Genomic DNA, 144,179 nt, shown 5'->3' on the forward strand with positions numbered 1-144,179 from the left:
GGGTTAAGCGGGGTTATAGAATTTGACCATTTTGCCGCTAAGCTTAAAATTAGCCTAAGTGTAGGCTTAAAGGGTATTTTAGTCATTTAAGGGAAGGTACTAGGTGGCTTGTAGGTTAGTTGACAGCTACCTTTTGTTGATTTTTGAGGTGTTATGATGAAAAAAATTAAGTGAAAATCAAAATCAAAGGAAAAACAAAAAAAAATAGAGAATTCTCTTTCTCTTTCTCTTTTTTGGCCAACCCAAAGCAGAAGGAACCAAGCTTCTCATCTGTATTTTCTGGAATTCAGCTAGGAATTCAAGAGTTCTTCAGGTTGAGGTAATCCCCAGTTCTTTGTTCTTGGTGTTTTTAAGCTTTGAATTTGGTTTCAAGTAATGATTTTGTGAAATAGGGGCTGTTAGGGTTGGTAATGCTTAGGGTTCTGATTTTATGTTAATTTTAGGTTGATTCTAAGTTCTTGTTAGTAATTTTGAGCAAAAGAGATAGATTTGAGCAAGCTTGAGCTTTGAAACTCAAGCTTTGGTCTTTAATGGCATATTGTGATACGATGTGTTTTTCTGTGAATTACTGGTTAGAAAATATTGTGTATACCCAAATTAGGTACTCTGGAAGGTTTGGTGGAATTTGGTGGGGTTTTGAGCAAGGAATGGAATGTTTTGGGTGAACTGGTGCAAACCGGGTAACCGGTTTTACCAGTACCAATAAAACTGGTTAACCGATTTTGCAGGGGTCCCCGAATGTTCCATTTTCTCAATCCTCGTGCTTTTCAGTGTCGTAGTTGGGTGTTTCTCTGTATCCTGAGTTAGAGTAATCTCTTGAGAGTATAGCAGAACCTAGGGTTGTGGGTTCGGGTTTCCTGGATTAGGGTTTTGACCATGTGATTTACCCAGTTTTATTATGTGATTAGGGCATCCATCTAGCGCGAGACTTTCCGTTCAGGTCGGCCAACACACTTGAATCTGGAAAGAAGGTAAGAACTATGTATAATGTATAATACGAATATCTAAATGTGTATACGTGTTAAGTATATATGCATGCTTATGGTTTAGTTGCACTACCAACACTTGTACAGTTTTGGTACAGAGTGCATTGGTATAGTGAATATTGTTTATGAGTACGGTATAGTGATACCAGCACAAGTACAAATTGTACTGAGTGTGTGTATGGTATATCACTCAGTAGTACTTAGGGTACGAGACAAACCCTACCAACACTCGTACAGTGAGGTATGTAGTGTATGTGGTATAGAGGCTATACCCTAGTATTGAACGTTCTTACTCATTTGTTAAGCCTTGTAAATAGGTGTATGTGCGCCTAAATACAAGTCGAAAATTATATGATATGATATGTTATATGCTTTTCTTACTGAGTCTGTCGACTCACAGTTTTACTTCAATGTGTAGGTAAGGGAAAGGGGAAAGTTGAACAGGAGTGAGCCTAGCTTGGATGGGGTTGTACATGTCGTGGCAGCTTGACCTGGAGTGTTCGGTCTCGGGACATCTGGGGATTATATTTTGTAGTCGATGTGCGACCAGTAATGTATTTTGGTATTTTGTGTATGAAAGCTTTTAAACGGGATCCTGGAGTTTGTAAATTATTATGTAATTATAAAGTTTAATATTTATTATAAAAGTTTTAATTTGACACGTTTTTCGAGAAAAATATCTTTGATTAGCAAAGATAGCACTGTAACTGAAAAAGCACTGTAGCGTGCCTTAGCATTAGGGCGTTACAGTCAGGGTCAGTGTCCGGGTCCCGGTCCCGGTCCTGAGTCCGTGTCCGGGTTCGGGTCCGGGTCTAGGTTCGGATCCCAATTTGGGTCTGAGTCGGAGATTGATGTCGACACCAAATCCTTTGTAAATATTATAATATAAGCTAATGCGAACCATTTATTATGTATTAAATAATACAACATACATTGTATTAAAAAATTTAGTCATAATAATTAATACAATACATTGTTTTATCCAAACATAGTGTTATTTATTATTTAATACAATACGACCCTTATACGGCGTACCAAACGAGCCCTTAATACATTCAACAAGCAAATTTCCTACAAAGCAAAATAAACGTAGGGATTCATGCACCTACTTCTCTGACACAAGACCCTCACACCTTTCTTAGATAGGTTGTTGTGATTATCAACATTACCATTAGACATGATAGATCTAGGCCCCTTAGCTGCTTTGTAAGGTGATCTATCTGTTTGGATTTATAAAATACTCAAGAAATATGTATCACAGATCCAATCATATTCCTAAAAGTGCTTTAGCATAGAAAACCCTAAATCACAAATATATAGAATCTTTGCTAAATTAAAGAAGAAAAAGATGATAAAAGATGAGCAGAAGTACTAACCTGAAGCCATTGTTGGAGATTGTAACGAAGGTTTTGATCTTCCAAGAATACCCTATTTTCTAAAGTATTTTCTCTTATGGGGAAGGAGAGAATACAGAAACCCTAGTGTTTCTTGGGGACCACTACCTATTTATAGGCTCATTATATAATGAGTTTTGGGTATTTATAATTTGGCCACTCAACAAATTATAAATTAACTTATGGTATCTACACATTATTTCCATGACACTTTAATACCCTTTTGATACCCATAACATAATTGGTCACTTAATTTTGCATCACACTTTATAATAGCATATACATTATACATATGTGCCCACATCGAATTTTAATCCAACACTGTCCAGTCTTAATCTTGTAAATTGCTCTATTTAGCTTGCTTAATTAGGGATTAAATCTACATTAGGTCCAATTAATCCAATCAATTATCAGGTAGCCTATATATAGGACCAATTTTCACATGTAACACAATCTAAATTTTTGTTTACAAACAAAAACGCTGCCAAAATTGTAACTAACCTTCATTACTTTTAAAATCCGGTCATAATACAGGTGACTCGTGAACTAAGGTCCCATTAACAGCCTAACCCATGCAAAATCTATGTGTTCTTTATAGTTTACTTATTTTCTCTCTTAGTATCTTCTATCTTATAAGTTGATGAAAAATCGAATTAACAATAATAATATTATAGTAATTGCAAAAAAAATAAATTACTTTTCGCTAGCTAAAGCACTCTTTAAAACCAAGAATTAATTTGGAAGTCGTTGAACCACATTTTTTCAAAAGAACTCCCTAAAAAGGTAGCCACTTTTACGAGCCTTGGAGATACCCTATGTTTTGTAAAATTGGGAATGCAAAATGCAACGGTTAAATCTAATGTGAATGGTTTCAGTCTAGGGCAGTAGCCTGTGATCCAAATGGGATGGCCATTGGTACAAAAATGTGTTTTTGGAAGGGTAAGGCACGTGCACCCTTGGCGCTGCAACTTGCTAAGAATTTCTCCATCTCCAACTTCATGGTGGCCTCTAGCTGTAGTGTAACACCCTAACTAGCATAGGCGTATTACGTAATTTTTAAACATACTGTGCAGCTTGTTGCTAATCAACGAGGTTTATGGAAATCATGATTAATTAAAAATTTTGCTTTTTAATTAAACTTATAAAATATTTCATACAAAATACTGTGGGATCCCATTTACAAAAAGCTTTACAAAAGTTTACTGTCTAATATAAAATACTTGTCGCCTAGCGACTAATTACAAAAGCACTGTTGTCCCGAGGATCGTACGCTCCAGGCCTAACCGCCCCGACATGTACAATCCTCATTGGCTCGCTCTCACGGTTCTTCAGCCTTGGCCTTGCCCTTACCTACACATAAACATAGCACTGTGAGTCGACAGACTCAGTAAGAAAAGTATAATCATAATCATACATAAATCTCGGGTTATGATCAGACGCCCATACCCCTGACCATAACCCTAACTGTCGTGTCCCACACGATACTGAGTCCCGAACGTTCATAAGACGGTACTATTGACAAGTAACAGCCTATACTCGGTACACTGGTCATACTCCAGCTGCTAGTCATACTCTAGCCTAACCGATGTGTTACAGTATCAGCCTATACTCGGTTCACTGGTCATACTCCAGCTGCTAGTCATACTCTAGCCTAACCGATCTGATACGGTCAAATAGCACAGTACCACCAACCCTAGTATCAGCCTATACTTGGTTCACTGGTCATACTCTAGCTGCTAGTCATACTCTAGCCTAACCGATGTGATATGGTCGGATGGTACGAAGCCAACATACATATCTAATGTAATCTACAGGCTTCCTAACATGCACGCTAAACATGTAATACATATGCATACTGTTATACTAATCTTACCTCAATTCCGAATTCAGGTGTGCCGGTCAACCTGAGTGGAACGAACTGCACGGCGGTTTACAGGCTCCTAAACCATAACAATCACAACATTATTAAGTGATACGCTAAATCACTTCCCCGGGACTTAAACTAGAAACTAAAAGTTTCCCTATCGATGAAAAGCATGGCAATACCCCAAATAACATAAAAACGAGAAAAACTAGGGTTCCTAAAAATTTCCCAACCGGCAGACCTGTTGCACATCCGTAATTCCGGTTTTGGGAATTCTTGAACCCCATCCGGAATTCCGGTTGCACAACCGGAATTCCGGTTCCTCGCAGGATACATGAAAAATTTCATAACTCATTCAAATCAATCCCAATTCACACCAAAACTTCCAAACCTGTTCTATATACCCCTAAGAACAAATCCAAAGCAAAAGAACCAAGCTTCAACCACAGAAACTCATTTCACCATTGGAGGTTCAAGATTGAGTTCAAAAACTCAAAACTTGACTAATCCTCCAAACAGCCACTAAATCATGCATATCTCAACATATTTCAACATAATTTAACACCAGAAAACACTACTCAACAATAGCAGCAACCACAGCAACGAAAATCAACAATTTGCTTTGAAAACCATAGCTTTTGTACCAAAAATTCACAAACTTAAACAAGGGTAACAAGCATGCATTACAACCTATCTAATCCATTCAATTCAAGCATTTTAATCATAGAAACAACAACAACAACTAACAGCAGCAATAACATCAAAAACCATACATGCAACACTCATCTTTTCATAATTTTCAACAAACTTAAAGAGGAGAAGATTAGGAGCTAACCTAGCTTGATTAGAACACCAAAAAGAGCTTGAATCACAGAGAAAAACCAAGGATCCTTGCTGCTCAAGGGGGGCCGAACAAGAGAGAAAGAGAGAGCTTTGAGAAAATTTTGGTTTTTCTTTTAACTTTTCTAATTTTTGAAAATAAAGGATAAATGCAATACCAAATCTATATTCAGCCAACACGCATAAATTAAAATCACATAATTTCCAATTACAAAGTCCACTAAAGGACAAAATACCAATGGGGCAAAATAACCAATTTGCCCCTCCATACTAAAATAACATAAAGGGCACTAAAGGGGTTATTTTGGGAAATTCTAAATTCCCGACCACTCCTGACATTCCCAATGTCTAAATAACCGTCCCACAATACTAACATACTAAGTTGTGATTTTACTGAGCCAAACACCGAGTTCCATGTTGCCGGGTACCGGAAAATGCAAAATTATGAAAATCACTAAATGACATAAAATGCATTTCAGAACTCAATAATAACAGCATAAATAATTATTTAAATATCTATAAATAATTTTCCATAATTAAACATAATTAACTGCTAATTTCCAAATTAAACTAAGCGGTCTTTACAACTATTCCCCCCTTAAAAGGATTTCGTCCCCGAAATCTAACCTGAACAACTCTGGAAATTGAGCTCTCATATCTGACTCTAGCTCCAAAGTGGCTTCCTCCACCTTGCTGTTTCTCCAGAGTACCTTGACCAATGCTATGGTCTTATTCCGAAGGACTTTATCCTTTCTATCCAGAATCTGCACTGGCTGTTCTTCATAAGTCATATCTGGCTGCAGTTCAAGGCTCTCATAACTGAGTATATAAGAAGCATCTGAAACGTATTTTCTCAACATAGAGACATGGAATACGTTGTGAACCGCTGATAAAGCTGGAGGCAACGCTAATCGGTATGCCGCTTGACCTATCTTCTCAAGAATCTCGAAAGGTCCTGTAAATCTAGGGCATAACTTGCCTCTTTTCCCGAAACGTTTGATCCATTTCATTGGAGACACCCGTAAAAATACATGGTCCCCTACTCGGAACTCAACATCTCTGTGTTTCGAATCTGCATAACTTTTCTGTCTACTTTGTGCGGCAAGCATTCTAGCTCTTATTTTCTCAATTGCCTCATTGGTCCGCTGCACTGACTCCGGACCTAGGTATTTCCTCTCCCCAGTCTCATCCCAATGGATGGGAGATCTACACTTCCTACCGTACAACAGTTCATAGGGAGCCATCCCTATTGTACCCTGATAATTGTTGTTATATGAAAATTCAATCAACGGTAGATATTTATTCCAAGAGCCTTCAAAATCCATAACACAGGCTCGCAACATGTCCTCCAATATCTGAATTGTCCTTTCGGACTGCCCATCTGTCTGACGGTGGAATGCTGTACTGAATTTCAGTTTTGTACCCATTGCTCGTTGCAAACTCTGCCAAAACTTGGAGGTGAACTTCGGATCTCTATCCGAAACTATAGACTTCGGTACCCCGTGAAGTCTTACAATCTCTCTAACATACAATTCTGCCAACTGATCCACTGAAAAGGTTGTTCTAACAGACAGAAAATGAGCAGACTTTGTGAATCGATCCACCACAACCCAGATGGAATCGAACAAACCCGTGGTTCTAGGTAACCCAACCACGAAATCCATCGTGATATCCTCCCACTTCCATTCAGGTAGGGTTAAAGGCTGCAACAACCCTGCTGGTCTCTGATGTTCAGCCTTAATCTGCTGACAGGTGAGGCATCTGGATACGAAGTCTACCAAATTCTTCTTCATACCGCTCCACCAGAAATACGGTTTAAGATCCTGGTACATCTTGGTGGTGTCGGGATGCAGAGAATAAGGGGTAGAATGAGCCTCCTCAAAGATCTCATTCCTGAGTTCCACACTACTCGGAACACAAACCCTAGCTTTATACAAAAGCATCCCGTTGTCTAACACTGAAAAAATCTCTAGCTTGACCAGCCGAAACCTCATCTCTGATTTTCACTAACTCTGGATCAGTCATCTGAGCGGCTTTAATTCTTTCCAATAGATCAGATTGCAGCGTCAAGTTGTGAAGCTGACCCACCACAAACTCAATGCTGGATCTAACCATGTCCTCTGCTAACTGAGGTGAGATCTGAATCATGCTAGCTACTTGCCCGGGACCCTTCCTGCTCAAGGCATCGGCCATTACATTGGCCTTCCTAGGGTGATAGAGAATCTCACAGCCATAATCTTTCACTAATTCCAACCAACGCCTCTGTCTCATATTCAAATCTTTCTGAGTAAAGAAGTATTTGAGACTTTTATGGTTGGTATAGATTTCACACTTTTCTCCATAAAGGTAATGCCGCCAGATCTTCAATGCAAAAACTACCGCGGCCAGTCTAGATCATGAGTCGTGTATCGCTGTTCATAATCCTTTAACTGACAGGAGGCATAAGCGATAACCTGATCGGCTTGCATCAGCACACACCCCAGACCCTGTCTGGATGCATCGCAATAAACTACGAACTTCTCTTTGTCTGAGGGCAAAGCTAGCACTGGAGTTGTAATCAACCTCTGTTTCAGCTCCTAAAAACTAGCTTCGCACTTATCTGACCAGACAAACCGCTGATTCTTCTTCGTAAGTTCGGTTAAGGGTGCTGAAATCTTAGAAAACCCTTCCACAAACCTACGATAATACCCGGTTAAACCCAAGAAGCTTCTAATTTCTGTCACTGTCTTCAGCCTTGGCGAATCCCTGACGAATTCTATTTTCTCGGGATCCACCTTGATCCCATCTTTGCTAACAATGTGCCCTAAGAAAGACACCTGAGATAGCCAAAATTCACATTTCTTGAATTTGGCATACAGCTTGTGTTCCCGAAGCCGCTGTAAAACCATCTGAAGATGTAACTCATGCTCCTCTTCTGATTGAGAGTACACAAGGATGTCGTCGATAAACACAATTACACAGATATCGAGGAAATCCTTGAATACTCTATTCATCAAATCCATAAATGTTGCAGGAGCATTGGTTAGTCCAAACGACATAACCAAGAATTCGTAATGTCCATACCTAGTACGAAAAGCCGTCTTCGGAATGTCCTCCTCTCGGATTTTCAACTGATGATAACCCGATCGGAGATCAATCTTGGAAAAGACCGTCTTCCCCTGAAGTTGATCAAAAAGATCATCAATTCTAGGTAGTGGATATTTATTCTTCACTGTTAGCTTGTTTAATTCCCGATAATCGATACACATCCTCATAGTTCCATCTTTCTTCTTGACGAACAAAACCGGAGCTCCCCAGGGTGACACACTAGGCCGAAGAAACCCTATGTCAAGCAACCCCTGAAGCTGAATCTTTAATTCCTTAAGTTCAGCTGGAGCCATTCTATACGGAGCTTTGGAATCCGGTTCCACTCCTGGTGCCAAATCAATAACGAAATCAATCTCCCGCTGAGGTGGTAAACCTGGAAGTTCTTCGGGAAAAACATCTAGAAATTCCCGAACCACCTTGATGTCCTCTGGCCGAATGGTATCTGGACGAGTGGTGTCCATCACCACGGCCAGAAACCCTAAACAACCGCCATGCAGTAACTCCCTAGCTGACATGGCCGAAATGACCAGGATCCGAGATCCCCGAACTGAACCAACAAACACAAATGGTCTTTCACCTTCCGGTTAGAAGATCACCATCTTCCTCTTGCAATCAATACTGGCTGAGTACTTAGATAGGAAATCCATTCCTAGAATAATATCGAAATCTACTAGGCTCATCTCTATCAAGTCAGCACTTAACTCTCTACCATCTATTCTGATTGGCATAGACCTAATCCACCTTTTGGAGATAACTAACTCTCCGCCAGGTAATAGGGTTCCAAACCCTGATTCATAACTATCACACGGTCTATCCAATTTACTAAAGATTTTGGCTGCCACATAAGAATGTGTGGCCCCAGAATCAAACAGCACTAAGTAAAATGAGTTATTAACCAAGAGCTGACCTGTTACAACTGGAGGGCTGGCTTCAGCATCAGCCTTCGTGATGGTGAACACCCTAGCTGGAGTGGGTCTCGCCGGAGCCCTTGGTGCCTCTGATCTAAGCTGGGGACAATCCTTCTTGTAGTGTCGGGGCATGCCACACTGAAAGCATCCCTGACCTCTGCACTCACCCGGATGATGCCTTTTACAAATGGGACACTCCGGGTAGGAATAACGGGTCTCAGCACCACCCTGACGACCGCCTCGACTCTGGTTCCCTCGGAACCTCTTGTTCTGCCTCGAGCCACCGGATGCAGTGGATGTTTTCCTCTTCTGGTCTATGGTCGAGCCACTAGCTCCCCTGCTAAAGCCTGACGCAGGAGGGGTAGGACCCCGCCACTCACTGGAGTCCTAACCGACTCCGACATACATCCAACTGTGCCCTCAGCTCGCAGTGCTTTTTCCACCATTTCAGCATAGGTGGTCTTGTCGTCTGTGGTGATCATAAGGTCATGCTTGATCTTCACATTAAGTCCATCAAGATATTTTTCCTTCTTGCTGAAATCGGTTGGCACAATTCCCGAGGCTAACCTCGCCAACCGATCAAACTGAGCAGTGTATTCTGTCACACTCATATTCTCCTTCTGGGTCAGGTGCGCGAACTCTTTTCTCTTGGCACTTCTAATGGCCTCATTATAATACTTCGCGTTGAAGAGTTCCTGGAACCTTTCCCAGGTCATAGTGGTGACATCATGAATCTGAGACACCATGTCCCACCAAACTAAGGCGTCTACTTAAAACTGGAAGGTGGCACACACCACCCTGTCATTCCCGGTGACACCCATAAAGTTCAATATTCTTGTGATCACCGTTAGCCACTGCTCGGCTTTCATGACATCAGGACCTCCCAGAAAAACTGGAGGTGCCTGCTTCCGGAACCTTTCATACAGGGGTTCCATTCTGTTTGTCGCTACCACTATCTCGGCCTGAGCAACAGGGGCAGGTGCCACAGGAGCTTCTGGCACCGGCACTGTAGGAGCACCCTGCTGCCTCAATCTCTGAATTTCCTGATCTTTCTCCTTTATTCTGGCTTGCATTTCAGCAAACCTAGTTTCCCAATTCTGGGCATCCTAATTGGCTTGAGCAGCCTGGGCAGCCTGTGGCGGGTTATCATCACCCTGACCACGGGCCCTGCCCCTGGGACCTCTACCACGACCCGTAACATGCGGGGGAAACTGAGCTCCTTGACCCTGATTTGACCCGACTGAGTTGCCCTGACTCCTGGTCTTTCGCCTAGCATCCATCTAGTCTGAAAAGCCTGCGAAACCAAGAGTTGGCACATCGGGTCATGATCAACGAGAGCTTACTAATGCCGCTTAATTTGGAAATTAAAAACATGCGCCTATTCTACTATCAGGCTACTAACATGCTTCCTATCAGGCTTTTCTTATTTCATAATAATTAAATAAACTGCTAAAGCAATAAAAGCTTACTGAACCGTAGAACGAGCTAACTGCTGATGATGATTGTACATGTCGTGACGATCTTCGGAAGACAACCTGGCGGCTCTGATACCAAATTGTAACACCCTAATTAGCATAGGCGTATTACGTGATTTTTAAACATACTGTGCAGCTCGTTGCTAATCAACAAGGTTTATGGAAATCGTATTAATTAAAAATTTTGCTTTTTAATTAAACATATAAAATATTTCATACAAAATACTGTGGGATCCCATTTACAAAAAGCTTTACAAAAGTTTACTGTCTAATATAAAATACTTGTCGCCTAGAGACTAATTACAAAAACACTGTTGTCCCGAGGATCGTACGCTCCAGGCCTAACCGCCCCGACATGTACAATCTTCATTGGCTCGCTCTCACGGTTCCTCAGCCTTGGCCTTGCCCTTACCTACACATAAACATAGCACTGTGAGTCGACAGACTCAGTAAGAAAAGCATAATCATAATCATACATAAATCCCGGGTTATGATCAGATGCCCATACCTCTGACCATAATCCTAACTGCCGTGTCCCACACGATACTGAGTCCCAAACGTTCATAAGACGGTACTATTGACAAGTAACAGCCTATACTCGGTACACTGGTCATACTCCAGCTGCTAGTCATACTCTAGCCTAACCGATGTGTTACAGTATCAGCCTATACTCAGTTCACTGGTCATACTCCAGCTGCTAGTCATACTCTAGCCTAACCGATGTAATACGGTTAAATAGCACAGTACCACCAACCCTAGTATCAGCCTGTACTTGGTTCACTGGTCATACTCCAGCTGCTAGTCATACTCTAGCCTAACTGATGTGATATGTTGGATGGTACGAAGCCAACATACATATCTAATGTAATCTAAAGGCTTCCTAACATGCACACTAAACATGTAATACATATGCATACTGTTATACTAATCTTACCTCAATTCCGAATTCAGGTGTGCCGGTCAACATGAGTGGAACTAACTGCGCGGCGGTTTACAGGCTCCTAAACCATAACAATCACAACACTATTAAGTGATACGCTAAATCACTTCCCGGGGACTTAAACTAGAAACTAAAAGTTTCCCTATCGATAAAAAGCATGGCAATATCCCAAATAACATAAAAACGAGAAAAACTAGGGTTCCTGAAAATTTCCCAACCGGAAGACCGGTTGCACATCCGAAATTTCGGTTCTGGGAATTCCTGAAACCCATCTGGAATTCCGGTTGCACAACCGGAATTCCGCTTCCTCGCAGGATACATGCAAAATTTCATAACTCATTCAAATCAATCCCAATTCACACCAAAACTTCCAGACCTGTTCTATATACCCCTAAGAACAAATCCAAAGCAAAAGAACCAAGCTTCAACCACAGAAACTCATTTCACCATTGGAGGTTCAAGATTGAGTTCAAAAACTCAAAACTTGACTAATCCTCCAAACAGCCACTAAATCATGCATATCTCAACATATTTCAACATAATTTAACACCAGAAAACACTACTCAACAATAGCAGCAACCACAGCAACGAAAATCAACAATTTGCTTTGAAAACCATAGCTTTTGTACCAAAAATTTACATACTTAAACAAGGATAACAAGCATGCATTACAACCTATCTAATCCATTCAATTCAAGCATTTTAATCATAGAAACAACAACAACAACTAACAGCAGCAATAACATCAAAAACCATACATGCAACACTCATCTTTTCATAATTTTCAACAAACTTAAAGCGGAGAAGATTAGGAGCTAACCTAGCTTGATTAGAACACCAAAAAGAGCTTGAATCACAGAGAAAAACCAAGGATCCTTGCTGCTCAAGGGGGGCCGAACAAGAGAGAAAGAGAGAGCTTTGAGAAAATTTTGGTTTTTCTTTTAACTTTTCTAATTTTTGAAAATAAATGATAAATGCAATACCAACTCTATATTCAGCCAACACACATAAATTAAAATCACATAATTTCCAATTACAAAGTCCACTAAAGGACAAAATACCAATGGGGCAAAATAACCAATTTGCCCCTCCATACTAAAATAACATAAAGGGCACTAAAGGGGGTATTTTGGGAAATTCTAAATTCCCGACCACTCCCGACATTCCTAATGTCTAAATAACCGTCCCACAATACTAACATACTAAGTTGTGATTTTACTGAGCCAAACACCGAGTTCCATGTTGCCGGGCACCGGAAATGCAAAATTATGAAAATCACTAAATGACATAAAATGCATTTCAGAACTCAATAATAACAGCATAAATAATTATTTAAATATCTATAAATAATTTTCCATAATTAACTGCTAATTTCCAAATTAAACTAAGCGGTCTTTACATGTAGTGTGGCAAAAACATTATTTCCAACTCTGCTTTCTACCTATGTGCTTGTCGAATTGTTGTGAACAAAGTCAAGCTTATCTTGGCTTTAATGCCACTTATGGGATGTTTGGTATGAGGTTTTAATTTGATGAGAATGAAAATGTAAAATTTAAATTAAATATGAATGAGGAGTGTTAAGTAAAAATTTCACATCTACAGTATTAAAAATAAATGCAAAATACAATTTCACCTATGCCAAATTTGTAGCATAAGAATTTATTAATTTAGATTCAACCCATCAAAGATTATAAGAATAATCTCTTAATTACAATTCTTTTATTTAAAAGAAACACCCTTTGATTCCAATTACGATGATATTAAATGATTAATGTAAACTTTGGAGAAAAATTGGGGGGAATACGGAATTGCAATTGACTCAGTAATTTTGATAGACTGAGCTGCCTACATACCTTCTTTGTGAAGGATCAAGCCACTTGTCGTTCAGAATACGGTATTTTTGAATTTGAATATAAGAATTCCGGTAGATGACTACTTTCAGGAATTCTTTGCTATTTGAAAATTTGAGAAAATTCATAGGTGGATGACCTTTTATGAAATTTTGAGATTTTTGTTTTATACCATTTTGCGGTATCGGTGACTGTACTTAGTCTTAGCAACCAAGTTGCCTACGTGTCCTTTTATAGGAATCAAGTCAAACGTAGTTCCAAGGCATTCAAAATTTTGTATCTTTGAGAACTTTGTGAAGAATTAACTCACTTTGATATTTTAGGGTAAATGGCCTCATTTGAGATTTTTGAGGTGAATGTCCTCATTTAAAATGTTTTTTAATAGAGGTGAGTAACCTCGTTTGGGATTTGATGAGGTAAATGACCTCATTTGGGATTCTGAGGACTTGTGATTGTAGCTAATCTTAGCAATTAGGTTGCGCACGTACCTAGAATGGGCAAATCAAACGTAGTTTATATATGTTTAAAGATTTTTGATCTTGTATTCTTTAGAGATACTGAGTTTATTTTGAATTAAAATTTTTTTAGTCTCATTTTAGTGAATTCAAGATCACTAATATTATAATTCTACATGAGAATTTGAAAACAAAATTTAAATTTGTTTGAGACTTTGTGTCGCTTTTTTTTAAGTAGAATTTACGTGGAGTATGGGTTTTTTAAACCTTTTATGATAAATATGGCATAATTAACTATGGACACTTTATATGGCTTTTTTAAAGTTTGGCCATAATTTATGGGATTTTAAAGCCCATACGGCTGGAATTTATTTGTCAAAAGCCCATAGTGTGTGTATTGTAGTTTATTTAGGTTATTTTAGTAATTTTAGGTGTTTAGATTTTTTTTGGTTTAGTTTTTTTTCAACTGGTTTTTTTTAGAGGGTTTGCATGTAATCATCATGATTTGATGGTTGCTTCTACATTTTAGTTTATTTTTGCAGTTTCCAATTCAGACATATTTTCCCTAAACAACCTATACTATTATCTCTCTCCCTCCCTCTTTTTTTTCATTTCACCATTTCTTCATTTTCCTCTTTTTTTCTTTTCCTCTTTCGTTTTCGTCTTCTGTTTTTTTTTTTTTGCTCTCGATTTTTGGAGGACATTGCCGCCATTGTTCTTCAAGTAAGAGCTACGGGTAAGAGCTTCCATTGTTTGTGTGTTCTTCAAGGTAAGCATGAGTTTTTTTTTTTTTTTTCTCTCTAATTTTAGGGTTTTTTGTTCCTTTTCATTTTGTGGGTTTGTTGAAGTTGCATTTGTTCTTAATCGTTCTTACATTCTTATATTTTCGTTTTTATTTTTTTATTTTGCATTTTCTTGTTGAGTTATGCTTAATCCGAAGAGAGAGTGGGAAAAATGAGAATAGAAGAGAGTAGTTCCTTGAGAGAAAATTAGGAGGATTAAGAAAGAAACAAGGAGAATCATTGGAAAACAATCTCAACCCATTTTCTGTTTTAAGATTATTAGTGTGTTGTTGTTTTTCTTTTTTTTTTAAAAATGTTTAATCCGAAGTGATTATTGTGTTGTTGTATTTATTCATATTGGATTAGTTAAGTATTTTGTGTTTTGGGTTTTGTTTTATGCTTTAGAATTTTGTTGTTTAGTTTTTTTTTTTTTTAATTTTTGGTAATATTCGGTGTTGTTGTTGTGTTTATTTTTTTTTTTAAATTTGGTTGGTTTTTGGATATGATTTTTGTTAGTTTTAGTGATAAATTTTCTTTCATTTTTTAGAAACTGGTTTTTGGGTATGATTTTTTTTTATGATTTAGTAATTTCGGGTTTTAGAGTCGATGTGCTGTAATAAATTGTGGGTTTATTGTGCAATCTGAAAAGCCATGTAATTTCTGTTGAAAATATTGTATCAATTATAAACTTGTAGGGATTTTATTTTGCATGAAGAAATTATTGTTGTGTTTGAGCAGTTATAATCTTTGTTTTATTTATAGGAACTGGTTTTTGGTGTGTATGGGTGGTTTTGAGGTTTGAGGTTTCAAAATAATTCTCATATGAAAAACCAGTTTCTAGATCATGATTACAGTTTTAAAAATAGGTTAGAAATGATGCAGGTGTTGTTTCGGATCCTCGGATTCCTAATTTTGAAACATGTCAAAAACAAGTTTCTGGAGTTTGATTTATGTTATAGATATGTGTTATTTGTGCATTCTGTGATAATTTGGGTGTGTGGGTGGTTTTAAGGTTGATGTTGCAAAATGCTTGGATCTTTGAATGGGTTTCCTTTGGGCTGGATTATTAGTTTTATTGTTTAGTTAATTACTGTTGAGGAAATTGTCGTTATGTTTTTTTGTTGTTTTTTTTTTTTTTGTTGTTTTGTTTCGATTTTGTGTGAAACTAGTTTTCGTGTTAATTATCAGGATTAATTTGTTGTTTGTGTCTAATGTTTATTTTGTGTTTTTTTTTTTTTTATCAGATGGAGAGTGAATCAGTCTCAAAAGTCTCATCTATTGTTGAAAAGATTGAGTAGGCTACGAAGGCTAAAGGCCGACCAAAAAATAATTCACGTAAAGCTAAAGTATATTTTATGTTTGTATTGAAACCGGTTTTTAGTACTTATGTTTGTTTTTTTTTTTTGGTTATTATGAAACTGGTTTTATTTATTTATTTTTATTAGGATCCTTTTGTCGAAGAAGAAAAACCTGTTGAAGTTGAAACGAGGAAATCTCCGCGTAAATCCAAAGTATGCTCTATGTTTTTTTTTAATATGTTTTTTTTGCTGTTTATTCATGTTTTTGTTTATTTATTTTTTTGGGATGAAACTGATTTTTTGTTGTTTTGTTTAAGGCCGATAATGTTGTGGAAGATATTCCCTTGAAAGCTCCAACAAGAAGATCTCCCCGGAAACTTTAAGTATGTATTAAATTTTGCTGAATTCGGTTTAGCATTTATTTTATGTTTCATTGTTGGTTTGTATTTTTATTGTGTTTAAATTTTCCAAGTATTTTTTCCTTGAAAATTGATTTTTATCCTTTATATGTTTGTTATTAGATTTGAGTATGTTATATAAAACTGGTTTTTTTTTTTTAATTTGTTCTGTTTTGTTTATGTTTATTTTTTCAGGTTGATAATCAAGATGTTAAAGGTGATGTTACTGATTATGTTTCTCACAAACACCGTAGTAAAAAAGTCAGTAAGAAGGCTACTAATGTCCTTCAAGCAGTCAATGATGATGATTTTTCAGACTCAGAAGGTTGTGGCGGAAGTTGTTTCAAGCAAGAAAATGAAAGTTGTTATTGATGAAGCTAGTGCATCAAAGAAAAGTAAAACTAAGGATGTGGTGGAGGATTTTAATTTGGTATGTCTTCTTTTTTCCTTATATTTTTTTGGTTGTTTTGTGTATTGTATTTGTTGGACAGTTGTGATCTTGGACATATTTTCTTACTTTGAATGTTGAGGTACTCTTAAACTTTGAAGCTCTCAGAAACCAGTTACAGTTGCCATCCACACAAGTCACCACATACTCTCTTGGTTCAGATCTTTTGGTTTTAAACTGAAAATGTGTTAATCATAGCAAAAAAACCCACTGCAGTCTTCAATATTTTTCTGTCCTTGTAGATCTGTCCTTTTTCAATGTTGAAAACCTTATGATCTGTTATTATTTCCCTTTCTTCTTCTTGTCTTTTCCTTTTGTGTTCTTGTATTTTCTCAATGATACAATCAGCAACACTATCAGGTACTTGAAATATGTTTGGTAATGCAAGTACCTCGCTTATTTCTGAGGTTTCATCATCGTATTCCATACACTCATATGTTGGCTGGTTGGTTATTTGTAAAACCAGTTTCTGAACATCTGTATCTTGTCTTACAGATTCACTTTCTAGTTTTTGTTGAGCAATGATCTGGAGTCTTGTCTCGTCTACTGTTGTGATGCAGAGTGGAGACTCACTAACTGCATTTTGTGTCTTTCTCGGTTGTAAGTAGAACATCAGTGAGTTGTCACTAATTATTTTCATTGGTGGTGAGTCTGGGCATAACTGGTAATGTATTTCTATTGCTGTGTTGCATTTGATTTCAGTCTTTACTAATTCCAACAAACTTTTTAGATCACAGTTTGTTGGTATTAGTAGTCCAGTCATTATGTAGTCTTCATACCTTTTATCCTCTTTCCATTGCCCTCCATATTTGACCACACACATTATTGAGTCCATTCCTGTACAATATTTGAAAACGGTTAGTTAAAAATTACAATGTATTAAGAAACTGGTTTCTTTTTTTTCTTTTTTTGTTTATTTATTTGTTTTAAAATTATATATTTTTTTCACTATATAATTGAGAAACTAGTTTCCAACATTACTTTATATTTATTTATGTTTAACAAATAATATCATTTTGAAAACTGTTAGTTAAAATTTATAATGTATTTAGAAACTGGTTTCTTTTTTTTTTTTGTTTGTTTGTTTTTATTTATTTTAAATTTATATGTATTTTTTTCACTATATACTTGAGAAACTGGTTTCCAACATTACTTTATATTTGTTTATGTTTAACTGATAATATCATTTAAAAAACTGTTAGTTAAAATATATAATGTATTTAGAAACCGGTTTCTGTTTTTTTTGTTTATATTTACTTTAAAATTATATGTGTTTTTTTTCACTATATATTTGAGAAACTGGTTTCCAACATTACTTTATATTTATTTATGTTTAATAGATAATATCATTTTAAAAACTGTTAGTTAAAATATATAATGTATTTAGAAACTGGTTTTATATTCATAATTTTCAGTAATCTTTTCATTTTTGATCGTGGATGTCTGAAACTAAATTTTTCATAATGTTTAATTTTCGTGTTTTTTTTTTTTTTGTGAAACTTCATAGTCTAAATCTAGATTAAGTATGAACATTTCATTATGAAGCAATGCAAGATCATATAGTTTTGGTATGAAATTTATTTCAATCTAGTTTTTTTTTTTCTTTTAAGTTTAAATTGGAAATGCACATATTCGATGTATTTTTCTTTTGCAGTATATATATGCCTATAATATTCATAGCATAATTTATATAATTGTACCTGTATTTTATTTTGATCACTGTTGACAGGGACGATCGGAGTTGGCTTGATTTGTTGATTGAATTTTGTGTGTGCAGGTTGATCAGTGCTTTGAGCTTAAGAATTCGTTTTTTGCTTTAAGGGAGAGCTTTATTGCTTGTCAGGTGCCGATGTTGCAGGTTGCTTCTGTGTGTATGGCCATGGCTGAATTTTATATTTTCTGAGTTTTTCAGGTCAGTTTTGTTTGAATCAGATAAATAATTTGTGCATGGAGAAGAGAGGAATTGAATCGAAGAAGATGGAGAAGAGAATCGCAGGCCAGTCGATTCGTAGTAGAGAGAGAGAGAGAATCGCAGGAGAGAGAAGAGAGAATCGCAGTAGAGAGAGAGAGAGAGAGAATCAGTGTAGAGAGAGGATTTTGTTTATATATGGTTAAAAATAATAAATTTCATTCATTTAAAATTAGTTTCTGTTTTTAAGTTATTTTATGGTTTTTTTTTTAGAAAAAACCATATTTGTAGTTTGCTTGGTTAGTTAATGCCATATTTTGTGGCATTTAGTTTTCTTGCCATATTTATCATAAGATGGCTTATTTTTCCCATATTTTTGAAAATATCCCTTTTTTTAATGATATTTGAGAATAATATTTTATCAAAATATCATGACTACATTAGTCATTTTGTATTTTGTTTAGAATTTTTGTTTGATGCATATAATTTCGATTCTCTCTCACTGTGCATATAACATATATGTTTATTTAGTACTGCAACATATATATTTGTGACCAATTGGTTTCAAACTAAAATATTAATTCATAAATAAATCATACACTTTTTATAAATCTTATATTTTATTGATATACTGATATTATCATACTTATATATATTGATCATTTGGTCACATTTTTTTTTCGTATAGATTATTATGCATATTAATATAAATATATATATGTATATATATAGATTTATATATATACGAAGCAAACTGGATCACTAAGAATCACTAGTCCAAGTAGTTTTATGGCTCCCTTTCAAGTACAAATAAATATGCACATCGATTTACTTTCAAGGAATATATATACATATTTATATATATATATATATATTTGTTTTAAAATTTCAGATTGATTATATCTCATTTTAGACCATCACTAGAAATTCTTTATCAACTTTGGACTATCAAAACGATTTAGAGAGCATTCTATAAATTTATATTCGGCGGAATGAGAATATTTCATAGATGAGAGCATCCATAAATTAATAGAATGAGAGCATTCTATGAATTTATATTGATTGGATGAGAGCATTCTATGAATTTATATTAATTTATGGATAAGAGCATCCATAAATTAATAGAACGAGAGCATTCCATGAATGACTTTGATTGGAGGAATGAGGACATCCATAAATTTAATAAAATGAAAACATTCTATAAATTTATATTTGGCAGAATGAAGGTATTTCATTATGGAATGAGGGCATTCCATAAATGAATAGGGAAATAGAAGAGAATGAGTAGAGATGAATGAATGTATTTCATAGCAAAGGTACTTACTCTTGAAGACTTTGAACAATTTGACGAACAACAATAACAGTGACTTTTCTTTTCTTTCTCTCTTTTTTCCCTCTTCTCTTTTCTTTCTCAGATTTTTCTTTGTAAATTGTCAATCCTCTCCCCCCTTTTTTTTGTCTGATTTTCTTCTCTTTATAAACTCTATTTTTTTTTTTACATTATGTGAAAAATAGTGAGTGGGAAATGAGAGGTTAGAGACGATTCAAGAAGAGATTTGTATTTTCAAGTTTCACTTTTTAAATTAAAATAATGGTAGTATAGTATTAATCTCCTCAAAGTTTTATATTCTCTTCAAGTCTACTCTCTCCAACTCAAACTCACATAACAAACACCCCATTAAATAGTGTTTGGTTGGAAGGAATGAAAATATAACTAGACTAAGAATGACATTCCAATACTTTAAAACAGAACTAAACAAAGTAATAAAATATAAATTGTTTCCTTTCAATTTCATTCCCTATTTCCTCCAACCAAACATCACCTTAGAGAAATGAATGTATCTCTTTCCCCAACTGGTTTCATAGAAGCTTGTTTTGCTGAACCTGCCCATTTTGTAATAGTGTTTGAATGGAAATTTTTATCATAAAAAAGAACCAAAAAATTGCTCCTAAATCTAATTAAGCCAGTAAAATTCACTAATTAACTTTACACACATTTGGTATTCATTTGTTAACTCCGATGCAACTAGAGCATTATGAACAAAAATAAAAAATAAATCAGATACTACTAAAAAAAAACAGAAAAACACTGTAAACTACATGAATATGTACAGACATCAGAAAGTCAGAAGGTATGTTTTCACTTCTGGTTTTTCACCCTGGATATGAATATTCCCAGGTATGAAAAGGGCTTCTCATTTTGAGATGAAAACGCTCCTGTACAGGATACACTGTAGCTGAATTCAAGTTTTCCTTGTTGGCAGGAAATAATGAGCAATACTAGAACCTTGTTTCGCTATGTTGGATCGCTTTAGAGGACGGAGCCACGATCGAACTTCATCCTGAATTTCTGGTGGTAACTCATCAACCACAGAAGGGTCAATTTCATCAATCTTGTAACTCCATGCTTCTCTGCGTTCAAATTGAGTCAAAGTACACTGTCCATTGTTGGTGTCACTGACTTCTAAAGGTCTTTCAGTTAGCCCAACTCCTTGATGCAATTCGAAACAGATTATCTTATTGGAAAGCTTACAAGTCGTATATGAGATTTATGAAATCAACAGTAAGATAAATGGGACAAGTGGGAACTGGAATTACCTGTTGATGCTAGTTCAACATTTTGCAAATCATCGTCATGTTCTTTCACTGTAGGGCAAGACTGATCAATTTTCTTGAAGAATCTCAAGATTGAATGTGTGCCCGGCTACAAAAATTGTCAATAAAAAGGCTTATTAAACTATTCATAATGGAAAAATGAACTTCTCCGGTTGATTGGAATATCATGGATTGGATAACCATCTGAAATTTAACATTCTACTCTTGATCTCTACTCTTTTAAAGGAGAAGGGAGAAGGAGTAACCATAAATAGGGTTTTCACCCTAAAAAACGCGGGTTGAAAACGGATCGACTCAACTTAACACAAAATAAAAAGGAATAATTATATAAAATACTATTTTTTTGTAAAAATTTTAACACGATGAAAGGTTTATTTTCCTTTCTAGTTTAACACGATGTAAAAAAAATTTTGTATAAAGTTTTTCCTTTATACTAGAAAGATGTAAAAGTTACATCGTGTTAAATTTATTCTTTGTATAAAAAAAGTTTATTTTCCTTTCTAGTTTAACACGATGAGAAAAATTAGAATGAAGTAAACTGGAGGAATCAATGATGAAGTGAGGTAAAAGCCATTAAACCTTTTCTTTCAATGCCTTTCTCTTTTGCTCCGGTCTATTCAAACTAGACACGCCGCATTGACCAGAAGGTTCATCCCCGTGAAAAACTTTATTTTCCTCACTTTGGTTAATGCCTGAACAGCTTTCTGTGCCTATAGTGAAACTATGTATTGGTTATGATTCTATGAGACATATAGAGGTAAAAGATAAAGTAACAAGTACAATTTACTAATTACTACCTACTGAGGACAAACAAGCTTCTTGGGTGACATCATCTTGTCCACGCTCTAAAGGCAAGTGACATGGAATCTGCATGACAAGAAAATCTCATCATTGAAAATCGAAGAGTAAGAAACTGTCATATTTCTAAAATTGAATTTTGTTAAGGATGACATTAAAGCATGTACATGCCTATGATGACTAATTTAGCCAAACATAATCTGGTCGATAAGAATGGGGTGTATCTTGGTCCTAGATATTATACGCTTGGCTTAGGATCTTTGAAGTTCTATTGTTAATTTTAAGTAATGAAGTCCATTTTCCTCTGCCACAAAGGCCCCCTAATAAATATAGAGTGAAAAAATCAACACAGCAATGAACCACAATTTACACATACAAATTATCCATAAGCTCTTATTATCTGTAAAAATAATCTCTTACACTGTCTAAAAGAAGCTATATATAATAAAATGCCACTCAAACGCCAAACAAGAGACAAATTCATAAGATCAATATTTTGCTGCAAAATTCAGCAAAAAAAAAATCATATTTTGCTGCAAAGATATCAAACAGGGGAATTATAGTGAGAAACAAGTTAAGGGCACCAGACAAGCGAACAAAAGTTTTGAAACATACTTAGACACAGACAGCAAGATCAAAGTGGTAAAATTAACAAATAAATGATGAAACTGAAGCCCAAAAATGTTCCTTCTCTCTCACCAACACCGTGAGTAATCTAACACTTTCTATCTCGTTTGATTTACTTCAGAGAATCTGGAAATGTTAAACAAGCTCTACGGCAAATTAACCCATAACAGAAGGAAATGTTCCTATGTCAAGAGAAGTTGGACGTTCATGAGGTATTACAAAGGAGAAGACCATATCAAATATTATCCCCAGGTTGGTACGTCTGTCATAAGAAAAATGGGAAATTTTCCCATTTATTCTTGGAGAGTGTCCTTTTAGTAAGATAACATGGCAAAAGATGCTTAGAGACGTCAGCAGCATCCAGGGGTGCATGCCCCAAAAATGCAGCCAAATGCTATTGTGCAAACTAAAAGGGGGTGGGAGAGCTTCCAAGTTGTAGAAGACAGCCATCTTCGCTATTTTTTGGGTTGTGTAGTTAGAAAGAAATAGTAGGATCTTCGAAGAACTAAAATAAAGTTGAAGTCCTGTGGGAGATTGGGAATGTCTTTGGTAATATATATTACTTGATTTTGGGATTTTGGGATTTTGGTTTTGAGTAGTTCTATTGCCTATTTATTCCTTCAGAGTGGTTTGTTACCACGGTTTTCCTCTGCCACAAGTGAGGATCCCTAATATATTTTGGGAGAGGTATGAATTTGACCTTGAATTGTTTTATAGACCCACAATGAGGCACTTTTTAGAATGTGAGACTACATTGTAGGGAAAAGTAGATCCATATTTTTACCCTATGTTTACTTCACTCGTGAGACAAACCATAAAAGAAGTCAGCTACTGCAAAGTTTCAAATGTATTCATCTTTCTAAAGAGAAATTAAAGGAGTAAACACAGTAATGATTGAATCAGCTCAAAATTTATGAGCAGGGGCCTTTTCATTATATAGCAGAGGTATTACAACGGGAATGAGGCTATAGGCCATAGAGAAAGAGACACATGTACATAGAAGAGAATATTACAAATTTTTATGTAGCAGAATTGGATAATCAATACAACAATAAAATCTTTCTTGGGATTGTTTCATTCACTCATCATTGCATTCCACGTAGCAGCATCGTTTCCCTCTATGCCAGTCTCTTCAAATCCAATTTCTTTGACACCACCCCTCAAGCGAAATGGAGATGGAACTACACGAGGTGACTTGTGGGATAGAATTGGAGTTGACAATCTATTTATTAGGTACACTGCAGTTTGGAAAGCTTCAAACCAGTATTTTAAAAACATTTTAGCTTGTGCAAGGTAAGACCCATTTCAACTATTTGCCTATGTTTTCTCTCTGCACTACCATTTTGTTCAGGGTGTGAGGACAAGAGTGATTAAACATGATGCTATTTTTCAATCACTAACTCTGTAAATGCCTGATATTCCCCACCCCAATCTGTTCTTAGTTGATTGATTTTCCTTTCAAATTGATTCTCAACTAGAGCTTTGAATTGAGTAAAGGCTGCAAGTGCATCAGATTTTTGCTTAAGGGGAAGAGGCAAGTGTATCGACTATAATCATCAACAAAGTGAATATAATATCTAAAGTTAATGTTTTTTAAAGAAGCCACAGGGGCTGCTCCCCATAAATTTGTGTATCAAATCAAGTACATTGGTAGCTCTAAACTGAGAATTTTTAGAAGGCAAAGCATGAGATTTCCCAAATTGACAAGCATCACGGAAGATTTGTTTCTCATTGATAGTGTGTTTTACAGTAAACATCTTTAACGCTTGATTTAAAACTGAACTAAAAGGATGACCTAGGCACGTCTGCTAGGTATCCTTTAGGGAAACATTAAATTGAATACTGGATTGTGGATGTGTAGAGACAGCAGAATGTGAAGAAGAACTGAGTCGATAAAGGTCTTCTTTATGTGTTCCTTCCAACACCACTTTCCCTGTTTGCAGGTCCTTCACACAACAAAAACCAAAGAAAAACTCAATGGATACTTGATTATCATGGGTTAGTTTAGAAACACTTATAAGGTTTTAAGTAATAGTAGGAACATGAAGCAAATCTTATAGTAATAGCTTATTTGTTGCAGAAATGTTAATTGAACCAGTACCAGTGGACTGAACAGATAATTTCCTACCATCCCTATAACAATTTGTTCCTTACCACCATAATCTGACTTGTTAGCAAGTTTATCACCATTAGCAGTCAAATGGTTGGTTGCCCCACTATTTGCATACCAACTTTCATCAGTAAGCATCTGGGGAGTTGCAATGAGTAGCCAGCTGTTGTGGCTTGTCTTTGCTTTGGGTTTCCTCAATTTGTGGTGGTTGTCCTATATAGGACTCATCATATTTGTTGTAGCAGACATATGCAGCATGGCCATACTTTCCACAAACTTGGCAAGTGGGTCTGGATCCACAACCTGATCTTCCTCCTCTGCCATGGTAATCTCTGCCTCTTGGTTGATTTGTGTGAGAACCAATCCCTTGACCTGGATTAAAATTGGATCCCTTAGATCTAGATGACCTTGGAGTGAAGCAATTCTGTGCCAAGTTAGCAGACAGGGCACCTGGAGAGTTGAGAAGTTTCCTGGAGTTGTTCACAGAACGCAAGCATTCCAGTTTACTATCAAAACTGAGTAGAGAGTTTAGTAGTTCCTGCCATGTAAGTTGAGGACGAGATTCACGTAAGCAAACAATGGACAGATATTCTATATCCAAATATAAGAGGACATTGGCATTAAGATGTTTTTCAGGATATGGTTCCCCTACCACAGCAAGGGAATCAGCCCTGATCCGTTTCTGCTTGAAGTAATTTGTCATGGAGTTGGCTACCTTTCTTGTAGTTTGAATTTTTGTTCTCAGCTCATCCATATTTGCATGAGAATGAGCCCCATACAGCCCCTCGAGTGTTGTACAGAGTTGAGCAGTTGTATTGCAACCTATGACTTCAGAGGCAATCCCCTCAGTCATTGAACCATATAGCCAACCCATTAGGAGTTGGTCATGGACTATCCACGATTCATATTCAGGATTTATCACCTGTTTTGAGAACTCGATTCCTTCTTCTATAGTTTTCTCAATAGTGAAATATTGTGAGGGACATGCTCTTAGTCCTTTGAGGTATCCATCTAATCGATGACCTCGAATGATGGTTGAGACCATCGTCTTCTACAACGAGAAATTGTTCCTGTCGAGTTTGAGCAAAAAAGCTTGACTCAAAGTGTTGCTGAAGAGAGTCACTATTAGCGATGTTGCAGTAGATCCTACAAAACTTTGCTGCACATTCGAGTTCTCTGAAGCATTCCTAACATTTCCAGGACCGGCCTTCTCCGGTTGATTTGATGGAGTCTGACTTTCACCGGTCGACATGGCCAACGGCCTATGTTGCTCTAATCCCAAGAGAAATTAAAGGAGTAAACGCAGTAAAGATTAAATTAGCTCAAAACTTATGAGCAGGGGCCTTTTAATTATATAATAGAGGTATTACAACAGGAATAAGGCTAAAGGCCATAGAGAAAAAGACACGTATACCATAGTTTTAAAAGGCGTTTGAGGCGTACGCCTCGAGGCGCGTCTTGGAACGAGGCGTTCAAAAAACGCCGCTGAGGCTTAGCCTCAGTCACTGTCCATGAGGCTTACGCCTCGACCTTGTGAGGCGTGTGAGGCTTACGCCTCAGCTAATTGAGTTGTTTTGGGCCTTTTTTAAAGAGTTTCATTGGGCTTTTTTCAAAGAGTTTCAGTGTGCCTTTTTAAAAGAGTTTGAGTGAGCTTTTTTAAAACTTTTCTTGAGCTATTTTGAGTTTTATTTTGTAAAGTTTAAAAGCCCAAAACTAAATAAAAAACCCTTGGAACTTTTAATCTTTTGTTAGGCCTTAGGGTATTAAATAATAAGGGTATATGAGTAATTGTAATGGGAGTATTGAGATGGTATAAATAGGAGAGTAATAGAAGGGTTTTGGGGTGTGAATGATTTAGTTAAGTGAGCTTATAGCTCTTGGGAGAGAGCTGGGTCTCTCGAATACCCAGCAAACTTGTTCTCTTTGTCACTCTAATATCAATATACTTGCTATTTCCTATTGTGTCTACTGTTTGGCTCTATTTTCTTTTATCTTGCTACTGATTATACCCAAAATGATAGGAAATTCCTATCAAATGGTATCAGAGCACGTCGAATCTTTGAGGCGAGGTGTGATGGAAAATCGGTTGGAGTTTCAGCAAGCTCCGAACCAATTGGAAATGATGAAATCAGCTCTTGAGGGTACGATTGGTCCCATTGTGAAACAGTTGGACCTGATGATCGATCGAATACAAAAATCCAGAGAGGCACGAAACACCAACAACATTCTAATGGCGACTGAGGTTGACTCGATGGTGTCGGCACAAGGTTGTTCAAAGATGCTGCTTCCACAATCAGCAGCGGCAGTGACAACCATCGAGGAGAACGAACAACGAGACGAAGCCGATAAGGGTGAAGCAACAGAGGTTTTAGATTGGAGAAGCATCTTGGGAACACTTCCAGTCAAGCACCATAGGATGGATCTTCGAGATACGTCGTCGAAGTCGAACCGCCGCTCATCGGAGCTACAGAAGATGATCGACGCTCCACTGGATGACACTAACATTGGTATCTTCTTTGTCTTACCCGGATTATGTTGGTCGGAAGTTCTTAGTTGGATGGGTGAGACACGACGCCGCCCAACGGTGGACGAGCAGCGTGGTCGACCGCCGTCGTCAAGTTCATGGGAGATGCGTTGCCTACTTGAGCCAGAGGAGAAAGAGGTTGAACCAATGGTCGAACCACCACTGGAGCTTCAAAAGAAACAAGTGTATCCGTCGGACACCAAAGGGAATCACGATTCATGGCCAACGGAACGGTGCTGCCGATCGGCACCGGAGGAGACAATCTTCTCGCCTGAGAAGCAGCTTCTGCGATCCTTGACGCCCAGACCAGAGAAGTCGCGATGTCTTCTCGAGCTCCCTAATGGCGTTCAACATTACTGGTGTGCCTTAATGGTTATTGAGGCAATTGGACTTGATTCTCTCTTTCTTGGTCTGAGGCCCAATTACTTTGACCTAACCCTTGGTGGGCCATTAAGCAAAGAAAGAAAAAAAAGCCCAATGTTTATTTTAGTTAACACATGGGTCACGTGGGATCAGGTCTCTATGTTCCCTTCTTCTAATCGCACGAAGCATCGTCCAGGACTACGACTGGACGATTACGACTCCCAGCCACCGATGACGGAACGAAGGACGGTGGGCACCGTGAGGACGGTCGGTGGTCAGCGATTCGGGTACATAGAGGATGTAACTTCACCATCCACTCGTTGGGTTTTTGGCGGAGAGAGAAGAATCACCTGTAGAAAGTGTATCTTATTCAAGAGCAACTTATCTTCTCACCTTGAGGACAAGTCATTAATGGCTAACGCAGGAAAATTAATATCAGATTCACTTAAGGTTTGGCAACCTAAACTCAAATCTTTTCTTATGGTGAGTGTGTCATCTCAAGTTGAAATTGTAAGAATAAGATTTTCAAGGGATATGAGTGTCTACATTGATATTATTGGAAACAGATACATTAAAACACCACATAGGAGATTATTATCAAGTGATATCGAATCCTATGGGCTAGTAATTACATGGATTCTTCACAGAGAAAAGAAAATCAAAGTGGTTGTGGCAACCCATGATAGGAACTCAATAATCCAACCCTTGATTCTTAGGGATTTGTTCACTTCCCCCTATTTCTTTCCTACTGGTTTTGGGCAAGAGCACCAACAAAATGAAATATGTGCTAAAGTATTACATGTGAAGCACAACTATGACAATTGGGTGAGTAATTCATGTTTCTCTCGTTTACCCATTGGGATTGGCGGTTTATGGGTTTTTGACAGAGGACAGAGTATCACTTTTGGAAATTTTAAGCATGGCCTAACTTCACAACATCAATTTGGTTTACTAGGTAATTCGTATGGGAAAGAGCCACCTAGTGGTAATTTTCTGTTTGCAATTTGGTTGGTTGGTGAAAATTGGGGCTATCCTTTGCAGGGGTTGGTTAAACAAGTCATAGAAATTAAGCAACTAATCTCAATCTTGGGTGCTGTTCCTACACTGATGGGGGTTTATGTTCTCAATTGGAGGGTCATCAAGGTTGCTGAATATTATTTTCAGCAAAGGGATAAGCTTAACTTGGCTTATGAAGATTTTATTAAACAGGGCAGGGAGACATTTCTTATTGCAGAAAACTTCTTCAACAAAATAACAGAAGGTTTAGTTCGTGTAGTGAGGGAGCAAAGTGGAGTTCAGCTTGATGGATTCTATTTGAAAGGAAGCCACAACAACCCACTTACTCCAACAAGAACGATCTTCAACATTCAGGGGCATGGTAAGAAATTGTTGTGCAAATTGCATTTACTAGATTGGTTCTTCGATAGGGGTCACATGATAATTGGTTTGGGAACACGAGATCTGGCGGGTGGAGGCGAGTTCTGAAACTTGGCGTTTTTCTCACAGTGTTAACAATACGCATTGCTGGCTTGGTTCTGTGACAGCGGAAGCGAGGTTGGCAATTGATGCTTCATGTTCTTCACCTTGAGGACAAGGTGAATTTCGGGCGGCCGGTATTGTTAGGCCTTAGGGTATTAAATAATAAGGGTATATGAGTAATTGTAATGGGAGTATTGAGATGGTATAAATAGGAGAGTAATAGAAGGGTTTTGGGGTGTGAATGATTTAGTTAAGTGAGCTTATAGCTCTTGGGAGAGAGCTGGGTCTCTCGAATACCCAGCAAACTTGTTCTCTTTGTCACTCTAATATCAATATACTTGCTATTTTCTATTGTGTCTACTGTTTGGCTCTATTTTCTTTTATCTTGCTACTGATTATACCCAAAATGATAGGAAATTCCTATCATCTTTATGTTTGAAACTTTAGATTTTAAATTTATCATTTGTCTATTAATTAGGATTTTAATTTTGAACCTTTTATGCCTTTAGTTATATTTTAAGACTTATAGCTAGTAATTTTATGAATTGTATGACTTTATTATGAAATTATGTATTTTTTGTTATGAATTTTATGATATATATCATGTTTATGAATTTTATATTCTTATTGTCGAGGCTTACGCCTCGCAAGACTATGGCAAAACGCCTCAGAACCTGTTTCCGCCTTTCAAAACAGTAACGTGTACATAGAAGAGAATATTACAAATTTTTATGTAACAGAGTTGAAAAATCAATACAAGAATAAAATCTTTCTTGGGATTGCTTCATTCACTCATCATTGCCTTCCACATCAGCAGTATCTTTTCCTTCTGTGTCAGTGTCTTCAAATCCAATTTATTTGACATATAATATTAACTAGCCAAGCAAATCAACTAAATTTAAAAGGATACAAGCTTTCTAAATGAACTAATAAGGAGAAAAAACAGAACAAAAAAGTCAAGACTGTTTATTCAAAGTGGCCACTCATTAAATTCAGGGGAACCCTTCTATTGTGGTTGTTATTTCCAGAATATTAGTAGAGTACGGTGATATTTTCCTTTTTAAATATTGTTTTTTTGTTCTAATTTTTGAGGGATTTGGAATTGTTTTTGATGGACTTTCTTTCTTATTTTCATGGTCCGTTATATATCAGAGATGAGCCGCGTAAGTTATCTTTAGCAGACCTTCTGGAATGCTAATTGCTAAGCAATGAAGCAAACCAGAAACTACTCCAAATCTTCCATTTGCAATGACTTCACAAAAATAAAACAACTTCCACTATGAAGCCATCCACTCTTCTTTGTCCCACTGTCAGGGACCATAATATGCTCAAAATTTAAGTATATATAAAAAAAAAAATATTGATAATCGCAAGTCATTCAAAACTATCATAACCTGTTCTTTCTGAATGTCCTTTTTGTGGTCTTGTTGATCTAGACAAGGCATCTTGCCCTTGGTAATGGTATCTTCACCAGGAAAATTTATTTGCTGCTGAATTAAATTAATTTCTGAACTGCTTTCAGTACCTGAAAAATGGCACTATTATTATAAGATTATAAGAAACAGAAATACTAAAGATTATGAACCAAAGTAAAGCAAAGAAGATAGGAATTACCTGAATGTGACGGTTGATCAGCATCTTCAACAAAACCATCATGTGATTGTTTTGACAACATGGAGGATGGACTTTCACCATGGAAGTATTTCATGATTGAAGATGTTCCCTGTAGAAAATAGTGAATCGAATTATATGTGTATTTCATAGAATAGTACATATTTATATACAAAGCTAGGAGACTAGGAAATAGGAAACTACCAACAAAATAGGAAACTACTAAATACAAGTTACCCTAATTCTTTTACACCTAATATACAGCTAATACTCTAACACTCCCCCTCAAGCTGGAGCATAGATGTTAATCATGCCCAGCTTGTTACAAAGATAGTCTATCCGCACCCCATTCAAAGCTTTTGTAAAAATATCTCCTAGTTGTTCTCCGGTTTTCACATATCCTGTGGAGATCAGACCTTGTTGAATTTTCTCACGAACAAAATGACAATCGATCTCAATGTGCTTAGTTCGCTCGTGGAATACGGGATTCGAGGCAATATGAAGAGCAGCTTGATTATCACACCATAATTTTGCTGGAATAGAAGTCTTAAACCCGAATTCAGTCAAAAGCTGATAAATCCATATTACCTCACACACGGACTGGGCCATAGCTCTATATTCTGATTCAGCACTAGATCTAGATACAACATTTTGTTTCTTACTCTTCCAAGAGACCAGATTGCCCCCAACAAATACACAATATCCTGAAGTGGATCGTCTATCTACCTTGGAGCACACGCCCAATACGCATCGTAAAAACACTCAATCTGGGTATGTCCATGATCCTTGTAAACTATACCTCGTCCTGGTGCTCCTTTTAAGTAACATAAAATTTGTTCTAATGCTGCCCAATGATGAATTGTTGGGGAAGACATGAACTGACTGATAACACTAACTGGAAATGCAATATCTGGACGAGTCACAGTTAAATAATTCAACTTTCCAACTAACCTGCGATATTTCTCAGGATCTTCAAATGGTTTCCCATCACGTGTAAGATGCACAGCTGGATTCATTGGAGCATTGCAAGGTTTTGATCCCAATTTCCCTGTCTCAGTTAGCAAATCAAGTACATACTTTCTTTGAGACAGAAAAATACCTTGTTTACTCCGAGTAACTTCAATCCCCAAGAAATACTTGAGTTCCCCTAAATCTTTCGTGTTAAACTGGGTGTGAATGAAAGACTTAAGGGATGAGATGCCTTCAGTATCATTTCCAGTAATAACGATGTCATCAACATACACCACTAACAAAATGATACCAACAGTGGATCTTTTATAAAACACAGAATGATCTGACTTACTTTTCAACAAACCAAACTTCTCAACAGCCTGACTAAATTTACCAAACCAAGCACGAGGGCTTTGTTTCAATCCATATAAATGTAGAAAGTAGTGATTCGAATTTGTCAGATGCATCACTAGTGCTTGCAATATTGGCAGAGTGTTGTTGTCGATTCTTAAATTGTAACTTCCTACACTCAAACTTGGTGTGGCCTGGTTTCTTACAATAATTGCACATGATGCTCCCAGAATTTGGTGTGCGGTTATCAGGTCCTTGTGAATTACCTCCTTTAAATCCACTTGGAGTAGAGTTTCTTTCCGGTGCAGAATTATTACGACTCACCAAGGCGCTATTCAGAGGAGTTGAAGAGGTAGTCTCTGTGCGAAGAACACGAGTAAACACATCTTGTAAAGAGGAGACATCAGAACCAGAGAGAACTTGTGACTTTGCAAAGTCAAATTCAGATGAGAGTCCTGCAAGAAAACTCATAATAGCCATCTGTTCTCGTTGGCGCTGTTGAACTTTTACATCAGGACTAAACGGTAATAGCACATTAAGTTCTTCATATGTTTTCTTGAAAGCCATAAAATAATTCATAAGAGACTTATCTTGTTTCTCCGCGCGATAAAAAGCTTTGCAAACATCATATATGCGAGATATGTTGTCTTTGCCAGAATACAAAAACTCCAAGTAACCCATTAGTTCTTTAACCAATTCACAATGATTAATCAAACTAATTACCTCATTATCGATAGAATTTCGAATTTGAAGGAACAAGCGAGCATCCTCACGGAGCCATATTTTCCTTGAATCGTTTGTTTCTTCAGAAGGATCGTCAGTCAAGTGATCATCTTTGTCAATACTCCTCAAATACAGTCGAATCGTCTTACTCCATTCCAAATAATTCGAACCAATCAACTTATGATCCGTGATTTTAGACATTACGGGAACAACATCAGAAACAACAACTGATTTTGAATCTGATCTTATCTCTGCCATAATCTCAAAAGCAAACACAAAGACAGAGAAAAAGAACAAAAGAACACCAAAGAATGAACACCCAAACACGAAGAAGACAAACAAATACCGAATTACAACCTAGAACAGATGCGAGTGGGCTTAGAAGAACCCAGTGAAGAATCGGCAACAGAACGCCGTCGAAGGCGCCGTCACACGCGCCTCCACGCGCCGGCGCAGAAGCTTCAGGCGGCGCGTGAGCCCCACGCGCGAGGAAATCGGTGACCGGACTTCGGGGGTTCGTAGATCGGCGGCTGGGCAGTCCTCCTATGTGGGCGGTGAGAAACAATGTTCACTCCAAATAGGATTTTCGAAAAAAACAACCCTAAACTCAAAAAAATTTTTTTTTTTTGTTTTTTCTTTTTTCCAGAACCCTAATTTCGAATTTCGAATTTTGAATCACAATGCTCTGATACCATGTAGAAAATAGTGAATCAAATTATATGTATATTTCATAGAATAGTACATATTTATATACAAAGCTAGGAGACTAGGAAATAGGAAACTACCAACAAAATAGGAAACTACTAAATACAAGTTACCCTAATTCTTTTACACCTAATATACAGCTAATACTCTAACATTCCCTAATAGAAGAAATCATTTTTATTGCGGCTTAGGTGCAATAAATCAATAGTTAGGATAAAATTACAGTTGGACAAAGCAATTCATCCTTTTCCTCCTCAAATTCAATGAGCATTATTGGTTTTAAAGATAAAATCCCTTCTAAGCTTGATATGTTTGGTAAACATGAAGCTTGCAGTTCTTGAGTTAGTAGATGATCCATAAAATGAACCTCAACAATGTGAGGAGCAAAAACCACAAACCTAACAGCTCAACAAATGTCCCAGGGTCATGGTCACTTCTTTCTAAGTTCATTATTGCATTATTATAATGGTTAAAAGAATAATATTTGTTGACCTCGCTTTTGGCCAATGAGTCTTTAAAGTGATTGAAAATAATTAGATTCGAAAAGAATATGAGTAATACAGAGCAAAATAAGAACACGAAAGAGGCTCAGATTATCAAACAACAATTACTTAATAGGCCATTTCCACTGGGCGGCATTCCGAAGATGGTACCCTCCGCCCAAGTCCTGGAAACATTCCCCGTGTCACCCAGAGAAGTGCCACGTCATCCATGCAGATTTTGGAATAACATTTTCCCCCCAAGTCCTCGTGGGAACTTCAGTTTGTACATGGACTTGCTCGGTCGACGTACTAGATAAATGAGGTGACACGTGTCCGACGAGGTGGGTGAACGTATTCGTCTTTTCGGATTTTCAAGATGTCCTTTCAAATCTTAAGACATGGATTATTCTGACTAGAGGAATCATGCTCTTGGGGAGTGTGCTGACGATTATACACTCCAAGTGTGTTGATTACACTCCTTTCTTGGGGGAAATCCCATTTGAAAACCGAATTACTAATATACCCCTCGAGCAACCTATAAAAGATGATAGAAATCCTCATTTGCACTCTTTTACTCCTTTACAAATTCAAGACTATTAGAGCAAAATTTCACTCTCAAATCTTCAAGAGTTCTCAGAATTCTCAAATCTTCCAATGCAAATTCCAGCTTCGGTTTTGTGCATTCCTTCCAGCAATATCTATAGTGAGTAAGTATCTAACCTTTCAATGCATTTTTATCTTAAATTTTTTGCATTTTACATTACATGTTTTTTGCAAAATCTGAGTTAATGTTACGAGTGTTCATCACTGGTAGGATTAGAATCTGGATCTTTTAATACTGAATATGCTTGTACTGACCTTAGTTGTTAGATTCTTGGGCATTTGCATGTTTTCCTTTAAAAAAATCCTTGAAATAACTTTCATATGGGATACGGCGTTTCGACAAATTATGGGTCCATCCCTGTTCTTGAGCACCTTCAAACTAAGATATTCGTTTTTTTGGACAAAGTTTCTTTTCTTCGATCCAGAATTATTCTGGTCAAATTATGGGAACTGCTTTCCATTGATTCTTTCCTTCTTGCTCAGCATTTACCTCCCCTTCCTTCTTTTGTATATGAACCCGGGCAAATTCTAGGGAGGTAAGAACCGCATAGACCAAGATTTGCTACAGCTTTTTCTTGAAGATCAGCCTAGACTTCGCGTAGAATCTTCTTCTTCAAGCAAAAGCTCAATTTCTAGTTTTGACGACTGGGAGGTTTCGAGCGACAAAGCTAAACTATTTGTGCCATTCGTGCAACACCATTACTATCTGGACTGCATTGGTGGGAGCGTGTACAGACAATTCCTTTGGGAATACAACAAAGGATTAAGGCCGACCCGCCATCTAACTGGACGTACGTAGTCTGTCTAGGTGTTCTAGAGACTTTGCCAGAGGCTCACCCAGAGCCTTAAAGGAGACCTACTGTCAAAGCAAAAATGGCAGTTACAGTTGCTGATCATCCTTTGTCCAGACGTCTACCTAGCTCGATAAACGTGGCCCGAACTATGCAAACTTACTGCAGGATCGGTCCGGACGACTCCGAGTTCGTGTTGTTAATGGCTATGTCGCAAGGACCGCACAACAATAGCTCTGACGGAGAAGAGGTTCTTCCGACTGGCAATGTTGAAGTGCAAGAGGTCCTAAACCAAGGCAGGTATGATAGGTATGTCGTCATGTCTTTCCGTGGCTATGAAGGGTATACTAAGGGCGGGCAGCCTATCACTGCCCGGGGCGAAGTCTTAGAAAAGGGTCGCCACTATACGATCACAAAGCTTGATAAAGCTCAACCATCATAACATCAGGAGGAACGTGCTCCAATGTGGATTTCTCCCCCTTCCGAGCTAACCGAGAAGAGGTTGAGAAATCTAGACAAGGGACTGCTCGGAAACGTAGCGATCTTTCTTCCCTTCAACAGGCAACTGGCAAATGACCCTGGAGAGGGCTTGTGCGCGTGGTCCAGCTTGCACGCTCAACAGGGTGCCCTCCTGTCACTTCATCCATATTTTGTGAATTTGGCTAACTACTACAAAATCTGCCTGACGCAGTTCACCTAAAGGGGATTAAGTACCTGGCTGCAATGTACGTCTTGTACGCGCAGCAGGAATTGGGAGAGCCTTCGCCCCACGATATAAATTAGTTCTTTTATCTGAAGTCTAGTTCGGACCATGGTCGTTCGGGCTATTTTTTTTTTCTCAACTTGAGTGCTCGTGGCGGATCGACACAAACCACTCCTCTGTCACGAAGATTAGCGGGTTTCTTCACAACTGCTATATTGCCCCTGAGATGGAGACTGATCATCTTGCCTTTCAATACGTCAAGATTTATGACCAACCAAGTTTTAAACACAGACTGTGGAATAGAGCATGAGCGATTCTGGAGATGTCAACGTTTTCTCAGAACATATCACTGCTGACAACAACCGGAAAAATTTATTAAGTATGGGCTTTATGGAGATGGAGATACCAAAGAGGATGCTTCGGTGGTTAAGAAGCCAATGCCTAAGAAGCCCATCCTTGTAAGGGATGCTGAGGAGTCTGCCCCTCCAAACATTCAGCATGTTGTTGGGAAGGAGAAGGCCACAGTTGAAGAGGACATAGATGATTCTTCAGATGATGACGTCCAAACATTCATTTTTACACTTGTCTTTTTTCATTGTCTTGATTATACCTTCTAATCGCTTGCTTCTACTCTCCACAACAATGTCAAACAGGCTTACACAAGCTTTGAAGAGAAAGGTGGGCGGATGATCCGGAGAGTCCGAGCAAAATTCAAAAGAAAGAGCCTAAAAGCTCTCAAACATTGGCTCTGCCACCTCCTAAAAAGGTGCCTGAGGAATACAAGGTTACCGTTGACGACCCTCCATGTGTTTCGGTCAGCTCAAGGACCACAAAGACTTCTAAGGATTTGCCTCCTCCTCCTGCTCCCGTTCAAATATCGAAGGGAAAAACTTATACCCCAATTCCCGTAGAGATGAAAAGAGCTGAAGAGGTATGAAGCAGCTACCTTGACAGAGTCCGTGCGGAGAACAGGGAGAAGTTGAAGGGTGCTGAATTATTCTCTAGAAGTCTGGAGGGGAGGCTTTCTAAAAGAGCTGACTAAAGTATTCTTTTTCAACATAAACTGTTGTTTGGCCATACCGTACATGCCTTTTTCTTTAACTGACTTGCTCTTTTTTGCTTTAAGCTGAACCTACAGGTCGAGTATATCTATTCCCAGACAAAAGCATTGGCCAAACAATTTGCAATAGATAACTCCGAGCTAGTGAAGGTTCAGCAAGAGTTGGTCGAGAAAGATCTAATTTTGGAGCAAGTTAACAAGGATCTGCTCGAGGCGAAGAAGAAGGTCGACGAACTCGAACGACAAATTGCTGACACTCCATCTGTAGAGAAATTGGAGAAAAATCTTGAAGCTTCCACTAAGTGAGTCAACGAGCTGGAGGATGAGCGTGAGGGGCTCCAAGTTCTTCAAAAGTAGACCGAACAAGTTAGCGAGCTTGAACAGAAAGTAAAGGATGTTGAGGATGAGGCAGCCACTTCCAAGTCAGCCTAGACGAGAAAGTGAGTTGGTAAGAAGGGGAATTTAACTCTTATTTCTAACTTGCCACCAACCTCTTCTTTGAGTTCTTGAGTTCTGGTCGGCCAATCCTGACGCCAATTTTAATTATATGACACTGGAGGATAAGGCGGCCATGCTTCAAACTTGCAAGGAGATGAAAAAAAAAAAGGGAACTAAAACGGCCAAAACCAATCAAACCGACCAGCCTGTTGAGGGAGTTGCTGCTGGTTCCTCCAAGCAGGTTGCAGTGGATACACAAAATAAAGTGCTTTGAAAACGGTCATTGGACCTTAGTACATAGAATCAATCAACATTTGCACGGTAACAGTACATAAGGTGATCACTTAAGAGCAACTTTTTACTGGTAATATTTTCTTAGGTGTTCACCGTTCCAGTATCTTGGTACAAGAATTAGCTTCATGTTTTCGTCATACCGACTAAGCTTATATGCTCCTGATTTTGTGATTTTGATCACCTGATAGGAACCTTCCCAATTAGGTCCGAGCACGCCTACAACACTGTCTTCAGTATTTAAGAATAATCTTCTGAGTACCATATCCCCTACAAAAAACTTCCTCATTTTTACTTATTTATTGAAGCACCAAGCTACTTTTTGTTGGTGAGCTTGTAGCTTTAAGATTGCTAAGTCTCTCCATTCTTCAACTTCATCAAGTGATTCTGCCAGGAGGGTGTGATTGGTTTCTTGGTCATACATTAGCCTTCTGTGTGACAGTGGTTCCAATTCCATAGGGCAACATTGATTCGTAGCCATAGGTCATCTCTTGCTGACATAGTAGATCGGGTCCAAAGGCGTTTACTGCAAATTTGGTCACTGTGAGGTAGACCCCTAGTTCTTCTCCGTCCAAAGGCTTTGATAAGATAGGAGGTTGTGTGAGTTGCTTTTTAGTCCTTGAAAAGCTTTCACACTCTGTCCATTCAAACTTCTTGCTTCCTCGAACGATATTGAAGAAAGGAACACATTTATCAGTAGATTTTGACACGAATCTGCTTAGTGCGGCTATCCGACCAGTGAGATTTTGTAATTCCTTTACCTTTGTTGGAGATTCATATCCAGAAGGACTTGAATTTCTCTGGATTGACTTCTATCCCTTGAGCATTAACAATAAAACCAAGAAACTTTCCCGAGCTGACTCCAAAAGAACATTTTAAGAGATTGAGTTTCATGTTGTATTTTCTGAGAATTTAGAAGCATTCATCCAGGTTCTCTATGTGCCCCCAACCTTTTTGGATTTTACGAGCATATTATCCACATAACCTTCCATGCTACGTCCGATCTGTTCTTTAAACATCTTGTTGACTAGCCTTTAGTAGGTAGCCCCTGCATTTTTTAATCCGAACAACATAACTTTATAGTAGTACAGACCAACATCTGTAAAGAAGCTTGTGTGTTCCTAATCGGGTGGATGCATCCTTATTTGATTATACCTTGAATAGGCGTCCATAAAGCTTAGAATCTCATGACCGACCACAGCATCACGAGCTGGTCAATTCTTGGAAATGGAAAACAATCATTTAGACATGCCTTATTGAGGTCTGTGAAGTCAATGCATACCCGCCATTTCTTGTTCGGTTTAGGTACTAGGACGGGGTTTGCAACCCAGGTCGGATAGAAGCCTTCGACGATTAATCTGTCCATGCAGAACTTTTCAACCTCTTCCTTCAATGTTTGTGCTCGTTTTTTGTCAAGTAACCTTCTTTTCGACAAGGATTGGGATCTATATAAAGGGCATGTGTGGTTATAGATGAGTCAATTCCTGCCATGTCTTCATGTGACTAGGAAAAAATATCTAGGTTAGCTCTTAGAAATTTTATCAATGTTGATATTATTTCGAGCAACAAACCTTTATCGATTTTGATTTTCCTAGTTGGAATATCTAGATCGATGTCGACCTCTTCTAATTCTTCTACCAGCCTAATACTTGTGCTTGGTTCCCCAAAAACGGGGATCCTCATCCTCATCCCCGCCTTGGGCGGATCCCTATTCAGCAATAACTTATCCTTTTTCTTGAATTCTGACAGGATGTTTCTTCTTTCTTAGCCTTAGTCAAAGCATGGTTGTAGTATTCCCGTGTTGTCCTTTGATTGCCTCTCAGACAACCAACTCTATTTCTCGTTGGGAATTTGACACAAATGATATACAAAAGTTACTGCCTTTAAATCATATAGGGTCGAGCAGCCTATCAGAACATTAAAAGCAAAAGGAACGTCTACCACCAAGAATCGGGCCTTAATTGTTGTGGTGGCTAGAGATTTTCCTACCGTGAGTGGCAAGCGACATGTTCCAAGAGGTGCTATGCTTTGGCCAAAGAATCCATAGACTAATTGCGTGCAAGGAACCAAATCTTTGAGTTGAAGCCTCATTTTTTCATAAGTATTTTTGAACAAGATATTAGATGAAGCTCCATTGTCAATCATGGTCCATGCCACTGTTTTGTTCGCGATTTGTACATCCACTAGGAGGGGATCATTGTGCGAATAGATGACATGATTGAAATCTTCATCACTAAAAGTTATGACAGGTCAGGCTTTGTACAAGGCTCTTAAGATGATCAATTTGGGCTTGCACCCCTGGATCAACTTTTAGCATCACGGAAGATGTTATGTTCCAGGTGTTACCCGAAGGCTCTCCCTAACAGCGAGGGTAGAAGGGATTCCGAGAATTCCATTATTAATCCCCTACTCTGAAGGATCAGAAGCTACGAGTATCCAGAAGGGTATCCGAGAAGGCTATGATCAGATGTTCCCGAAACCTATTCGGCGATCAGAGCGACGGTTACATATCTTCTGACACGTGTCAGACCTTGGTAGTGAGCGTACGTGCCTCTGTAGCCCCTTTTTGTCCAACGGCTTGTCTAAACAAAACTTCGCAAGGTAAAACCTTTGGGCGACACGTGTTCTTAGTCCCACGAATTGCCTTGCAGAAGCCGTACACCACACGATGAGAAGGTCTCCTACCAAACAACGGTCAGATCGCCATGTTGTAATAACAGCCATTGTAACGTGTTGAATACGAAACCCTAGGTGGGTGAAGGGTATGCCCTCACCCACATACATGTCTATATATACCCTAATTTTTTTATGTGCAAAGGGGGAACAACTTCATACTTACAGAACCTCTGCCCAAATTCCTACTAGCTTTCTTCTTCTAGAAGAGAAACAATAGGAATACAGAGTTAATATTTATAATGTAAACATTTGTAATATTCAAACACTCGCCGGTAAGGCTAATACAACAGACTCGTGGACTAGAGATTATTAATGCACGGACCACGTAAAAATTACTTGTCTATTATTTATCGTTTTATATTTTCCTTAAACTTTAATTAATTGGTTTTCGAAAATCTCAATAAACAGACAGCTTCTGCACAGATCCTGAAAACATTCCACGTGTCACCTAGAGAAGTGACACGTCATCCGTGCAGATTAGAGATAATAGTATTGAATTTTGAGTTGAAGGAAGAGACGTGATTGATAAAATATAGAAAATAAAAGGGGTATATCAGTAATTGTTTTGATGGGTAGTGATATAAAATGGAGGGCACGTAGAACAAGTGGAGCTTTTCTTTTTGGCTCTAAAAGAAGGTGAGCATGTTGATTATGATTAATTGAGCAGTAGTTCTTGGAGAGTTAAGGTCTCTCGCATACTGCATGTTCTTGTGTGTTCTCATTTTCTTATTCAAAATTCAAATATCAGATCTCCGTAAGTTTTCTATTGCCTTCTAATTTCAATTTCCTCTGATTTTGCCTATTACCTCTGTTATTCACTAGAGCCCCTAGTTAAGGTACATCAACCAGGAACAGAAATTCCAAGGAGAAAACAACGATGGCAAGAGTAACTTGAGACTTACAGAAGGTATTTCAACAATTTTACTAGCTGACACAGAAAGTCCAGTTATTCTCCAACCATTGTTTTGAGTTCCAAGCACTCTGGTGCTGTAACATCCCAAATATTCACGTAGTCCAGCTTGGAAAAGGTTCATGGCATCATCTTGCATCTTAGCAGCTCCATACCTTAGAGGACAAGACTTGGAAGGAAAATTCTTTAATGCATCCGAATCACTGGACTGTAAAATGACAGCAATAATAAAAAAGAATGAGATGGCAATAATAATAATGAAAGCAAAAATTACAATAAAGACTAGAGTAGGTAAAGTGCGTATAAGATGTACTAGTTTGTAATGATTTGTAAGACTAGTTTCATTTCTTTAAAAAGGAACAAAATTATGCATGCATGAAAAATACAAGCTATATTCATCACTGAAGAGGTGGGGAGTATTGGGACAAGAAAAGGGGTTCAAACAACAAGGATATGTGAGATATAATATCAGCACCTTATAAGCTGTAGCATGCAGGGTCAGTGTGCGTGCAATTCTTCTGTTTTGGTTCAAGTCAGAGCAAATCCGTTCATTCAACTCTTCGCATAATTCATTAAGCCAATGTTCAACCTGCCAAAAGAACCAAAAAAATCAAGTGGGACATAGTATCAAACAAAACATCCCAGACAACAAACCCTTGACAAATAAAAATACACTGAAGCTAGTAAACTGCAGAAACACAATAAAGCAATAACTAGAACTGGTGGGAACATAGGAGGAATATTATTATTGTTCAAAGGAAATACAAAGTACTCCAGCTGTTCAAGAGACCTGCGCTCTCCCAAGAGCTCAGCTCTTACAATGTGATTCAGTAAACACCAAACCCAACAAACTTACCACATATCGAACCTTCTAGTCCTTGTATCAAACAAACGAAAATTACTCTGATACCCTTTAATCCCTATACGAACCTTTATTTGCATTTCGCATTGAATCCTAGTCAGCCTTTGAGCTGCTCCACAAACAGATCACCCATTACACTAACAAATCAACCATTCCATTTTCACAAAAAAGATCACAAATGCATCTAAAGAAAACCACACTATCTCCACCATTTAGAGTTGACATAAAAGTTCCAATACCGCATCTATTAACAAATATTCTCCAAAAGAAATTAAGTACTTAATATTGATGGGAAGCAAGAATAATTTCAGCTGTGATGGCTCCACAAGCAATTGATTTTTGAACTTTATAGAGAACTCGCAAACAGACTGACCAGAAGTTAACAATTTTTCAGTGGTCTAACATATAAAACAATCTGGACCACATATATCTTAGCAAAGTTACAGGAAAATATTTTGTTATTAAAAGACTGCTGAAGTGAAAGCTCAGAAACAATGACTAAATATATATATTGAAAAAGAGACAAAGGTCAAGTCAGTGATTGACCTCCTCCCAAATTTATTAGGGAACCTCACTTATGGCGGGAGGGAAAACTAAAAATAAAATTATAAAGGATACTATTCCCTAACAACCATAAATAGAACATGGCTTTTCCTTATGTGCGTCAAGAAATGGCAGTTAGATTGGTTTCAGATCATAGCCCAGTAATATTAGACTCAGAACCACCAAAATGGGGTCCTTGTCCATTTAGATTTGACAATCAATGGATGGAACACAAGTCTTTTTCCAAGTTCTTTGAACAATGGTGGTCAGAGGCAGAGGTGGCAGGTTGGCCTGGTACACAATTCATGAGCAAACTAAAGAAGGTACAAGAGAAGATCAAGACCTGGAGTAAATCTACTTTTGGAAACAATCGTATGGCAAAAATTGAGTTAGAAAGAAGGCTATCGGCTTTAGACAAGTTAGAAGAGAGAAATGAGTGTGTTAGATATTAGATGTATATTAGCTGTAAAAGAATTAGATATTTAGTAGATATTTAGTAGATATTTAGTCTCCTAACTTGGTATATAAATATGTATTATTCTATGAAATCAACACACAATTCGAATCACTATTTTCTACATGGTATCAGAGCATTGTGATTCAAAATTCGAAATTCGAAATTAGGGTTCTGAAAAAAAAAAAAAAAAAATTAGGGTTTGAGTTTAGGGTTTTTCGGAAACCCTATTTGGAGTGCGACCCACTCAGCCGTGTTGCCCAGCCGCCGATCTACAAAACCCCGAAGTCCGGTCGCCGGATTCCTCGCGCGTGGGGCTCACGCGCCGCCTGAAGCTTCTGCGCGTGGGGCTCACGCGCCGACGCGTGGAGGCGCGTGTGACGGCGCCTTCGACGGCGTTCTGTTGCCGATTCTTCACTGGGTTCTTCTAAGCCCACTCGCATCTGTTCTAGGTTGTAATTCGGTATTTGTTTGTCTTCTTCGTGTTTGGGTGTTCATTCTTTGGTGTTCTTTTGTTCTTTTTCTCTGTCCTTTGTGTTTGCTTTTGAGATTATGGCAGAGATAAGATCAGATTCAAAATCAGTTGTTGTTTCTGATGTGGTTCCCGTGATGTCTAAAATCACGGACCATAAGTTGATTGGTTCGAATTATTTAGAATGGAGTAAGACGATTCGACTGTATTTGAGGAGTATTCACAAAGATGATCACTTGACTGACGATCCTCCTGAAGAAACAAACGATTCAAGGAAAATATGGCTCCGTGAGGATGCTCGCTTGTTCCTTCAAATTCGAAATTCTATCGATAATGAGGTAATTAGTTTGATTAATCATTGTGAATTGGTTAAAGAACTAATAGGTTACTTGGAGTTTTTGTATTCTGGCAAAGACAACATATCTCGCATATATGATGTTTGCAAAGCTTTTTATCGCGCGGAGAAACAAGATAAGTCTCTTATGAATTATTTTATGGCTTTCAAGAAAACATATGAAGAACTTAATGTGCTATTACCGTTTAGTCCTGATGTAAAAGTTCAACAGCGCCAACGAGAACAGATGGCTATTATGAGTTTTCTTGCAGGACTCTCATCTGAATTTGACTCTGCAAAGTCACAAGTTCTCTCTGGTTCTGATGTCTCCTCTTTACAAGATGTGTTTACTCGTGTTCTTCGCACAGAGACTACCTCTTCAACTCCTCTTAATAGCGCCTTGGTGAGTCGTAATAATTCTGCACCGGAAAGAAACTCTACTCCAAGTGGATTTAAAGGAGGTAATTCACAAGGACCTGATAACCGCACACCAAATTTTGGGAGCATCATGTGCAATTATTGTAAGAAACCAGGCCACATCAAGTTTGAGTGTAGGAAGTTACAATTTAAGAATCGACAACAACACTCTGCCAATATTGCAAGCACTAGTGATGCATCTGACAAATCGGTCCTTATTTCTGCTGATGAATTTGCCAAGTTCTCAAGGTATCAGGAAACACTTAAGTCTTCATCTTCTTCACATCCTTGCGATTGCTTTGATTCAGGTAACTCTAATGCATGCCTTCTTTCCAAATCCTCAAAATGGGTCATTGATTCTGGTGCCACAGATCATATGACAGGTAATTCCCGTCTCTTTTCCACTTTTCAGTCTCACAGTCCCACTTCTGTTGTCACCTTAGCTGATAAGTCAACAACTTCTGTTCGTGGATCTGGCACTATTGTTCCTACACCTATGCTATCTTTGTCATCAGTCTTACATTTACCTGATTTGTCCTTTAATTTGCTTTCTGTTAGTCAACTCACTCCTAATCTAAATTGTTGCATCTCATTCTTTCCTGATCATTGTTTGTTTCAGGATCTTATGACGAAGAAGATTATTGGTAAAGGACGTGAATCTGGTGGCTTGTATGTTCTTGACCCACTTCCGCCAACCTCTATTGCTTGTTCGAGTGTTGCTTCCGCTTTGAGGCTCATTGTCGTTTAGGTCATCCATCCCTTCCTTTGCTCAAGAAACTGTGTCCCCAATATAGTAGTTTATCTTCGTTAGATTGTGAGTCATGTCAGTTTGCCAAACATCATCGAGTTAGTTTGAGTCCACGTGTCAATAAACGTGCTAGTGTTCCTTTTGAGTTAGTTCATTCTGATGTTTGGGGTCCTTCTCCTATTTTGTCTCAACCTGGATTCAGGTATTTTGTTACTTTTGTGGATGATTATTCTCGTGTAACTTGGTTATATTTAATGAAAAATCGTTCTGAGTTGTTTTCTATATTCTGTGCTTTTTGTGCTGAGATTCAAACTCAATTTAATGTATCTATTCGTACTTTGAGAAGTGATAATGCTAAAGAGTACATGTCTGCTCAATTTCAATCTTATATGACCTCTAATGGCATGCTTCATGAAACTTCTTGTGTTGATACGGCACCTCAGAATGGTGTTGCATAACGTAAAAACAGACATCTTCTTGAAACTGCACGTGCTCTCTTGTTTCAAATGAAAGTCCCTAAACCTTTTCGGGCCGATGCAGTTTCCACGGCATGCTTTCTTATTAATCGCATGCCATCCTCTGTTCTTAATGGTGAAATTCCATTTAAAATTCTTTTTCCTAATAAGTCATTATTTCCAGTTGCTCCGCGAGTATTTGGTAGTGTTTGTTTTGCTCGCGATGTCCGTCCATCTGTCACCAAATTAGACCCTAAGGCACTAAAGTGTGTCTTTCTTGGTTATTCTCGTCTTCAGAAAGGGTATAGGTGTTATTGTCCTGATCTCAACAAATATCTTGTTTCTATTGATGTTACTTTTGTAGAAAATACACCTTATTTTTCATCTTCCACTACTTCTACTAGTCAGGGGGAGGATGATGATTTGTTGGTTTATTCTGTCACATCCTATGCGCCTGCTACATGTTCTGGCGGGTCTCTTGTTCCTTCACCTGCCTCGGTCGTCACCCCCACAATGTCTACACCTCCACCACCTCCACCACCTCTACCACCTCCACCACTCCCTCGGCCTCCTATAGTGTACACCAGGCGCCCCCCTCCTCCACCTCCTGTTTCATGTCCTGCACCTGCATCTTCGTCATCAGATCCGGAAATCTCAGATGATCTTCCCATTGCACTACGTAAAGGTAAACGCCAATGTACTTTTCCTATTACTTCTTTTGTGTCTTATAATCATCTCTCCTCTTCTTCTTGTTCTTTTATTGCTTCTCTTGATTCTATCACTATACCTAAAATTGTTCAAGAAGCGATGTCTCATCCTGGTTGGCTTGCTGCAATGATAGAAGAGATGAATGCTTTGGTTGCGAATGGTACTTGGGTCTTGGTTGATTTACCTTCCGGAAAACAGGCCATCGGGTGTAAATGGGTGTTCACGGTTAAATTCAATCCAGACGGCACAGTTGCTCGCTTAAAGGCCCGTCTTGTTGCCAAGGGTTATGCTCAAACCTATGGAGTGGACTATTGTGATACTTTTTCTCCTGTTGCTAAACTCACATCTGTTCGACTGTTCATTTCCATGGCAGCTACTCATCATTGGCCTTTGCATCAGCTTGATACTAAAAATGCTTTTCTTCATGGAGATCTTGAGGAAGAAGTATATATGGAGCAACCTCCTGGGTTTGTTGCTCAGGGGGAGTTAGGGCGAGTTTGTCATCTTCGCAAATCTTTATATGGATTGAAACAAAGCCCTCGTGCTTGGTTTGGTAAATTTAGTCAGGCTGTTGAGAAGTTTGGTTTGTTGAAAAGTAAGTCAGATCATTCTGTGTTTTATAAAAGATCAACTGTTGGTATCATTTTGTTAGTGGTGTATGTTGATGACATCGTTATTACTGGAAATGATACTGAAGGCATCTCATCCCTTAAGTCTTTCATTCACACCCAGTTTAACACGAAAGATTTAGGGGAGCTCAAGTATTTCTTGGGGATTGAAGTTACTCGGAGTAAACAAGGTATTTTTCTGTCTCAAAGAAAGTATGTACTTGATTTGCTAACTGAGACAGGGAAATTGGGATCAAAACCTTGCAATGCTCCAATGAATCCAGCTATGCATCTTACACGTGATGGGAAACCATTTGAAGATCCTGAGAAATATCGCAGGTTAGTTGGAAAGTTGAATTATTTAACCGTGACTCGTCCAGATATTGCATTCCCGGTTAGTGTTATCAGTCAGTTCATGTCTTCTCCAACAATTCATCATTGGGTAGCATTAGAACAAATTTTATGTTACTTAAAAGGAGCACCAGGACGAGGTATAGTTTACAAGGATCATGGACATACCCAGATTGAGTGTTTTTCTGATGCAGATTGGGCAGGCTCCAAGGTAGATAGACGATCCACTTCAGGATATTGTGTATTTGTTGGGGGCAATCTGGTCTCTTGGAAGAGTAAGAAACAAAATGTTGTATCTAGGTCCGATCTTTGAATCAGAATATAGAGCTATGGCCCAGTCTGTGTGTGAGGTAATATGGATTTATCAGCTTTTGACTGAATTCGGGTTTAAGACTTCTATTCCAGCAAAATTATGGTGTGATAATCAAGCTGCTCTTCATATTGCCTCGAATCCCGTATTCCACGAGCGAACTAAGCACATTGAGATTGATTGTCATTTTGTTCGTGAGAAAATTCAACAAGGTCTGATCTCCACAGGATATGTGAAGACCGGAGAACAAGGAGATATTTTTACAAAGGCTTTGAATGGGGTGCGGGTTTATTATCTTTGTAACAAGCTGGGCATGATTAACATCTATGCTCCAGCTTGAGGGGGAGTGTTAGATATTAGATGTATATTAGCTGTGAAAGAATTAGATATTTAGTAGATATTTAGTCTCCTAACTTTGTATATAAATATGTATTATTCTATGAAATCAACACACAATTTGAATCACTATTTTCTACAGGAATGAAAACTTGGCTGAAGAAAGGAGAAATATAAAAAGGCAATGGAAACAACTCGCCTTTGAGGAGGAAAGAAGTGTATGGCTGAAGTCAAAATGCAAATGGGCTAAGGAGGGAGATGCGAACTCGAGATATTTTCATAATATGCTGAATGCAAGGAAGGCCTGGAACACAATATCCCGAATTGAGAGAGAAGATGGATCTGTGATTGATAAGGAAGAAGAGATAGTGAAAGAACTGATTGGCTTCTATACTAAACTTTATACCTCCGAAAGGAGGGAGGGGCTAGATGTGGAAGGAATCAATTGGGGGAAAATTTCGAATTGGTCAGCTACAGATCTAGAGAAATCTTTTGAAGAAGAAGAAATTAAAAGAGCTGTTTTTGATTGTGAAGGCAATAAAGCACCGGGACCTGATGGCTACAGTTTAGCCGTTTTCCAATCCAATTGGGATGTTGTAAAAGATGATTTATTCAAAGTTTTCAAAGCCTTTCAAGAGGAAGGAAGAATCCCAGGGAGCATTAACGAGACTTTCTTATGCTTAATCCCAAAAAAAATTGACAGTTGTAAGATCAAGGATTATAGGCCAATAAGTCTTATCACTAGTGTTTATAAAATAGTAGCTAAAGTTTTGGCTACTAGACTTCGATTAGTGATGGAAGACACGATTTCAGAGACTCAATCAGCTTTTGTACTTGGAAGACAAATATTGGATTCAGTACTAGTAGCAAATGAAGCGGTAGAAGAGTACAGAAGTAGGAATAAAAAGGGATTAGTATTCAAAATTGACTTTGAAAAGGCCTATGATAGAGTTGAGTAGGAATTCCTCGATTTAGTACTCGAACACAAAGGTTTTGGTGAGACTTGGCGGAAGTGGATTATGGGATGTATCTCGTCTACTTCTTTCTCCATTTTTGTTAAACGGAAAACCTAAGGGAAGAATCTGGGGTCTTAGGGGACTTAGGCAAGGCGATCCTCTTTCGCATTTCCTATTTACCTTAGTGGCAGATATACTTGGAAGAATGATAGACAAAGCATTAGACTCAAGGAAGGTTTCTGGTTTCCTCATAGGGAAGGAGAAAGTGCAAGTTAGTCATCTACAGTTCGCAGATGACACAATACTTTTTGCGAATGATGAAATGTCATTGAGAAATATGGTTGTGGTGGTCAATGCTTTTTGCTCCATCTCGGGTTTGAAAGTCAACATGAGCAAGAGTCAATTGCTAGGTATTTGCATGGAGGAGTCCGTGGTTGTTAGTTGCGCCTCGTCTATTGGGTGTGAGATAGGAGAATGGCCAATGAAATATCTTGGTATGCCTCTGGGGGGATCCCCGAATAGAATTGATTTTTGGAGACCAGTCTTGGAAAAGTGTGCTAAAAGGATGGATGGATGGAAATGCTCCTTCCTTTCGAGGGGGGGAAGACTAACTTTAATCCAATCAGTTCTCTCATCTTTACCCATTTATTATCTTTCCATATTTAAAGCACCAAAGGTGGTGGTGCAATCGATTGAGAAGATGATGAGGGATTTTTTCTGGGAAGGAGGTGACCTCTCGGGAGGGGAACATTTGGTTGATTGGAAGGAAGTTTGTAGACCAAGAAAGGACGGGGGTTTGGGAATCGGCCACTTAGATATGAGGAATAAGAGCCTATTGATGAAATGGTTGTGGAGATTCCCGTTGGAAACAGAATCGCTCTGGCATAGAGTTGTTAAAAGCCGTTATGGAATGTCGGAGAATCTTTGGGATACTAGAACGGGTGAGAGAATGACTTCTCGAGGACCTTGGAAAGGAATTGCATCATTTTACGGTGAATATTTAAACTTGGTGACCTTCAAGTTGGGAAATGGGAAACAAATTCGTTTTTGGGAAGATGTGTGGATTGGACAGAATACATTACTTAATTCCTACCCGGAGTTAGCCAACCTGGTTAGAACAACGAATATGTGCATCAAAGATATGGCAATTGTGGAGGAAGGTGGATTCAGGGTGGTAAATTGGGACTTCAAATTCAGAAGAAACCTATTGGACAGGGAAGTTCCGAGTCTGATGGATCTGTTACAACAAGTGGAACATGTGAACTTGGCTGACTTATCAATTGACAGTAGGGGATGGAATCCAAAATATGGTGGCTCTTTCTCTTGTAAGTCCGCTTTCTCTTGCTTCACTTCAGATAATAGCTCAAGGAACCTAGAATGGACTAAAATCTTGTGGAAGAGCTGTGTACCAGCAAAAGTTAAAGTGTTTGGATGGTTAGTATTCTTGAGGAAAGCAAGCGTGCATGAAGTATTGCAAAAAAAAAGACCATACTTGGCAATCTCTCCGGGCTGGTGTGTGTGTTGCAAGTCTAGTTACGAATCAATTGAACACTTATTCCTAGAATGCACATATACGCGGAAATTTGGTCGTTATTGTTTAAAGAGTTTTGCTTGGATTGGGTCTTACCTGGCTTAGTCTCTACTGTCCTAATAAGCAAACCAATGGGGAATAAAAGAAAAGTTAAATTGTGGAGGACTGCCATTTTGGTACTGTTATGGGCGGTGTGGACAGAGAGAAATAACAGACTCTTTGATGGACTGGAAAGACCTGTGGAGGATGTTTGGGAAAGAATCAAATTCTGGACTGTCACTTGGATCTTCAGAACGAAACATTTTGAGGATCTCTCCTTTTTAGACTTAAGCAGGGATTGGAGTGTGCTGTTGTAATAACCTTGGGTTTCTGTGACTGCTGTCACAAACTTTTCAACAGCTTTTTGGTTTTCTTCAAACAAAAATTATTTGAATCATACTTAAACTCATGTAACCACGGTTTTCCTCCACCACAAGTGAGGGTTTTCATTATTTATCGGGTAATGGCCTCTGTCTCCTTTTCAAAAAAATAAATATCACACTATAAATATTTCTTTAGTTAGATGAAGTACAATAAGCATAATAATTCAAAGTGATTCTCTTGCCTTTCTCTTAAAATTAAATTGCCTGTCTCTTGAAAAAGAGACAAAGGTCAAGTCAGTGATTGACCTCCTCCCAAATTTATTAGGGAACCTCACGCCAGAGGAAAAACTAAAAATAAAATTATGAAGCAGTTCTTGTGTTAGAGGATATTATTCCCTGACAACCATAAATATCACACTATAAATAATTCTTTAGTAAGATGAAGTATAATAAGCATAATAATTCAGAGTGATTCTCATGCCTTTCTCTTAAAATTAAATTGTTTATTTCTCTGTGCACTTAAAAATATTTACAAGTTTACACCTTCGTAAAATACAACTATAAGAGTTCAAATTTATCACAACAAGCTTTTATTTGGCTTGTTGACTCAGCTTTTGCTGAATTAATAAATGATCCAATGATAGACACCAAATAGGATCCTCCAATCAATAGCACAGACAGTAGACAAGGATAGAGAGATAACATGGAAAATCAGGCAGATCTAGGAATTATCATTGAATGAAGAAAAAGATAAGCACATACTAGAACAATGAGATATTCAAGAGACCTCACTCTCCCTAGAACAAAGTTCATACATCACAATCCACGTACTGGGATTCACTTAGCAAAACAGCCTATGCCAACTAATCCACTAATCTTCTTCAGAAAGGGAATAAAAAAACTAATTCACTAATCATCACTTGAGTCCCCCTATTTTATCAGTTCCCCAGTGATAAGACCATAAAGCTAGCATATGCTACTCTAGACACTTATCTTTATGTGATAATATTACTAACCGAAGCAAATGTCTTTAGAGCTCGAGGTCCAGGAAATGACTTCCCCGATCCGTGGCTCTTAGGAAGAAGGCGTCCTTGAACTTCTTCTCCACTGACTCCTCTTGCAATATTCCATAACCAAGTACTGCCATTTGTTTAAATTATATAGATCAATATCAACCTAGTAAATTGCTAGATATGCAAATGGGAAACAAATGCTGTCTCGGTTAGATAACGATACAATTGAAAAAGAAATTAATAATAATTATACCAAAGAAAATCTAGAAAAGGCAAAATATAAACAAAACAGAACAAAACCTTAAGTTGGAACCCTGCTTGGCCAATATATGGAAGTAATTTTGCACACAGTACAAGAGAATGTATTACAAGTAATAAGACCAGTTGTAAATATATAACTCAAAATATCTGTAGAGAAAATTGTTAATAATAAATAGTCACCCAGTGTTTACGCCATAAAGTTCTTGCAGCTTTTCCTCGGGAAACTGCAACAAATCTCCGACTGTTTTTACACCCAGATCACTTTGTAAGGAACTCCCTAGCTTACCTCCAAGCTGTTTCCTGCCAAAAAAAAAAATCTTATAAAATAGTTCATTTGGTACGCCGTATTACACAGTATTGTATTGTATAGTATTATATTAAATTGTATTTTATGCAATATTTTTATGTAAAACTATATGTAGTATTAACTTTTATGGACATCTAAATATATAATATTTTAGTATAAATTAAAATTTAACATAGTATTATATAAAAATATGATATATAATCCAATTCAATATAATACAATACAATACGTTGTTCCAAACGAGCCCTTAGTAATAAAATTATCCAACGATACATGCATTCATGATAGGATAGCTTTAAAATCGAGTAATTTGTGTTCCAATAAGAATAAAATAAGACCTGCAGATACTATAAGTGTAATATCAATTATTTCATGATTGTACTTTGAGCAACTAACCCAGTATAAAATATGGTCATGAAATTATAAGCACCACATTCACATAAACAAAATTACCACAAGCAATATAATTAACTATAATGATAAATACATTTTTTTTGGTATAGTGGAACAAAATTATAAAAGGAAAGAAAGAAATAAAAACAAAATTGAAAGGAAATAACTGTTTGGTTTAAGTTTTCATAAAAGTCATTGGAATAAGAATATTTTGATTACTTATTATCTTTAGATATGGGTGGTTCAGGGTTTGTGTGTAGTTTTCAATAGTTATCAAGAGTCTAAAAGAAACTATGTAGTTCATTTGTAATTGAAAGGAAATCAAAGTTAGGTCCTCCCCAAGGATTAAGATTCCCTTTATTCATTCCTTCAGAGATGAGGGTGTCATGAAAACTGATGCCTAATTTTACAAGCAATAGTAAACAAATGAACGTGGGGCAAGGGAACCACCACTTCCATTCTCAGTAACATGGCATAGTGCCCAGCTGGATTATAGAGTAAATCATATCTGAGTAAAAAACTTGGAATTATTTTTGTAATCAAAGCTCACATTTTCTTTATTGGCAACGAATCAAGCAATCCTTTCACAGATGATAAGGACACAACAGTTTGCTGTGCAGGTTTGTTCATACCACTTGCTAGCTTGGCCAAGATCTGCAACAAAACATATGTTTGCTTATAATAAAATAGTTCAATTCATCAAGAAAACTATTTTTGTGCAAGCTGAACTCAGTAAAGAATAAAACAAAACTGAGAAGCACTTCGCTTCCACCTTATTATGAGCAATGCCAGCCGAACAAGTAAATTCTGTCTCCTTCAAAACATTCATTCTAAGCTCGGCAACAATGATAGCCCCACAAGCTAATAGTTTATCACGACGATCAGCATCTTTCCTGCACAGCCACTCTCTTACGTTTTCCTTGTCATCAATTTCTCTCTGTAGTCAAAACAGTTTTAACATAACAGAGACTGCTCAGAGAAAATGAGTAAGTTCACAACCAAACAGAGTCAAGTCTTCATTTTTTTATTTTTTTATTTTGAAAAGGGGCAAGCACACATGTCAAGGACATGCCACCACTTAAAATTTTATTAAAACCTCGAGGAACACTATGAATACAAAGCCTTGATTGCCCAAAGGCAATCAGAAAGGCAAAAGAAACACAAAAAAAAAATCCAAAACTTAAGACAAAACTACATCAGAGTTTCCATTCTCTACATAAATCTAAGAAAGAGAAATCCTGAAAATATTTAGTCTTAAAGACCCATGTAGCTGACCAGAATTTGATTTTCTCCCACAAGTCTAAATAAAAAAAAGTTGAAGCCCATTTATATAGTGTCACTGGAATTTCAAACTTAAAACTTTATAGTTCACATACCTCATTACAACATACCCTTTTAGAGTAGATCTATTTTTCATTGGCTGAATTTTTTGGGCATTTTACAGGACCATTGGCTAAATTTAGAATGAACAACAGTTTTTTTCACTCTAAGGGACTACAGATTGACGATCAATGCTAAACTAGACTTTAAGTTATCCAAGCATTACTAATTTATAATAATTTAAAAGACAATTATTTTCACTAAACCTCATTAGTAAGCCCCAGAATATGCGACTTAAGAGTTTCTTCATCAACAAGTTCAAAATGTTCTGGAGGAGCTTCTGCTAACATTTTTTCTGCTGCATCAGTCAGATCAAGATACACTTCATCGATTGAAGCCCTCTCACATCGACCTGTCCTTGCAAGAATAGAAACCACCTGAAAATACTCATGTTAAAATTCTCTACATTAATTATCAGTAGTACATTATTGAAGCCATTAATTTCAAATTCCATAGACCTCTGAACCAGCATTGCGGTACGTATTCAAGTCAGCTTTACCACGTGCTACTGGGACTTGAACCAGCTCAATTTCTGGGCATACTTGTTTTGCTTCATGACCTCGCATTGAACTAAAATGTATAGCTTAATCATAATTTAGAGAGACCTGGTTATTATGCAAAAGCCCTTGAATGTAGATGGGAAAAAAAATCACCATACCGTTTCACACCATATGTACGGGCCTCATAGCTAACAGCAATTAAAGCCCCACCTTGCCATTCATTATACTGTACCACAGCTGTAGGCAAACCCCGTAAGTGTGGCTGTTTTCGCTGCTCCACTGCAATATAATCACATTATATGAGGAGTTTCTGAAAGAAGGGAAATCACTAACAATTTGGCACCACATTCATGGATATTCCCACCGTACCAGCAAAAATAAAATGGATGCATGTATGATGGTATGATAAAGCAACTTCATTCATATATTTATGTATATATGTTAAGTACGGTATTAGTTTAGACTAGGAAATCAAGTATCCTAAAAAACAGGTTTGGTTATCAAAAAATCAAACAGAAGATGAAAACTGTCAACAATAGGTTTTTATTTAAAATACCTGAGAAAACAACCAGCTGACAAAAATAAATTGCATATTCTAACAATTTTTACTACCATTTTCTGACAAAGAAGAAAGCCTATAGCATGCTGCAATAGAGAACTAGGTTCTAACATTTAATTGACAATTTTGGAGAATTAATAGAAGATAACAACTAAAGCTCCCAATGTCATTAATTCTGTCAAATTATAGAAAAAAACCCGAGTAAAATAATAAACATTTGGATTGACATTCCCCATGTGTCAACTGTCAAGTTTTTGAAACAAACGTACAACCAATAGAATTTTTTTTTTTTTTTTTTTTTTTGAAAAAGAGAAAGAAACCACTTGTCTTAGATTGACTCCTGCCCCGTCAACCAATAGAATTATTTTCATGCCAAGAGCACTATGCTAAGTTAAAGAATATGCATGAAATATACCTTTTTTCACATAACAATAATAGCCAAATTCTAAGATTGTTCATAATGAGTAATTGAGTAAGATCCAACATTAGAAAACTCACTTGTGGCAGAGGAAAACCGTGGTTACACGTGTTTTAGCACAAACTACACTAAAACCAACAGCAACCAAAACAAAGCAAACAAAAATCAAGCCTACAACAGAGTTTTCCAATCTCTACATATATCTACGAAAAAGAATTCCTTCGAGGCCCATGATGCTGTCCAAAACATGATTTTTCCCCAAATGTCCTCTGCAAAGTTCTCCTTTCCTTCAAAAATATTGTTATTTCTTTCCATCGAAATTGCTCAGACAGTAGCCATCACCGGTGTCCTCCATAATCTTACCAGGTGTTTATTCTCAACTGGCTTACTGACAATCATTTGAGGGAAGGCATAAAGTAAGACCCATGATAATTATATTCCTTGAATATTCAACCACAAACTAAAAGAGAGACTACATTCCATAAACAAATGTTCAACACTCTCTCCATTAGCATTACAACAAACACACCAGCCAGGAGAAATAGCTAGATAAGGATGCGTTGCTTGCATTTTATCATGGACATTCTCTTTCCCTAGCACCACCAACCACCCAAAGACTTTGACCTTTATAGAAATGCAACATTTCCACAACGTCTTAGTCCAAAACAAGCCACTGTGGTTATGGTTTGACGTAAACCAACTAAAAGTTGATTTACAAGAGAATATACCCTCCGAATATGGCCTCCAAAGTCTACAATCGTCCACCATACTGATCAAGCTTACATATTCCAGTTGTTTTAACAACTCAATGAGACTAGGAACCTCCCTATCTGTAAGATTCCTTCTAAATTTGAAGTTCCAACTTGAAACTCTGCCACTTCCAGCCCCTTCTACGAAGCCTAACTCGCTTATACACTCATTCTTAGCTATGAAAATCACAACTAAATTCGGGAATGAGCACAATAAGGAAGCATCCCCAAGCCACACATCTTCCCAAAACTTGATTTAATTCCCTTCTCCAACTTTAAATTTGACCAGTGACTTGAATTCATCATATAAATCTGAATAGTCTCTCGGTAGCCCTTTTCGAGATAATCGTTCACCTTTTCTAAAGTCCCACAAGTTATTGCTTTGTTTCTCATGTCCAATCTCCCAATCTCAATCCCCCCTCGTCTCGTGGTCTACACTCCTCCCAAGCCAACAAGTGATCACCTTCTGACACATCTCCACCTTCCCAAAGAAAGTCTCCCATCATTTTCTCCATGGCCTTGATGATTGCCTTTGGAGCTTTAAACAAAAATAGATAGTAAATGGGGAGAGAGGAGAACTGACTCGATAAGCGTTAAACATCCTCCCCTAGATAAAAATGAGCAATTCCACCCAAGCCTTCTAGCACACTTTTCCAACACACAGGTTCCCAAAACAAACCTTTCGTAGGCAAACACCCCCAAAGGCATACCAAGATACTTCAACGGCCACTCACCCACTTCACAACCTATTGAGAAAGAAAAATGAGCAACCACTTGCTCATTCATACATAATCCCAACAATTGACTTTTGCTCAGGTAAACTTTTAAATCGATATCTCACAGAAGGCCTCAACTAACCTTGCCAACCTCTGAAGCAACGCTTCGTCATTAACAAAGAAAAAGAGTATCATCAGCAAATTGTAGGTGGCTGACCAGAATCTTGTCTTTAGCAACCAAAAAACAACATAAAAAGCCTGAATCTACTGCTTTGTTCACCATTCTTCCAAGCACATCCGCCATTAGTGTAAACAAGAAGGGTGAAAGTGGATCCTCGTGCCTCAGTCCCCGACAAGAAGACGTTTTTATATTAAACATCTTCTTGTTGGTTGAACTTTTCATGTCTTCCTGTTATTGACACTCTTTCTTTCTCAAAGAATTTCTCACCAACTAATGTACACTTTCATTTAGTTCTACTTTCTAATCTAATAAATAAACATTAATATCACGATAGAACGAAAAGAATTGGTATGGCTATGATGATTTCATTATGAGTAAAGATCATCAATCCCAAATGATCAGTTCAAGGGCCATGCTCATTCAAGAAATTCAGCAAAGCCAAAGGATATCTTTCAACTTTCTAATGATAGAAAACAGTTGCATAGAATACAAATAGAAGACAAGGTTAGGAAGTCCTTTCAAAGAAAAAAAAAATAATAGATTGATACAACCACTTGTGTAGCACTCACTCCCAAAAACAATCTTAAGAGAGGAGGATGCCCAAGTAGTTATATACTACTAATCAATCCCATACTTAGTCAATATGGGACCCTATCAATACACCACCCTTCGAGCCAACAGTCCACGTCAACCTACTCTACGATGGCTTACTCTGCCATAGCCTACTTTGGGCTTAATCTGCAGGTTGCCCCTTCTGCAACATCAGTCCCACTTGACGGTGCATGACTTTAATACCACTTGATTCAACCACTTAACTAGAACTCACTCCCAAAAACTAACCTAAAGGGGAGGTGCCCAAGTATGAGCTAACCGGGTACTACTAACCAATCTTATACATAGTCAATGTGGGATCCTAACACGCATTTATTCAAGCTACAATCCCATTATCAACATACTCACATTATTGGCCGAAACACTGGTTAAAGGACAATACAATAATCCCAATCCTTATGAACATGAAGAAATCAAATAGATATCAAAGTAGTTTTGTAAGTGTTTATGAAAAATACAAGAGGAAAAATTTTAGTACTGAACATTAGGAATGAAACAAATTAGAAGATTACAAATGGTACAAATTAGATTACTACCAAGATATGATACTCAACATATATATATACATTAAGTTTACATATATATAAGTGTGTTTATTGCAATTACAGAATTACCCTATCATCAGGTCCTCTCAAAAAAGAGAAATAAAACCATATTATTCAACTCTGATCATAAGATTTCAAACATTCCAATGTCATATAAGGACCTTTAGAAAAATATAATTGCAAGCTCAACTTCAAGACAGCACGGGCTGAAAGTCAAGTCTAAACCTTAAGAAATGGACTTTGTGTATTAAGAAAGGAGGAACTTGTTCCACTAAATTCCACCAGTCATTAGAATTAAGATAAGTAAAATCTGCAATGACTTCAAAATTCATTGACCATTAGGATTGGTTGAATGGGAAATCAAACTGACTGGATCTTTCGGTATATTCTAAGATTTTAAGGATGTAAAGTTCACCATATGATGAAGGCACATGCAGCGTCTACAGATGTGAGATTAATAACATCATTTGTATTAGGACTTAAAAAACTACACATGCAAGATTCGGAAAAAAATTTGTTTGTGTTAGATAGTCTCACATTGCTAAAATGTGGAAAGCTAATAAAATATATAAGATCATGAGTTACTCCTCTAATTGCCAATTGGTTTTGAAATGGGATTCTTATCCTAAAATCTAACACTTCACAAGTAGTTTCTCCAAAAAAAACTCAGTCCCCGAGTGTGTTTTCTAGGGTTTGATTTGCTCTATAATTTATTAGGCAATTTATGGTCAGAAATGTCCACGTTCTTCCTAATTATTCCTAATAAGAGAATAAACAAGGATCCTAATTCAACTTAGAAAAATCACCTCTCAAACCAATTTGACAAATCCTTCTTCTGATAGCAAATTTTATGAAGCTAAAACAAATCTCTCTCTCTCTCTCTCTCTCTCTCTCTCTCTCTCTCTCTCTCTCTCTCTCTCTCTCTCTCTCTCTCTCTCTCTCTCTCTCTCTCTCTCTCTCTCTCTCTCTCTCTCTCTCTCTCTCTCTCTCTCTCTCTCTCTCTCTCTCTCTCTCTCTCTCTCTCTCTCTCTCTCTCTCTCTCTCTCTCTCTCTCTCTCTCTCTCTCTCTCTCTCTCTCTCTCTCTCTCTCTCTCTCTCTCTCTCTCTCTCTCTCTCTCTCTCTCTCTCTCTCTCTCTCTCTCTCTCTCTCTCTCTCTCTCTCTCTCTCTCTCTCTCTCTCTCTCTCTCTCTCTCTCTCTCTCTCTCTCTCTCTCTCTCTCTCTCTCTCTCTCTCTCTCTCTCTCTCTCTCTCTCTCTCTCTCTCTCTCTCTCTCTCTCTCTCTCTCTCTCTCTCTCTCTCTCTCTCTCTCTCTCTCTCTCTCTCTCTCTCTCTCTCTCTCTCTCTCTCTCTCTCTCTCTCTCTCTCTCTCTCTCTCTCTCTCTCTCTCTCTCTCTCTCTCTCTCTCTCTCTCTCTCTCTCTCTCTCTCTCTCTCTCTCTCTCTCTCTCTCTCTCTCTCTCTCTCTCTCTCTCTCTCTCTCTCTCTCTCTCTCTCTCTCTCTCTCTCTCTCTCTCTCTCTCTCTCTCTCTCTCTCTCTCTCTCTCTCTCTCTCTCTCTCTCTCTCTCTCTCTCTCTCTCTCTCTCTCTCTCTCTCTCTCTCTCTCTCTCTCTCTCTCTCTCTCTCTCTCTCTCTCTCTCTCTCTCTCTCTCTCTCTCTCTCTCAACAACATAACATACAGCTAAAAGCTGTCTTTTTATTAACAATTTCAAATTCCAAACTTCAACAACTAAAATCAGAACAAGCATCACTGTAATCAGAATATAGCGGTATATGTCATTCTTGTTGTCGAAAATCGTCCCCAAAATCAGCATTTTTAAATGCAAATAAACAAATGAGTTTGTATACTAAATTACACGCAAAAACTCTCACATGGACACATGGGCATCGACTAAAACTAGGCAAAATTTAGTCATTTTGAACTCACAGATGACCCCATAAATCCTACAGGACCCACAAAAGGCATACATGATAAGGAAGAAAAGATACACAGAAAGAGAAAGAGAGATTGGGACCTTGAACGTAGAAGCAATCCATGTCGACGTGAGCAATGACCCTGGAGTCGGATGATTCAGGTCTAGCCACCGGCATTTTCGTAATATTGGCGGTCTTTTCTATCTTCCCTCCAAACTCCAATGCTCTTAAATAATGTTCCTACTATATGTTTCCTCCCCGCCTAGTAAGATGTCAAATTTGACATCTTTTTACATTTATTTTTATTTATGTTTGGTTTTTTAAATTATTTTATAAAATCTGTTTTTCAATTTTATTTTTCAAAAAGTTCTTTAATTAAAAAAAAAATTATCTTTCTCCATTTTTTATAGACTTTTACATGTTAACTCCTTCTCTTTCTCTTTCTCTCTCTTTTTTTCCATTTTCTCTTTCTTTTTTTCATTTTATATTGGGATTAGCATTTTTTAAAAAAACAAAAAAAAAAATAATGTGTATTAATGAGAAAAGTGAAATAATTATTAAAAAAATATAATATCTTTCAATATATTTTTTTTTTACACAGTAACAAAATATATATAATGTATATTGTTGACCGAGGTTTTCGACAACCAGTTAAATAATATGTTAGAAGAGCTGTAGAAAGTTTAATGCAGAAGCTTTTTACGTGGTTGGGACATTAATGAGTCTTAGTCCAAGAGTGTTTTGTATTAATGAGAGTATTTATTACAAAGAATATTTTTGGTGGATTTCTCTCCTCTTTTCTCTCTTGGATTCCTTAAAACCAAATTGTTCGACCCCTTTTCAATTTGTTTGTGGGGTATTTATAGTGTTTTTCTGTGAGGATCCCTAGGAATGGATCACTTGTCTTTTTGTGTTAGCTTCATAGGGGCACATATCCCCAACATATACAAAATAGGAAATACATGCCCTATACCGTAGGTATCTTAGGATTTAGGTGGATATAATCTTTTATCCCCTCTTGACTGATGTGATTCCTCATGTTACAGTTGTCACTAGACGCATCGATTATAGTGTAATCTCCGTGAAAGGGGGCTTACGCCATCTATCATGTCGTTTATGGATGTTTCAATAAGTCTTCCCCCATGCGGCATTAAATGCGAAATGATTGTTCAAGTAATCTCTATACCTCCTGTAACTGCCTTAGCAGGACTCTAGCCTCTCGGAGAGTAAAGATGTTTCTTATGCTCTCCTCTGGGAGGCACCTTCCCTGAGGTGTTCCTTTTTTGTCTAAGACTTAGTTGATTTTCATGAGTGATGATTCATCCAGATCCACGTGTCACTTTTATCCGCGTCCACGTATTTAGGGAAAAATCAAAGGCAATATTTACCCCCCAAGCCTCAGTTAGTGAAAGGTAAGTGAGGCTTGTTTGATGCCTCTGGTTAGCATGTTGGTATAACGGCACGGGCCTTAGGCGCGTGGGCTACATTTATGATGGCCATCATTAATATTTATTTTCTTTTGCAAGCAACGATTCGCTTCCCGTCCATTGAAAAATCAGCGCATTTAATCCGAGTGTCAGAGAGGTACTCAAACGTTTTCAACCGCCCTGGCACCCATTAATCTCACCCGTTGGATTCGTAAAATGCGAATCAATTACGATTCCCACCGTGTGATGGTGTCTGATCACAGCTGCCTTGCACCCCTTCTGGTCTATAAAAGCCAGCATTTTCTCGACATTGGGTTACTTTCGCTATCTCACCATTTTGACCCAAGAACCTTTGAGAGAATTTCAGAAACCATAGATTTCTTGCTGCTATTTCTTCGTCGTTGCCAGTCTGCATTATTGTCGATCATCACCACTTCCCAGTTCTCGACCTTTATGTAAGTTTTCTGGGTACATTTTACTTTTGCTGTCCACTTGCATGTTAGGGCAGAGTTTTTCAAAAAATTTGGTTGCATTTGATTTCTACTGTGAGATGATTTTGGAGAAGACCGTCGTATTGCGTATCTTTTCATCTGTGCTCTACTTTTTCATTTGGACAAACAACCTTTTTTGCTTTGAGATTGTTAAGAGTATGAAACGGTTTTCATACTCAAGTCCTTCTCTCTTTTTCCTTTTCTTTCTCTCCTCCTTTCACTACCTTTGGGATATTTACACCCGATGTTTGCCTAGGATAATCCATGGATTTTTTATTTCTGGGAGACATCCGGAGGGGGCCTCTTTCCATCGGTTAGGGGACCCCCCAATTATTTCCTATTTAATTAAATCTCTTAAGAAAAATATCAAATATTTAAGTGTCTAGAACATAATCAACTTAAATATTAATTTTCTTATTTAATTAAATATATCTAGAAAAATACCAAAAAGTTTACCTAGAACATATCTATCTAGATAATTCATAAACTAATTACTAATTTTCTAATTAAAAACATTATATTTTAATCTATTTATTTTAATTAAATCATTAATGAAAATTACTTGATTTAAGTTGATCTAAAATTAATTTCAACTTTAATCTAATTTTTAAAATTGAAAAATTTCGAAGTATCTACATTTAAAATAAATAAATGCAATTCAAAATTAGGTGAGAAAATGATTATTAAAGAAAATAAAATATACTCAGAAAAATATTCTAATTTAAGTTTATCTGAAATTGAAAAATTTCAAACTTAAATATAATTTTCTATTTAATTAAATTCATTAAAATGGAAATAATTAAGTATCTTGAATAAAATCAACTTAATTATTAATTCTAATTTAATATTTAAGAAAATATTCCAATTTAAGTTGGTTCAAAATTAATTAAAAAATTAATTTTCAACTTAAATATATTTTCTAATTAATTAAATTTTATGAAATAGAAACAATAATTAAGTATCTTATAGAATCAACTTAATTCTTAATTCTATTTAAGTTTTAAGAAAAATATTCTAATTTAAGTTGGTCCAAAATTAATTAAATAATTAATTTTCAACTTAATATATTTTTCTACTTAATAAAATATTAGAAAATATAAATTAGTTACTAGAAATCACTATCTAGAATATTTCATTAAACTAAGTGTATTTATCTAAATTAATTTTAAAATAATCCAATGAAAAATTAATTTCATTTATTTTAAAATTAATTATGTTGCTAATTCAATTTTAATTAGGTTAAACTAGTATAATTAGCCTAATACAATTATTTAAATAAGGCAAATGGGCCTTCACAATTTTGTTCATGTGAGGGAGGGCTGGGTTCAGTATGTCGTACCCACTACTATTGGCCCCCTAACTCTCACACAAGGCCCAAATGAGAGGAATTTAACCTTTCATTAAATAATTGTTATTCATTGAATAAGCCCAATACTAAGGGCCTAAATAAAACTATCAACTGTGACATTTTATTTTAGCAACCTAGTCCATTTAAATATCTAGAAATAAATGGGCTTCCTATATGCATCTAAGCTCAAAAGCAAACATATAGGCTCACACATGTCAAATTGATTTGGATGGACCCTATCATGTTACTAGGTTTAAACAGATGAAAGAAATTACAAAATTTACCTGTTACAAATTATTTATAAGATCTATCGACAATTGGACTATAATTAAAATCAAATCATTGGATCTGTCAACAAGTTAATCATAGCAATTTAGATCAAATAAATAATAGGTTTGTTAAAAAACATTTTTGAATAAACAATTAAATAAACAAACAATGTCCATGTAACAAATGTGAAATAAGATATTTAGTTCTATATAATTAAATTATTATTTAATCTAACCAATTAAATTTTGAAAATTTAGGGTTGTTGAAAACAACCTTAAATATCTCATCAAACTTTAAAATTCAAAAATGAAACTAATTAAAAAAAAATTGTTAAATGCCAAAATATTACATATTTTATAGTGTAAAAATACAAAATAAGATTAATTCTTTATAATATTTTCAAGAAATTAATGCAATATATTATTATATTGAAAATATTTTATTTAAGACTAATTTTATTTTTGTTTATAAATAATAATAGTATTTATGGCATAATAGAGAAAAAGAAATAAAAAGTTAAAAAAATGCATTGTTTTTATTTAAAGAAATACAAATTAATTAAATTTTAAATAAATATTTTCTCTAACATTATTGTGATATATTTTATGTTGAAAATATTTTGTTTATATTTAATTTTGTTTGTTGTTTGAATTAAAAAATAGTATTATTAAAAGAAAAGAAAAAGAAATAAAAATGGCAGAAATAAAAGCCCAAAACCATGAAAATTGGCATTTTTGAAAGTCAAAAAGCCCAAGAAATCAGCCCAAAAACCGGCCCAAATTCCTCACCAGCAGACCGCCCCGCCACGTGGCGGTCTGCCATTCGTCCGCAGAAGCCCAGCAGAAGCTTGTCCCCCAGCCGCCTCTCCTTCTCCCCACGCGCGCGTGACGCGCACGGCTTCTCCTTGGCCGTGCGTGCGCGCCACCTTCCAGGCGCGCGAGTGGGCCTCGTCCCACCTTGTTCACCAAGCTTCAAAAAGGAAGCTTTCTCCTCTTTTCTGCATGCGCCAAGTGTCACTCAAAGGCTCAATTTGCTATTTTTTCAGCCAACAGAAGCTTGCCACGTGGCACCGCCTTGCCCAGTCGACGATCAAAATGCGACACGTGGCACTCCGATTTTAATTATTTGTATTTACATTTTTACCCACATGCAATTTGTAATAAGTTTAATTGCACATTAGTCCTTTTACCCTTCTATAAATAGAAGCTTAGGATTTTAGAATTCAGTGACAGTTTCAGTTTCAGACAGAAAAATCCAGAGAAAACGCTCAGAGCGCTCAGTGTTAGTTTACCGCTTTCTTAGTTAATTTTCTTATGGGTTTCTAAGTTCCCTTATTATTAAGGAGGACGATGAAACCTAGTGTATTTAATTAAGTATTTATTTTTATTTTGATTCTCAGTACAATATATGCTTATGATTTTCGCTTCTTAAAATAATTTCTTTCATCTTTAATATCAAGTATTTTTGATAGTTAGAAATTATTTATGCTTGGTTCCATATTTTATTAAAAATAATATTCTTTGATTTTTTGTATTTACATTAAATTGTTTCACATTTAATGCTTAGAAGTTATAATTTTAAAGCGAAGGAAAATCTATTTTTTATTAGAAAATAATTGGTTTGATTACTGATTAAATTATGAGAATCAATATAAACATAAATATTTTTATATACACTTAAGTGGATTCTAAACCCTTAATAATATCCCAAAATATTTCTGAAAATATCTGTTACTGTCATTTTTATCATTTAAACACTTTATTTTATTTTATTACCAAAAACCTCACCATTTTCGGAACTAGGTTAGAATTTTATTAGCTTAGATTAAATAAGTATTTTCTTCGATTTCACGCAATTCCCATGGGTTCGACCTCGTTCTTCACAATCTCCATACTACAATAAAGATTCGTGCGCTTGCGAGTTGATAAATGTAAAACGTACCATTTTGGTATACAACAAGTTTTTGGCGCCGTTGCCGGGGAACTGCAAGAAGAAAAACTACTTTAATTCAGGTTGGTATAATTCTTCTACTAGTTATTATATTATATATATTATATATTACGTTTCTTAATAACGAAGTAAAACATATATAAAGTTATTATTATTATTATTATTATTATTATTATTATTATTATTATCAGTTTACGTTTTTTTACGTAAACTGATAAATATATATAAAATTTATTATATATTATTATTATATATAATATTAATATATTATTATATATTATTTATTATTATATACATTACTTAACTATTAAGAAAAATATATTATTATTATAATTATATATAATAAAGTATATATTATAAATTATAATTAATATTAATATTTATATTTCGGTCAAATATATACATATTATTTATTTCTGTTATATTTTAAATTCTGTCTTTATTTCTGCACATATATTAATATTAGTATTTATATTTCTGTCAAATATATACATATTATTTATTTCCCGCTATATTTTAAATTCAGTCTTTATTTACGCAATTATATGGTAGGCACCGCCTCCTATTTTTTTTTTTATTTTTGTGATACTTGGTGTATGATTCGCTGGGAACGAAATTCTAAAAATCGTTTGGTAAAAAGAAAATTATTGTGGGTTGAAATTAAAAGTGAAAATTCTGACATCATGGAACCAAATCAAGTAAATGTGGAAGAAAAAACTCTTATGGATCATTTTTCTCCCATTTCTGCTAATCCACCATCATGCATTATTTTTCCTGAAACAAATGCTACACATTTTGAGCTGAAACCTTCCATAATTCAACTTTTGCCATCTTTTTATGGGTTAGGTAAAGAGGATCCATACATGCATGTGAAAGATTTTTTAGAAATTTGCTCTACATTTAGATTTCAAAATTTTTCTGATGAATCTGTTAGGCTTAGACTTTTCCATTCTCATTAAAAGATAAGTCTAAAGCCTGGTTAAATTCACTCCCAGCCCGATCTATTTCAACTTGGGATGAATTAGTTAATAAATTTTTGTCCAAATTTTTTCCAATGTCTAAAACGGATAATATTAGGAGAGAAATCTCCGAATTTTATCAGAAAGATCACGAAGAATTTTATGAATGTTGGGAAAGATTTAAAGATTTATTGCTAAAATGTCCACACCATGGTTTTGAGAAATGGAGATTGGTAAAATACTTTTATGATGGATTATCTCCTTCAAACCGACAAATGGTACAATCAATGCACACTGGAAAATTTTTGCAATTTAGAGGGGATGAGGCTTGGGAGTCTCTTGAGAATCTTTCTGTAAATTCTCAACAGTGGAATTGCCAAGATCCTAGATCGAAAGCTTCCAACACACCTAAGAGAGGTGGAATTTACGATGTCAAAGATGACGTAGATATTAAAACATCACTAGCAAATCTAACTAGGAGAGTTGAAGCTATGTCATTAAGTCAATCCATGAATACTCCTATACATAGGAATGAAATTTGTTCCTTATGCTATAGTACAAGTCATAGTGCCCAGTCATGTCCATCATTGCCTATATACCAAGAGGCATTTTCTGAAGAAGTGAACGCTATTCAAACTTATGGGAAATCATCTGATAGCCCATTTTCTCAATCCTACAATCCAAATTGGAGAAATCATCCAAATTTTTCATGGAGACAGAACCAGCCTCCAATGAATCAAGGGCACCAGTACAACACGCCCAATCAGAGTCAAGCCCAAACTAATATGCCATATCCTCAACAACAAAGAAAACCATCTTTAGAGGATACACTACAACGGTTATGCAAACCACCCAACAAGCTTTACACACAAATTCTCAATCCCTATTAAAGCTTGAAACACAAATGGGTCAGCTTGCTACTGCTGTAGCTAAAAGGGAAAAGGGAAAACTTCCCAGTCAACCCATTCCAAATCCACAGAGTCAGTACGAGGTAAGTACATCTAGACCTACTGAAGAAGCTAAATCAATTTCTATCCTTAGGTCTGGAAAAATAATTGAAAAACTCGATTACATACCTCAAACTGATGCTGAAATAAACAAAGACTCATTGAAAGAAAATGAAAAGAGTCAGCCTGAAAGTTCACATTCCAAAGACTCGGTTGAAGAATCGAGTCAAACCTTACCGTTCATTCCAAAAGCTCCATTCCCACAAAGATTGCTCCCGATCAAAAGAGGTAGTCAGTATGGTGACATCTTAGAGGTATTCAAACAAGTAAGTATAAATATCCTTTTCTTAGATGCCATTAAGCAAATACCTGCCTACTCTAAATTCTTGAAAGATTTGTGTACTGCAAAAAGAAACACAAATGTTCCGAAAAAGGCATTTTTAACGGAACAAGTCAGCTCCATAATTCAATATAAAAGTCTTGTTAAACACAAAGATCCGGGGTGTCCCACCATTCCTTGTATTATTGGTGATCATGTGATTAACAAAGCTTTACTTGATTTAGGAGCTAGTGTGAATTTATTGCCTTATTCTGTTTATAAGCAACTTGGTCTAGGGGAACTGAAACCAACATCTATGACACTTCAGTTAGCTGATCGTTCTGTGAAAATTCCTAGAGGTGTCATAGAAGATGTTTTGATTAAGGTAGATAAATTTTATTTTCCTGTTGATTTCATTGTTCTTGATACTCATTTTGTTGAAGACATAAGTGCTCAAATTCTGATCATTTTGGGTAGACCATTTTTAGCCACATCAAATGCAATCATCAACTGTCGTAATGGTGTTCTTAAATTATCATTTGGAAATATGACTATTGAGTTGAATGTTTTTAATGTTGCTAATAAATCTGTTGATTGCGATGATGTATATGAGGTAAATTTTATTGATTCTGTCACACAAGATTTCATGCTAAACAAAGATAATTCTTTTGAAAATTGTGTAAGTCATTTTGGTATGAATTTTGAAAGTTCTTTTGATAGTGTAAATTCTTTGTTAGAGTCTACACCATTGATAAACACATAAGAGTGGAACACCAAAGTTGAGTCAATTGAACCCTTTCGCCAATTAGAATCACAGTCACTCCCTGAACCACCAAAGTTAGATCTAAAGGTTTTACCTGAAGATCTAAAATATGCATTCCTAGGAGAGTCAGAAACCTTCCCTGTTATCATCGCATCTGCGTTAGACAAGAAACAAGAAGAGAAATTGGTACAAGTTCTTAAGAGTCACAAAGAAGCCATAGGGTGGACCATGGCTGACATCAAAGGAATTAGTCCTTCGGTGTGCATGCATCGAATCCATTTAGAAGAAAATGCAAAGCCATCCCGTGAGTGTCAAAGAAGGTTAAATCCAAATATGAAAGAAGTAGTGAGAGATGAAATAGTTAAAACATTAGATGTGGGTATTATATACCCAATTTCTGATAGTTCATGGGTCAGTCCGATCCATGTTGTTCCTAAGAAGTCTGGAATTACTGTAGTCAAGAATGCAAACGATGAATTAATCCCCACTAAAATCCAAAATGGATGGAGAGTGTGCATTGACTATAGAAAACTGAATAGCCTCACCAGAAAAGACCATTTCCCATTACCCTTCATTGATCAAATGCTTGAAAGATTAGCTGGTCACGAGTACTACTGTTTTCTCGATGGTTACTCGGGATACAACCAAATCCCGATAGCACCCGAGGATCAAGAAAAGACCACCTTCACATGTCCTTATGGAACATTTGCTTATCGACGCATGTCTTTTGGCTTATGCAATGCACCTGCGACGTTTCAAAGGTGTATGATTGCAATTTTTTCTGATATGGTTGAACATTTTTTGGAAATCTTTATGGATGATTTTTCTATTTATGGATCTTCTTTTGATGAATGTTTACACCACTGCCTCTTGTCTTGATTCGTTGTAAAGAAAAGAATTTAGTGCTAAATTGGGAAAAATGTCATTTTATGGTAAAACGTGGAATTGTCTTAGGACATGTGATTTCATCTGAGGGAATAGAAGTTGACAAAGCTAAAGTTGATCTTATTTCAAAACTTCCACCACCTAAAACTGTGAAAGAAATTAGATCATTCTTAGGTCACGCCGGTTTCTACCGGAGATTCATAAAAGACTTTAGCAAAATTTCACGGCCTCTGTGCCATTTACTTGGAAAAGATAATGCATTTGTTTTTGATCATGATTGTCATATTGCTTTTGAGAAATTGAAAACTATGCTAACTACTGCACCCATTATTCAACCTCCTGATTGGAACCTTCCTTTTGAAATAATGTGTGATGCTTCTGATTATGCTATAGGAGCTGTCTTAGGGCAAAGAATTGATAAAATACCACATGTTATTTCCTACTCTAGCAAAACTCTAAATGATGCTCAATTAAATTATTCCACAACTGAGAAAGAATTGCTTGCTGTAGTCTTTGCCTTAGAAAAGTTTAGGTCTTATCTGTTAGGATCTAAAATAATTGTTTATTCTGATCATGCTGCTTTAAGATATCTTTTGTCAAAGAAAGATGCAAAATCACGTTTAATCCGTTGGATACTTCTTTTACAAGAGTTTGATCTAGAAATTCGTGATAAAAAAGGGTCTGAAAATGTTGTTGCTGATCACTTATCTAGGCTAGTTATTTAAACTAGTAAAGAGCCTACCCCTATCACCGAAACTTTTCCTGATGAACAATTGATGTATGTTTCTTCTCTACCTTGGTATGCTGACATTGTGAATTATCTTGTTAGCAGTAAAATACCATCTCGTTGGTCTAAACAAGATAAAAATAAATTTTATTCTGATGTGAACATTTTTATCTGGGATGATCCATACTTGTTTAAATATTGTCCTGATCAGATAGTACGTAGATGTATCCCGAATTGTGATCAAACTAAAATCATATCTTTTTGTCATGATCATGCCTGTGGAGGCCATTTCAGTAGTAAAAAGACTGCTGCAAAAATTTTACAATGTGGTTTTTATTGGCTCACAATTTTTCGTGATACATATGCATACTGTAAAGCCTGTGAACGTTGTCAAAAGTTAGGAAGTCTGTCTAGAAGAAACATGATGCCTTTAAACCCTATTCTTATTATTGATGTATTTGATGTTTGGGGTATTGATTTTATGGGACCTTTTCCTAACTCGTTTGGAAATTTGTATATTCTTGTTGGAGTTGATTATGTTTCAAAATGGGTCGAAGCTGTTGCATGTCACACAAACGACCACAAAGTGGTGGTTCGTTTCTTGAAAGAAAATATTTTTTCCCGTTTTGGCACACCACGTGCTATCATTAGTGATGGAGGTACACATTTTTGTAATAAGCCATTTGCACATCTCATGAAAAATTATGGCATTACACACAAAGTCACTACACCATATCATCCTCAAACTAGTGGTCAAGTTGAAATCTCTAATAGGGAAATAAAACACATCCTAGAAAAACACAGTAAATCCAACTAGGAAAGATTGGTCCCTGAGACTAATTGATGCTTTACGGGCATATCGTACTGCAAACAAAACTCCTATTAGAATTTTACCTTACCACCTAGTGTATGGAAAAGCCTGTCATTTACCTGTAGAGTTAGAGCATAGAGCCTTTTGGGCAATTAAACAACTGAATTTTGCTCTAGACAAAGCGGGAGAGAAAAGAAAGCTCCAATTAAATGAATTGGAAGAACTGAGAAACGATGCTTACGATTGTGCAAAAAGTTACAAAGAACGTACAAAGTTGTATCATGATAAGAACATCTTGCGAAAAGATTTCTCCACTGGTCAGAAAGTTCTTTTATACAACTCTCGCCTTCATCTCGTTTCCGTAAGTTACGTTCTAAATGGACTGGTCCATTTCTTGTTAAATCTTGTTTTTCCTCACGGAGCTGTGGAAATTGAAAATTCTAAAACTGGTAACATATTCAAAGTCAATGGACAACGGTTGAAACCATTTTTAGAATTAACACCACCTGAAGTGGAGGAAACACTCCTTCACGATCCAATTTACCAAGGTTAGTGAATTCTTTCACTACTGGTCCTATCTTTAATTGCTTTCTTTATTTTCAGTATTTTAGTTTATTTTCTGTCATTTGTTTTTTAGAAAATTAACATCTATCACTGTGCATATTCTCCGTTTTTTCAGTTCTCATCTCATGTTCTTATCATATACATATTTAGACATTGAGGACACTGTCTCATTTTAGTTGGGGGTACTGAGTATATTCTTGCGTTAAGTTCGATAAATTTCTTACCTTTTTGAAAATTTTGAGTCAAATTCTGCTGCTAATTATGTGAATACATAAATATTGTGTTAAACTAGTTTATACTATATTTAGTTACTTAGATAGTAATTCCAGTAAAAATAGCACAAACCAAACATATAATTTGATTGTTTTTAACACATTTAATTGAGAAAAATCTTAAGTTAAAAGCTTTCATTTTTCGTGAGAAGTGAGGATTGAGAAAACGACTTTTTGAACATATATTGATCTTCTGAATTGGTAAAATCGAAATTTTTTGAAATTTGAAAATATGACAATTACTAGAGGGAAACTTTTTTTTTTTAGAATTGAGTCTAATTGTAAATTTATTATCTTTATATTTTCTTATCACATGTTGCCTCTTGTAAAAAAAAAAAAAAGTAAAGATATATATTGTGGATATTGCCCTTAAAAAAAAAAATACATATATATCATATAAAGAGCAATATCTTACATACTATATATATATATAAAAAAAAAAAAAAAAAATCAAACAAGAGCAACATTTCTCTATCAGCGTAGCTTGGTCAAAATTAAAATTTTGCTACGGTAAATAATTATTGTGGATATTGCCCTTAAAAAAAATACATATATATATATATCATATAAAGAGAAATATCTTAGTTTTAATCATTTAGCAAAGTAAAAAAATATATATATCGGTAAAAATATATATGCATATATAATATATATAGAAAAAAAAAATAATATATCATCATCAATCAAAAGAGACTTTGCTATAGTTTATTTTTCGTAAATTTTAGTCACCAAATACAAAAAAAAAAAAAAAAAAAAAAAAAAAAAAGAGAAGAAGAAAAATCGTTGTTTATTTCTTTATTTTGGCTCTAGGTACTGTAATGAAATCCCGAAAGTTAACTTGTCATTTGAATTTCAAAATATTTTTGGTTAGCCTATCTATGGGTCAATAATTGTTTACATTGTTCGTCCTAAAAATCTTTATCCATTTGAGCGTCAATTAATATATCTTTCCAGCTCCAAGAGTGACAACCCTTCCTCTTTTCAAATATTTCAATACCTGTGAGGATTTGGAGTTGAGACTTTTTACTTTAAAGATTTTTCAATATTATCTGTGTTATGATTAAAGCAAAGAATATGATTTGAAACACACACACAAAAAATCTGGAATTATATCTATTGTAATTTTTTATATATAGTATTTTCTAGAGTTTACATCAATATTTTATTTTGTTTCGATTAGTCAGAGTTTGTTTGATTTGTTCATTTTGGTAATATTTTGTTATCCGCTTGAATTGCTAGGGACTAGCAATAAGCTAGTTGGGGGTTGTGTTAAATGCCAAAATATTACATATTTTATAGTGTAAAAATACAAAATAAAATTAATTCTTTATAATATTTTCAAGAAATTAATGCAATATATTATTATATTGAAAATATTTTATTTAAGACTAATTTTATCTTTGTTTATAAATAATAATAGTATTTATGGCATAATAGAGAAAAAGAAATAAAAAGTTAAAAAAATGCATTGTTTTTATTTAAAGAAATACAAATTAATTAAATTTTAAATAAATATTTTCTCTAACATTATTGTGATATATTTTATGTTGAAAATATTTTGTTTATATTTAATTTTGTTTGTTGTTTGAATTAAAAAATAGTATTATTAAAAGAAAAGAAAAAGAAATAAAAACGGCAGAAATAAAAGCCCAAAACCATGAAAATTGGCATTTTTGAAAGTCAAAAAGCCCAAGAAATCAGCCCAAAAACCGGCCCAAATTCCTCACCAGCAGACAGCCCCGCCACGTGGCGGTCTGCCATTCGTCCGCAGAAGCCCAGCAGAAGCTTGTCCCCCAGCCGCCTCTCCTTCTCCCCACGCGCGCGTGACGCGCACGACTTCTCCTTGGCCGTGCGTGCGCGCCACCTTCCAGGCGCGCGAGTGGGCCTCGTCCCACCTTGTTCACCAAGCTTCAAAAAGGAAGCTTTCTCCTCTTTTCTGCATGCGCCAAGTGTCACTCAAAGGCTCAATTTGCTATTTTTTCAGCCAACAGAAGCTTGCCACGTGGCACCGCCTTGCCCAAGTCAGCCAATCAAAATGCGACACGTGGCACTCCGATTTTAATTATTTGTATTTAAATTTTTACCCACATGCAATTTGTAATAAGTTTAATTGCACATTAGTCCTTTTACCCTTCTATAAATAGAAGCTTAGGATTTTAGAATTCAGTGACAGTTTCAGTTTCAGACAGAAAAATCCAGAGAAAACGCTCAGAGCGCTCAGTGTTAGTTTACCGCTTTCTTAGTTAATTTTCTTATGGGTTTCTAAGTTCCCTTATTATTAAGGAGGACAATGAAACCTAGTGTATTTAATTAAGTATTTATTTTTATTTTGATTCTCAGTACAATATATGCTTATGATTTTCGCTTCTTAAAATAATTTCTTTCATCTTTAATATCAAGTATTTTTGATAGTTAGAAATTATTTATGCTTGGTTCCATATTTTATTAAAAATAATATTCTTTGATTTTTTGTATTTACATTAAATTGTTTCACATTTAATGCTTAGAAGTTATAATTTTAAAGCGAAGGAAAATCTATTTTTTATTAGAAAATAATTGGTTTGATTACTGATTAAATTATGAGAATCAATATAAACATAAATATTTTTATATACACTTAAGTGGATTCTGAACCCTTAATAATATCCCAAAATATTTCTGAAAATATCTGTTACTGTCATTTTTATCATTTAAACACTTTATTTTATTTTATTACCAAAAACCTCACCATTTTCGGAACTAGGTTAGAATTTTATTAGCTTAGATTAAATAAGTATTTTCTTCGATTTCACGCAATTCCCATGGGTTCGACCTCGTTCTTCACAATCTCCATACTACAATAAAGATTCGTGCGCTTGCGAGTTGATAAATGTAAAACATACCATTTTGGTATACAACAAAAATCTAAGTTTATTTGAATTATTATATTAAATTAAATTAAATATCTAATAAGATTAATGATTTGAAAATTACTAAATAGATATTTTCAATGTCATTTTCTAATCTTATAATTTAGTAAAATTAAAATAATAAAATAAACCAATTTTAAAATAGATATGGTTAGACAATTATTATTTTAAAAATAAAATAATAAACAAATAATAATTATCAAATTATATGTCAAAATATTTCAAATTAAGCATTATTCAAATTTCTACAAAAATATCTAGGTTATTTAAATATTTAAAATACAATTTATAATTGTCTAATAAGTAAAATGATATAAAATAGCATAAATATCATTTTTCTAACTTATAATTTATAAACAATTAAATATTTAACAAAATAAAAAAAATTTTAATTTGAAAATATTATGGTTAGAATATCTATAAAAAATATCTAAGTTAATTTCAAATTTATTAATTATTTAATTTATCATATAAGATAATTTTGATATAATATTTCAAATTAAAAGATAAGGCTATCATTTAATTTAAAATATGTCCAATATTAAAAAATCTGATCTTATAATTAAATAATAATTAAATATTAAAGAATTAACAAATTTTTAAAATTTAACCATAATTTAAAAAATAAAATAATCAATTTTTAAATTTAAACTTCAAAATATCAAAAAAATAATAATAATCTATTAAAAGAATAAATATTATTAATTTAAAATTGATATTTAAGTTTAAATATATTAAAAATAATATTTTATTTTGATTTTTGGATGCAGCCCAGGAAGGCTGCATGCAGCCCTTCCGCGCGCGCAAGAGAGGAAACTACAGGGTCTGATAGGCGGCATTCATGGGCGGATGCAGCATCCGTGTCTGAAGGCACACGGCTTCAGACAGCTTCCTGTCCCATTTGGTAATTGTTGTTGTAGGAGAATTCAATTAGAGGCAAGTAGTTACTCCATGAACCCTCAAAGTCCATGACACAGGCTTGTAATAAATCTTCCAGTATCTGAATAGTTCTCTCTGATTGCCCATCAGTCTGAGGGTGAAAAGTTATACTAAACTTTAGCTTGGTACCCATAGCCCTCTGAAGACTCACCCAAAATTTCGATGTAAACTTTGGATCTCTGTCTGAAACAATGGATTTAGGAGCTCCATGGAGACGAACTATCTCCTTTACATGCAGTTCAGCGTATTGATCCACTGTGTAAGTAACCTTTACTGGCAAAAAATGAGTTGACTTTGTAAATCTGTATACTATGACCCATACCGAATCATACATTCCTGTGGTCCTAGGCAAACCAATCACGAAATCCATTGCAATGTCCTCCCACTTCCACTCAGGAAGTGCTAATGGTTGCAATAACCCTGCCAGCCTTTGATGTTTAGCTTTAATTTGCTGGTAGGTTAAGTATCTAGACACGTAATCTACCACATCTCTTTTCATCCCATACCACCAAAAGTAGGGTTTTAGATCCTAATACATCTTGGTGGTTCCCGGATGCAGTGAATAAGGCGTGGTGTGGGCTTCATCGAGGATTTCCATTTTAAGCGAATCAATGTTAGGAGCACAAACCCAAGCTTTATATAGCAACATTTCATTGTTCGAGATTGAAAAGTCCGTAGGTCCAACAACCATCACGTCATCTCAAATTTTAATTAGCTCAGGATCTTCTAACTGCGCCTTTCTGATTCTCTCAAGCAAATCAGATTGGTGTGTCATATTATGCAACTTTCCAACTACAAATTCAATTCCCGCATTATCCATTTGTGAGGCCAGTTGAGGAGCTATCATAACAGTGGTGAAAACCTACCCGGGACCTCTACTACTCAGTGCATCGGCCACAGCATTAGCTTTCCCGGGGTGATACAGAATCTCGCAGTTGTAGTCCTTAACCAGTTCCAGCCACCAATGATGCCTCATGTTTAAATCTCTCTGGGTAAAAAAGTACTTGAGACTCTTATGATTAGTGTAAATCTAGCATTTTTCACCATAAAGATTGTGTCGCCATATTTTTAGAGAAAATACCACAGCAGCAGGCTCTAAATCATGTGTTGGATAGCGCTGCTCATAATCTTTCAGTTGACGAGAGGCATAAGCTATAACTTTGTCAGCTTGCATCAGAACACATCCCAAACCCTGTCTGGATGCTTCATAGTAAACAACAACCTTTTCTCGATCTGATGGAAAAGCTAACACTGGAGCTGTTATCAAATGTTGTTTCAATTCCTAGAAACTTGCTTCACATTTATCGGACCTTATGAATTGCTAATTTTTCTTAGTTAGCTCGGTTAGTGGCAATGGCATAGAGATCTTAGAGAATCCTTCGACAAAGCGTCGATAATACCCTGCTAAACTGAGAAAACTTCAAACTTCTGTCATAGACTTTGGCCTCGGCAAATTCTTCACTGATTCAATCTTACTCGGGTCAACCATTATTCCATCTTTCCTGACAATATGCCCTAGAAAAGATACCTCTGACAAGCAGAATTCACACTTTTTGAACTTTGCATACAACTTATGATCCCTGAGTCGATGTAATACCATTCGAAGATGATGCTCATGCTCCTCTTCTGACTGAGAGTACACGAGGATGTCATCGATAAACACTATGACGCAGTTATTGAGGAAATCCTTGAATACTGTATTCATGAGATCCATAAAAGTCGCAGGAGCATTAGTTAATCCGAATGACATTACCAGAAACTCATAGTGCCCATATCTAGTTCGAAATGCAGTCTTCAGTATATCTTCTTCTCCAATTTTGAGCTGATGATAATAGGATCACAAGTTAATTTTAGAAAACACAGTCTTTCCTTGAAGTTGATCGAACAAATCATCGATTCTGGGCAACAAGATATTTGTTTTTAATTGTCAGCTTGTTCAGTTCCCGATAATCAATACACATTCTAAGGGAACCATCCTTCTTTTTCACAAACAGAACCGGAGCTCCCCATGGCGATACATTGGGTCGGGTAAACCCTAAGTCAAGCATCCCTTGAAGCTGTAACTTTAGTTCCTTGAGTTCTGCTGGAGCCATCTTATATGGAGCTTTTGAAACAGGTTTAGCTCCAGGTGCCAAATAAATTACGAAATCTATTTCTCATTGTGGCAGTAATCCTGGCAACTCCTCGGGAAATACATCGAGAAATTCTCTAAAAACTCTGACTACCTTAGGCCTAAATATTTTAGGTCTGCTGGAGTCAATCACTGTTGGAATTTATTTTACCAGGATCTTAGATCTACTCACAAGTATGTTGTTTAGCACCCTAAATATGCACATTCTAAAACGATAATTAAACACATATAAAGTTAAGAAAACCTTACATTGATGCAGCGGAATAATGTCTCTTTCCACTCAGATCTCTAACCCTTGTATCCTTTCTGTCGCAGAGTATTATCAAGATCTGAGCCCGAATGTCCTTCTCTTTGTGTGTGATCCTTCACAGTCTTCCAATCTATGATTGAGGTACCACTTGTTGTGTGTGGGCACTACTCTATCACTAAGGTTTCGAAATTGAGAAGAGGAAAAGAGAGAGGGATAGGGTCGGCTATAGAGAGAAAATTGGAAGGCTCAGTTTTTCTGAAAAAGCAATCTTTGATTTTCTGAGAAAAAGGTTATATTGAAAAACTTGTTAAAAACTTCTTATCTGACTGAGCCATAACTTTCAATTTATAGGCAACTACTAGGTTTAGGTTAGTAATTATATGACATTAAAATAATGAAAATATCAATTGGTAAAACCTGCCTAAGTGGCCGGCCAAGGTGTTTATTGGGCCTCACTTGGTTTTTGGAGTTTTCACAATTTTTATTTCTATTTTCTCAAAAACGCTAATTTTCCAATTCTAACCTTTTAAATGCCAAAACTAATTATTTAATAACTAAAATAGATTATTAAATAATATTGTCATTTAATTTAATTATTAATTAGACATATAAAGTCTCTTGATTAATAAATAAACCTAGAATCTCTTTTCTTTACAATTTCACCCTTGCTTAGTGAAAATTCACAAATTAGACATAGTCTAACTTTAGAATTATAATTGATTAATCACAAATCAATTATTGAGTCCTACAAGCAGTATAGTCTCAACTAGAATGGGGACCATGGATCTATATGCTGAGCTTCCAATAAGTGAACCGATTTTATTAAGTAAATCCCTACTTATTAATTCCTCGTTGAATCCACTCTTAGAACTTAGAATTGCACTCTCAGACTTATATAGAGCATATTATATGTTCCACGACATAGATATGCTATCTCATTTAACCATTGTTATAATCTTATTGTGATCAAAGATCCTCTATATAGATGATTTACATCGAGATGGGATAATTTTACCGTTTTCACCCCTCAACGTATTTTGCCCCTTAAAACACTTAACTACCTGTAAATGATGTTTAGTGATCTAAGAATTAGTTACTTAAACAAGAGCTCATCCATTTACTTCTATTTAGCTAAGCTCGAAGGGAATCATCACTTGACTTCTATACACCAGTAGAAGCTATAGATTCCATATTTATGTTCAGCACTCCCACTCAATTATACTATCATGTTCCCAAAATATACGTATCACCCTGACCCAAAAGTAGGCTTAACTAATAAATCAAAGAACATGAATAACACTCCTGAGTTGAGCCTAAGCATATCAGGATTTAGATTCTTTTAATCTTAAGATCAACTACTGATATTGACTTGGAAAGATACAACGGTAAGTTTATAATATCTTAACTAAGTTCAATATCGGTCCAGTCCAATGTATACTCCATACATTCGAAACTAGTATACTTTACCAATGTCCTGGAAAGAACATAACACTTACTCCAAGTGTAAGTACACATCATTGCTGATTATCACATCAGTGTAAATCCACAACACTAATGAAACAGGGACTTAGTCTTTTGATTCATATAATCACAATCACATTCCACAGTGTTGACAATACTGTAATTGTGAATAAACATATGATCTGGACTTAATAGATTTTGTGTGTAAATGTAATAAACATATTAAACCATTAGCATGTAAAATTCATGCAAACATAAATCACTTCAAATTTCTTATATTGATAACTAATCAGATTGTAAAGGATTTTATTTAGGGCACAAAACCCAACAATCACAACCGCTAAAAATCCTACACATCCATTGTGCAGTAAATCTCTAGCCCTAAACACTGAAATAATCTGGATCTTAGACCCCTGAACTGATCCGACATAAACGAATGGATCCTCACCCTCTGGTTGGAAAGTTACCATTTTTTGCTTGCAATCTATGCTGGTCGAATACTTGGACAGAAAATCCATCCCAAGTATAATGTCAAACTCTGTTAATTCAAGCTCTATAAGGTCAGCACTCAATTCCCTATCTTCGATCCTAACTTGCATAGACCTAATGCGCCTATTAGAGATAACTAATTCCCCACTAGGCATTAGGGTTCCAAACCCTCTTTCAATAAAATCACAGGGCCTACCCAAAAGATCCATCACTCGTGTTACCACATATGAGTGTGTAGCTCCCGAATCAAATAACACAATATAAAAGGAGTTGTTGATAGGAAGCTAACCTATCACCACAGAAGGACTGGTTGCAGCATCAGCTTGAGTGATGGCAAACACCCGAGCAGGTGCGGGTTTTGCCTCTGACTTTTGCTCTTCTTTCTTTGTCTGAAGGCAATATTTCTCGAAATGCCCCACCATGCAGCACTGAAAGCATGTCTTCCGGTTGCACTCTTTGGGATGATGTTTCTTACAACGTGGGCACTCAGGGTAAGAATAACTCTAGTGTCTACCTCTGCCTTGGTTCCCACGGAATCGCTTACTCTGTCCCGAGGCACCAGATGTCGGGTTAGCCTTTCTCTTCTGATCAGTGGTGGAATTACCACCATCCCTACCATAAACATGAGTAGGAAGAGTGGGGGTCCCACCAACACTCGGAGTCACTCGGGGCTCCTGAAGAAACTTTACTGCACCCTCGGCTCGCAAAGCCTTTTCAACCATCTCCGCATATGATGTTGCCTCATTTGTAGTAATCACCACGTCATGCCTAATTTTTAAATTCATACCTGCCAAACATTTCTCTTTCTTCTTGAAGTCTGTAGGCACGCTACCTTGGCCAGACGGTCAAACTTTGTTGTGTACTCAGTTACCGACATACCCCTAGTCTGCACCAACTGAGTGAATTTTTTTCGCTTAGCACTGTGGACTGCCTCATTGTAATACTTGGCATTGAACAAATCTCAGAACTCTTCCCAGGTCATAACACTGATGTCTCGGGTGAGGGACACCAATTCCCACCACACGAGGGCGTCTTCCTGGCACTGAAATGTGGCACAGGTCACCCGATCATTTCCAACTACCCCCATGAAATTTAGAATTCTTTCTATCACTATGAGCCACTGCTCAGCCTTCATCACATCTGGACCTCCCAAGAACACCAGAGGTGCTTGCTTACGGAACCTCTCATGTAACAGCTCCATACGGTTGCTAGCAACAAGTTGTTCTGCTGGCACCGCTGGAACTACAACGGCCTAAGCTTGCGGTGGAGGCACTGCAAGAGGACCCTGCTGCCTTAGTCTCAGAAGTTCTTCATCCTACTGGCAGATATAATCTTGCATTTTCACGAATCTCTACTCCCAATTCGAAGGAGCTTGTGGTGGGTTCACATGTTGACCACCCTGAACTCTGCCACAGCCTCGACCGCGACCACGGGGATTCTGGGGAATTTGATTTCCCTGACCGCCTCCGATCTCAACCCTATTACCCTGACTTCTTATATTTCGCTGGGCATCCATTTAATAGGACTTAACTTGCGAACCCATAAGCCAGGCAGGTCAGTTAGCGATCACAAAGACTTCATAATGCTCTTATGGATTTTAAGGCAACACATTAAAATAAATAACTATAATCTACATGCTTCCTCACATGCTTTGATGATCACATAAAATACTAAACAAGTACGGGCTTACTGAACCGTGAGCCGAGCTTTCTCTGATGAAGGTTGTACATGTCTTGGTGAACTTCGATAGACAAACTTAATGGCTCTGATACCAAAATTGTAACGCTTTAATGCTAAGGCACGTTACAGTGATTTTTCAATTACAGTGCTTTATTTGCTAATCAAAGAACTTTCTTGAAAATCGTGTCAAATTAAAACTTTTATATTAAGTATGAAACTTTATAAACTTTACATAATTATTTACAAAAGTTGGGATCCCGTTTCTAAACTTTTTTACAAAATATTCCAAAATACATATGACAGGTCGCACAACGACTACAAAATGGAAACCCCAGATGTCCCGAGACCGAACACTCCAGGTCGCACCACCATGAAATGTACAACCTCATCCCAGCTCAAGCTTAATCCTGTTCAGCTTTCGCCTTTCCTTTACCTACACATGGAATTAAAACTGTGAGTCGACAAACTCAGTAAGAAAAGCATATAACGCATCATATAATAACGACTTGTGTTTAGGCGCCCATACACCTATTTACAAGGCTTATCAGATGAGTAGGAACGTTCCATACTAGGGTACAACCATTGTACCACATACACTACGTACCTCATTGTACGAGTGTTGGTATGGTTTGTCTTGTACCCAGAGTTCCACTGAGTGATATACCAGACACACCCTATACCTTCTTGTACTTGTGCTGGTATCACCGTAATGTACTCTTAACAATATACACTATACCAATGCACTCTGTACCATATCTGTACAAGTGTTGGTAGTGTAACAAACATATAAGCATGCATATACACTCAACATATACATACATTTGCATATTCATATCACATATTATACACAGTTCTTACTTCCTTTCCAGATTCAAGTGAGTTGGCCGACCTGAATGAAAAGTCTCGTGCTGGATGGATGCCCTAATCACATATTAAAAATTGGGTAAATCACACGTCAAAACCCTAATCCGGGAAACCTGAACCTACAACCCAAGGTTCTGTTATTATCACTAAGGACTACACTATCCTAGGAAACAGGGAAACACCAAACTAAGGCACTAAAATGGGAAAGAATTGAGAAAATGAGTTGTTCGGGAAATCTGTCAAAACTAGTTAACCAGTTTTACAGGACCTAGCAAACTGGTTAACCGATTTGCACCAGGTTTCCCCAAACAACTCCGAATTTGCTCAAAACTTCTCCAAATGCCACCAAACCTTCCAGAGTACGTAAAACAACCTTTGACAACATATTCCAAGCAATAGAACTAAGAAAGATACTTAGAATCAAAATATGCCATTAAAGATCTAAGTTTGAGTTTTAAAGCTCAAACTTGTGCAATTCCATCTCAATACATTTAAACCAAAAATCAACCTAAAATGGACCTAAAAACCAGACCATAACCTAATCAAACCCTAATAGCCCCTATTCTCTAAAATCACAAGCTAAAACCAACTAAAACCTTGAAAAATTCATAAACAAAGAGTGTCTAGGGCTTACCTTAATTTAAAATCCTCAAATTCTTGTTGAAAACATAAAGATCAGCAACAAATTCCCTAGGTCCTTGCTGGTTAGAAGAGAGAGAAGGGAAAAAGAGCGAAATTCCTATTTCTTGATTTTTTTTGGCTTTTTCTCAAAATGAAATAAAGTTTAACAAAATAAACCTTTACTGAAAATAAAATAATTAGGTGTCACTCCCCTAGGCAACCACCAAATCTCTCAATTGGCAAATTACTAAAATGCCCTTTTTCTTATAACTCAAGCAAAATAAAGCCTAGGGGTAAAATGGTCAAAAACCATAACCCCGCTCAAACCTGATATTCTATTTTCTCCAATATATCCCACTAAAAAATAAAGTTCTAGACTTACCCATGTGATTAAAATAGTCATCCATCTCATTTTCTGTTGTCACCAAGCAAAAATTACAAAAATAACATAATTTACATATAATACAAATAATACCCCTAGATTTTAATAAAATCTCTAGAATTGAGAAATTATAACTGTAATGCCCATTTTTGATAATGGGATCCACAATTAAATAAATTCACAATTAATTATAAAAATACCAATAATTTGTGCTAATTGCCTTTACTAATCCATATTATGAAATACGATCATTACAACGACTATCTAAGGAACAATGTCCCCTGATCCCCAAGAGATACAAGATATGAGAAAGTTTCCTTATGCTTAGCAATTGGAAATCTGATATATGCTACGGTATGCACTAGATCAGACATTTACTATGCAGTAGGAATTGTGAGTAAGTATCAGTCAAACTCGGGAAAGGAACACTGGACGACAGTTAAGCATATTCTAAATACTTGAAAAGGACAAGGAATTATGTGTTAGTCTAAAAGGGTGGTGCTTTAAATCCCTTAGGCTATATTGACTCAAATTTCCAGGCTTGTCTTGATGATATAAAGTCTACATCTGGGATGGTATTCACTCTTGGGGGTGGAGCTACAATACTCGGAATTAAGAAAAAGGATTAGCAAAGCCCTAACGAGATAATTATGAGTAATTGATGGAATTATATTATTATATAGTTCAATATATGTGAAATTATATGAATTTTAATATGTTAAGACCCCGTTGGTGAGCCAGGGGCATTTTAGTAATTTTGACCCAAGAAGGGTAAAACGATGAAATTAATTTAATTACGTGCTTAATAGAACTATATTATTATATAGTATGCCTGTGTTGTCTTTTCAGGTGTGTTCTGACAGGTTGGCGCGGTATAGTCACAACCGGGTATTTCGGGCCGAACGAGGTTCGGGCCCGAAATGCAATTTGAATTGAATTATTGGCATTTTACTTATGTATGAGAAATCTGAATTTATTTGAATGTATTTGTGTTATGTGGAATGACCTAAATGCCCTTGTTTGGTTTGTTGTGTGTTGAATGGCCTTAAGGGCATTTTGGACCTTTGGCTTTATTATTGGATTTGTTAAGAAAAGAGGTTTATTTTGAGAATTAAAGGAAATTTCTAGAGTTTTTCTCTAGCCCTAGCTGAAACTCTCTCTTTCTCTCTAAATTCATTCTTGTTCTTGAATTGTTGGTTGAGTTTGGCTTGAAATCAAGATAGGTGTTGAAGGCTTTTGTGGTAGGAATTGGGAGGAATTGAGGTAGCTCTTTTACAGAATTTTCATTTGAGATTCTTGCTGAATATTATTGTTGTAAAAGCATGAAATATGATGTGGGTTGTGTTTATGAGTTTGTGATGCATGTTCTTGGTTGTTGGGGTTGTCTTGAGCATGCTTAGAGCTTTAAATTCATAAGTTTGTATGGATTAAGTTTGGGCAGAAATTAGAGGATTTGATTAGTGTAATTTTCTGTTGTTGAGCTCTGAAATTTATTGTTTGAAATTGGAGTTCAAGCTCTTATTAATGGTAGTTTGTTTGAGATGTAGCTCAAGTTAAAGATTTGATTTTCATGGATTTGCAATATGAAATTATGGGGTTATAATGTTGGATTTTGATGCTTGAGCATGTGTTTTAAACTCCCTTTATGATGATTAAAAACCTATTTTGTGGTTTAGGAGTTTTAGTTGTAAATTGGGGTGAAAAGATTGGATTTTTCTTGCTGAAATCGTGTTCTTGCTGGTGTTTTTCTGGGTTTTGAACCCAGATGCCGCGGCATGGCATTTAGCATGCCGCGGCGTGCTCATTTCTTTCTGGCAAATCCTTTTTGCAACTTCAAATGGCCATAACTTTGTGATCCGGACTCCGATTTGGGAGTTCTATATACCGTTGGAAAGCTCTTTCCGAGCTCTGTCTGAATATGTGAATTTTAAATGCCATGTGAATGTTTTATGAAAATGAAATCAGGGGTTAACCCTACTTGTGAAATCCCAGATTGTGTGACTAGGATTACCGACACCTGATCAGGAGCACCCGGGGATTTGGAATCTCTATCATTACAGGACATCAGGTAAGATAGTGATTAGCACGTAGAGTATGTGCAGTGGCGCTTATATTGTGAATGATATGCATGAAAGTTTAGTAACCGGGATTAGGGTTATTACCCTAACATGAGCGGTTTAATAGCCTAGGGTTATTACACTAGTGATATATGTTGTATATGATGGAATTTATTTTACCAGGTGTTATAGTGAGATTTCTCTCACCTAGAAACTCGAGACCAGACTCCTCTTTAAAGGACACGTGTATTCGGATTTCCAATGAAAGCTGAATGTCCGTGAGAGACTTCTCGAAGTTTAGACCTCGCTCAGGATAAAACCAGCGAGATACTGCGAGTGCGACTTAAGTCGCACCACGTAACCGCAATTCTCATCATGCAGGGTAGATCCAACTCGCATGTGTCAGAACATGTGCGAGTGTCCCCTCTATATTTCCGCGACAAGTATAGAGACCAACTCCCTATGATGCAGTTTGGTCCCAACGACCCAATAGCCCTGACAGACCGATATAAATTTGCATGTCCAGATTTTACTAGCTCCAACATGCGATATCTACAAGGGGCGATTACCTAAGGACGCAGACGTTCCAAACGTACTGGCGATCCTGCGAGCTCAACAAACGGAACATTAACAGTCAACTCGCAGATGCAGAAGACGCATACGTTGATGAACTTAGTAACTGTCACACATTTATTGATGTTAACGTTGTTTGAGTTTAGTTATTACAATTCAATGTGTAAATAATGGATTAACAATGAATGTGATCCTTATGTAACCGATTGGACACCTACTTTGTATATAAAGGGGTGATCCACCATGAAAATGCACCTACGAATCCTTTGCTACAGTGGACTAAGCAGATCGTAATCTGACTGAACCACTATAATTCTTTGTCTTGTTTACATTTTCCAGCCTTGTTGTTTGTTCTTGCATTCCCAATCGAGTACTTGCCATTCTAGGTTGAATACTCGCACTTGTCATTTCTCTAAAAATTCTCTTTTATATCAATTAAATAATACGTTTTGGTGTTGCGAAATTCACACGACAACATTTGGCGCCGTCTGTGGGAATTTGACTGAAAGATTTCATTCACTCTAATTAACACTATTCATCATGGCTGGAAATCACGCTAACGGAGCTAACAACGGATCCATCAATGTTGGAATGATGAGCGTACCATTGCCTGGAGCTGGAGTGCCACCTGTAGACGTCATCAACGGCGGAATAGGGAGGAGCAACATAAGACCTCTCAACCTATTCCCAGAAACGACTGGCCCTCAGGTCGGAGACACGTCCACACCACCAGCAACCATGCATTTTCCCCCCGTCACCCCGGCGGTAGTGTCCGAGGGAATGGTCCAGCTCACCACCGATCAATATGCTGCAATTCAGGATCAACTGCGGGCACTACAAGCCAAGGTAGATGGACAGAGTCGAGCTCGACGCCCTCCTCGAGTTCCTGCCATTCGCAACGACAACCCTCATGTAACAGTTTCCAGACGTCAAACTAACCGTGTACGCAGGGAACGAAGAACTGACCCTGAAGCTCTGGACTTGAATCACCCGATGTCAAGAGATCAATCTGCAAGGTTTCCTAACCAGAGCGCACAAGTCGACGAGGATCCCGAGCGCCGCAATCCTCGCAGTCGTCCATCTCGAGATAACGACGCAGAATCGGCCTCTTCGTCCTCGCATGGCCGCACTCCGAGCAGGTATACGAGGTCCGGCTCTGTACAGACACAACAGGGAGGACGTTATCAAGTACACCGAGGTGATCTGCGTGATCATCTCAACGGAGTTTTCAGGGCACGCTCCCGCGGCCACATAACACTGAGACACTCCGTGATCCCCATGTGGGCGATCAGGGTGTCAACACAGGTAATAACCCGCCTATCGCGCCGATCGCGACTACTGGGATTAATATCCCAGCAAACCTTGCCGCAGTAGTTGCGAGCCCCGCAGTCGCGGCAACTCCAGCCCCTGCGACAGGAGGAATTGACCAAAGCATGCTTCTGCAAGCTTTGAAGATGCTCGAGCAGCAACGCAAGCCTATATACAAGCTGCATGGCACTTCGCCTTTTACTGCAGAGGTGCGGCAGGCCCAACTTCCAAAAGGGTTTCGTTTATCCGAATCCCTCAAATATAAAGGTACTTCTAACCCGTTAGATTACTTAGAAAAGTTCAATACTATAATGGAAGTGGACCAGGTACCGCAACTTGCGAAGTGTCGCATTCTTGCGGCAACACTCGAGGAGAATGCCCATGATTGGTTCACCCAATTACCTGAGGCATCGATATCGACGTGGGAAAACTTCGTCGACTTATTCCTCACACATTTCCAGGCCACAATGACGTATAGGCCACCCTATACGACTTTGGCCAACATCAAACAAGAACCTGGTGAGTCTTTACAAGACTATTTCAAGCGTTTTAACGCAGAAGTAACAAAGGTCGAGAAGGCCCCCGAGTCTTCGCTTGTTTGTATGTTGATTACAGGTATCTTGCCAAGAACCGACTTCTGGAAGGAACTACAAGCCCGAAGGCCGGAATCCTTAGTAGAGTTCTTCGCCATGGCCGAACCTCACAAGAGAATCGAGAACTCTCTGGCAGAGTTAGAGAAGGGGAAGAACAAACGACGATCACCCATACCGCGGTCGCGCTCTCGCAGTCCGCGAGGGAAGAATTCCAGGGGCCGAAGCCGAAGAAGACGTAGCCTGCGCAGACCGCGAAGCCCGAAGTTGGCTAAGTCGCCCCCAAAGAAGGAGTCCTCGCCGAAAAGAAAGGGAGGACCTCGCTTCGTCAACTATACTGAAGTTGCCGTACCTCGAGACCATATCTATGCGATTGAGGAAAGGAACGGCGTCTTCAAGAAGCCGCCCCCCATCAGGGGAAATCGCGACCGGAGGGATCCTAAAAAATTCTGTAAGTACCACAAGGACATTGGTCATACTACTCTTGAATGTTGGGTCTTGAAGGATGAAATAGAGGAACTGATCCGAAGAGGGAAGTTCGACAAGTATAAAAGAAGCGAGGAGGGACATCCCCAGGTGGATGGCAAAGGAGATAGCCAGAACGCGAGTGGCTCGAGAACACCTCGCAATATCTTAACCATAATCGGAGGACCGCACATCGCAGGCGACTCTCGCAAATCGCAAGAAAGGTATGCCAGAGAAACCAAGGAGAAGCCGTTAACCAACGTGAACAATCTTGGTGAACGGCCAGAGAAGCTCTTCAAGAAAGAATGCGACGACATCGTCTTTATGGAGAGCGACGCGAGATGGGTTCACCACCCGCACTCTGATGCACTAGTGATAGTCGCCAATATTGGTGGAGACAATGTCCATCGTATACTGGTCGACAATGGGAGTTCGGTGAATTTGCTGAATTTTCAAGCCTTCAAGCAAATGGGATTGCAAGAGAAGGATTTGCGACCTATGACATCAAGCATCTATGGCTTTTCGGGAGATGTCATAGCAATTAAAGGGATGATCAAGCTCCCAATCACTTTGGGAACTGCCCCGGTAACTGCCAAGTCGATGGCCGACTTCGCAGTAATCGACCAATACTCAGCGTATAATGCCGTAATTGGTCGACCAATTCTGAAGGAGATGAAGATCATAACCTCGATCTATCATCTGACGATGAAGTTCCCTACTCCCGCTGGAGTAGGTTCGGTGTGGGGAGTCCAATCCGACTCTCGAGAATGTTATAATGCGGTACATCAAACTCGCGAGAAAAAGGACGAGAATGTTATCCACCTTTTGGATGCACCGCCACCTCACCAGGAGATCCTCAGGATCGAGGAGGTACCGCACATGGACCAACCAGACTTGGATCCAAGAATCCTCGATCACACCGCCGCAGCCCAAGCCGCGGAAGACACAATCGAGGTACCTATAGATCCTATAGATAATAACAAGGTTTTAAAAATTGGTTCTAGATTAAACATACAGTTGCGAGAACAATTAACGACCTTTCTAAAACAAAATCTTGATATTTTTGCCTGGAAACATTCAGATATGGTCGGGATATCTCCACAGGTCATGTGTCATCGCTTGAACATTGACCCCGAAGTGCGAGGTGTCCGACAAAAGCGCCGCAAAATGGACCCCGCGAGGTACCAAGCGCTGAAAGAAGAAGTTGACCGCCTCCTTGCCTGCGGCTTTATACGGGAGTCATTTTACCCCAACTGGTTAGCTAACCCAGTACTCGTGCCAAAGCCTAATGGCTCATGGCGCACATGCGTTGACTTTACAGATCTAAACAAAGCCTGTCCCAAAGACAGCTTTCCTCTTCCTAGCATTGACCAGCTTGTCGATGCCACTGCAGGTCACGCGCTTTTAAGCTTCATGGATGCGTACTCGGGATACAATCAAATCCCGATGTATGAACCAGACCAAGAACATACCTCATTCATTACTGATCGAGGATTATACTGTTACAAAGTAATGCCTTTTGGTTTAATAAACGCAGGTGCGACTTATCAAAGGCTAGTGAATATGATGTTCGCAGATCTCATTGGAAAGACAATGGAGGTATATGTTGACGATATGCTCGTAAAGTCGCAACGTGCGGAGGATCATATTGCACACCTACAGGCCATGTTCGACATATTGCGGCGATACAAGATGCGTATGAATCCCTTGAAATGCGTCTTCGGGGTGGGTTCCGGAAAATTCCTTGGTTTTATGGTAAATCAGCGAGGAATAGAAGCCAATCCTGCGAAGATCAGGGCATTGGTAGAAATGCCATCACCGACTAAGACAAAGGAGGTTCAAAGCCTCACGGGTAAAGTCGCGGCTTTAAACCGCTTCATATCCAGATCCTCTGACAAGTGTAAAGAGTTTTTCCAGACTTTGAAAGGCAACAAAAGGTTTCAATGGAACGAAAAATGCGAGCAGGCTTTCCAAGCTTTAAAAACGCATTTGGGGCAACCTCCAATTTTATCAAAGCCGTTGTCCGGAGAAGTTTTGTCTATCTATTTGGCCGTCTCCGAATACGCGATTAGTTCAGTACTAATCCGCGAGGACCAAGGACGCCAACACCCGGTGTATTACGTCAGTAAGCGATTATTAGACGCCGAGACGCGTTATCCTCAAATGGAGAAACTGGCTTTCACCTTGATAATATCCTCAAGGAAATTGCGACCTTATTTCCAGGCTCACAGCATTGAAGTTTTAACAAACTTCCCCTTAAGACAGGTTTTGGCGAAACCAGAAGCATCGGGGAGATTGTTAAAGTGGGTGATGGAATTAAGTCAGTTCGACATCAAGTATAAACCGAGAACTGCGATCAAGGGGCAAGCCTTGGCAGATTTTATACTTGAATTCCCAAGCACCGAGGTGGCAGTTGTAGAGGATGGAAATGACATTGTCATGGCAAGCAAAGAAGTATGGACATTGTATGTCGATGGAGCCTCAAATAACGAAGGTTCTGGCAGCGGGATTGTTAATCAGTCCCAATAATTTCAAGGTACACGCTGCTTTACGTTTTGAATTCTCTGCATCTAACAATGAGGCCGAGTATGAGGCTTTAATCGCAGGTCTGAAACTGGCCCTCGAGATGAAAGTCGAGTATCTACAGGCCTTTAGCGACTCTCAAATCGTGGTATGCCAAGTGAATGGAGAATACCTAGCAAGAGGCGGAAGGTTGGTTAAATACTTAGCCATAGTTCGTGAAATAATGCAGAAGTTCAAAACTATAGTTGTGTCTCAAGTACCGCGTGCTCAAAATGTCCACGCAGACGCATTGGCCCGATTGGCCTCAACCAGAGAAGCCGAATTACTCGATGTAATTTCGGTAGATGTATTGGCTCACCCAACCATAGATCAAGAAACAATCATGGAAATCGATGATGTTCAGAAGATTACCTGGATGTCTCCTATCCTCGCATACCTTGAAAAGGGGCTCCTACCTGATGATAAAATAGAAGCGAGGAAATTGCGACAGCGAGCAGCCCGTTATGTGATATATGACCAAAGGTTGTATCGCAGAAGTTTTAGTCAACCACTTCTCAAATGTATCAGTGGAGAAGATTGCGGTTACATACTGCGTGAAGTACACGAGGGGATTTGTGGCAATCATACCGGAGGTAATTCCCTTGCCTTAAAAATTATGCGGCAAGGGTATTACTGGCCAACATTGCGACAAGATGCCCTCGCATTTGCAAAAAGGTGTGATAGATGTCAGCGAATAGCCACTTACACACACCAGCCCCCGAGTAACCTCCATTCTATCACAAGTCCCTGGCCCTTTGTAATATGGGGAATCGATTTAATCGGCGAGTTACCTAAGGGAAAAGGTGGAGTCAAATATGCTGTAGTCGCAGTTGATTACTTCACAAAGTGGGCCGAAGCAAAAGCACTCGCAACCATCACTGCAACGAAATTACGCGAGTTCGTCTACACCTCCATCATTTGTCGTTTTGGCATTCCGCATAAACTCATTTCAGACAATGGAAAACAGTTTGACTGTAAAGAGATGCGACAGCTATGCGACGATTTGGGGATTAAAAAAGCTTTTTCCGCAGTTGCTTACCCGCAAAGTAATGGACAGACTGAAGCCGTTAATAAGATAATTAAACATACCATAAAGGGAAAATTAGAAGGTCGCAAAGGGGCTTGGCCAGATGAGTTTTCGCAAGTCCTATGGTCCTATAATACGACCCCTCGATCTACAACTGGCGAAACACCCTTCTCACTTTCTTACGGGTGCGAGGCCATGTTGCCAGTTGAAGTTGGGGCAGGTTCCCTACGCAGGGATATTTTCAACATCTCGCAGAACAACGAGAATCAGCTATTCTGCCTTGATCTTTTGGAGGAAAAGCGTGATAAAGCGCACCTACAAAATGCGGCTTATCAACAGCGAACTGCAAGATACTTTAACTCCAAAGTGAAGGTAAAAACCCTGCGAGCAGGAGACTTGGTCCTTAGAAGAGTAATGCCAAACACCAAAATCCCGTCGCACGGGGTTTTTGGGGATAATTGGGAAGGACCATACCTCATCGCAGATCAAATTGGTGATGCAACTTATCGACTCGCAACACTCGATGGAACTGCATTCCACGAGCATGGAATAGCGAGAGCTTGAAATTTTATTATCAATAGTATTCGCATTATTCGATTATGTCAATTCTTGTACTTATACTTAGATATTTTTTGTTCAACAAGAAAAAATCCTAAGTATAGGGGGATATATGCTCGAATGTACTATTGATTATATGAATAAAATTACTTGCTAAATTCTCAAAAATTTAGTTTACCAACTTTGCAAAATTTTCCTACTTATTACACCAAGCTGTAATTAAAGTCGCAAATATATATATAATGACGATTACACCAAGCTGTAATCGAAGTCGAAAACATATATATAAAATCGCGAGTACCCGAGTACTGCGTAAATATTAAAGGATAGCTATCCCCGCAAGGATAGAAATTTGTCCAAAATAAAAGGTAAATTCGTCTAAGTACATAAGCGCGAGTACCCTTGTACCGCATATATAAAAAAAAAGTAAAATAAAAAAACAACATAAGTCAGAAGATAATTAAGCATCTGGAGCAGCAGGAGTAGTCTCATCCGGAGCAGTCTCGTCCGCGACTTTGCTGATGACCCCATTCTCGACTTCTTCAGCTTGTACGCCCTCGACCTCGTCCAGAAGGTTGCCTCCCCCACCTTGAGTCTGAGTAGGCGACATGGCGCGAAAGGCCTCAGCCATCTCAGCAGCTTCAGCTCCGAGAAGAGAGAAGTCGAAGTCGGGGACTTTGGAAAGAGTGGTATAGATATAATCAGACACTGCCTGATCGTACTGCTTCTTCCCATTCTCTTTCTCAGCCTCCAAATCGCGAGCCATCTTCGCGATCGTTGTTTGCGACTTCTTGACCTCGAGCTCCGCCTGTTCTTTCGCCCTGCTGAGTTCCTCGAGTTCCTTCTCCTTGGCCTTGTTGAGTTCCTCAAGCTCTTTCTCCATCCTCGCCACATCCTGCTTCAGCTTTTTTATATTCTCCTGAAAATGAGCGTTCTGCCTCTTCAGCGAGTCGGCTTCCTTCGAAGGAGTAGCCGCAGCTTTTATGAACAAAGCCATGGACTGCGCGGCCAGTTCAGTGGATCGAGTAATGAGATCCTCGTAAGGGATCTTAGCCAGGAACTTTTCCTGCATGGCCAGGAAGTCGCGAGCGCGAACAGGAGGGTCAATGACGACTTTCTTCCCCTTGTCCTGAGTGGTCTTGGCCAGCTTCTTGGAAGAGTCTGCGACAAGCGAAGCCATCACATCGCTCTTCCTCTTCTGGGCAACGACCGGCGAAGTTGTCGCTGTTCCACCCTTTGGTTTGATCTTCAGGACAGGGGCAGACTTCAGAAAAGTCATATCTGCGAACATGAATGAAAGATAAGTATAAATCACAATCCTACTCCGTCGCCTTATAACAAAAGATGAGTTACCTGAAATTTGTCGAGGAGTTTGCTTAGAAAGACGTTTGTCTATTCGCTCTTGCTGCTTCTCAGATGGTTCTTTGTATACTGGCTCCCGTTGAAGACTTGCGTTCTCGGGAATCAGCTGATGTTCTCGCAACTTCGCAGTTGTACACAATAATCGCCAGTCGCGATCTTGTACCGGAAGGCTCCCGAGAATTTCAGCTGTCTCCTTGCTAGTCGCATCAAGAGTCGGTCGAGCTGGTCTATCTGCGATAACAACAAAAAGCGAGTAAGCAAAAGATTTCAAAAGCAAAGCAAAAAATGTCTAAGTCAAAAAATACGCGACATACTGGGTCTGCGATTAAAGTCGGTCCTAATCCCAGGAACCTTAAAGACGTAAAACCACTTCGACTTCCAATCACCCATGTTCGACACCATTCCCTCAACACCGTTTATTTCAGAAGTCGCCCATTTGCTAAAGCAGTAGAAGCCGTTATGGAGACCTACGCTCTTTATGTCGTAGAAATAACTGAACTCTTCTACTGAGGGAGCCCTATGAACGTACTCCATGTACATCGCATAGAAAGCCAGGACAGTGCGATAACTGTTGGGAGTTAACTAAAGGGCGATACGTCATATCGCCTGAGAATGGCTGCGACGAAGGGATGAAAGGGGACCGATACACCACATCGAAGGATGGGTATTGAGATTACCACATCCTCTGTGGGAATGATCGCAGGGTTAGTGAATGGAAGGTGCGCTCTCTGAGATGGTTTAGGACGTTGAAACGCGAGTCGCAACAAATTCAACCTTACAAAGGTGGTAAAGTCTGATTTGACAACCCTCGAGATTAAATCCTCGCACGCGAAGGGCTCGTTCAGTTGGGAGTCGTCGACTGAATCTGTCCCACTCCCCTCTGCTTCCTCCTCTTCCCCACCTGACTCGCGGGCTAGAGTCGTCCATTCCTCGTCCATCTCCTCGACCTCGATGTCAGGAGCATGCCTCGTATGTATAAGATAGTCGCGTGCCGACACTGTGGACTCGCTGTCCCGGATATCGATTGTCCCAGGTTCAGCGAGTTCCTGCACCATCCTCTCGATGTCTACAGAAGACATCGGACCTAATTCTATTTGCGCAGCCTCCATTTCGGAAATGTCCGTAGGGAGAAAACTGTCTCTCTCCTGGTCCGACTCACCGTCAAATGCGTGGCCTCCTGAGCCGAGCTGCTGGCTATCCGATAAATCGCTCATCTGAAAGATAGAAGATCTTTCCAGCGTGATGGATGTGTGAAAAATAAAGTAAGTGATCTCACCCGCAGTAGATTATAAAGTCGCATTCGACAGAAGGGTCAGCCTCCATGCGAATACTGACCATCCCGTCAATGTGCGAAAAGAGATACAACTATCTTGGGCAAGTAATTCACGCATCCTCGGTTAAATGGTATACCTCCAGAAACGGCTGGGAGTTTCACAGTGACTCAAGAGGTATGCATTTTCGAGTATAACCCTAAAGTTACTGTGAGACCCCCACCGTTCCGAGACTACCTATCAACCAAAGAGTGCGATCATTCGAGTATTAGCGCATGTCACAAATGGCTGGGTGTATCTCAGTATCTCAAGGGGCATATAATCACATATATGGCCATTAGAATACTGTGACACACCCACCATTTGGAATAGCAATTAATACCCACACAACTCAGCCCGCGACATATAAAAATCCTAAAAGATCTAGCTGACAGTTAAGTGGAAATAAGTCTTGGAAAAATGCGATTATTCAAGCTGTTCATCTGAACACCCGCGAACATTCAAATTGTTCATCCGAATATCCGTGAGTATTCGAGACGTGAAACAGTGCCTATGAATTGTGTGCGGTTATGTCAGTTTACAGGTCCTATTCTATGAATATTACCCAGTTTCACTTACCCAAAACACATAACCTCATTAACACCCACTAGCATACATTCCTAAAAAAGCCTTTAAAACATCCAAACCCAGAAAATAAAGCATATTTTCTCCAAAAACAGAAAACGAAAATGCAGTGATTTAGAAACTAACCTTATGTCTTGATTCCTGCGATTGCTCTCGATCACTTCTGAGATTGAAAATGTTGTGGAAAAATGGCAGAAAATCTGGGAATGGATTTTTTCGAAGTGTATGCACTGGAGGGAAGTTAAGAATAAGAGGGAAAAATGGGAAATTTGATTCGTATCAAAGCGCTTAAATACCCATATCCCTTATTAGTTGGGATTGTGACACGTGGCAGCCAGAATGCCTAAAGTCGCCCAATCTAACGGCCAACTATGGCCACGCCTACACGAAAACTGAAGAGTTTTGTGACGTGGCACCCTAAAGATAATAAAAACTAATAATTACAGCCGTCATTTCTCGAAACCCTCGATGGGACAACCAAAAGGTCACCTCCTCGTGACAACCTTTCACCTGTCTCTCGAGTAATAGTTTCCCTCAGTGACCGCTCTTGTCACATCGCGAAACTAGGGGCATGTGTTATAGTGAGATTTCTCTCACCTAGAAACTCGAGACCAGACTCCTCTTTAAAGGACACGTGTATTCGGATTTCCAATGAAAGCTGAATGTCCGTGAGAGACTTCTCGAAGTTTAGACCTCGCTCAGGATAAAACCAGCGAGATACTGCGAGTGCGACTTAAGTCGCACCACGTAACCGCAATTCTCATCATGCAGGGTAGATCCAACTCGCATGTGTCAGAACATGTGCGAGTGTCCCCTCTATATTTCCGCGACAAGTATAGAGACCAACTCCCTATGATGCAGTTTGGTCCCAACGACCCAATAGCCCTGACAGACCGATATAAATTCGCATGTCCAGATTTTACTAGCTCCAACATGCGATATCTACAAGGGGCGATTACCTAAGGACGCAGACGTTCCAAACGTACTGGCGATCCTGCGAGCTCAACAAACGGAACATTAACAGTCAACTCGCAGATGTGGAAGACGCATACGTTGATGAACTTAGTAACTGTCACACATTTATTAATGTTAACGTTGTTTGAGTTTAGTTATTGCAATTCAATGTGTAAATAATGGATTAACAATGAATGTGATCCTTATGTAACCGATTGGACACATACTTTGTATATAAAGGGGTGATCCACCATGAAAATGCACCTACGAATCCTTTGCTACAGTGGACTAAGCAGATCGTAATCTGACTGAACCACTATAATTCTTTGTCTTGTTTACATTTTCCAGCCTTGTTGTTTGTTCTTGCATTCCCAGTCGAGTACTCGCCATTCTAGGTTGAATACTCGCACTTGTCATTTCTCTAAAAATTCTCTTTTATATCAATTAAATAATACGTTTTGGTGTTGCGAAATTCACACGACAACACCAGGATCTTAGATCTACTCACAAGTATGTTGTTTAACACCCTAAATATGAACTTTCTAAAACGATAAATAAACACATATAAAGTTAAAAAAACCTTACATTGGTTGCAGCGGAATAATGTCTCCTTCCACTCAGATCTCTAACCCTTGTATCCTTTCTGTCGCAGAGTATTATCAAGATCTGAGCCCGAATGTCCTTCTCTTTGTGAGTGATCCTTGACAGTCTTCCAATCTATGATTGAGGTACCACTTGTTGTGTGTGGGCACTACTCTATCACTGAGTGTTTCGAAATTATGAAGAGGAAAAGAGAGAGGGTTAAGTTCGGCTATAGAGAGAGAAGGAAGGCTCAGTTTTCTGAAAAAGTAATTTTCTGACAGAAAGCTTGAAAGCTTGTTGAAAACTTGTTATTTGAATAAGCCATCACTTTCTATTTATAGGCAACTACTAGGTTTAGGTTAGTAATTATTTATCATTAAAATAATAAAAATGTTAATTTGAAAAACATGCTTAAGTGGCCGACCAAGGTGTTTATTGGGCCTCACTTGGTTTTTGCAGTTTTCACAATTTTTATTTCTATTTTCTCAAAAACGCTAATTTTCCAATTCTAACCTTTTAAATGCCAAAACTAATTATTTAATAACTAAAATAGATTATTAAATAATATTGTCATTTAGTTTAATTATTAATTAGACATATAAAGTCTATTAATTAATAAATAAACCTAGAATCTCTTTTCTTTACAATTTCACCCCTCCTTAGTGAGAATTCACAAATCAGACATAGTCTAACTTTAGAATTATAATTGATTAATCACAAATCAATTATTGAGTCTTACAAGCAGTATAGTCTCAACTAGAATGGGGACCATGGATCTATATGCTGAGCTTCCAATAAGTGAACCGAATTTACTAAGTAAATCCCTACTTATTAATTCCTCGTTGAATCCACTCTTAGAACTTAGAATTGCAGTCTCAGACTTATATAGAGCATATTATATGCTCCACGATATAGATATGCTATCTCATTTAACCATTGTTATAATCTTATTATGATCAAAGATCCTCTATATAGATGATTTACATCGAGATGGGTTAATTTTACCGTTATCACCCCTCAACGTATTTTGCCCCTTAAAACACTTAGCTACCTGTAAATGATGTTTAGTGATCTAAGAATTAGTCACTTAAACAAGAGCTCATCCATTTACTTCTATTTAGCTCAGCTCGAAGGGAATCATCACTTGACTTCTATACACCAGTAGAAGCTATAGATTCCATATTTATGTTCAACACTCCAACTCAATCATACTATCATGTTCCCAAAATATACGTATCACCCTCACCCAAAAGTAAGCTTAACTAATAAATCAAAGAACATGAATAGTACTCCTGAGTTGAGCCTAAGCATATCAGGATTTAGATTCTTTTAATCTTAAGATCAACTACTGATATTGACTTGGAAAGATATGACAGTAAGTTTATAATATCTTAACTAAGTTCAATATCGGTCCAGTCCAATGTATACTCCATACATTCGAAACTAGTTTACTTTACCAATGTCCTGGAAAGAACATAACACTTACTCCAAGTGTAAGTACACATCACCGCTGATTATCACATCAGTGTAAATCCAAAACACTGATGAAACAGGGACTTAGTCTTTTGATTCATATAATCACAATCACATTCCACTGTGTTGACGATACTGTAATTGTTGATAAACATATGATCTGGACTTAACAGATTTTGTGTGTAAATGTAATAAACATATTAAACCATTAGCATGTAAAATTCATGCAAACATAAATCACTTCAAATTTCTTATATTGATAACTAATCAGATTGTAAAGGGTTTTATTTAGGGCACAAAACCCAACAAACTCCCACTTGCACTAACATAAAACAAACTGTGCAAATAAATCAATCTGTTGTCTTGATCTTCAGATCAAGTGTAGTATCTTTGAATCCACCCAAACTTCTGGAAACAAGTTCATAAAAACATTATGAAACATCCTTTACTATATGCTTTACTCATCAAGGGATATTGAAATCCATACTGTTTTAAAGTACATCTGAATAAACAGAAGACATATCTCTCATATTTTAAAATATGGAATTGAGATAATACAGTGTAGCCTTTTCTTCAGTAAAATAACTTTCTGGTAATTTCGAATTTACAAAGTTATAAATCTTCTCTGGTAGAGCTTTAATTATCATAGAATAACTCCTCCACCCCCAGAGTAACCACCATCTCAAAATTTGAATGAGTTGGGGTAGATACAAGGATAACTGATATACAGTTCCTTAATATCTAACATATAGATCACTTTCATAAATCTTTCTTGAATATCTTCTAACGTTCCTTATTTGATTACATCTCAGATAGCTCCCACTCAATAGCAGATGTCTGGTTAAATAATACTTTTAACCTCTTATTGTTTGGAGAGTTTTCTAGTTGTGACTTATTGTATTAGTCTGAAACTTTAAGTTTCTTTTCAGACTAAATCATCAACATAGCAGACTAGTATTTGAAGTGAAAAATACTTGCCAGAGATTAAGTAATCAAAATTAAAATACCATAAAATGTTATGAGGATTAAGAAATCTTGGCTCAAGTCATTCGAATAGACTGAACTAGAATTGTTTTATCTTTTTCTCATAATTCTGATAAGTTATATCTATCCACATGAATGGTTAGATTTGCTTTTCAGTAGTGTTCTTAAGTTCCTATCACAAGTGTCAACCAAATGAAGATGGGTAAAGAATTTTAAAATTCTCCCACTCAATTAAGGTAGTGTGATACATTATCAAAGAACTTTTATAGGTATCATTATTTACTACAACAGTAAAACTATATTGGAACATACAATCAAGATCAAGGATTTATATTAATAAAAGCTAATTCATTATATTACTTCCACGTTTAAAGAAAATATGTGTTACATAGTGTATTGTGGATAAATTCCACCCCTAAGTATATAGAGATTATGATCCACTAAGTGTTATAGAGATAATGTGGAGTTGAATACAATCCAGAGTTCATTAGATATAAAAGATCGTTGAACTGCATAGTTTTCTTAACTTTTCTCCACCCCTATCAGATCAAAAGATCCTTTTATTAAACAAATTCTTAATAATTGTATTAGAATTAACAATTATTAATAAACATAGAAATATTTTCTAGTGTTTATTTAATATAACTCTATGAAGAGTTGTAAATAATAAAGAATTTGTATCAATAATAAAAAAACTTACACATACAAACATATAAATATAATGTGGTAATTGTGGTTTAAGATAAAGTAAATGAAGCTCAATCTCATAAATTGCAATTTGTTTGAATAGAAAATAAAATAAAATATTATTAATAAAAAAAATATTGCAACAATATGAGAAAAACAGGGATAAAAATCCCTAACTAAAATTCGAAATCCAAATTGTCTTTAAACTAAAACAATTAATTCAAAAATAGATAAATGAGCTTCATCTTCATCTTGGAAGATCTTCACCCTTTGTCCAGCTTTCCGATCCAACTCATGAAGATAGTATCTGAGTTCAAGTAGCTTGACCTATAAGAAGAAGAAACAAATAAACAAAGTTAGTCCAGAATCAATAATCCAATTGGATAATAATTCACTAAAACTCTTAAAGTTTATAGAAAGAAATACCTTGTTTCTTTGCAAGAAGTTTAGGACATTGCGGTTTCCAATGACCTTTTTCATTGCAGTAGAAACACTTTCCTTTGAGTGCATCACCAGAAGCAGCAGACTTTTTGTTTTTCATGGCTTTGGCACGCTTCTTGGTGTTTCTCCACTTCTTCTTAGATTTGGGTTTAGAAGTAGAGGCAACATTTGCCTCAGGTTTGACCGTGCCATTACCGTTGCCAGAATTTTGAGGTTTACCCCCTTTCTTCTTGGGGCCTCCAATCAAATTTTCATACGTCTGAAGGTCATTGACTAACTCATGAAAGTCTATGTCCTTTTTATTCATGACATAATTTGATGTATATGGCAGAAATGATGGAGTCAGACTATTCAAGATAAGGCTAACTTGAGTAGTGTGATCCATTTCAGCACCATGATCTTGGGCTTCTTGGAAATAACTTGCCATTAGGAGAACATGATCACGCACATTCTGATGGGGTTCCATCCGTGCATTGATATATTTCTTAGTCGCGTCAAAGCGAGACTGAAGAGATGCCCTACCGAATAGCTCAGTTAACTTCGTCATAACTTCAGCAGCCTTTTCGGTTTTAGAAAACCGAGTTTTAAGGGTGTCAACCGTGCTGAAAAGCATGAAGTATAGAGCTTTGTCGTTAGCTTTCTGCCAACGCTCATACTGGTCTTTCACAGCTTTGGTTGCATTGTCCCCCAGCACTTCAGGAGACGGCTCAGTTAACACAAACAAGGCACTTTCTCCTATGAGAGCAATATTAATGTTCTCATTCCATTTTGGAAAGTTAGATCCATTTAGTTTATTTTCGGTCAAGAGTGATAACATGGAATTCATCATGGTTATACAGGATACTACAAAATAATAAATAGAAATCAATAATGGTTTAACACAAAATCCAATTCAGAAATTATAAGCACATAGCATGTAGGAATGATAAGAGAAAATACCAAAAAAAAAAATTCAATCCTAAATAATTTCCAAGGTTTTCAACAAACTGATATCAGTGTCCCGTTTAGGCGAGAGTCAAAGCTACCATTTATTGAATAGAGTTGTCAGCTCATCTAAAATATTAAACATTCTAGCAACCTTTTATTCGATCAAGATTGGAATCCAGCGTTGTCTCGTTTAGGCGAGATTCAAGGCTATTCTATCGTATGAGCTTCTACCATTGTTTCATGTTTTTTAAGTCAAATATAGTCGCCACCATTAGGGTGATCCATACCATATAAAACACTTACAAAGCTACTTATCTTTCGAGATTAAACGGTGCTAACTTGCTAATGAACGTTCTTCCATTAGGGAGGATTACTCACTAAAACAAAAGCTATGTAAAACCAACAATGGAGATCGAATATCTTAATAATAATAAAGCTCATTCTTTAAAATGTATTTTCTATATTATTTGTAATAAAATATATTCATTAAATTTCGAATTTAGAATTAAAATTCTAAATTAGAATTTAATTTAATATTTATAAAATTATACTTAGATGGTGATTGAAATAAATTGAATTATTTCCATCTTAGTAGTAATTTTGATATATAAATATTAAGAAAATTATTTAAGTTGTATTAAATTAAATTAATTTGCAACTCAAAATAAATTTTCATGAGAATATATTTATTGTATTTTGAAAAAGAAAGTATAAAAACTTTACTATTTTCGAAATACTTAAATAATAATTACTTAGAAAAAATACTTCAAGAAAAAAATATCACCTATCTAGATATTTCTTTGACTAATTAATTCAATTTTTAATAATATACTTTAATTCATTTATTTTAAATTAATCAATAAATGAAAAAAATCATTGATTTAAGTTGGTCCAAGAATTAATTAAAATAAATAATCAATTTACAACTTAATCTATTTTTCAAGATATATTCAAAAAACATCTAGCATAATGCAATTTCGAAATTGATTAATAAAATAAAGAAAAATATATTTTGAAAATTATTTAAATTTAAGTTGAAAAAATAAATTTCAACTAAAAATAATTTTCTATTTAATTAAGTGTCATGAAAAAGAAATATTTAAGTATCATGATGAAAATCAACTTAGATATTTAATTTTCAATTTAATTAAATGTAATAAAGTCAAGAAATAAATAATTAAGTGTAGAGAAGGCTTAATTATTAATCTCTAGTTTAATACTAGGAAAAAATATACTTAAATTAAATTGTACTAAAATTAATTATTTAAATAATTAATTTCACAATGTATAATATTTTCCTATTTAATATTGAAATAATAAGTAGTCTAGAAATAACTATCTAGAAAATATCTTATTTGACTAAGTATCTTTTCTACAAAATTGGAAAAAGTATCTAATTTAAGTTCTTATAGAAAAAATCTAAAATTTAAATATTTTTAAATTTAAATTTAATTAAATATCAAAAATTAAATTGTAACCACTTAATTTGAAAAATATTCCATTTTAAGTTTAAAACTAACTTAAAAAATATCTTAAGAATCTTTAATAACTAATGCCTAGAATTCCTCAACTTAATATTAAATTTTAATAAAATATTCAAATTTAAGTTAGATAAGAAAAATCAGTTAATATAACTAATTTATAACTTAAATAGGAATATTTAATTAAATAAGCTTCAGAAAGAATCTAGTTAGTTAAAATTCTTTATTTAATTAAATACAAGAAAAATACAAATAGTTTGTCTAGAAATAATATCTAAAACTAAGAGTGTTTTTCTTAAAATTAACTTTAAAATATTAAAATGAAAATAAATTTCATATATTTTAAAAGTTAATTATGTTGCTAATCAATTTTATTAGGTTAAACTAATTTAATTTACCTAGCACAGTTATTCAAATCAGGCAAATGTGCCTTCACAATTGGGGTAGTTCATGTGAGGGGGAGCTGGGTTCCGTATGTCGTACCCACTTTTAATGGCCCCCAACTCTCACACAAGGCCCAAAAGAGAGGAATTTAACCTTAAAATAAATAACTGTTATTAATTGAATAGGTCCAAAAACTAAATGGACCTAAATAAAATCTATCATGGTGTGACATTTTATTTAGCAACAACCTATATGCATCTATATAATAAAATAAACATATAGGCTCACACAGGCACACATTTGGATGGATCCTATCATGTTTCTAGGTCATACACAGATGAAAGAAGATTGTAAAATTTACTTGTTACAAATTATTTACTTGACCTATCGTCAATTGAACCATGAGTTAAAATCAGATAATTGGATCTGTTAACAAGTTGACCATGGCAATTTTGATCAAGCAATAATAGGTTTTATAAAACTTACAAACAAGCTAAAACACATACTCCTGCAACAAGGTTAACTGGATAGTTGGATATAGGATTTATTTAATTTTAAATAATTAAATTTCGAAAAAATAATTAAATAATAAAAAATATATACATTTATTTTTGAAATTAATAAAATAATAAATAAAATAATATTTAAAATTAAACCTACAATTTTGAAAAATTAGGTTTCAACTAACCTAAATATCATTTCAAAATTTGCTAACTACTATTTTTTAAAAAATTAATGTTATTTTATAAATTAAATATTCAATAAAAATTAAAAAAAGATAAATAAATATCTTTTTCAGATTTTATGATTTAATTTAAATAAATAAAATAACAAAATTTAAAAGTTAGCAAAATATCTTATTTCTATTCAAAATATCATGATTATAGTTATCTTATTTTAAATCTAAATAAGGTCAAATTTTAAAAAAAAAATTAATTTAAAAAAAAAATATAATATCTGACCATAAATTTAAAAATAAGATAAGATATAATCAAATTTAAAAATAAGATAAAAAATCAAGCAAAAAGATAGATATTTACTTGTTTTCTAATTCAAATTACACTAATATCTAAGATTAATTTTTTTTAAAAAAATCAATTTAATTTATTTCTGATATTAGATTTGAAAATTGAAAAGTAAAAATCTAAATACAAAACTACACAAAAAATTTGAAGTTAAATCCATGAAATAGCATGAAAAATCAAAGAAAAACGAAAAAAAATGCGAGCTGTACGGACAGTATGCTGTGCATACTGCCCGTGCGCGCAGGTGGGAGTGCACAGCCGAGAAAACTCGACGCAGGGGGGATCTGCAGCACGTCCGCGCGTGGAGAAGGGGTTTCAGACACCCCTGGGCATGTTGCTCGGACAAAACCTTGTCCGAACACGCGTCTGACCGAGGATCACTTGGTTCCGCGCGCGTGGGTGAGTGCATCATCCCGATATTTTTTCGAAACTTCAAAAAATCATAACTAATTCAAATTAAATCGAAATTGAGTTCTGTAAAAAAGTAAATTGCTTAATTTTTTTCCATACTATCCAACAAAAATAATTCCAGAAATAGAATTTCAATTATTTTTCACGAAAAATTCACAAACATCAATCAATCATCATATAACACACAACACAACATGAAACCATCCAAAACACAAAAAAATCATTTTAAAGTCCAAATTTCTTGCAAGAAAATCAATTACCATGGCTCTGATACCAGTTGTTGGAATTTATTTTACCAGGATCTTAGATCTACTCACAAGTATGTTGTTTAACACCCTAAATATGAACTTTCTAAAACGATAAATAAACACATATAAAGTTAAGAAAACCTTACATTGGTTGCAGCGGAATAATGTCTCCTTCCACTCAGATATCTAACCCTTGTATCCTTTCTGTCGCAGAGTATTATCAAGATTTGAGCCCGAATGTCCTTCTCTTTGTGTGTGATCCTTCACAGTCTTCCAATCTATGATTGAGGTATCACTTGCTGTGTGTGGGCACTACTCTATCACTGAGGGTTTTGAAATTATGAAGAGGAAAAGAGAGAGGGTTAAGTTCGGCTATAGAGAGAGAGGGAAGGCTCAGTTTTCTAAAAAAGTAATTTTCTGACAGAAAGCTTGAAAGCTTGTTGAAAACTTGTTATTTGACTGAGCCATCACTTTCTATTTATAGGCAACTACTAGGTTTAGGTTAGTAATTATTTGGCATTAAAATAAAGAACATGAATAGTACTCCTGAGTTGAGCCTAAGCATATCAGGATTTAGATTCTTTTAATCTTAAGATCAACTACTGATATTGACTTGGAAAGATATGATGGTAAGTTTATAATATCTTAACTAAGTTCAATATCGGTCCAGTCCAATGTATACTCCATACATTTGAAACTAGTATACTTTACCAATGTCCTGGAAAGAACATAACACTTACTCCAAGTGTAAGTACACATCATCGCTGATTATCACATCAATGTAAATCCAAAACACTGATGAAACAGGGACTTAGTCTTTTGATTCATATAATCACAATCACATTCCACTGTGTTGACGATACTGTAATTGTGAATAAACATATGATCTGGACTTAACAGATTTTGTGTGTAAATGTAATAAACATATTAAACCATTAGCATGTAAAATTCATGCAAACATAAATCACTTCAAATTTCTTATATTGATAACTAATCAGATTGTAAAGGGTTTTATTTAGGGCACAAAACCCAACAAACTCCCACTTGCACTAACATAAAACAAACTGTGCAAATAAATCAATCTGTTGTCTTGATCTTCAGATCAAGTGTAGTATCTTTGAATCCACCCAAACTTCTGGAAACAAGTTCATAAAAACATTATGAAACATCCTTTACTATATGCTTTACTCATCAAGGGATACTGAAATCCTTACTGTTTTAAAGTACATCTGAATAAACAGAAGACATATCTCTCATATTTTAAAATATGGAATTGAGATAATACAGTGTAGACTTTTCTTCAGTAAAATAACTTTCTGGTAATTTCGAATTTACAAAGTTATAAATCTTCTCTGGTAGAGCTTTAATTATCATAGAATAACTCCTCCACCCCCAGAGTAACCACCATCTCAAAATTTGAATGAGTTGGCGTACATACAAGGATAACTGATATACAGTTCCTTAATATCTATCATATAGATCACTTTCATAAATCTTTCTTGAATATCTTCTAACGTTCCTTATTTGATTACATCTCAGATAGCTCCCACTCAATAGCAGATGTCTGGTTAAATAATACTTTTAACCTCTTATTGTTTGGAGAGTTTTCTAGTTGTGACTTATTGTATTAGTCTGAAACTTTAAGTTTCTTTTAAGACTAAATCATGAACATAGCAGACTAGTATTTGAAGTGAAAAATACTTGCCAGAGATTAAGAGCATGTTTGGTATTGTTTTCTGTTTTTTGTTTTAAAAAGTTATTTTTAGAAATGAGAACAAAAAATAGTTTTTGAAGTTTGTAAACACAAGTCACGTTTGGCTAGTGATTTTTAAAAACAATATTGACCAAAAGTGAATTGGTTTTTAAAACAGAAAACAACATTTTGTTGTTTTCAAAATTCTTGTTTTTTGAAATTTTGTTTTCTGAAAACTGTTTTTAAAAAACAAGGCCAAACAAGCCAAATTGTTTTTAAAAACAATTTTCTGTTTTTAAAAACAAAAAACAGTTTTTTAGTTATGATGCCAAACATGCACTAAGTAATCAAAATTAAGATACCATAAAATGTTATGAGGATTAAGAAATCTTGGCTCAAGTTATTCGAATAGACTGAACTAGAATTCTTTTATCTTTTTCTCATAATTCTGATAAGTTATATCTATCCACATGAATGGTTAGATTTGCTTTTCAGTAGTGTTCTTAAGTTCCTATCACAAGTGTCAACCAAATGAAGATGGGTAAAGAATTTTAAAATTCTCCCACTCAATTAAGGTAGTGTGATACATTATCAAAGAACTTTTATAGGTATCATTATTTACTACAACAGTAAAACTAAATTAGTCACTTAAACAAGAGCTCATCCATTTACTTCTATTTAGCTAAGCTCGAAGGGAATCATCACTTGACTTCTATACACCAGTAGAAGCTATAGATTCCATATTTATGTTCAGCACTCCCACTCAATCATACTATCTGTTGGAAATTATTTTACCAGGATCTTAGATGTACTCACAAGTATGTTGTTTAAACACCGTAAATATGTACTTTCTAAAACGATAAAATAAACACATATAAAGTTAAGAAAACCTTACATTGATGCAGCGGAATTAATGTCTCCTTTCGCTCAGATCTCTAACCCTTGTATCCTTTCTGTAGCAGAGTATAATCAAGATCTGAGCCCGAAGGTCCTTCTTCTTCAAGTTTGATCCTTCACAGTCTTCCAATCTATGATTGAGTTACTGCTTGCTGTGTGTGGGCACTTACTCTTTCACTAGGGTTCGAAATTTATGAAGAAAGAAAAGAGAAGAGGGTTTTCGGCCAGGTATAGAAACTAGGGAAGGCTCAGTTTTTCTGAAGAGAGAAATTTCTGTCAGAAGATGTTATTGAAAACTTGTGATTTGACTGAGCCATCACTTTCTATTTATAGGCAACTACTAGGTTTAGGTTAGGAATTATTTGGCATTAAAATAATGAAAAAATCAATTTGAAACTCCACAATTAGTGGCCGGCCATGGTGTAGTTATGGGCCCCACATGATTTTGCAGTTTTATCAAATTTTATTTCTATTTTCTCAAAAACACCAATTTTTCAATTCTAAACTTTTAAATGCCAAAACTAATTATTTAATAACTAAAATAGATTATTAAATAATATTGTCATTTAATTTAATTATTAACTGGACATATAAAGTCCATTAATAAATAAATAAACCTAGAATTTCTTTTCTTTACAATTTCACCCCTGCTTAGTGAAAATTCATAAAATTAGACATAGTCTAACTTTAGAATTATAATTGATCAATCACGAATCAATTAATGAGTCTTACAAGCAGAATGTTCTTAACTAGAATGGGGACCATGGATCTATATGCTGAGCTTCCAATAAGTGAACCAAATTTGCCAAGTAAATTCCTACTTATTAATTCTTCGTTGAATCCACTCTTAGAACTTAGAATTGCACTCTCAGACTTATATAGAGCATATTGTATGTTCCACGATATCAATACGCTATCTCATTTAACCATTGTTATAATCTTATTGTGATTTAAAGATCCTCTATATAGATGATCTACATCGAGATGGGATTTCTTTACCGTTCTCACCCCTCAATGTATTTTTCCCCTTAAAACACTTAGCTACCTATAAATGGTGTTTAGTGATCTAATAATTAGTCAGTTAAACAAGAGTTCATCCATTTACTTCTATTTGCTAAGCTCGAAGGGAATCATCACTTAACTTCTATACACCAGTAGAAGCTATAGATTCCATATTTATGTTCAGCACTCCCACTCAATCATACTATCATGTTCCCAAAATATACGTATCACCCTGACCTAAAAGTAGGCTTAACTAATAAATCAAAGAACATGAATAGTACTCTTGAGTCGAGCCTAAGCATATTAGGATTTAGATTCTTTTAATCTTAAGATCAACTACTGATATTGTCTTGGAAAGATATATATAACGGTAAGTTTGTAATATCTTAACTTAGTTGCAATATCGGTCCAGTCCAATGTATACTCCATACATTCGAAACTAGTATACTTTACTAATGTCTTGGAAAGAACATAACACTTACTCCAAGTGTAAGTACACATCATCGCTGATTATCACATTAGTGTCAATCCAATAACACTGATGAAACAGGGACGAAGTCTTTTGATTCATATGATCACAATCACATTCCACTGTGTTGACGATACTGTAATTGTGAATAAACATACGATCTGGATTTAACTGATTTTGTGTGTGTGAATGTAATAAACATATTAAACCATTAGCATGTAAATTCATGCAAACATCAATCACTTCAAATTTCTTATATTGATAACTAATCAGATTGTAAAGAGTTTTATTTAGCGCATAAAACCCAACAAACTCCCACTTGCACTAACATAAAACAAACTGTGCAAATAGGTCAATCTGATGTCTTGATCTTCAGATCAAGTGTAGTATATTTGAATCCACCCAAACTTCTGGAAACTAGTTCATAAATTCACTTATGAAACATCATTTACTATTGTTGTGTACCGAAATGGTACGTTTTACATTTATCAACTCGCAAGCGCACGAATCTTTATTGTAGTATGGAGATTGTGAAGAACGAGGTCGAACCCATGGGAATTGCGTGAAATCGAAGAAAATACTAATTTAATCTAAGCTAATAAAACTCTAACCTAGTTCCGAAAATGGTGAGGTTTTTGGTAACAAAATAAAATAAAATATTTAAACAATAAAAATGACAGTAACAGATATTTTCAGTAATATTTAGGATATTATTAAGGGTTCAGAATCCACTTAAGTGTATATAAAAATATTTATGTTTATATTGATTCTCATAATTTAACTAGTAATCAAACCAATTATTTTCTAATAAAAAATAGATTTTCCTTCGCTTTAAAATTATAACTTCTAAGCATTAAATGTGAAACAATTTAATGTAAATACAAAAAATCAAAGAATATTATTTTTAATAAAATGTAGAACCAAGCATTAATAATTTCTAACTATCAAAAATACGTGATATTAAAGACGAAAGAAAATTATTTTAAGAAGCGAAAATCATAAGCATATATTGTACTGAGAATCAAAATAAAAATAAATACTTAATTAAATACACTAGGTTTCATCGTCCACCTTAATAATAAGGGAACTTAGAAACCCATAAGAAAATTAACTAAGAAAAGCGGTAAACTAACTGAGCGTTTTCTCTGGATTTTTCTGTCTGAAACTCTAAAACTGTAACTGAATTCTAAAAACTTAAGCTTCTATTTATAGAAGGGTAAAAGGACTAATGCGCAATTAAACTTATTACAAATTGCATGTGGGTAAAAATGTAAATACGAGAAATTATAACTGGAGTGCCACGTGTCAAGCTCGGATTGGTGGCTTTGGTGTGCAACTTGACACGTGGCGAGAGGAGAGAAAGCCACGTGGAAAGTGGCTGGGCTGCTGAAGGGAGGCGGTCATAGAGGAAGGCTAGTCGCGTGGCTGGCGAGTGTAGCAAACGAAAGGCCCAGGAGGGGCCGTGCGCTCCACGCGCGCGTGAGGAAGAAGAGGGGGACAGTCCCCCTGGTGCGCCTGTCGTGGGCCTGCGGAGCGAATCCTAGCTCGCCACGTGGCAAGCATGTTGACTGGGAAGGAAAATGGGCTGAATGGGCTGCCTTCTTGGGGTGCTCTTCTTGGACTTCAAAAATACCATTTTTCATTGCTTTGGACCACATTTTTACTATTTTTCTTTTTCTTTTCCTTTCTTTTCACAAATGTCATTTTCTTAATCAAACACAAACAAAATTAAATCCAAATAAAATATTTTCAACACAAAATATATGACAATAATTTAAATGAAAATATTAAGATCTAATTAATTTGTATTTTTTTTTTAAACTAAAAACAATGCATTTTCTTAATTTCTTTTTATTTATTTCTATCTCTTATTTGTGTGATAAAATATTATTTTCTTACAAAATTAACTCAACACTATAATATTTTCAAATAGAAATATATTACATTAATTTCATGAAAATATTATATAGAATTAATTTTATTTTGTATTTTTACACTAATAAATATGCATTTTTGACTACTTAACACAACCCCCAACTAGCTTATTGTTAGTCCCTAGCAATTCAAACGGATAACAAAATATTACCAAGATGAACAAATCAAAACAAACTCTGCTTAATCAAAACAAAATAAAATATTGGTGTAAACACTAGAAAATACTATATAAAAACTTACAGTAGATATAATTCCAAATTTTTTGTGTGTGTGTTTCAAATCATATTTTTTGCTTTAATCCATAACACAGATAATATTGAAAAATCTTTAAAGTAAAAAGTCTCAACTCCAAATCCTCACAGGTATTGATATATTTAAAAAGAGGAAGGGTTATCACTCTTGGAGTTGGAAATGTATATTAATTTACGCTCAAATGGATAAAGATTTTTCGGACGAACAATGTAAACAATTATTGACCCATAGATAGGCTAACCAAAAATATTTTGAAATTCAAATGACAAGTTAACTTTCGGGATTTCATTACAATACCTAGAGCCAAAATAAAGAAATAAACAACGATTTTTTTTATTTGGTGACTAAAATTTACGAAATAAACTATAGCAAAGTCTCTTTTGATTTATGATGATATATTATTTTTTTTTCAATATATATTATATATGCATATATATATTTTTACCGATATATATATTTTTTACTTTGCTAAATGATTAAAACTAAGATATTGCTCTTTATATGATATATATGTATTTTTTTAAGGGCAATATCTACAATAATTATTTACCGTAGCAAAATTTTCTTTGGTATATTTTGAATTTTAACCAAGCTACGCTGAAAGAGAAATGTTGCTCTTGTTTGATTTTTTTTTTGTTATATATAGTATGTAAGATATTGCTCTTTATATGATATATATATGTATATTTTTTTAAAGGCAATATCCACAATATATATCTTTTTTTTTTTTTTTTTTTACAAGAGCCAACATGTGATAAGAAAATATAAAGATAATAAATTTACAATTAGGCTCAATTCTAAAAAAAGTATCCCTCTAGTAATTGTCATATTTTCAAATTTTAAAAAATTTTGATTTTACCAATTCAGAAGATCAATATATGTTCAAAAAATCGTTTTCTCAATTCTCACTTCTCACAAAAAATGAAAGCTTTTAACTTAAGATTTTTCTCAATTAAATGTGTTAAAAACAATCAAATCATATGTTTGGTTTGTGCAATTTTTACTGGAATTACTATCTAAGTAACTAAATATAGTATAAACTAGTCTAACACAATATTTATTTATTCACATAATTAGCAACAGAATTTGACTCAAAATTTTCAAAAAGGTAAGAAATTTATCGAACTTAATGCAAGAATATACTCAGTACCCCCAACTAAAATGAGACAGTGTCCTCAATGTCTAAACATGTATATGATAAGAACATGAGATGAGAACCGAAAAAATCGGAGAATATGCACAGTGATAGATGTTAATTTTCTAAAAAATAAATGACAGAAAATAAACTAAAATACTGAAAAATAAAGAAAGCAATTAAAGATAGGACCAGTAGTGAAAGAATTCACTAACCTTGGTAAATCGAGTCGTGAAAGAGCGTTTCCTCCACTTCAGGTGGTGTTAATTCTAAAAATGGTTTCAACCTTTGACCATTGACTTTGAATACATTACCAGATTTAGAATTTTCAATTTCAACAGCTCCATAAAACAGTACGAACAGAAAATGGACTAGTCCATTTAGAACGTAACTTACCGGGATCAAAAGGAATGTCCCAATCAGGAGGTCGAAATTAATTTTGTGGTCTAGGGAGTGATTGTGATTCTCTAGGAATTTTCATAGATCGATCTGCTAACTTTTTTGGAACATTGGTGTTTCTATTTGCAGTACACAGATCTTTTAAAAAATTTGAGTACGTAGGTATTTGCTTAATGACATCTAAGAAAGGGATATTTATATTTACTTGCTTGAATACCTCTAAGATGTCACCATACTGACTACCTCTTTTGATTGGGATCAATCTCTGTGGGAATGGAGCTTTTGGAATGAACGACAAAGTTTGACTCATTTTTTCAACCGAGTCTTTGGAATGTGAGCTTTCAGGCTGACTCTTTTCATTTTCTTTCAATGAGTCTTTGTTCATTTCAGTATCAGGTTGAGGTATGTAATCAAGTTTTTCAATAATTTTTCTAGACCTAAGGATAGAAATTGATTTAGCTTCTTCAGTAGGTCTAGATGTACTTACCTCGTACTGACTCTTTGGATTGGGAATGGGTTGATTGGGAAGTTTTCCCTTTTCCCTTTCAGCTACAACAATATCAAGCTGACCCATTTGTGTTTCAAGTTTTAACATGGACTGTTGGGTGGTTTGCATGAACTGTTGTAAGGTATCCTCTAAAGATGGTTTTCTTTGTTGTTGAGGATATGGCATATTAGGTAGGGCATGACTTTGATTGGGTGTGTTGTACTGGTTTCCTTGGTTCATTGGAGGCTGGTTCTGTCTCCAAGAAAAATCTCCAATTTGGATTGTAGGATTGAGCAAATGGGCTATCAAACGAATTCCCATAAGTTTGAAGAGCATTCGCATCTTCAGAAAATGCCTCTTGGTATATAGGCAATGATGGACACGACTGGATAGTATGACTTGTACTATAGCGTAGAGAACAAAATTCATTCCTATGGATAGGAGTATTCGTGGATTAATTTACTGACATAGCTTCAACTCTCTTAGTTAGATTTGCTAATGATATTTTTAAATCTACGTCATCTTTGACATCGTAAATTCCACCTCTCTTAGGTGTGTTGGAAGCTTTCGATCTAGGATCTTGGCAATTCCACTGTTGAGAATTTACAGAAAGATTCTCAAGAGACTCCCAAGCCTCATCCCCTCTAAATTGCAAAAATTTTCCAGTGTGCATTGATTGTACCATTTGTCGGTTTGAAGGAGATAATCCATCATAAAAATATTTTACCAATCTCCATTTCTCAAAACCATGGTGTGGACATTTTAGCAATAAATCTTTAAATCTTTCCCAACATTCATAAAATTCTTCGTGATCTCTTTGATAAAATTCGGAGATTTCTCTCCTAATATTATCCGTTTTAGACATTGGGAAAAATTTGGACAAAAATTTATTAACTAATTCATCCCAAGTAGAAATGGATTGGGCTGGGAGTGAATTAAACCAGGCTTTAGACTTATCTTTTAATGAGAATGGAAAAAGTCTAAGCCTAACAAATTCATCAGAAAAATTTTGAAATCTAAAAGTATAACAAATTTCTAAAAAGTCTTCCACATGCATGTATGGATCCTCTCTATCTGACCCATAAAAAGATGGTAAAAATTGAATTATAGAAGGTTTCAACACAAAATGTGTAGCATTTATTTCAGGAAAAATAATGCATGATGGATAGTTAACATAAATGGGAGAAAAATGATCAATGAGAGTTTTTTCTTCCACATTTACTTGATTTGGTTCCATGATGTAGAATTTTCAATCTTAATTTCAACCTACAATAATTTTCTTTTAACAAAACAATTTTTTAGAATTTCGTTCCCAACGAATCATACACCAAGTATCACAAAAATTAAAATAACATGAAAAAATTAGGAGGCGGTGCCTACCATATAATTGCGTAAATAAAGACTGAATTTAAAATATAGCGGAAAATAAATAATATGTATATATTTGACAGAAATATAAATACTAAGATTAATATATGTGCAGAGATAAAGACAGAATTTAAAATATAGCGTGAAATAAATAATATGTATATATTTGACCGAAATATAAATATTAATATTAATTATAATTTATAATATATACTTTATTATATATAATTATAATAATAATATATTTTTCTTAAGTAATGTATATAATAATAAATAATATATTAATATTATATATAATAATAATATATAATAAATTTTATATATATATATCTAAAAACGTAAACTGATAATAATAATAATAATAATAATAATAATAATAATAATAATAATAATAATAATAATAATAATAATAATAATAATAACTTTATATATGTTTTACTTCGTTATTAAGAAACGTAATATATAATATATATATAATATAATAACTAGTAGAAGAATTATACCAACTTGAATTAAAGTAGTTTTTTTTCTTGCAGTTCCTCGGCAACGGCGCCAAAAACTTGTTGTGTACCGAAATGGTACGTTTTACATTTATCAACTCGCAAGCGCACGAATCTTTATTGTAGTATGGAGATTGTGAAGAACGAGGTCGAACCCATGGGAATTGCGTGAAATCGAAGAAAATACTAATTTAATCTAAGCTAATAAAACTCTAACCTAGTTCCGAAAATGGTGAGGTTCTTGGTAACAAAATAAAATAAAATATTTAAACAATAAAAATGACAGTAACAGATATTTTCAGTAATATTTGGGATATTATTAAGGGTTCAGAATCCACTTAAGTGTATATAAAAATATTTATGTTTATGTTGATTCTCATAATTTAACTAGTAATCAAACCAATTATTTTCTAATAAAAAATAAATTTTCCTTCGCTTTAAAATTATAACTTCTAAGCATTAAATGTGAAACAATTTAATGTAAATACAAAAAATCAAAGAATATTATTTTTAATAAAATGTAGAACCAAGCATTAATAATTTCTAACTATCAAAAATACGTGATATTAAAGATGAAAGAAAATTATTTTAAGAAGCGAAAATCATAAGCATATATTGTACTGAGAATCAAAATAAAAATAAATACTTAATTAAATACACTAGGTTTCATCGTCCACCTTAATAATAAGGGAACTTAGAAACCCATAAGAAAATTAACTAAGAAAAGCGGTAAACTAACTGAGCGTTTTCTCTGGATTTTTCTGTCTGAAACTCTGAAACTGTAACTGAATTCTAAAAACTTAAGCTTCTATTTATAGAAGGGTAAAAGGACTAATGCGCAATTAAACTTATTACAAATTGCATGTGGGTAAAAATGTAAATACGAGAAATTATAACCGGAGTGCCACGTGTCAAGCTCGGATTGGTGGCTTTGGTGTGCAACTTGACACGTGGCGAGAGGAGAGAAAGCCACGTGGAAAGTGGCTGGGCTGCTGAAGGGAGGCGGTCATAGAGGAAGGCCAGTCGCGTGGCTGGCGAGTGCAGCAAACGAAAGGCCCAGGAGGGGCCGTGCGCTCCACGCGCGCGTGAGGAAGAAGAGGGGGACAGTCCCCCTGGTGCGCCTGTCGTGGGCCTGCGGAGCGAATCCCAGCTCGCCACGTGTCAAGCATGTCGGTTGGGAAGGAAAATGGGCTGAATGGGCTGCCTTCTTGGGGTGCTCTTCTTGGACTTCAAAAATACCATTTTTCATTGCTTTGGACCACATTTTTACTATTTTTCTTTTTCTTTTCCTTTCTTTTCACAAATGTCATTTTCTTAATCAAACACAAACAAAATTAAATCCAAATAAAATATTTTCAACACAAAATATATGACAATAATTTAAATGAAAATATTAAGATCTAATTAATTTGTATTTTTTTTTAAAATAAAAACAATGCATTTTCTTAAAATCTTTTTATTTATTTCTATCTCTTATTTGTGTCATAAAAGGTTATTTTCTTACAAAATTAACTCAACACTATAATATTTTCAAATAGAAATATATTACATTAATTTCATGAAAATATTATATAGAATTAATTTTATTTTGTATTTTTACACTAATAAATATGCATTTTTGACTACTTAACAACTATATACTTTACTCATCAAGGGATACTGAAATCTTTACTGTTTTAAAAGTACATCTGAATAAACAGAAGACATATCTCTCATATTTTAAAATATGTAATTGAGATAATACAGTGTAGACTTTTCTTCAGTGATATAACTTTCTTGGATTTTCGAATACACAAAGTTATAATTCTTCTCTAGTAGAGCTTGAATTATTATAAAATAATTCCTCCACCCCCAAAGTAAGCACCATCTCATGAAATCTCGAAATGAGTTGGTGAGATACCAGGACAACTGATACACAGTTCCTTAATATCTAACATATAGATCACTTTCATAAATCTTTCTTGAATATCTTCTAATGTTCCCTATTTGATTACATCTCAGATAGCTCCCACTCAATAGCAGATGTCTGGTTAAATAATATTTTTAACCTCTGATTGTTTGGAGAGTTACCTAGTTGTGACTTTTGTATTAGTCTGAAACATTAAGTTAAGACTAAGTCATCAACATAGCAGACTAGTATTTGAAATGAAAAATACATTCCAGAGATAAAGTAATCAAAAATAAGATACCATAAAATTTTATGAGGATTAAGAATTCTAGGTTCAAGTCATTCGAATGGACTGAACTAGAGTTCTTTATCTTATTCTCATAATTCTGATAAGCTATACCTATCCATGTGAATGGTTAGATTTGCTTTTCAGTAGTGTTCTTAAGTATCTATCACAAGTATCAACCTGATGAAGATGGGTATAGAATTTTAAAATTCTCCCACTCAATTAAGGTAGTGTGAAACTTTATCAAAGAACTTTCAAAGGTATCAAACTTTTACTTACAACAGTAAAATCGAAATGGAACATACAATCAAGATTAAGTATTTATATTGATAATAGCTAACTCATTATATTACTTCCATGTTTAAAGAAAATATGTATCACATAGGGAATTTTGGAATAGACTCCACCCCTAAGAATATACATATAGGGTACTTGTGGATAACCTCCACCCCTAAGTATATAGAGATTATGATCCATAGGGTATTGTGGAATAGACTCCACCCCTAAAGGTTGTAAAGATCATTATTCTCTAAGTGTGATAGAGTTTATGTGGAGTTGAATACTATCCAGAGTTCATTAGATATAAAAGATCGTTGAAATGCATAGTTTTCTTAACTTTTCTCCACCCTATCAGATCAAAAGATCCTTTTATTAAACAAATTCTTAATAATTGTAGTAGAATGAACAATTTTTAATAAACATAGAAATAGTTTCTAGTGTTTATTTAATATAACTCTATGAAGAGTTGTAAATATTATAGAATTTGCATCAATAATAAAAACACTTACACATCCAAACATATAAATATAATGTGGTAATAATTGATGAAGATAAATTAAATGAAGGTCATTCTCACAAATTGCAATTGTTGAATTTTGAAAAATAAGAAACTTTATTAATAATAAAAAAAGTATTGCAACAATATGAGAAAAACAGGGATAAATATCCCTAACTAAAATTTGAAATCCAAATTGTCTTTAAACTAAAACAATTAATTCAAAAAATAAATTGAAGAGCTTCATCTTTATCTTGACGATTTCACCCTTGGTCCAGCTTTTCGATCCAACTCATCTGAGTTCAAGTAGCTTGGCCTATAAGAAGAAGAAAACAAATAAACAAAGTTAGTCCAGAATCATAAATCCAATTGGATAATAATTCACTAAAACTCTTAAAGTTTATAAATAGAAATACCTTGTTTCTTTGCAAGAAGTTTAGGACACTGGGGTTTCCAATGACCTTTCTCATTGCAGTACAAACACTTTCCTTTAAGTGTAGCATCACCAGAAGGAGCAGCCTTTTTATTCTTCATGGCTTTTGTTCGCTTCTTGGTGTTCTTCCACTTCTTCTTCGATTTGGGCTTCGAAGCAGAGGCAACATTTGCTTCAGGTTTGTTCATCCCCTTACCATTCCCAGGATTGTGAGGTTTACTCCCTTTCTTCTTGGGTCCTCCAATCAAATTTTCATAAGTCTGAAGGTCATTGACTAATTCATGAAAGTCAATTTCCTTCTTATTCATGACATAATTTGATGTGTATGGTAGAAATGCTGGAGTCAGGCTATTCAAGATAAGGCTTACTTGAGTAGCACTGTCCATTTCAGCATCATGATCCTGGGCTTCTTGGAAATAACTCGACATGAGGAGAACATGGTCACGCACGTTTTGATGAGGTTCCATCCGTGCATTAATGTACTTCTTAGTCGCGTCAAAGCGTGACTGAAGTGATGCCTTACCGAATAGCTCATTTAACTTCGTCATAACTTCATCAGCCTTCTTGGTTTTAGAAAACCGAGTTTTGAGTGTGTCAACCATGCTAGAAAGCATAAAGTATAGAGCTTTGTCATTTGCTTTCTGCCAACGCTCATACTTTTCTTTCACAACTTTGGATGCATTGTCCCCAGGCACTTCAGGTGACGGCTCAGTTAAAACAAACAAGGCACTTTCTCCTATGAGAGCAATATTAATGTTCTCATTCCATTTTGTAAAGTTAGATCCATTCAGCTTATTTTCAATCAACAGTGATAACATAGGATTCATTTTGATAATACAGGATACTACAAAATAATAGAAATCAACAAATAAAAATTAATAATGGTTTAACACAAAATCAATTCAGAAATTATAAGCACATAGCAAGTAGGAATGATATGAGAAAATACTTAAAAAATTCAATCCTAAATAATTTCCAAGATTTTTCAATAAACTGATATCAGTGTCCCGTTTAGGCGAGAGTCAAAGCTACCATCCATTGAATAGAGTTGTCAGCTCATCTAAAATGTTAAACATTCTAGTAACCTTTTATTCGATCAAGATTGGAATCCAGCGTTGTCCCGTTTAGGCGAGAGTCAAGGCTATTCTATCTTATGAGCTACTACCATTGTTTCGCAATTTGCAAGTCAAATATGGTCGCCACCATTAGGGTAATTTATACCATATAAAACACTTACAAACTACTTATCTTTCGAGATTAAACGGTGCGAAATTGCTAATGAACGTTCCTCCATTAGGGAGGATTACTCACTAAAACAAATGCGATGTAAAACCAACAACGGAGATCAAATATCTTAATAATAATAAAGCTCATTCTTTAAAATGTATTTTCTTTATTATTCTAATAAATAAATTTTCATTAAATTCGAAATTTAGAATTAAAATTCAAAAAATAAGAATTTAATATAATATTTATAAAATTATAATTAGATGGTGATTGAAATAAAATTAATTATTTCCATCTTAGTAATAATCTTAAATATAAATATTAAGGAAATTAATTTAAGTTGAACTAAATTAGATTAATTAGTAACTTAAAAATTTCCTTGAGAATATATTTATTGTATTCGAAAAATAAAGTATAATAACTATACAATTTTCGAAAAAATAATAAAAAATTAGAAAAGAAATATTTCAAGCAAAAATATCACCTATCTAGATTTTCTTTTGACTAGTTAATTCAATTTCTAATAATATATATTTTAAATTAATCAATTAAATGAAAAAATCATTGATTTAAGTTGGCCCAAGAATTAATTAAAATAAATAATTAATTTACAACTCAATCTATTTTTCAAGAAAAATTCAAAAAAAAATTGCATAATTAAAATTCAATTTTTGAAATTGATTAATAAAATAAAGAAAAATATATATTTTGAAAATTATTTAAATTTAGGTTGAAAAATTAAATTTCAACTTAAAAATAATTTTCTATTTAATTAGGTGTCATGAAAAATAAATATTTAAGTATCATGATGAAAATCAACTTAGATATTTAAATTTTTCAAGTTAATTAAATGTATTAAATTTAAGAAATAAATAATTAAGTGTAGAGAAGGCTTAATTATTAATTTCTAGTTTAACACAAGGAAAAATATACTTAAATAAAATTGTACCAAAATTAATTATTTAAATAATTAATTTCACAATGTATAATATTTTCCTATTTAAATATTAGAAATAATAAGTAGTCTAGAAATAACTATCTAAAAAATATCTTATTTGACTAAGTATCTTTTCAACAAAAATTTGAAAAAATATCTAATTTAAGTTGTATAGAAAAAATCTAAAACTTAAATAATTTCAAATTTAGATTTAATTAAATATCAAAAATTAATTTATAACCACTTAATATGAAGATATCTTTCTAAGTTAATATTCGAAAAGATATCAACCTAAAAAATATCTAAAATATTCCATTTTAAGTTAATATTCGAAAAGATATTAACTTAAAAATATCTTAAGAATCTTTAATAACTAATGCCTATGATTCCTCAACTTAATTTAAAATTTTAAATAAAATATTCAAATTTAAGTTAGATAAGAAAAATCAGTTGATACAACTAATTTATAACTCAAATAGGAATATTTAATTAAATAAGTTCGAGAAAGAATATAGTTAGTTAAAATTCTATATTTAATTAAATACAAGAAAAATACAAATAGTTTGTCTAGAAATAATATCTAAAACTAAAAGTGTTTTTCTTAAAATTAACTGTAAAATATTAAAATGAAAATAAATTTTCATATATTTTAAAAGTTAATTATGTTGCTAATTCAATTTTATTAGGTCAAACTAATATAATTAACCTAGTACAGTTATTCAAATCAGGCAAATGGGCCTTCATAATTGGGGTAGTTCATGTGAGGGGGTGCTGGGTTCAGTATGTCGTACCCACTTCTATGGCTCCCAACTCTCACACAAGGCCCAAAAGAGAGGAATTTAACCTTAAAATAAATAATTGTTATTAATTGAATATGTCCAATAACTAAATGGACCTAAATAAAATCTATCATAATGTGACATTTTATTTAGCAACAACCTATATGCATGTATATAATAAAATAAACACATAGGCTCACACAGGTACACACTTGGATGGATCCTATCATGTTGCTAGGTCATACACAGATGAAAGAAGATTGTAAAATTTACCTGTTACAAATTGACCAAGGGAGCCATGAGTTAAAATTAGATCATTGGATCTGTCAACAAGTTAACCATGACTATTTGCAATCAAGTAATAATAGGTTTTGAAAACTTACACACAAGCTAAAACCACATACTCCTGCAACAAGGTTAGCTGGATAGTTGGAATTAGGATTTATTTAAATTTAAATAAATAAATTTCGAAAATATAAAATAAATAAATAAATAAATAAAAATAAATATTTAATTTTTAAAAAAATTTAAAAAATTTATTTTCGAAAATAAAAAAATATTATTATTTTAAATTTGGAAATTATTTAAAAAAAATATTTAAAATTAAACCTACAATTTTGAAAAATTAGGTTTCAACTAACCTAAATATCATTTTAAAATTTGCTAACTACTTTTAAAAATTAAATGTTATTTTATAAATAAAATTAAATAAAAATTAAAAAAGATAAATTAAATATATTTTTCAGATTTTAAATTTAATTTAAATAAATAAAATAACAAAATTTAAAAGTTAGCAAAATATCTTACATCTATTCAAAATTACATGATTATAGTTATCTTATTTTAAATTTAAATAAAGTCAAAATATTTTAAAAAAAATTTAATTTAAAAAATTTAATATGTGACCTTAAATTTAAAAATAAGATAAGATATAATCAAATTTAAAAATAAGATAAATAATTAAGCAAAAAGATAGATATTTACTAATTTCAAATTCAAATTACACTAATATCATGAATTAAATTTTAAAAAATATTAAATTAATTCATTATGATAATTAGAGTTGAATTAGGAATAGTAAATATATAAATACAAAAACTACACAAAAAATCGGAAGTTAATTCCATGAAAAAGCATGAAAAAACGAAGAAAAACGAAAATTTTGGGAGCTGTACGGACGGTATGCGTTGCATACCGTCCGCGCGCGCATCCCTGAGTGACAGGCCGAGAAACCTCGGCGGACAGGGGAGGTTGCAGCCTTTGCGCGCGCGTAGGTGAGGCTTCAGACACGTGATCTGCGCGCGCATAAAGGATTCAGACAGCAAGCTCGGTGTTGCTTGTCTGAATCCGCGCGCGCGTGAGTGTGCACAACCCCCATATCTTTTTTCAAATCTTCAAAAAATCATAACTAATTCAAATTAAATCAAAATTGAGTTCTGTAAAAAATTAACTTGCTTAATTTTTTCCATACTATCCAATAAAAATAATTCCAGAAACAAAATTTCAATTATTTTTCCCAAAAATTCACAAACATCAATCAATCATCATATAACACTCAATACAACATGAAACCATCCAAATAACAAACAATCATTTTAAAGTCTAAATTTCATGCAAGTAAATCAATTACCATGGCTCTGCGGCCAGTTGTTAAAAATTATTTTTCCAGGATCTTAAATCTACTCACAAGTATGTTGTTTAAACACCGTAAATATGAACATTCTAAAACGATAAAATAAACACATATAGAGTTAAGAAAACCTTACATTGATGCAGCAGAATTAATGTCTCCTTTCGCTCAGATCTCTAACCCTTGTATCCTTTCTGTAGCAGAGTATAATCAAGATCTGAGCCCGAAGGTCCTTCTTTTTCAAGTTTGATCCTTCACAGTCTTCCAATCTATGATTGAGTTACCGCTTGCTGTGTGTGGGCACTTACTCTTTCACTAGGGTTCGAAATTTATGAAGAAAGAAAAGAGAAGAGGGTTTTCGGCCAGGTATAGAAACTAGGGAAGGCTCAGTTTTTCTGAAGAGAGAAATTTCTATCAGAAGACGTTATTGAAAACTTGTGATTTGACTGAGCCATCACTTTCTATTTATAGGCAACTACTAAGTTTAGGTTACGAATTATTTGGCATTAAAATAATGAAAAAATCAATTTGAAACTCCACAATTAGTGGCCGGCCATGGTGTAGTTATGGGCCCCACATGATTTTGCAATTTTATCAAATTTTATTTCTATTTTCTAAAAAACGCCAATTTTCCAATTCTAACCTTTTAAATGCCAAAACTAATTATTTAATAACTAAAATAGATTATTAAATAATATTGTCATTTAATTTAATTATTAACTGGACATATAAAGTCCATAAATAAATAAATAAACCTAGAATTTCTTTTCTTTACAATTTCACCCCTGCTTAGTGAAAATTCATAAAATTAGACATAGTCTAACTTTAGAATTATAACTGATCAATCACGAATCAATTAATGAGTCTTACAAGCAGAATGTTCTCAACTAGAATGAGGACCATGGATCTGTTGGAAATTATTTTACCAGGATCTAGATTTACTAACAAGTATGTTGGATTAACAACCTAATATGAATTCTAAAACAATGAAAATAAACACATATAAAGTTAGAAAACCTTACAGTGGGTGCAGCGGAATAATATGACTCCTTCCGTTCAGATCTCTAGCCCTTGATTCCTTTCTGTAGCAGAGCATCACCAAGATCTGAACCTGGATCTTCTTTTCTCCTTCTTTGATGTAGAATTTCCATAGTCTTCCATACTATGATTGAGATACCACTTGATGTGTGTGGGCACTACTCATCTCACAAGGATTTCGAAATTTCTCTCTATTTTTCTCTCTCAATTTCGTGGCTGATAGCATGCAAGAGAAGAGACACAAAGGTTGCTTTATATAGGGAGAAGGGAGAGCACAACTTTCCAAATAAAACAGTTTCCTTAATTACTGTGTAATCAATCAACTGCCTTATTTAGTGTGATCCACCACTTTTCTATTTTAGCTAGGCTTTGATTAGCAATTACATGACAATTAAAAAAATAAAAATAATAATTGGGAAACACAAAGGAAGTGCTCGGCCAAAGAGGGAATATGGGCCTCACTTGGATTTTGCAGTTTCCTCAATTTTATTTCTATTTCTCCAAAAATGCCATTTTTTCAATTCTAATCATTTAAATGCCAAAACTAATTATTTAATAACTAAAATAGATTATTAAATAATATTGTCATTTAAAATAATTATTAATTAGACATACAAAGTCTCTTAATTAATAATTAAACCTAGAAACCCTTTTCTTTACGATTTCATCCTTAAATTGTGAGAATTCATAAAGTAGACTTAGTCTAACTTTTAGAATTATAATTGATTAATTAAAATCAATTAACTGAGTCTTACAAGCAGTATGGTCTCAACTAGTATGGGGACCATGGGTCTATATAACCGAGCTTCCAATAAGTCGAACCGAATTTACCAAGTAAATTCCCTAACTTATTAATTCCTCATTGAATCCACACTTAGAACTTGGAATTGCACTCTCAGTCATATAGAAACGCTCTATATGTTCCACGATATAGACACGTCATTAGTTATCCATTGTTATAACCCTAATGTGATCAATGATCCTCTATATAGATGATTTACATTGTACAGGATTAAATTACCGTAACACCCTACAATGTATTTTATCCTTAAAACACTTAACCCTGTATAAATGATATTTCACCTAAGTGAAATGAGATCTCCACCATTTATCTTCGTTTGGTTAAGCTCGAAGGAAATCATCCTTTACTTCTATTTGCCAAATAGAAGCTATAGATTCCATATTTATGTTAGCGCTCCCACTCAATTGTACTACCGTGTTCCCAAAATGTACGTATCACCCTGATACAAAACTAGGCTTAACTAACAAATCAAAGAACACGAGTAACACTCTTGAAATTGAGCCTAACCATATCAGGATTTTGATCATGTGATCTAGGATCAACAGTTGATATTGAATTGAATAGATATTACGGTAAATTTCAACATATCTAATCAAAGTTCAATATCGGTCCTTTCCGATGTATACTCCATACATCCGATACTGGTAAACTTTGCCAATGTCCTGGAAAGGACATAACACTTTTCCAAGGTGTAAGAATACCTATCGCTGATTATACCATGTCAGTCTAAATCCAGTGTTCTGACAAATCAGGGAATAAACTTTTGAACATATGATTAAGATTATATTCCACTATGCTGACAACACTATAATCTTTAACCAACTCATATGTTCTGGACTTAAAAAGAATTCATACATTATATACACATATAATCATGAAATAAATCATGTGAACCATGCAACATAAAATGTTATTTCTGATCTTTATTAATAAGTAAATCTGATTATATGAAATGAGTTTTATTTAGGGCATAAAACCCAACAAACTCCCACTTGCACTAATATAAAACAAAAAGGGCATTTCAAATAATCATTAACACCTTGATATACATATCAAGTATAATAGTAGTATACTCCTCGTAATAGGATCTGATAGGTTGAATTAAACACAACCTTTTCTCCACTATTACTCTTCCTTAATCACAAAATCCTTGATAATGTGAAATTCCTCTCTATATGTCTACTCTTTTGGGATACTGGATTCTATACTTTTGGGCAACTACTCTTTTGTTATTCAGGAAGTAACCCTAGTAGTTAAGGCAAGTTGGAACACTGCCACAAATGTATAGAACTTTCCTTAGACTTAATAAGTATCTTTCTTGCAACTTTTAACATTCAGTCTCTCTCTGGTAGACCAAGAGATTTCAGATAGGTTTTTACACTTCTCCAAAATCGCTACTCCACCCCCAAAGTAATCACCATCTCATCAGCAGACTTTCTAGCACAAAGGCAAGTCTTGAAATCTGATGTGGTGTAGTCTAAGAGTTTCAAAAAACACCCTTATTGACTAACATATAGTTCCTCTTCTTAATCTTAAGATTTACTTGATTGTCTTCCAATGTTCTTCTCCTGGATTAATCTGATACCTACTCATTACTCCCACTCAACAGCAGGTGTCTGGTCTAAGGCATACTAAAGTATATCTGAGACCTCCCACTGTTGATTTAAGAATTCTTTCATGGCTTTATCTTCTCTGGAATAGTTGAGACTTTTCCTTAGATAAATAAAATCTATGTCTAAGAAGTTGTGAAGCTTCTATAGATTGCCATTGGAAAGAAAATGCTTCAGCATCTTACTAAAGTAAGTTTCTTGCATTAAAGTAAGTAATTACCAGGTATACCACAAGCCATAGGTTTAGATAAACTCAAACCTATAATACTAGGAACAGGAAGTTTTGTTAAGTCCATTGAATAGACTTATTAACGAAAATTTCCTTTCATGTCCTTGTAACAGAAAACTTTAGGTTACTCCATGTGAATGGATCAAACCATAGTTCTCTTGGCTTTCTTCTTAGTTTCTTATCTTGACAATCCACTACTTGTTTAAACTCACAATGGATTTTAATCACTAGTATCTTCCAAGTCATGAGAAGGGTGAGTTCCTAGAAACTCTCCCACTACAACAAGGTACTGTGAACTATGTCAAAGAAAACTAAATGGTATAGACCTCTTCAGTCGTGTTAAGACAACAGAGGCAGTGGGATCATCTTGTAACGAATAAGATGATAGAACACTTATGGAATCAAGAAAAAATATCTCCTTTATTTGCTACTTTACTTTCAGACTTAGTCATTTTCTTAGAAAAGTAGTATTTGTTTAAACAAACACTTTCTTATCTAATGACTATGGGATGCTCCACCCCTAATCACTTAGAATAGCTAACAAACATGCAAACCAGGGTCAGCAGTTCTAGCTTTTCTTAAGATTTCGATTAGGTCATCCATGAATCTAGTAATGATTTACATTAAGTATACAACCATTACATCATTCTGAAATTTTATTACCATAGAAGGATTTAGGCAACGACTAGTAACTAATCATCAATATGCAACTCAAATTTCTGGGGAGGTAAGTTTGGATATAATTCAAAAATCAAATTAATGATCTTTGAACTGCATATCTACTACCTTTTTCTCCACCCCTATCAGTTCGCAAGATCTTTAACCACTTACCTTCACCATTGCTAGAAATTCATGAAATTTTTCAAACATTTCAAATTTCTTTTGCATAAGGTAAAATCTAGAGTGATCGTTTTAAGAATACAACGAAAACTCATATCCACCCCTGAATGTTCATCCATCTGCGAATGAGATGAAATTACTTCCAGTGGATATAGGCATATTAACTCTTTGCAGAGAATGATCTTGTCAAAACCACTATGAACAAGATACAAATGCCTTAGATTTATAAAATATGTGGTTGTATCTTTTGATGACTTAAGTTTAGTTACATCAAAGAGTTCTTAGAATAGTGCAAGTGGATTCTGGTCACAGAATACTAAACTCATACAGTTTGAATCCATTGAAAGAAAATGGTTATGAAACACTTGTGAAAGTGTAACTGTATAATTAGTAACTCTTTCTTGGACCACCACTACTAATCTAACTCTATGATTTGCCTATACAAGTAGGAGATATCTAAGATTGAGGATTTTTATCATTTTTGGATAGAATTCCGGGAATATAATCATATGCGTCATCCAATGATTTATAGAAAATAATTTAGAGAAAATAAGACTTTATATGATTTATAGACCATTCATCCAATGATATGTCATTAAGCTAATTCGAAATGAATAAGCTAAGAGGAATTAGGATAATTTCGTTTTAAATGAGAATCCAACGATGCTCCGATTAGCGAGAGTCAAAGTAATCTTATTTATACAATCTTCTTGTTTCATATTGTAAAATACTAGTCTAGGGTATCATCAATTGATGAACAGCTAGATGTTGCATTTACAATATTTATCTTTCGAGATCTAACACTATTATGTTAGTCTAATGGTGAAAATCCATTAGGGATTTATCTCATTAGAAAAACAAATCAAGTTAGACCAACAATGAAGATTCGAAATTAAACTACAATTTAATAACAGAAAATAACATGGTTCAATACAAATTCATACACAATTCAGAAATTATGAAGCACATAGCAAATAGGAATGACAAGTGAAAATACTAAAACATACAATCCTAAATAATTTCCAAGGTTTTCAACAAACTGATATCAGTGTCCCGTTTAGGCGAGAGTCAAAGCTATCATTCATTGAATAGAGTTGTCAGCTCATCTAAAATGTCAAACATTCTAGCAACCTTTTATTCGATCAAGATGTGAATCCGCGTTGTCCCGTTTAGGCGAGAGTCAAGGCTATTCTATCTTATGAGCTTCCACCATTGTTTCATATTCTTGCAAGTCTTATACAGTCGCCACCATTAGGGTGAACATAAACTATATAAAAAAAACTTACAAGATTACTTATCTTTCGAGATTAAACGGTGCTAACTTGCTAATGAACGTTCCTCCATTAGGGAGGATTACTCACTAAAACAATAGCTATGTAAAACCAACAATGGAGATCAAATATCCTTATAATAATAAAGCTCATTATTTAATGAAGGTTTGTATTTTCTTCTAATATTTATTTTAATCGATTTATTTTAAATATATATTTATTTAATTAAAATTTCCAATTTAGAATGAAAAATTCCAAATATAAATTTTAATTTAATATTTATAAATTATACTTAGATGGATATGAAATAACGTGAATTATTTCCATCTTAGTAATAATTTCCATAAATATTTAGAAAATTATTCAATTTAAGTTGTTTCAAAATTAATTTGAATTAATTTACAACTCATATTTAATATTCTATAAATATATATTGCATTTTCGAAAATGCTTTAAAATAAAATAAAATAAATCCTCGAAAATTACTCTAATTTTATGTTGGCCCAAAATTAATAAAAATTAATTTTCAACAAAAAATATAATTTTCCTATTTAATTAAATATCTAAGAAAAATTTCAAATATTTAAGTATCATGATTGAAAAATCAACTTAAATATTAATTTTCTATTTAATTAAATACACTAGAAAAATACTTCAAGCAAAACAGATAATAACTATCTAGACTTTTCATAGACTAATTAATTCAATTTCTAATTATTATATATTTTAGTTCATTTATTTTAATTAACCATCAAATAAAAAAGTCACTGATTTAAGTTGGTCCAAAATTAAATAAATAAATTTCAACTTTAATCTATTTTTCAAATAAAATTCGAAATTTCTGCATCAAGGTGATGCAATTTCGAAATTTTGGGAAATGATTAATAAAATAAAATAAAATATATTTTGAAAATTATTCAAACTTAAGTTATTCTGAAATAAGATTCCAAACTTAAAATAATTTTCAACTTTAATTAAATAACATGAAAATAACAATATTTAAGTATCATGATGAAAATCAACTTAGATATGGAAATTTTCAATTTAATTAAATGTATTAAATTCAAGAAATAAATAATTAAGTAAAGATGAAACTTAATTATTAATTCTAGTTTAATACTAGGAAAATATACTAAACTTAGATTGTACCAAAATAAATTAGGAGACAATTAATTTCACAATCAATGATATTTTCCTATTTAATATTAGAAATAATAACTAGTACTAGAAATAACTATCTAGAATATATCATTGACTAAGTGTTTTTCTAAAATTAACTTTAAAATATTACATGAAAAATAAATTTCATATATTTTAAAAGTTAATTATGTTGCTAATTCAATTTTAATTAGGTTAGACTAATATAATTAACCTAATACAATTATTTAAATAAGGCAAATGGGCCTTCACAATTGGGGTAGTTCATGTGAGGGGGAGCTGGGTTCAGTATGTCGTACCCACTTCTATGGCCCCCAACTCTCACACAAGGCCCAAAAGAGAGGAATTTAACCTTAAAATAAACAATTGTTATTCATTGAATAAGCCCAAATCTAATTGAGCCTAAATAAATTTCCTTATGTCAAAATTTATTTTAGCAACCTAGTCCATTTACTTAGTAAAAACTTAAATGGGCTTCCTATATGCATCTAAGCCCAAAAACAAACATATAGGCTCACACAGGTCAAATGATTTGGATGGGCCCTATCATGTCACTAGGTTTACACAGATGAAAGAAGTACAAAATTTACCTGTTACAAATTATTTATAAGATCTATCGTCAATTGGACTATGATTAAAATCAGATCATTGGATCATGATCTGTCAACAAGTTAATCATAGCAATTTAGATCAGATAAATAATAGGTTTGTTAAAAAGTTTTGAATAAACAATATAAATAAACAAACATTGTCCATGTAACAGATGTGAATCAAGATATTAATATAATTAAATTATTATTCTTAAACTAACCAAATAAAGGAAACTAATTTTAAAATAACTAGGTTTATTTGAATCAAATTAAATTAAATATCTAATAAGATCAATGATTTAAAAGGAAAGAATCTCCAATATCACTTTCAGATCTTATAATTTAATAAAATAAACCAATTTTAAAATAGATTTGGTTAAATAATAATTACCATAATTATATATCAAAATATCTCAAATTAAGCAATATTCAAATCTCTACAAAAATATCTATGTTATTTAAATATTTAAGATATGACTTTTAAATTTCTAATAAGGAAAAAAATGATATATATAGAAAAAAAATATCATTTTTAAACTTATAATTTATAAATAATTAAATATTTAACAAAATAACAAATTTTTGAATTTGAACAACATTATGGTAAGTATATCTATAAAAATATCTATGTTAATTTCAAATTTATTAATTATTTAATTTGTCATATAAGATAATTTTAATATAATATTTTAAATAAAAAAGACAAAGTTATCTTTTAATTTAAAATATCTTAAATATCAAAATATCTAATCTTATAATTAAATAATAAATAAATATTAAAGAACTTAACAAATTTTTAAATCTCACCATAATAGGAAATATTTAAATATTGGAAACAATCCAAAATAGAAATATTTAAAATTGGAAAAATTCCAAATTGAAAATATTTAAAATTGGAAACATTTCAATTTAGAAATATTTAAAATTGGAAAAAATAAATTTTGGGAAACAATCCCATGAAAAAATTGGATTTTTTGGGGAAAAACCCCAAAAAACACAACTTTTTGGGAAACTGCCCAGGAGGCTGCACGTGCAGCCCAGGAAGGCTGCACGCAGCCTCCTACGCGCGCGGACACAAGGCACCCAGCCGAGGTTTCTCGGCGTCAGCAGGGTGCATGAGCGGCATTACTCGGCGTCTGCAGGATTCTCGTGGGCGGACTCAACGTGCGTGCGGACAAGGGATTTCCCTTGTCCCGCGCGCGGATCCTGAGTGCACGAGCACCCATTCGACCCCATGAAATCCCGATTTTCCAAAATCCATAACTTTCTCAATTTTTATCGGAATCGAGTTCCGTAAAAAACAAAATTGCTTAATTTTTCACAAGGAATCCAAATAAAATATTTTAAAAAATTGAAAAAATATATTTCATGGAAAAATTTCGTACAACATCAACATTCATCATAAAAGCACATAAACCAACATGAAACCATCCAAATCAACACAGAAACATGCAATCATCGTTTAAATTCATATTACATGAAAGTAAATCATTACCATGGCTCTGGTGCCAGTTGTTGGAAATTATTTTACCAGGATCTAGATTTACTAACAAGTATGTTGGATTAACAACCTAATATGAATTCTAAAACAATGAAAATAAACACATATAAAGTTAGAAAACCTTACAATGGGGGCAGCGGAATAATATGACTCCTTCCGTTCAGATCTATAGCCCTTGATTCCTTTCTGTAGCAGAGCATCACCAAGATCTGAACCTGGATCTTCTTTTCTCCTTCTTTGATGTAGAATTTCCATAGTCTTCCATACTATGATTGAGATACCACTTGATGTGTGTGGGCACTACTCATCTCACAAGGATTTCGAAATTTCTCTCTATTTTTCTCTCTCAATTTCGTGGTTGATAGCATGCAAGAGAAGAGACACAAAGGTTGCTTTATATAGGGAGAAGGGAGAGCACAACTTTCCAAATAAAACAGTTTCCTTAATTACTGTGTAATCAATCAACTGCCTTATTTAGTGTGATCCACCACTTTCCTATTTTAGCTAGGCTTTGATTAGCAATTACATGACAATTAAAAAAATAAAAATAATAATTGGGAAACACAAAGGAAGTGCTCGGCCATAGAGGGAATATGGGCCTCACTTGGATTTTGTAGTTTCCTCAATTTTATTTCTATTTCTCCAAAAATGCCATTTTTTCAATTCTAATCATTTAAATGCCAAAACTAATTATTTAATAACTAAAATAGATTATTAAATAATATTGTCATTTAAAATAATTATTAATTAGACATACAAAGTCTCTTAATTAATAATTAAACCTAGAAACCCTTTTCTTTACGATTTCATCCTTAAACTGTGAGAATTCATAAAGTAGACATAGTCTAACTTTTAGAATTATAATTGATTAATTAAAATAATTTAACTGAGTCTTACAAGCAGTATGATCTCAACTAGTATGGGGACCATGGGTCTATATAACCGAGCTTCCAATAAGTCGAACCGAATTTACCAAGTAAATTCCCTAACTTATTAATTCCTCATTGAATCCACACTTAGAACTTGGAATTGCACTCTCAGTCATATAAAAACGCTCTATATGTTCCACGATATAGACACGTCATTAGTTATCCATTGTTATAACCCTAATGTGATCAATGATCCTCTATATAGATGATTTACATTGTACAGGATTAAATTACCGTAACACCCTACAATGTATTTTATCCTTAAAACACTTAACCCTGTATAAATGATATTTCACCTAAGTGAAATGAGATCTCCACCATTTATCTTCGTTTGGTTAAGCTCGAAGGAAATCATCCTTTACTTCTATTTGCCAAATAGAAGCTATAGATTCCATATTTATGTTAGCGCTCCCACTCAATTGTACTACCGTGTTCCCAAAATGTACGTATCACCCTGATACAAAACTAGGCTTAACTAACAAATCAAAGAACACGAGTAACACTCTTGAAATTGAGCCTAACCATATCAGGATTTCGATCATGTGATCTAGGATCAACAGTTGATATTGAATTGAATAGATATTACGGTAAATTTCAACATATCTAATCAAAGTTCAATATCGGTCCTTTCCAATGTATACTCCATACATCCGATACTGGTAAACTTTGCCAATGTCCTGGAAAGGACATAACACTTTTCCAAGGTGTAAGAATACCTATCGCTGATTATACCATGTCATTCTAAATCCAGTGTTCTGACAAATCAGGGAATAAACTTTTGAACATATGATTAAGATTATATTCCACTGTGCTGACAACACTATAATCTTTAACCAACTCATATGTTCTGGACTTAAAAAGAATTCATACATTATATACACATATAATCATGAAATAAATCATGTGAACCATGCAACATAAAATGTTATTTCTGATCTTTATTAATAAGTAAATCTGATTATATGAAATGAGTTTTATTTAGGGCATAAAACCCAACAGGATCTATATGCTGAGCTTCCAATAAGTGAACCAAATTTACCAAGTAAATTCCTACTTATTAATCCTTCGTTGAATCCACTCTTAGAACTTAGAATTGCACTCTCAGACTTATATAGAGCATATTGTATGTTCCACGATATCAATACGCTATCTCATTTAACCATTGTTATAATCTTATTGTGATTTAAAGATCCTCTATATAGATGATCTACATCGAGATGGGATTTCTTTACCATTCTCACCCCTCAATGTATTTTTCCCCTTATAACACTTAGCTACCTGTAAATGGTGTTTAGTGATCTAATAATTAGTCAGTTAAACAAGAGCTCATCCATTTACTTTTATTTGTTAAGCTCGAAGGGAATCATCACTTAACTTTTATACACCAGTAGAAGCTATAGATTCCATATTTATGTTCAGCACTCCCACTCAATCATACTATCATGTTCCCAAAATATACGTATCACCCTGACCTAAAAGTAGGCTTAACTAATAAATCAAAGAACATGAATAGTACTCCTGAGTCGAGCCTAAGCATATCAGGATTTAAATTCTTTTAATCTTAAGATCAACTACTGATATTGACTTGGAAAGATATATATAACGGTAAGTTTGTAATATCTTAACTTAGTTGCAATATCGGTCCAGTCCAATGTATACTCCATACATTCGAAACTAGCATACTTTACTAATGTCCTGGAAAGAACATAACACTTACTCCAAGTGTAAGTACACATCATCGCTGATTATCACATTAGTGTAAATCCAATAACACTGATGAAACAGGGACCAAGTCTTTTGATTCATATGATCACAATCACATTCCACTGTGTTGACGATACTGTAATTTTGAATAAACATACGATCTGGATTTAACTGATTTTATGTGTGTGAATGTAATAAATGTTGGGTATTATGCCCTAAATAAAACTCTTTACAATCTGATTAGTTATCAATATAAGAAATTTGAAGTGATTGATGTTTGCATGAATTTTACATGCTAATGGTTTAATATGTTTAATATGTTTATTACATTCATACACACAAAATCAGTTAAATCCAGATCATATGTTTATTCACAATTACAGTATCGTCAACACAGTGGAATGTGATTGTGATCATATGAATCAAAAGTTTTGGTCCCTGTTTCATCAATGTTATTGGATTTACACTAATGTGATAATCAGCGATGATGTGTACTTACACTTGGAGTAAGTGTTATGTTCTTTCCAGGACATTAGTAAAGTATGCTAGTTTCGAATGTATGGAGTATACATTGGACTGGACCGATATTGCAACTAAGTTAAGATATTACAAACTTACCGTTATACATATCTTTCCAAGTCAATATCAGTAGTTGATCTTAAGATTAAAAAGAATCTAAATCCTGATATGCTTGGGCTCAACTCAGGAGTGCTATTCATGTTCTTAGATTTATTAGTTAAGCCTACTTTCTAGTCGTGGTGATACGTATATTTTGGGAACATGATAGTATGATTGAGTGGGAGTGCTGAACATAAATATGGAATCTATAGCTTCTACTGGTGTATAGAAGTCAAGTGATGATTCCCTTCGAGCTTAGCAAATAGAAGTAAATGGATGAGCTCTTGTTTAACTGACTAATTATTAGATCACTAAACACCATTTACAGGTAGCTAGTGTTTTAAGGGGCAAAATACATTGAGGGGTGAGAACGGTAAAGAAATCCCATCTCGATGTAGATCATCTATATAGAGGATCTTTAAATCACAATAAGATTATAACAATGGTTAAATGAGATAGTATATTGATATCGTGGAACATACAATATGCTCTATATAAGTCTGAGAGTGCAATTCTAAGTTCTAAGAGTGGATTCAACGAAGAATTAATAAGTAGGAATTTACTTGGTAAATTTGGTTCACTTATTGGAAGCTCAGCATATAGATCCATGGTCCCCATTCTAGTTGAGAACATTCTGCTTGTAAGACTCATTAATTGATTCGTGATTGATCAATTATAATTCTAAAGTTAGACTATGTCTAATTTTATGAATTTTCACTAAGAAAGGGTGAAATTGTAAGGAAAAGAGTTTTCTAGGTTTATTTATTTATTAATAGACTTTATATGTCTAATTAATAATTAAATTAAATGATAATATTATTTAATAATGTATTTTAGTTATTAAATAATTAGTTTTGGCATTTAAAAGGTTAGAATTGGAAAATTGGCATTTTTGAGAAAATAGAGATAAAATTTGATAAAACTGCAAAATTAAGTGAGGCCCAATAACACCATATGGCCGGCCACTTAAATAGATTTTTCAAATTAATATTTTCATTATTTTAATGCCAAATAAATCCTAACCTAAACCTAGTAGTTGCCTATAAATAGAAAGTGATGGCTCAGTCTCATAACATGCTTTCATTAGCTTTCTGACAGAATTTTCTCTCTTCAGAAAAACTGAGCCTTCCCTCACTTTCTACCTTGGCCGAAATACCTCTCTCTCTTTTCCCTTCATCTTTTTCGTGACCCTAGTGAATGAGTAAGTGCCCACACACAGCAAGCAGTAACTCAATCATAGATTGGAAGACTGTGAAGTATCAAAGCTTGAAGAAGGAGGACATTCGGGCTCAGATCTTGATTATACTCTGCTACAGAAAGGAATCAAGGGTTAGAGATCTGAGTGGAAGGAGACATTTATTCCGCTGCATCAATGTAAGGTTTTCTTAACTTTATATGTGTTTATTTTATCGTTTTAGAAAGTTCATATTTAGGATGTTAATAAACATACTTGTGAGTATATCTAAGATCCTGGTAAAATAATTCCCAACAACTGGCCTCAGAGCCATGGTAATTGATTTACTTACATGAAATTTGGACTTTAAAACGATTGTTTGTATGTTCTTTGGATGGTATCATGTTGTATTGAGTGTTATTTGATGATTGATTGATGTTTGTGAAATTTTCGTGAAAAATAATTGTGATTTCGTTTCTGGAATTATTTTTATTGGATAGTATGGAAAAAAATTAAGCAAGTTAGCCATTTACAGAACTCAATTTGGATTTTATTTGAATTAGTTATGATTTTTTGAAGATTTGAAAAAAATCGGAGCTGTGCTGATATTTTCCTGCGATCGCAAATCTGTCCGTACAGTTTCGAATTTTTTCGTTTTTCTTCGATTTTTCATGCTTTTTCATGTAATTAACTTCCAATTTTTTGTATGATTTTGTATATATACTATTACTATTCGTAATTCAATTCTAATTATCATTTTGAATTAATTTAATTTTATTTTAATTTAATTCAAGATATTAGTGTAATTTGAATTTGAATAGAATTAGTATCTATCTTCTTGCTTAAAATATCTATCTTATTTTTAAATTTGATTATATCTTATTTTTTTTAAATTTAAGGTCAAATTTTATAAGATATTTATAAAATCTTTTAAGATATTTTAAAATATCTTATCTTTTAAGATATTTTTTTAATAATATCTTATCTTTTAAGATTTTTTTTTAAAATCAAATCTTTTTAGATATTTTGACCTTATTTAAATTTAAATAAGATATTTATAATCATGTAATTTTAAATAGATATAAGATATTTTACTAACTTTTAAATTTTGTTATTTTATTTATTCAAATTAAATTTAAAATCTGAAAAGATATTTCTTTTATCTTTTCTAATTTTTATTTAATTTTTATTTTTTAAAATAACATTTAATATTTAAAAGTAGTTAGTAAATTTTTGAAATGATATTTAGGTTGGTTGAAACCTAATTTTTCAAAATAGTAGGTTTAATTTTAAATATTTATTTTTTAATAAATTCGAAATTTAAATTTATTTTTTATTTTATTTTCGAAATTAAATAATTTTTTTTAATTTTATTTTTTCGAAATTAATTGAAATATTTTTTATTTAATTATTTATTTTTCGAAATTATTTATTTAAAATTAAATAAATCCTACTTCCAACTATCCAGCTAACCTTGTTGCAGGAGTATGTGTTTTTAGCTTGTGTGTAAGTTTTAAAAACCTATTATTACTTGATTGCAAATAGCCATGGTTACTTTTTGCCAGATCTAATGATCTGATGGCTCCCTTGGTCAAGTTAATAATTTGTAACAGGTAAATTTTACAATCTTCTTTCATCTGTGTATGACCTAGCAACATGATAGGATCCATCCAAAGTGTGCCTGTGTGAGCCTATATGTTTATTTTGTTTTAATATAGATACATATAGGTTGTTGCTAAATAAAATGTCACACCATGATAGATTTTATTTAGGTCCATTTAGTTATTGGACCTATTCAATTAATAACAGTTATTCATTTTAAGGTTAAATTCCTCTCTTTTGGGCCTTGTGTGAGAGTTGGGAGCCATAGAAGTGGGTACGACATACTGAACCCAGCACCCCCTCACATGAACTACCCCAATTGTGAAGGCCCATTTGCCTGATTTGAATAACTGTACTAGGTTAATTATATTAGTTTGACCTAATAAAATTGAATTAGCAACATAATTAACTTTTAAAATATATGAAAATTTATTTTTCATTTTAATATTTTAAAGTTAATTTTAAGAAAAACACTTTTAGTTTAGATATTATTTCTAGACAAGCTATTTGTATTTTTCTTGTATTTAATTAAATATAGAATTTTAACTAACTAAGATTCTTTCTGGAGCTTATTTAATTAAATATACCTATTTAAGTTATAAATTAGTTGTAACAACTGATTTTTCTTATCTAACTTAAATTTGAATATTTGATTTAAATTTTAAATCAAGTTGAGGAATCCTAGGCATTAGTTATTAAAGATTCTTAAGATATTTTTTAAGTTAATATCTTTTCAAATATTAACTTAAAATGGAATATTTTAGATATTTTTTGGTTAATATCTTTTCAAATATTAACTTTAAAAAGATATCTTCAAAATTAAGTGGTTATAACTTAATTTTTGATATTTAATTAAATCTAAATTTGAAATTATTTAAGTTTTAGATTTTTTCTATATAACTTAAATTAGATATTTTTCAAATTTGAAAAGATACTTAGTCAAATAAGATATTTTCTAGATAGTAATTTCTAGACTACTTATTATTTGTAATATTTAAATAGGAAAATTATACTTTGTGAAATTAATTATTTAAATAATTAATTTTGGTACAATTTTATTAAGTATATTTTTCCTAGTATTAAATAGAAATTAATAATTAAGCTTTCTCTACACTTAATTATTATTTCTTGAATTTAATACATTTAATTAAGTTGAAAAATCTAAATATCTAAGTTGATTTTCATCATGATACTTAAATATTTATTGATTTTTCATGACACTTAATTAAATACAAAATTATTTTTAGGTTGAAATTTAATTTTTCAACTTAAATTTAAATAATTTTCAAAATATATATTTTTCTTTATTTTATAAATCAATTTCGAAATTTGCATTTTAATTATGCAATATTTTCGAATTTTTTGAAAAATAGATTGAGTTGTAAATTAATTATTTATTTTAATTAATTCTTGGACCAACTCAAGTCAATGATTTTTTCATTTAATTGATTAATTTAAAATAAATGAATTTAAAATATATATATTATTAGAAATTGAATTAACTAGTCAAAGAATATCTAGATAGGTGATATTTTTGCTTGAAGTATTTCTTTTCTATTTTTATTATTTTCGAAAATTGTATTTTTATATACTTTAAATTTTCGAACCCAATAAATATATTCTCAAAGGAAATTTTTAAGTTGCTAATTATTTATTTAATTCAACTTAAATTAATTTCCTTAATATTTATATTTAAGATTATTACTAAGATGGAAATAATTAATTTTATTTCAATCACCATCTAGTATAATTTTATAAATATTATATTAAATTCTTATTTTTGAATTTTAATTCTTAAATTTTGAATTTAATGAGATTTATTTATTAGAATAATAAAGAAAATACATTTTAAATAATGAGCTTTATTATTATTAAGATATTCGATCTCCATTGTGGGTTTTACACCGCGTTTGTTTTAGTGAGTAATCCTCCCTAATGGAGGAACGTTCATTAGCAATTTCGCACCGTTTAATCTCGCATGATAAGTGGTTTGTAAGTGTTTTATATGGTATAGATCACCCTAATGGTGGCGACCATATTTGACTTGCAAATTGCGAAACAATGGTAGAAGCTCATGAGATAGAATAGCCTTGACTCTCGCCTAAACGGGACAACGCTAGATTCTGATCTTGATCGAATAAAAGGTTGCTAGAATGTTTAACATTTTAGATGAGCTGACAACTCTATTCAATGGATGGTAGCTTTGACTCTCGCCTAAACGGGACACTGATATCAGTTTGTTGAAAACGTTGGAAATTATTTAGGATTGAAATTTTTTAAGTATTTTCTCATATCATTCCTACTTGCTATGTGCTTATAATTTCTGAATTGATTTTGTGTGTTAAACCATTATTTAATTTCTATTTGTTGATTTCTATTATTTTGTAGTATCCTGTATTATCAATGTAAAGCCCGCTTAGTTAATTTGGAAATTAGCAGTTATTTATGTTAATCAGGAAATTATTTATAGCTATTTAAATAATTTATCATGGATATTTATGGAATTCAGATATGCATATTTATGTCATCAGCAGTTTTTATATTTCGCATTTCCGGTGTCCGGTATTTTGGAACGCGGCGTTTGGCTCAGTAGAAATCACAACTTAGTATGTTAGATTTTGGGGACGGGTTTTAGACATTGGGAATGTCGGGAATGGCCGGGAATTTAGAATGTCCCAAAAATACCCCTTTAGTATGGTTTTAGTGATTTTATGGTGGAGGGGCAAAATGGTCTTTTTGCCCCATTAGTGTTTTGTTTTATGTGATTTATTAAATGGAAAATTAGGTATTTATTTTATTAATTATTGGCTGAAATGAGTTAATTAAATGGTTTTATTAGGTTGGTATTAAATGACTTTCTTTTATTTTACAACACTTAGAAAAAATTCCAAAAAAGTTTCAAACTCTCTCTTTCTTTCTCTTCCATTTTCGGCCAGCCTTGAGCAGCTAGGAGAAGGTGTTTTTCCTTTGATTTTGGCTAGTTATTCTTCATCCTTTAAGGTCTATTGCAACTAGGTTGGTTCATGTCTCTTTCCCTCTTTAAATTCTTGAAGAAAATGTGTGTAAATGTGAATTGCATGTTGGATTTTTATGTTGTTGTTGCTGCTGTAATCTAGTGATTATTTTGTGTTTAAGCATGATGAGTTTAGGGTTGTTTTGATGCTTGATTACTAGGTTGAGCATGCTAGAAGTGAATATGTGAAATTATGTAATTTTGAGAGAAAATGCCATGAATTGTTTCTGTGAATTGCTGGATGTTGTTGTTTGTTTTCAGAGGCTATATTATGCTAGTTTAGGTTGATTTTAATCGGTTTGCATGCTTGTTTTGTGGTTTTGCTCAAGCTTGAGTTTGGAACTCAAAGCTTGAGCTCCAATGGCAAAATTTGTGTATGTGGTTTCGGGTAGGTTTGATGCCTTGGAAATGTTTATTAGGACCTATGTAGGAGGTCCGGAAAGTTTGGGACCATTTGGGTTCGAAATGGTCAAGATATGGGAATTTTTGGTTGTCGCTCGCGAGGAACCGAATTCGGATTGAGCATCCCAATTCGGATGGGGGTTCGTATTTTTCAGAACCCGAATTCCGGTTGGGCAACCGGACTTCCGGATGGGGGATTTTTCAGAACCCTAGTTTTCCTCGTTTTTGGGTTTTTAGGGGTATTGCCATGCTTTTTATCGATAGGGAAACTTTTAGTTTCGAGTTTAAGTCCCCGGAAGTGATTTAGCGTATCACTTATAGCGTTGTGGTTTTTATGGTTTAGGAGCCGCAATCCGCCGTTCGCCTTCGGGCCGGTTGACCGCACACCCGAAATCGGAATCCGTGTAAGATTAGTATAACAAGATGCATATGTAGTTTACATGTTTAGCGTGCATGTAGGAAGCCCGTTAGATTACATTAGATATGTATTTAGGCTTCGAACCACCCAACCCCGTCACGTCGGTACGAGCCGGAGTATGACCAAGAACGGCGGAGTATGACCGGCTCGACCGATCAGCCGACACCGGTTGGTGGTTCGGTGCTATTGACCTATCCCGTCGGTACAGCCGGAGTATGACCAAGAATGAGTATGACCGGCTCGACCGATCAGAGGATACTTGTCAATAGTACCGTCCCCCGAACGTTCAAAACTCGGCACCATGTTGGACATGGCAAGAAGTGCTCGGCACCATGTTGGACATGGCGGTAGCGGGACTCGGTATCGTGTTGGACACGGCGATCGGCTTTATGTATGATATTATTATGCTTTTCTTACCGAGTCCGTCGACTCACGCTTACGTTGCATGTGTAGGTAAAGGCAAGGCGATTCTTGATGGACCGTGAGCGAGCTTATGGGATTGTACATGTCGGGGCGGTTAGGCCCGGAGCGTACGATCCTCGGGACAAGACGGCCGAGATTTTGTAATTGTCGTTAGATGACCTTATTTTGATGTAAAAGTTGATCAGTGAAAACGTTTGTAAATATTTTTATAAATCGGGATCCCGAGACTTTTTGGTAAAATGGTTTATAAGTTTAATGAAAAAGCAAAATTTTAATTAATCACGTTTTTCCATAAACCTCGTTGATTAGCAACGAGCCGCACAAGACGTTTAAAAATCACGTAATACGCCTAAATTAGTTAGGGTGTTACAATTTGGTATCGTAGCCGCCAGTTGTCTTCCGAAGATCGTCACGACATGTACGGTCATCATCGGCGGCTAGCTCGGTTCACGGTTCGGTAAGCCTTTATTGCTTTAGTAGTTTATTTTATTCGGTTATGAAAAAGAAAAGCCTCGTTAGGAAGCATGTTAGTAGCCCGATAGTAGAATAGGCGCATGTTTCATTTCTAATTTCCAAATTAAGCGGCATTAGTAAGCTCGCCCTGAATACGACCTGAGATGCCAACTCTTGGTTTCGCAGCGGTTCTAGCTAGATGGACGCCAGGCGGACCACGAGGAGTCAGGGCAACTCAGTGGGGTCGAATCAGGGAGAGGGAGCTCGGTTTCCCCCACCCTGCTAGGGGCCGAGGCAGAGGTCCCCGAGGCAGGCTCGTGGTCGGGGTGATGAGAACCCACCACGGGCTGCCCAGCTCCCCAGCCCGATCGGGGAGCCCCGAACCGGGAGTTACGGTTTGCGGAGATGCAAGCCAGATCG

At 35.0% G+C, this 144,179-nt stretch overlaps 1 protein-coding gene and 2 non-coding genes across 6 annotated transcripts; 1 reads left to right on the forward strand and 2 right to left on the reverse strand.

Moving 5' to 3' along the window:
• Nucleotides 1–20,536: 20,536 nt before the first annotated feature.
• LOC115697271 (DNA polymerase eta) lies at nucleotides 20,537–60,742 on the reverse strand. Of its 4 annotated transcripts, none has more exons than XM_061118827.1 (16): nucleotides 60,541–60,742; nucleotides 54,906–55,026; nucleotides 54,706–54,817; nucleotides 54,454–54,624; nucleotides 53,640–53,804; nucleotides 53,418–53,521; nucleotides 52,348–52,467; nucleotides 51,910–52,033; nucleotides 41,922–42,035; nucleotides 41,439–41,654; nucleotides 30,766–30,874; nucleotides 30,546–30,676; nucleotides 22,048–22,117; nucleotides 21,830–21,960; nucleotides 21,233–21,338; nucleotides 20,537–21,122 (listed from the first exon to the last, which is right to left on the reverse strand). In XM_061118827.1, exons 1-16 carry the CDS (start codon nucleotides 60,614–60,616, stop codon nucleotides 20,878–20,880), a joined length of 2,115 nt encoding a protein of 704 aa, XP_060974810.1. In that variant the 5' UTR covers nucleotides 60,617–60,742; the 3' UTR covers nucleotides 20,537–20,877. The 4 variants fall into 4 exon arrangements, with proteins under 4 accessions (XP_060974810.1, XP_030480064.1, XP_030480066.1 ...); XM_030624204.2 differs by having other exon boundaries at nucleotides 20,537–21,125; XM_030624206.2 differs by lacking the exon at nucleotides 60,541–60,742 and adding an exon at nucleotides 55,805–59,186 and having other exon boundaries at nucleotides 20,537–21,125.
• A 6,252-nt stretch (nucleotides 60,743–66,994) lies between these two features.
• Nucleotides 66,995–67,101, reverse strand: LOC115698408 (small nucleolar RNA R71). The gene has a single exon (XR_004008156.2). It is a non-coding gene; the product is annotated as a small nucleolar RNA R71 (small nucleolar RNA).
• A 47,803-nt stretch (nucleotides 67,102–114,904) lies between these two features.
• LOC115698379 (small nucleolar RNA R71) lies at nucleotides 114,905–115,011 on the forward strand. The gene has a single exon (XR_004008130.1). It is a non-coding gene; the product is annotated as a small nucleolar RNA R71 (small nucleolar RNA).
• Nucleotides 115,012–144,179: the final 29,168 nt, after the last annotated feature.

Source organism: Cannabis sativa, chromosome 7 (genome assembly GCF_029168945.1).
Source record: "Cannabis sativa cultivar Pink pepper isolate KNU-18-1 chromosome 7, ASM2916894v1, whole genome shotgun sequence".
NCBI classification, from domain to species: domain Eukaryota; kingdom Viridiplantae; phylum Streptophyta; class Magnoliopsida; order Rosales; family Cannabaceae; genus Cannabis; species Cannabis sativa.

Coding starts and splice junctions, on each gene's coding strand:
- LOC115697271 (XM_030624204.2), bottom strand. CDS start 60,616: ATGCCGGTGGCTAGACCTGAATCATCCGACTCCAGGGTCATTGCTCAC. Junction 30,677..30,765: donor TGATCAACCGTCACATTCAG/GTAATTCCTATC, acceptor GCCATTTTTCAG/GTACTGAAAGCAGTTCAGAA. Junction 21,961..22,047: donor AGCTTGTTTGTCCTCAGTAG/GTAGTAATTAGT, acceptor GTTTCACTATAG/GCACAGAAAGCTGTTCAGGC.